The 144,179-nt window shown below is 37.7% G+C and overlaps 3 protein-coding genes across 5 annotated transcripts in view; all 3 read right to left on the minus strand.

Annotated features, from left to right (window-relative positions):
- Positions 1–9,374: 9,374 nt before the first annotated feature.
- ccser1 (coiled-coil serine-rich protein 1) lies at positions 9,375–120,867 on the minus strand. 2 transcript variants are annotated; one of them, XM_067413619.1, is made up of 11 exons: positions 120,649–120,867; positions 117,973–119,142; positions 114,918–115,102; positions 94,742–94,832; positions 93,877–93,991; positions 77,067–77,208; positions 68,562–68,639; positions 61,792–61,875; positions 57,964–58,041; positions 42,961–42,996; positions 10,765–10,901 (listed from the first exon to the last, which is right to left on the minus strand). In XM_067413619.1, exons 2-10 carry the CDS (start codon positions 119,114–119,116, stop codon positions 42,994–42,996), a joined length of 1,920 nt encoding a protein of 639 aa, XP_067269720.1. In that variant the 5' UTR covers positions 119,117–119,142; positions 120,649–120,867; the 3' UTR covers positions 10,765–10,901; positions 42,961–42,993. The 2 variants fall into 2 exon arrangements, with proteins under 2 accessions (XP_067269718.1, XP_067269720.1); XM_067413617.1 differs by lacking the exon at positions 42,961–42,996 and having other exon boundaries at positions 9,375–10,901; positions 120,649–120,863.
- A 12,693-nt stretch (positions 120,868–133,560) lies between these two features.
- ocstamp (osteoclast stimulatory transmembrane protein) lies at positions 133,561–137,217 on the minus strand. The gene is made up of 3 exons (XM_067413622.1): positions 137,177–137,217; positions 135,758–136,757; positions 133,561–133,944 (listed from the first exon to the last, which is right to left on the minus strand). Exons 1-3 carry the CDS (start codon positions 137,215–137,217, stop codon positions 133,561–133,563), a joined length of 1,425 nt encoding a protein of 474 aa, XP_067269723.1.
- A 550-nt stretch (positions 137,218–137,767) lies between these two features.
- The window catches only part of slc13a3 (solute carrier family 13 member 3), a 21,669-nt gene continuing 15,257 nt past the window's right edge, over positions 137,768–144,179 (minus strand). For both annotated transcript variants that reach the window (XM_067413621.1, XM_067413620.1), the window contains exons 9-13: positions 143,627–143,724; positions 140,936–141,048; positions 140,530–140,691; positions 139,782–139,919; positions 137,768–139,689 (exon numbers count right to left, since the gene is read on the minus strand). In XM_067413621.1, the coding sequence (XP_067269722.1) occupies positions 139,513–139,689; positions 139,782–139,919; positions 140,530–140,691; positions 140,936–141,048; positions 143,627–143,724 (688 nt within the window). In that variant the 3' untranslated portion in view covers positions 137,768–139,512. The remainder of the gene's footprint in view (positions 139,690–139,781; positions 139,920–140,529; positions 140,692–140,935; positions 141,049–143,626; positions 143,725–144,179) is intronic.

Consider the following 144,179-nt stretch of genomic DNA (forward strand, 5'->3'; position numbering starts at 1 on the left):
CTTCCAAGAATGGCTCAGCATGCCAGTGTGTCTGGAAAGGGTGAGAGTAGAGGGCATCGCTCCGGGCACCATAGGGAGATGGGCATGCCAGTGGGGTGCAATGGGCAGCAGTCACAGTTGTTGGCCCGCTACGACCTTCTGTGAGTTTGGGGGGCATCAACTCAGCATGGGTACTCTTATTGGCAGGCCACAGGCCCTGAGCGTTTTGGACATAGACGAGCACAATGATATCCGAAGTAGCATCTGGTCATTCCCAATCCAACGCACATGACGTCCTTTCTTCCGTGGAATACAAAAGGAGGAATTGTGAGGAATGTAGGTCACTTCCACACAATAAATGTGAAGAGAAACGTATATTTTAATGAATCCTCTGGAAAAACATGCTCATCAATCCTAAAATTATACAGTAAACAAAAAAGGGCATCTTATATGGTCTTGGGTATCAGGACAATTCAAATCATCTGGGCCCTCATTTATCAAGGGTGCGTACGCACAGTTCTGTGCGTAGTCAGTGCGTAAGAACAGTTTCACGCAAAGTGTGGGATTTACCAACTTGTACTTATATGTAGAAATGTGTGTAAATATAAGCACACCTCTGAGCATGCTTACGCAGAGAAACTAGTGGTAGAACAGCGATACTACACATTAAACAGGATGTAAAGGGTTACTTCAGCAATTAACGTATGGCTTTGTATCAGTTGAAACCTGGGAGTATATTCGAATGATCGTGCTAAATTTATTTGGAACTAAATTTATATATAAAATTATGCATTGTCTTTAAAATGACTATCTTTATCTATAGATGGATGGATGCATCCATGGATGGATGGATATATAGATATAGATATAAAGTCATTTTAAACACAATGCGTAATTGGTTTCTAACCCTAAAAAAGACAGTTGTGACAAATGTTGGATGCAATTATTTCCTTGGACCCAACCCACTGTTCCCTTACTGAAATCCTCAACAAGCCAAAATAAAATGGGGCTTGCATGCTATCGCCAGATTTCCAAACAGATTTGGAGCCACAGACTACATCATCACAGACCACATCACCATAAAAGCACCATCATAAACCAACAAATTGAATAATGTAAATAGAAAAGTGTTTCATTCTGTTCTCTGCTAGACAAATAATCATTTGTGTTGCAAATTTGTTGTTGTTGTTGTTGTTGTTGTTGTTAAACGTCATTGTCATCATTGTCATTGCCGTCAACGTCAAAATGATTGACTCATTTTGTGTTTGTGAAGTTCCTCTTTTTGCCATAATTGCGGTGACAGAAAAAAAAACAATCTCGTGATTTTTAAAGGGATGTGTTGTCACCATATATGGTTCATTGGAGGCGTTTCTGAATGCTAATGACTGTGAACGTGAACGAGCATGGCACTTACGCACATGTGGGATTTATCAACAACGATTGCTTACTCATGTGCGTAAGAACTGTGTACGCACGTTTGATAAATACGGATTTTCTTGTACTTAGACACATTCTAAATTTCAGTCGTACGACGAAATATAGAACCTTTTCTATGCACTGTAGATAAATGAGGGCCCAGGTCCTTGGCAGGTCTTAAAATGAGCTTAATACTACCTCAGACGAACGACAACACGACATTATGGTGTGTCAGCATTTATTTAGCAAAAACTAGGCCAAAATGGAGAAGCTATGGATGACAAGATGACAAACTTAGTACACCATAGGAAAGTAGCAGTTTAATGAAATACCTTTCATTATTACACGGCTCTGTGGAATACTTGATTCTTATTGGTCAATCACGCATTTCAGCAGTATATTATTTCCAGATAACAACTGCCAAAGTGAATAACACACCGCTCATCAGGGTACTACGAGTTATCTTGACTGGTACTGCTTGTATGCTTGTGTCACTCCGCTGTCGTTGTGTCACCTCGCCATGTTGTGACTGAAAAACACTTAACCACCACAGATTACAATGGAAGACGATCTGCAACTTTACTTTATAAAGTTTTAAAGGTCCCATGGCATTAATTGTTTTATTATTTTATGTTTCCTGAGGTGTACTTATATTGTAAGTATGGTTTTTACATCCCAAAAAATGTTCTATACTGATATTAGCCCTCTGGCTTGAATGCTCTGTTTCAAAGGGCGTGTCTGCTGTGAGACAGCAGTAAAAAACACCCACTGTCGTGATTGGCTGACATCTGCATTTGAAATGAGATTACCTGCGCAGGGGGCGTGGTTTAGTCAGGGAGAGCTGAGGAAAAATTGCTGAAGAAGTGTTATTGTACCGAGTTGTTGAGAGCGCTGTGCATGCGTGAATTTATTTTGCTTATATCTGAGAACTCTGTAAACACGAGTGAACTTTGCAACATTCTTTCTCTCACAAAATACTTTCACCGCAGCTAACAGCAAACAAACACGACATCGACATGAATACAGTAAGAGCTTCTGTTGAGCAGAATCACTGCAGATATACATGATTGACAGGTCTGAACATTATAAAGACTGTACTTTGATCGCTTTCTGTAGTTTAATCATTTAAATAACAGATTTGTTTCATGCTGCTAACAGAAACGACATGAAGTTGATTGTTTTAGTCACTGGCTTGATTCTCTTATGCATCAAGATGTCCAGACTGACAGTATTAAACGATTTAGAAAGAAAGTCTGTGTGAACTGGAATGATTATCTAGACATCACTGATCCTAGATCAGGCATTAATGAACACTTGCTCACTGTTTGTGGCGGTGCTGTTGAATCCACATAGTAAAGCCCGGTAAACTGAATCCATTCTCTACTAATTCTCTGGGCGGGCAAAGCAGAGGAAGGGGAGGAAACCTTTCCTGGTATGACGTCATAACAGGAGAATTTAAGGTCAGCTTGTCTGGGCTCTCATTTTCTCAAAGGCAGAGAAAGACAACCAGAACTCGGTTTACACCGATTAAAATGTATAGGCTATAGGGGAACTCATATTGATGTTAAAAAACCTCATAAAATGAAAATTTCATGCCATGCGACCTTTAAATATGGATATTTTTCCTACACAAATGGATCGCTTCACTTCAGAAGGCCTTTATTGACCACCCAAAGCCATTTGAAGTACATTATTTGATGGACAGCTGTATTTTTTATGGACTTCAAAAACAGAGCTACAACTATTTCTATTATAAGGGTCCTGATCACTTGTCGGTTTATTCTACGATAACAAACCGGCTGGACGTACACAATCCCTTACATAACTGATCAACAAAAAGTATGTGTGTGTGTGTGTGTGTGTGTTTGTGACATATCAGGAAGAAAAAAGTGTAATGACATGGGTATGACACAGGTATTACAGAAGAGGGTAATATATGAGGACAATACCCATGTCCCCACTTTTCAAAATGCTTATAAATCATACAGGATGAATTTTTATTTAAATGTAAAAATGCAGAATGTTTCCTGTGATGGGTAGGTTTAGGGGCAGGATCAATTTAGGGGGATAGAAAATACAGTTTGTACAGTATAAAAACCATTACACATATGGAACGTCCCCACAATTCACAAAAACAAACATGTGTTTGTGTGTACAGTACTGACAACCACATTTTTTTCTCTCAGAAGAGAAGACTCAATAACTGAGAAGGGCGAACTTGCTCCAAAGAAAATGATGCTCAATGTTTTCAACCTACAGCATCTAGGACTTGTTAACTCACCTTATCTAATAATTCTATAGCCAGATCTCCAGTTCATACTATCGTTCTGGTGCTGATCCAAGTGTGACTGCCATATTCATACTGTATATCATGAAAGAACACCAGGTTCCGAATCAACTGCTCCAAGGTTTGAAAACACTAAATATGTATTTTCAATTATTGGGTAAACAATCATTTTAAGTCACACCATATAAAAATGAAGATTGATTGACCTATATATATATATATATATGACAAAAGAGGAACATTTAAAAAGAAATTTAAAAAGACACCCTGGAAAATCAGCTCTGGCGACAGTGGAAACAAACAATCCTGGAGAATATTTTTGAGAATTTAACACACAGATGTCATACATAACTGTATCAAATTTATGAAGACAGAGATGAGCAGCGACAGAAAAAATACACCTCTGTGCATCAAAGTCAGCCCACTCCTACATCAAGACAACAAACACTTGTTATTCCCAGAGTTCCACGGTACGGGTTTTCCTCCCTGCGGAGTAGCGCAATTACTTTTGCCCAGAAGTTGACGGTCTCCCTCTGTCATCCTTTTAGCTGGAGAAAACTTGTTATGGATGACTAAGAGGAGCAACGATATATGCTGTGAAACCTGGACAGTTGAATTGGACTGTGAAGACTGAACAGAAATCAGACAAAGGGAGTGATTTAGACAGGGACCATGTGAAGTTCACACAGCCTTTTGAGCCATATAGTCTGATGCAATTCACTAAAGCAAACACAATAAGCAATTTCCAGAGGACGTTTTGAGAAGGATGACATCCATTTTACCTTTTCACCAAGAGGCTAGGACAGGCCAGAGAAAGTGCTCGCTTTAGACCGCTTCAGGCCATCAAGGCAATAGCATTTTCCTGCCTAGTTTCCAGAGATGATGATTGTAAACGATAATATTCCTTACAGTGTACTCTCCTCTTCCATTAAAAATGATGTCAAACATCAGGGAGCAGGTGTACTGATGCTGCAGTGCTGGGGAAAAATACAGCCTACTATAAAACAAAAACTAGGTCTTACATGTATGAAACCTTTTCTTTTTTAAATATCTGTCTTTAATGAATGAATATATTACATTCAGTGAAAATCAGAACTTTATAATGAAAACCACGAGCGAGAGAAAAGATACAGATAAAGGTCATTTCAAATGCTATTATCATTTAAATCTCTTAAAAGTGCCATTGTTATGCGAACCCTGTACATACTGAGAAAAACAAAATGATGTAAGAGACGATTTTGCATGTCATCAGACTCCGTAACAAATACCAGACAGACAAATAAAAGCCTAAGGTGATAGTCGTTTCACAATATCACATAATAAATAAGGCCAAATAAATATCTATTCAACGCTGAAGTGTTCAGTTCAGAAATGTGATGGCACATATAGTCAAGTTAATGATTGAGTCACTCGAGATCCGTGAGCTCCCGTTCTTGCACAGACTCTAACCATGATCTTGCATATTCAAGTCTGTTTAAACGTCCGTCCTTCAAGCATCATGGCTCAAACGTGTGGTTTAAAGTCATGTGTCAAAGACACAAGGGAGGCTCTGGAAGGAACAAGGACGATTCCTGCCTCTGGGAGCACGCATTTAACATTCACCAGTCACAAACCGGCACCCACACAGAATTTAAACAGTATTGCTGACCGCAGTTATCGAGAGCAGAATTGTCTCAAATTGGCTGTCTAACAGCAGTCTGCCCTCCTTAGGTCACTATGAAATACAGGGTCCAGAATTAACCCAAGGATCAATTAAAATGATTTACTGGCAATAATCATATCTTATGGACAAAATTGTTTTTGTCTTTTATAATAAATAAAGTAACAAATGTATAATAATTAATTATTAATAACTTAAAGGGTTAGTTCACCCCAAAATTAAATTGATGTCATTAATGACTCACCCTAATGTTGTTCCACACCCATAAGACCTTCCGTTCTTCGGAACACAATTTAAGATATTTTATATTTTAGTCCCAGAGCATATGCAGTCTATGCACACTTTACTGTCCATGTCCAGAAAGGGAATAAAAACATCATCAAAGTAGTCCATATGTGACATCAGTTGGTTGATTAGAATCTCTTGAAGCATCAAAAATACATTTTGGCCCCAAAATAACAAAAACTACAACTTTATTCAGCATTGTCTTCTCTTTCTTGTTTCTGTTCAATCCTCAAATAAAGATTCAAACGGTTGTGAATCAGTGAATCAATTAATGATTCGGATCGCATGCCAAACTGCTGAAATCACGTGACACTGGTGATTCGAATCATTGATCGAGTCACTGATTCATAACCGTTTGAATCTTTATTTGAGGATTGAACACAAACAAGGAAGAGAAGGCAATGCTGAATAAAGTTGTAGTTTTTTTTATTTTTGGGCCAAAATGTATTTTTGATGCTTCAAGAGATTCTAATCAACCAACTGATGTCACATATGGACTACTTTGATGATGTTTTTATTCCCTTTCTAGACATGGACAGTATAGTGTGCATACACTTGGATACGCTCTCGGACTAAATATAAAATATCTTAAACTGTGTTCTGAAGATGAACGGAGGTCTTACGGGTGTCATTAATGACAAATTTAATTTTTGGGTGAACTAACCCTTTAACTGATGTCTTTTTTTCATCAGTATTTTCATTTTGGATGCTCATCCCTAATAATTTTTTCCCAATAAAATTACCAGTCACCAACACCAACTTTAAACTTTTAACGAACATTTAACGAATATTAATTCTGGACTCTGAACACGAATGCATTTCAGTTTTTGGGGTGCATTTTCAGTATCGGAGCGTGTCGTGGCAAGACCTCACTAAAGCCTCTCTCTCTCCCTGAGCCTGATCACAGAAAGCTGGAAGTAGGTCTGGGAAGAAGGAGATAGAGAGAGAGACGAAGCGATGATGTTCCCAACAGATTGCTGAAATTGGAGCATTGGACCTCAGGGAGCAGACCTGCTGGATGGATGGGACTGTGTTTCTTCAGGGTTTCCTTCTCCTCCATGCGTCCTTGCTTGAGCTCCTGATCCGCAAAGCCGGGTCAACACTGTCCCGATGTTACCTCAACGTTGTCCCAACGCTGCTAAAATGAGGCCATTCCTCGTTTCAACCTCCTAAGACTGCTCTGTATGAGGACATCTATGGCAGTTTTAAATTCATTAATAAGTTATCGACGTTTAATTACATTTATCTGCCATCTTATTTATTTTTTTAAAGGAAATTCAAAGTCTCATGTAATAATGTAGTTGATTTCTCTAAAAGGAGATCTCTACTTCGTTTTGACAAATGAGAAGGGCATTTCTTTCTTGAAGTCCAGCTGCCTTTAGATCCGTCTGAGTGTTTACGACTCGAGGGCCTTGCTGAATCTTTCCACCAAGGCTGTCAAATCTATTTCATCTTAGATTCAGTGCAGAAAACATTTCTAGCTTTAATTTTTTTAGTTTGCAGCAAAATAGTATAAAAAAGGAGATTAGCTTGCAGTTAGAAGAGGCTAATGAGTGTTAAACTCCCTAAAAGGGTTTTTGACCACACATAGGTAATTCTCAACCGGCAGCAAGTGTTTTAAAGCCCTCTCTTCGACTGAGGATTGATTTGGCAATATACGCATGGGTCTTCAGTGTCATGTTTGCTGGTGCAAAACAACGTGCTGGGCTATTTGTGTGACCTACTATTATAAACATCACTACTAATTGGGTGTAATCTAACAAGTCAGTCTATAATTTTGATTCTGAGAACTGGAGTACAAATGGTTTTGTTTAAACTTAATATTTAATGAGGATTCTACAGGGTCCAAAATTAACTTTTTAGTGGGTGAACTGAGAAAACCTACTAGCCATAAATAATTTGTACTCTCATGAAGTTGTATTTCTTCCACACAAACATTATTTTTTTCATCATATTTTAAGTATGTTGACTTATGACTGGCTTAATATGGGTAGTATTGAGCGAAATAAACCACATATACCATTCAAAAGTTTGAAGTCAGTAAATTTATTTATTTATAAGTCTCTAATGCAAATCAAGACTGCATTTAGTTGGTAATATATATATATATATATATATAAATTTTTTTTTAAATAATTTTTATATATATATATATATATATATAAATTATTTAAAAAAAATTATATATATATATATATATATATATATATATATATATATATATATATATATATATATTTTTTTTTTTTTTTAAATAATTAATATATTATATCTATATATATAAATTAATAATTTATTTTACCAAATAAATGCAGTCTTGATGAGCCTTAGGGACTTCTTTCAATCCTCTTTTAAAAAAAATCTTTCCAGCCCCGAACTTTTGAAAGGTAGCGTGTGACCAAATGGAGTTCTCGCAATAAATGAGAAGAACTTTAGGTTTTAATAGACTGTTCGTATGTCTTTCACTTAAGGTGCTTTCACACCTGCCTCATTTAGTTCGGTTGAATCGTACTAGAGTTTGTTTCCCTCTTTGGTGCGGTTCGTTTGGTCAGGTCTGAAAGCAGCAATCGCACTCGGGTGCGCACCAAAAGCGGACCAAACAAGCGTACCGAGACCTCCTTGAAGAGGTGGTCTCGGTACGCTTTCAAACGAACTCTGGAGCGGTTTGTTTGTGGTGAGAACGTGATCCGACCTCGAACAGAACCAACTGCAAAAGTACTGATCATTTTGACTGAACCAGCTGCCGTAGTCGGCTGCGCTGACAGTGTGTGCATGATATTATTACCTGATAGATCGTTGGCAATATTTTCGGGAAGATGAGCATGTCAAGAGTTAATAATTAATGCATGGCTCCACTTGAAGTGATGAGTGATGCGCGGTCGCCGTCTGCAGTGCATTAGAACGTTGTTTTCTCGTCGCATTCGCGTGTCATTATAGAAATGTATTTGCATACTGTGGTAAATACACACAGTGTAGTAGATTATGGCCAGGGACAAAACTAGCCCGCGCAGTCGTCTCTCCATAGTGTTATTATAGTTTGCTGGCTTTGCCTCTTCTGCTGGAATTTTCCCACACGTAAATTCTGACCAATCGAAAAGCAGTTTAGGAAATAGGCTTGGGCGGTATCCAAATTTTGATACCGTCAAACCTCCTCCCTATTTTACCTCGGTATACGGTATTACCGTGAATAATTAAAACATTATGATGTAAGGCTCAGACAGCGTCAACAAACTGTTGGCTTGGCTTATATATATATATATATATATATATATATATATATATATATATATATATATATATATATATATATTTTTTTTTTTTTTTACATTTGAGCCCCTGAGAAACTCTCTGCACGTTTTATGCTTACCGTTATGAGACAATTGTCAGACAATTGACTTTTTTTTTTTTGTGAGTCCCATGTCCACTTGATTTTTGTGGAGTTCATGCTTATTGCTTACATTGCCAGCTGTGTGACAAAAGGCTTCGGCAATATTACAGCATAGTCCGAGGGTGCGCTCGGTTTTTCATCCACGCAGCAGTGAGGATGGTGGTTTCGGATATGCGCCCTTAGGTTCAAGGTATTTCCATCTCTCGCGGTCATCTTTTTGTTGCACAATTTGCAAATTGCCTCGTCTGTATTTACCGTCAAAACCCAAAATACTTCCAAACTGCAGAAGTTGTGTTCTTTTTCGATAATAACTCAGTGCCCGACTCGCCGTCTTTTCCCCTCTCTCTCTCTCTCTCTCTCTCTCTCTCTCTCTCTTTCTCATCCACGCTGTCACAACAACGCATACACATATTTAGGCATTTAATAAATAAATAGTATTTAATATGTAAATAGTTTAATTAGTTCAACTTATTAAATATTTAATAATTAATTGTTGATCAGCAATATGTAAGTTGATCTGTTTTTTGTTTTTTTTGACAGTTTGACGGTATTGAAACTGATACCGTTGCTATTTTTAGATCCCGCGGTATACCATTTTACCGTATTACCGCCCAAGCCTAACGCCATGGCCAATGAGTGATGTGGATGTTGTCATGTGCGTGCGTTTTGGTTCGTTTCAACTGGTTCAGACCAAAGCAATCAGTGTGGTGTGAAAAGGAACCAAAAAAGCTGAAAAATGCAACAATGTCTAATTGTTTGCCCTTGGTTCGGACCAAATGAACCGAACTAGAGATGTGAAAGCACCCTTAATCTGATCATATAAATCAGCAAAAGGTGATATTAGCATTATTAAAATTCAATTTAAACCATATAATGTTATAGTTCCCAATAGAATATCTGGCCAACTGGTTAAATTAACTTGCCAAAACCAAATTTTGAATTTAGGTCTTGGCCAGTGTTCATTTTGGACCCTGAATTTCTTTCAAAGAAATAATGTAAATGCAAAACCATTCACCTCCTCTCTAGCATATTAGCAGAACTGTACAATGTGATAGTGTTGCGAGTAAAATTCGCATTAGTGGACCGTCGATCTAAAGTACTTATCGGAGCAGCATATACTATTTCTTCAGAAGGTTTAAGTAGTGCAGACAACGGATTAGATTTGACACTTAATATAGATGATTAATTTACCCCACAAAGGATAATAAGATTCTCGGTGTGCGGTCCAAGTTCGTTTGAGGTTTTAGAGGAAAATTAGCCTTGAATGTAACTGAGTGCATGTGGGTCTGAAGGTACTCGCGGTCACTGAGGAACTGGACCAAGAGTTCATATCCATCTGAGGCATGTGTCACTGTGCGTGCGCTTGTGTGTGTGTGTGTGTTTCAACCGTCCTGCTGAGCAAGAGCCTGCAGTTCAGCTGTTTGGATCGAGTGCTGTAGGAAGACGTTCTTTCGGCTGTACATGTGTAAAGACAGAGGGCCACGGGGCGGCTGACCCAGACGGCCGGTAAAGGAGGACTGAAGCCTAGGAATAGGCCCTCGTTCACTTCGCGGCCCCCGCTCGCTGTCCGATGACAGGCTGCGTGAGGGACTGGCCTTGCTGGGGAGGCTCACGCTGCTGCCGGCCACCGCCCGAGGGATCTGAGACGCCCCCGGATGCTCGGTCTTCCGTGGCCCGGTTACCTCAGACATGGACTGCCCACCTTCAGCTCTTCGCACCAGCTCCCGCACTCCTCCTCCGCCATTGCTGCAAGGCCTCTCTTCACATGGTCGACTGTGCTGGTCTGCAGCGAGAGATCGCGCCGCCCTTCGCTCCCTTGTGAGGCTGCTGCTGCTGTTGCTGGGAATGTTGCTGTTTTGGCCTGTGGGTCGACTTGGAAGGGTTGCCTGTTGAAACAAAAGATGGGAAAGCGGAAAAAAATTAAGCCACTTAATTTGTTGACATTTTAACAAAGCTTCCTTGGCGGTCTAGAACCTTTTTAAATTGTTTCAAGACCAACTGGAACTTTGCCTTTTTTAGGAAGAGGAGGCCAAAAGGCACACATTGTGGGGAGGTGGCACGAGAAAAAGCCTGTGCTGAGGAGTTTGAGCCACCTGTTCATTTCGCACAACACTGCCTCTTCCTTACATAACTGGCCCTTCTATTACTCACAATGCAGAATGAGTACAGGGGAAATATCGCACATGAAAGAGAAATTAGCTGCAAACTCAAGAGCGATTGTTTGATTCATGCCGTTACTCAACTTGTAACTCAGACTGAGCTGGCAGCCAGAAAGTAATACTTGATGCTAATCGGCATTTCGGAAAGTGAGAAAACCTAATTAAGTGTGATGTGCCTAATGTGGGAACTTCAGCTGTGACGTGAAATTGAATTTAAAATAGAGTCTGTAATTGAATTTCTATATTATGGGGCAGAATCCATGCAAGGAGTCGAAAGACTCACATGCCAATGCAGGTGAAAAAGGGGACTTGCATCCCACATGTGCTAACCTTATTTTATCATTTACTCTGTGAAATGTCATCGTTTACCTTCATTTATACATTTACACTTACAAGCAATGCAACAATATTTGCTTAAGACAAGCTCACAAACAATCCATTCTCCAGTTTCAGTTCACAAGCAGCACAACCAAAGCCAACATCGGATTTGAAGAGGTTTTTAAAGCAACATGCTTGGCATTCTTCCATATGTAAGGTTAGTTGGTGGGGTTATAATAGACCGTTTTCCTTGATGTTAACTGGTAAGTATTCTTTCATTTATAATCTGAATTTTGAGTCTGAATATTTTTTGTCTTAAGCGGTTTATTCTATTTAATTATTTTATTTCACTTTTGAAATATTCTTTTCAAGTACTTTTCTTTGAATTATGAACTATTCTTTTCTTTTTAAATTTTGCCCTTTTAACATTTAGGCTGTAATGTTCACTATTATTATTACTTAAAGGTCCCATGGCATGGATTTATTTATTATTTTATAATGTTTCCTGAGGTGTACTTGTATTGTTAGTATGGTTTTTGCATCAATAATTGTCATAATTTCTAAATAAAAGGCATTTTTTTCCTATACTGATATTAGCCCTCTGGCTTGAATGCTCTGTTTCAAGGGGCGTGTCTGCTGTGAGACAGTGAAAACACCCATGGTTGTGATTGGCTGACATCTTTGCATTTGAAATGAGTGGTGGAGGGGGCGTGGTTTAGTGAGGTGAGCAGAACTGCCAGTCCAGACAGAGAGAGAGAGAGAGACTGGGAGCTGGTTATTGTACCGAGTTGTTGAGAGCGCAAGTTAATTTTGTTCGCATCTTAGAGTTATAAATCAACACAAGTGAACTTTGCAACGTTATTTCTCTCATAAAATGCTTTCACCACAACAAACAACAATCACGACATCGACATGAATAAGAGCTTCTGTTGAGCAGCTTAACAGCGTCATTCAAACGGCAGTTTGGACAAGTGTGCACTGCAGATATTCGTGTGATTTACTGATCTGAACATTATAAAGACTGTTCTTTGATTGCTCTCTGTAGTTTAATCAATTAAATAACAGATTTGTTTCATACTAACAGAAACGACGTGAAGTTGATCATTTTAGTCACTGGCTTGATTCACTGATGCATCAAGACGGCCAGTGGCGGGACTGACAGTATTAAATCATTTAAAAAGAAAGTCAGCTACATAGAAATCACTGATCTCAGATCAGGCATTAATGAATACTGTTACTCACTGTTTGTGGCGGTGCTGTTGAATCCATATAATAAAGCCTAAGCTGCTGGCATCGCGACTGATAAACTGAATCCATTCTCTACTAATTCTCTGGGCGGGCAAAGCAGAGGAAGGGGAGGAAACCTTTCCTGGTATGACATCATAACAGGAGAATTTAAGATCAGCTCGTCTGGGCTCTCATTTTCTCAAAGGCAGAGAAAGACAGCCAGAACTCGGTTTACACCGATCAAAATTTCTAGACTCTTAGGGAGAGTATTCAGGCTAGGGGAACTCATATTAATGTTGAAAAACCGTATTAAATAAAAATGTCATACCATGGTTCATGCCACTGGACCTTTAACATTTAAATACATTTTCTATTTTCCATTTTCTTAGCCTTGACCTTGTTATTGTAAAGTTTTTTGTTACTCTAATAAATACATAAATAAAATATTAGTTTATCTTTTCCAGTCTAGTTTCTTTCAATATTTATTTTATTTACTGTTCATTAGTCTGTACAAATAAGATTGAACAATTTTAGTTTATACTACCAGCCATTTTTACTTAAAATATTCGGAACCACTCATTTGTATCTACAAAATGAAAAAATAAAAACATTTAAATCCATTTTAAGCATCCATTCACTGGGCAAGTTTACAGACACCATGCTAAGCAGCGGGTGTTCGGGGACCTCAGCTTGGATTTACAATGTCTGTGTCCTCTCAAGTACGCGCTCTGCGGCATTCACAGCACAAATTCAGGCCTTAGCAGACATAAATGCATCAGATGGTGACAGAGAGAGGGAGAAGTTTGGTACCTGTGCTGGAAAAAGGCCAGAAATGCACACACACATAGACAACTACAGAGTCATCCGGTGGAAAAACAGCTACCAGAGTAAATCAGACTGATTTAACGGTCGTAATCCATTTGGGTCTTTATTAGCCTGTGAAGAAGCTGGTCCTGTGCTAATGGCACGCTTCTGTTAAAAGCCCTCCGGCTGATTATATGCAGTAGGCTGAAAGTAGCAGGATTCAGCCTACTCATTTTCCACACTTCAGCACACCTACAAACACACACATACGCGCTCACACACGCGTGCGCAACAAGCAACTGTTGCGGAGAGCCACGCTGTCTAAGCCGCAGGCAACGGACAGTAATCCTTGTGTATTATGTATAGTACTGGACTGATAACTGAGCGCAGAGTACAAATATCTAGTTATGTATTACATAAAAAAAAATCCACTCAAGCAAGCACCGCTCACTCTCATATTCTCAGCAAAAAAATATGTTTGGGGAGAGAAAACAATTTCACGGCACTTCTCGTCAGTCTCGACAGACAAGAATGTATTTCTTTGTTGTTATTGTTGTTTTTTCTTTTTCTTGGGATCATGTAAAATAAATAGACACTATGAATCTCAGAGGTTTTCTCAAATAAACATGATAAAAAAGGAACACTGCCGTTTCAACTCTGAAACTGTGTGGTGAGATTGTATTTAGAAGAGTAGGCTTGTCTTATTCATCTTTACGAAGAAAACCTGCATTAAACACACCGAAACGCACCTTTGTAATCACTCTCAATCAGACAACAGCAAAGCGATGGGAAACAATTAAGCGCATTTCGGAGCACAGCATGCTGCTATCTTTTGTCATTGTCTTCCAGGCTCTATATCCAGCCAATGAGGGGCAGAGGTGCGTGTTGTCTGCTCGCACTTCCTGAAACTCCATCCGTCTGAGCCTAAGTTAAGATGATGAAGAGTGGCTTTCAGAAAGAGAGAGAGAGAGAGAGGGGGAAAGAAAAAAAGCGAGAGAGGATGAAGTACCACAGTTGGAGGGTGCTTAAAGACAAATGGCTGTCCTCCTCGCCAGTGGCTGATTACGAGCCGCCCCTGAATGCATTTAATGAGCTCATGGGACACAACGACTGCCACTCTTCCTCAGCACCTTGCGCTATGCTTTGACACATGAGCTCTGTACGGAAATGCAAAAAATACAGATTTTCATTATTTAAAACAAATCAATTATTCAAGTCAATGGGGTTGTCTACATGATCTAGTTTGTTGTAAAGAGTATAAAAGTTAAAAAAAGTCAGTGTTACTATATTGGCTGCTAGTTACCAGGGTAAGGCTGTGTGTTTACCTAGCATATTTTCCCAATTGATTTCAATGGGAGAGCCGCGTTTTTAAAATGGCAGCAGCATGACAAGGCACTAAGAGCTAAACGCTCTGCATTTTTTATTGGCCGCCGAGGGTTGAAGAATGTTCAACTTTGGGTAAAATGCAGTGCTCATCACTCTCACTTTTTACCCAGCCATCCAAATCACAGTGGAGGAGGAGCGGGACAAATACAACAGCGACCAACCGCCACATTCTGCTTGTAATATGTCAACAGATGACAAGTTAACAGAACAAATTATTTAAAACAAGAGCCAGAACAAATACTTAACATTGTACCATCATTTTTGTACAGAAACAATTTGGAAACAAACTATCTGTAAAATGCTGTGAGATGCTAGTAACACTATCGTGGACATTCCGTATCATAGCAAGCAAAGCGTCTTTGCTGAAAACACCTAGCTGTGGACGTTTGAGAGCGATTCGATGGCGCAGCTTTTTTTCAGTAGAGCGCCTGGCGTTTTCAGATGGCTACAAAAGTAATGGCCACACGGCTTAAATACATTTGTAAATAAGATTGTCTGATATCAGAATCTTTCAAAAGAAGACTGCAACGTTTTACAGGACACGGCGTTCATAAAAATACATTCTGCATATGCATGCTGTTGCTGAAAAGTTTGGAGCCTGTAAGATTTTTTAAGTAAAAAAACAAAAACTCTTTTTTTTGTGCACTCACCAGGACTAAATTTCCTTAAAATCAAAAATACAGTACAAAAAACAATATTGTGAAAGTCCTTTCTTCCTTCCGTACTTCCTTACTGCCTTAAAAAAAAAAAAGCTTCAGATTCAAAATGCTTGAATGGTAACATATATGAACAACTAGTTAAATGTAAATTAACCTCTTAACCTGTGCCCCTATTTTGAGAATTTTCTGAAAACGACACACCCGAATAAAAATGTCTACAGCTTATATGGTCTATATTCATAAATTCGGTCTTATTTTACACTAGACATAAAATTGTGTTACCCAAGAATCATAATTACTCAAAGTAGTATAGGAACAGAGTAAACAAGGTTAAATATACATGTAAGTGACTCACTTAGGTAAAAATGGATTAGACTAATGTTAAAGGCCTCGAAATAACCAGTTTTGATTCAAATTTGAAGATACTCTCAAAAATGTAGCTTCTGTACACTTTTATGTCAATAAAAGTCTAGGCCTCCTTTCATTTATTTCAGAACATTTGTCATTGTAAAGAACAGTTTTTCCATTCAAATAAATCTGCAATAAACTGCTAATTATAATGGATATATAGTTACTGAAAAACTAAAGGAACTATTTACAGAATTTACAAAGTGGAAAAAGCTCATTTAGTTAAGAACTGTCTGTCATACAGTCTGCGAGCTGCGCAGGTTTTGTGTAAGCTGACCGACACGTGCCGGTGTGAATGGAAATGTCAGCATTAGTAGTATTCACCAATGCCGCTTACATGAAATGGCACAAGATGACATCTTTGATTGGTTACTACGTCCATCCATCAAAACTTTGCTGGCAAGGCATTGGCTAGGCATCGACTGGCTTTATCCAACAAAAACCATGGGTGCAATGATTGACACCTTGCCAAGCCTGTAATGCGCTTCTTGGATATATTGAGTCAGCAGAACGCCCGTGATTGAAGGATAGAGACAAGGGAGGGCTCACATTACGCGGAAGAGTCTAATCTGCAGGGGAGATCGTCAGAACGATTTTCCCTTCACTCTCAGAGTCACGGCGAGTGACAAATGGATTTTCATTGAAAATTGACATGATTGATTACTCTAAATCAAAACGCTCATGCAAACAAACAAGTTTTTTGTTTTTTCTTCTATTTTTTTATTGTTTTGGATAAAAAAAAGTTGGACGTATTTTGAAGAGCGGACCCTTAGATTGAAGCGCATACTGGCATTTCTTGGCTCTGTCCGATCTGATCTGCACGATAGGAGATGAAAGATGAGTACTGCGTTTATTTTGTTCGTGTTAACCTAGACGTTCCTTCAGCATTTCGTTTAAACCTTTCCTCTCTGATGTATTTATTGCAAAAACAAGTTCAGAACATGAATCTTGAGTGTTTTAGCTTTCAAATAATTAATCGTTTGTGATAATTGATTGAATATTTTTGTAAAAAAAAAAAGTACATAAAAGTACTACACTGAAAAAAAAGTGCGTTGGATTTACATTATTTAATTGTGTACATCGGTCCCACGTGAATTAATTGTTTTAAACAAATTTGTTCATGTAACTTCAACAACATTTTAATGATTCAATTAAGTAGTTTCAAAGTGAATTTTATACGACTTCCTGCCATAATTCAGACTTTCAATTTCATATATTCATTCATCCACTTTAATTTCATATACACTCTATACTGTGTTTGAAAAAATTCAAATTTTCGAATTTAGAACTGCCTTAATTCTACGTGGCATTGATTCAACAAGATGCTGAAAGCATTTTTTAGAAATGTTGGCCCATATTCATAGGAAAGCATCTTGCAGTTGATTGAGATTTGTGGGATGCAAATCCAGGGCACGAAGCTCCCATTCCATCACATCCCAAAGATGCTCTATTGGATCTGGTGACTGTGGGGGCCATTTTAGTACAGTGAACTCATCGTCATGTTCAATAAACCAATTTGAAATTATTTGAGATTTATGAGGTGCATTATCCTGCTGGAAGTAGCCATCAGAGGATGGGTACATGGTGGTCATAAAGGGATGGACATGGTGAGAAACAATGCTCAGGTCGTGGCATTTAAACAATGCCTAATTGGCACTAAGGGGCCTAAAGAGTGCCAAGAAAACATCCCCCACACCATTACACACCACCACAAGCCTGCACAGTGGTAAGGCATGGATGGATCCATGTTCTCATTCTGTTTAAGCCAAATTCTGACTCTACCATCTGAATGTCTCAACAGAAATCGAGACTCATCAGACCAGGCAAACATTTTCCAGTCTTCAGCTGTACAATTTTGGTGAGCTTGTGCAAATTGTAGCCTCTCTTTCCTATTTGTAGTGGAGATGAGTGGTACCCGGTGGGGTCTTCAGCTGTTGTAGCCCATCTACCTCAAGGTTGTGCGTGTTGTGTCTTCACAAACGCTTTGCTGCATACCTCGGTTGTAATGAATGGTTATTTTAGTCAAAGTTGCTCTTCTATCAGCTTGAATCATTCGGCCCATTCTCCTCTGACCTCTAGCATCAACAAGGCATTTTCGCCCACAGGACTGCCGCATACTGGATGTTTTTCCCTTTTCACAGCATTCTTTGTAAACCCTAGAAATGGTTGTGCGTGAAAATCACAACTTAACAGATTGTGAAATACTCAGACCAGCCCATCTGGCACCAACAACCATGCCACACTCAAAATTGCTTAAATCTCCTATCTTTCCCATTCTGACATTCAGTTTGGAGTTCAGGAGATTGTCTTGACCAGGACCACATCCCCAAAATGAATTGAAGCAACTGCCATGTGATTGGTCGATTAGATAATTGCATTAATAAGAAATTGAACAGGTTTTCCTAATAATACTTTAGGTGAGTGTACTTTAATGTTACACAACTGAATTATAATACTGCACGAGCTACCTGACAAACATTTAGCTAGCAAGAGCACAGATTAGCATCTTAAATGCTAAACATTAATAGCTCCCCCAGCAAAGCCATTATGACACCAGTTGTATTAGTCCACAGCCTAAGCAAATGCTCCTCTTCTCCACAATGGTAACCCACAATAATTAAAATTGTTCTAATAATTCCAACATAATTGAATATTAAATTCTATTAAACACAATCAAGTCTCTCCCGTTCTAATTTTGCTCAAAAATACATAAAAACACTTTACATATAAAATAACAACATTTACTTGCTCTTGATTTTGCCATATGCAAATCATACTGGGAACTAATAAGCCCTGCCCAGTATCAGTTAATGCAACACAAATCATTCATGTAACACAACACAAACGGATTAAGTTTGACTTCAATTTGACTTATATTTAAGTGGATTAAACACAATCAAATTAGGTTTTGACAAAATGTATAGCAACTGTGTTGCTTTTGAAAGAATCCAAAATAATCAAAGATATTTTGATATTTTTCTTTGAACAAAGACATTTGTTTTACTGTGTTTCACCCCCCTCTCTCTTATCAGTGGGGCTGTTTGGGATTCCTAAAGACAAAGAGATCTTGAGGGCCTGTAGGCCAAATGGTGCCACACCTGTAGTACAGTGGGGGAAGTCTGGTCTGACTGGTCAGTTTGAATGTCTCAGGGTTTCAGTCACATGGTCAAGGGATGTATAAAAGAAGATTGCAACTGTTGCTCGAGGTCTTTTCTTTTCTCTGGGTCTTCTTCCTCTGGAGGTCTTTTCTCTTTTTCTCTGGCTGTCTCTTCTAGGGCCTTCTTTGGCTCTTCTCTTTTTCTCTCTCTTTCTATCTTTCTATCTCTCTCTATCTCTCCCTATCTCTCAGGTAACATTCTACACATGCTGGGTACGATTAATGGTATAAGTTTTATCATCTCATTCATCTATTTTGTAACTATTTTAAGTGTAACCATAACCGGATTTTGTCATTAAATTCTTTCAATTATAAATGATTTTGCTAACTAGTTTTGGTTTGGTATTGACTTTGAAGTGCTCCCTATTGCAATACAATATAGTCACATTAAAGCAACGCTCTCCCACATATTTTGCTATTGTAACTGCGCTTATTTCCGTCGTTGGTATAAGTTGCAGTGGGTGGTTATAGACAAGAAATGTACAGTTTTCTACCATCACGCTGATAACGTTTCTTTAGTCGTTCGGCAACCCTGCAGTCAGAACCACCGTAGGCGATCCACCCTTACACTTTAGCTAATTTTAATTAAGCAATTTGAACAAGCAGTATAAATATTTTTTTCAGTGTAACATGCCCGTCCCCATCACCCCACACACCAGTATGGCCTAACAAGTTTAAAATTAAATACAAATTTCAGCCATTAATTAATATGGTCACTCACAATATACAGTGTATCGCCATTTTGAATCTAAAAATTGCAAGAAATGACAGATATTCAACAAACTCAGGCTAAACACAACCTTGTATTGTACAAAACTATCAAAGTTCATAAAAAAAATATTACCTATGACTTATGCATACTAGCACAAATATTGCAAACAGCTAATGATCTGAATTCTGACAGTAGCTGCCCTTAAAATTCTTGTTCAAGTTGATAGATTTGTTACATAAGCATTTTTGACAGGCCTTTTGACAGCACATTAAAGCATAAGGGGCTCTCAGCATGCTAAAAATCCCTTCTGAGAAGTTGCAGCTCCTTTCTTATCCCCTTGCCAAAAACAAACAGACCAAAAAAATCTAGGTAACCTAGTTGAACTCACAAACCGACTAAACGTTTAGCACTAGCAGGCGATTAGCAGAGCATCCCGACCCAAGCACAAATCACCGCTTCTCTGCAATGGAATTAAGAGAAAGAAATGTCAGCTACAAAAAGAGACCACTGATTTATGCGTGCTGAAACTGTGATCGTTTGAGAAAGACTGATCGATATTTGACGGCTGAAAAAGAGGCTCCCAAAAATATAAAAACAAAATGGATGGTGGCACAGAGAGAGAGAGAGAGAGAGAGAGAGAGAGAGAGAGAGAGAGAGAGAGAGAGAGAGAGAGAGAGAGAGAGAGAGAGAGAGAGAGAGAGAGAGAGAGAGAGAGAGAGAGAGAGAGAGAGAGAAAAAGCTGAGACAGTGAAGATGTGAAAGAGAAACAAAAGGAGTTGAAAGAATGTAAGAGCGGGCGTATGGGGTGGGGTGGGGTGCTCCGTTCAGCGAGTTTCGTGTGAGCCTTGTTCCTAGATGATGAGGCATGATGGAGGCTGGATTTGATGTGTGGAGTTACTGAGCACACTTCAAAGACTTTCCCCCCTATTGAGCCCCTCCAACAGCTGTCAGCTTTAGGGAAGATAAGATTCTTTACAGTCCTTGTCTTGTTCTCTCTGACAGCTCAGGACCCGGATAAACAATAACGGGAAATATATATCAAGATGCGGATGGAAAAAAAATCCAAGTGAGAGTGAAAGAGATGAAGGGAGGAAAGAGACAAAAAAACATAAATTGAGTTTCTATCAGATAAGGTGGCAGATGTCTTCAAAAGCTGATGAGATTGTTGCAACTGCCTGGGTGTCATCATAAAGCCGCAGCTGCCTGTTTAAGGACCGTCAGCTCCATGAAGTAAGTTTATGTGTGGCTTCCCACAACAACATATGTCACATAAGTGTCATGAGCTGACTTTGAATCAACATGACGAAATGCACAAAGCAATTGAGGAAACCTACCAGCTCCTTACGTTCCAGCTGGTTCCATTCAACCAGCCTCTGTAGACCAAACCTTTCACAGAGATTTGCTGTCCCACAGTGCAACGGACAAAAATGGTAAAGGCTTTCTGAGGCGAGCAGCCCATAAGCAACCCGGCATGATGCATAATTTCACTCCATCTGGGGCGATGGTGGTGTGGAGTCTGAACATGATTCATGGTGCCAAAGGTCTGAGAGAGCCCTCGGGCTGTATTGCTTTCTGTATCTTGTCCGCTGGCATCCATTTGGTCCGGTGTCTCTCTGTGGAGAGGTAAAGTGTCATCCTCTCATGGCTGCTAATGTCGAGCCGGGCTGAGGACTCGAGCTGAAATCGATATGATGACCTGTTCTGCGTGGCCCTGTCCCAGACTTTTATGTCAGGTGTGAAAGTATATGAGGACACACATCCTTGAGCCAAATAAGTCACCTGTGATGACACCGCAGAGGAAGTCCTATCACACTAACAGGAGTTAATATGCGTAGGTCCTAGGTGAGGAGAGTCCACACAGAAAATTGAAATTTTCAATAAATAGATGCAGAAACAACATTTACATGGTTAAACTGCAAATTACCGAATGTTTACAGTTCCTCTAACCAGGCTAAACAGCATTCCGAGTTTTGATGTTTAACCCTCTGGGGTCTGAGGTGTTTTCTGGGCCATGAAGGCGTTTTGACGTGTCCTGACATGTGCGCCACAATTGTGACGATCACTCCATTCCTAATCACAGCATTTCGGACCAGAATATGTGAGTGGTACTGTATGGAAGCAGATAGGAGTACATCAGCTGATTGGCCAGTTATTGTTTTTTGCCAGTTCCATATGAACTGCATAAAAGTATCACTTTTGCACAAACACCAAATGCAGCATTCAGAAACGAGAATGCCTTAAAGGGCCCGTTCACCTAAAAATGAAAATTCGGTCATTAATTGCTAACCCTAATGCCGTTCGATACCCATAAGACCTCTGATCATCGTTGGAACACAAATGAAGATATTTGTGTTGAAATCCGATGGCTCAGATAGGCTTTCATTGACACCAATGTCATTTCATCTCTCAAGACCCATAAAAGGCACTAAAGACGTCGTTACAAAGCCCCTCTCAGTACAGTGGTTCTACAATCATGTTATAAAGCGACGAGGATAGTTTTTGTGCGCAAAAAAACTAATTAACTTCTATAGTGATGAGCAGATTTCAAAACAAAGTTTTGAACCGTTATGAATCAGTGTATTGATTCATGATTCGGATCGTGTGTCAAACCCATAGACTGTAAAAAAAAAAAAATATGGACGTAGTGTCCGTGACATAGCTTAAAGTAGGGGCGATCTGGGCGTTGCCATCTTGGAGCGAGTCATCGCGTGTCACTCCCGGATAACATAAAAAATGCCTAAAAGGCGGGATCATAGGGCAGAGCTTAGGTGACGCAAAAATTAGCCTTATAGGCCAAAACCACATTTTGTACCAGGCTGTAAACATGTTTTTTTTCCTGCTGTAAAGTTGAGAATTTTAACAATGAGATTCTGCTCCCTTCTGGAGTCTGTTGAGTCTGTCTGAGTGGCCAGTTGAGGAATTGCAGTTTACATTACTTCCGTATTGGCTTCAAGAGAGATCGCGGGAGTTTGCCGCTTGGTCAAACATCCAAACTGCTGAAATCACGTGACATTGGTGATTCGAATCATGAATCTATACGCTGATTCATAACAGTTCAAAACTTTGTTTTGAAATCGGCCATCACTATATAAGTCGTTATTTAGTTTTTTTGCGCACAAAAACTTCTCGTCGCTTCATAAAATGATTGTAGAATAACTGTAGTTAGATGGGCTTTGTAACGACGTCTTTAGTGCCTTTTATGGGTCTTGAGAGAGGAAATGACAGTTTCAATGAAAGCCTGTCTGAGCCATCGGATTTCAACAAAATATCTTCATTAGGGTAAGTAATTAATGAGAGAATTTTCATTTTTGGCTGAACTAACCCTTTAAATAAAGTCTTGATAAAGCATTTTTTTAAAGTTTAGAAAAAAAAAAGTTTCAAATGCCACTTACAGAAACTTGTATTTAATTTATATATTTCATCAAATTTAATTAAAAATCTTTTGTGGTTTTGAATAACATTTTTTTGAATAAAATACCTATGATTAAGAGTTCCAGAAGCAAAACTATTCATTCTCTTCATAAGGGATTATTGCCTTTTTTTTTTTTTTTTTATTATTATAACTTTTAGAATCAGATTTAAAGAACAGATGCAGAACAGATAAAGAACATTTCTCCATTTATGTAATTTGTTCATAGGATTGTTGTTCTTTCCATCATTAAAAGAAGTATACAGCAGTCTTGCACTTTTGTGCTTTTGTCAGATTTGTTTAGCCTTTGTTGCATCAAATGAAAGTTTGTAATGCAGTGGTTGGTTTGGTTCATGGATTACAACTATTTCAAAATCACTTTTTATCCGTGGGATAAATCAATGGAAAACATTATTCTGGAACCAAGATTTTTGGTTTGTGTAGAACAAAACATTCTAAACCAAACGTTCTTGGAACAAAAACGTTCACACACACACACACACACACACACACACACACACACACACACACACACACACACACACACACACACACACACACACACACACACACACACACACACACACACACACACACACACACACACACACACACACACACAACGTTCTTGGAACAAAACATTCTTCTGGAACCAAGGCGACAGAAAAAGTAGATGGGAACTCCCTCTTATTACTCAGTCAATTCCTTTTCCTGTTATTTAAACTTGAACTGTAGGCCAATTCAAATTCCAAGCCAATTATTAGATTCCAAATTTTGCCCAAACCTGACCAGATTACATCTAGATTTAGTATTGGATATCAAAGTATATTGAGGTACTGAATGCAACAGCTTCCTGGTGTGTTACTGCTTAATCAAATGTTTCACATCATCATCATCAGCCTTTACTCTTTAAATCGTCTTTCTCAAAGTGGAAGTTTTTCAAGATTGCCAAAGCAGACAACTGTAATTATTTTTGAATGAGGCAATTGAAGTTTGAATATTTCATGAAGAAAGATAAATGTTCTCAGTACCATCTGTATTTACCTATGTTTTTTGAATGAGTGCAGTGTTTGAATATAGGATTGAATAAAAGCCATTTCATGGGAAGCATTATTGGAGTGTGGGCTTGTGCTTTCCTCTCTAACACACCTGTGAAAACTGTTGTCTGACCCACTACATTTCCCCGAGGCCCTCATCTCTTATCAGTAGTACACGGACTGCTGGAGGGCTTGCCTACTTCACAGCACCTCATTTCTCACACCAGTACATCCTACATCCGCGTCAGACATACACACACTCATTCGTTCTTTCTCTCTTTAAGGGCCTTAGGGCCATCACAAAGCCTACACTGACTGGACGAAAATGCATCTTTAAAATCCACCCTAAATTCAGGCTGTCTTGTATTGTTTACTCTTCCTGTGGCAATTCTGAAGAAAGCTCTCCTTCCTGTTCAGCTGCAATGGTTTGGGTTGGGGGCATGCTACAAGAAACGGTTTCAAAAAGTTTCCAGATATCATTGCGCAATCATCATCATAGTACTCTGTGAGCTTGAACAACTTTAGCCAAATTTGTTTTTGTTTGAAATTTTTACTAAAAATGACAAAATACTAAAAACTGCTATGAAGATTAAATCATTTCAGAAAAAGAATATGAAGAGTCAATAATGACTCGCAAATTTAGACCAAATCTGACCCTTTTTTTTCCTCTCTGCCAATAAAACCGTTCCAAAATAAGCCAAGCATCAAGCTTCTGCATTGTGCCAAGCACTCTATATAGAACAGCATAGAACATTCTGTCCTTCGTGGCTCTCCTGAGCAATGCTGTCAAATGTCACTCGCCGTGACTCTGTGAGTGAAGGGAAGGATGGCCCTGTGGACACCCGTCTCATATCTAACTCACCTTGAGGGCTCTACAGTCAGGGCCCCTGCCGCCGTCTACTCACAAACACGTCAGTCCGGTTTAACAAACGGCCCTTATTAATTACCACAAGTGTGCCTACTGACAGACAATTGAGAGGTGCAGGAGAGAGAAAAAAAAGACATGAGGACAGGTGTTCCTCATGCATGCACATCGCATGTCTTTTCAGTTTATACTGCATTTAAGGATTAGTTCATTTTAAAATAAAACTATGAAAATTACCTCATGATTTACTTACCCTTAAAGCTACACTGTGTGATATTTCCCCCCATCTAGCGGTGAAAAGGTTTATGACTATCCAGTGAATATTAGTTTCTGTTCCTCTCAATTCTGATTTCGTTTTAACTCCTACAGTGGCCGATTTAGTCCAAGATTAACATGGCTTCCCGTTTGACCTCGTCCATGACTGCCATCGAGTGTTAAAACGCGAAAGGCGAAGCTTGAATTTACGCATATGTCCCTCTTTGGCTAATGTACTTTCAAGATGGAGGGGCAACATGGCGACCATTTTTTTTTTGGGGGGGGGGGGGGGGGTTCGCAAGATGAATACAGAAGGTGGTCTGCCAAAAGCTAGATATTTTATTTTATAAAGTTTTAAATATGGATATTTTTCTTACAAAACCCCATTGATTCGCTTCATAAGGCCTTTATTAAACCCCCCAGAACCATGTGGAGTTCGTTCATGATTAAGATGCACTTTTTTGAGCTTCAAACTCAGCCCCCGTCAATGCCATTATAAAGCTTGGAAGCATCAGGGTATCTATTAACATAACTCTGTGTTCATCAAAAAGACAGACAGGCATATACACATAGGATGGCTTAAAGGTGAGTAAATCATGGGGTCCTTTTCATTTTAAAAAGTGATCTAATCCTTTAAATTAACAACAATTTGGTGGAAAGTTGCTTATTAATTTATTCTTACATCATATCATAAGCAAAGCTAACATATTACTTACTGTTCAATGGTCTGGGGTTAGCAAAATTAGTTTAATACTTTAACAGAGAAAGGACATATTAGCCAATAGGTTACATTTTAAAATAGTTTTAAAAAAGCTACTTTAAAGGGATAGTTCACCCAAAAATTTAAACGCCATGATTTACTCACCCTCAAGCCTTCCTAGGTGTATGCGACTTTCTTATTTCAGACCAGTAGAATCAGAGTTATTTATATATATATATATATATATATATATATATATATATATATATATATATATATATATATATATATATATATATATATATATATATATATATATATATAGCTTTATTTTTAAGGTCTTTATACACCATATTCATGGTTCATATTCACAACATATTCATGTATATTATATTGCAATTCTGTCAATAGATCCTCATAAATACTACACACACTGCAATTTTACATTGAAACAGTATTTCACAACCTTAATGTTTTTACTTTACTTCTGATTAAAAAGACTTATTAAAAAAGAAAAAAAAGAAAAAAAGAAGAAAAAAAACTTACTGACCACAAACTTTTACAAAGTTGTGAATAGGAAGAGGAAAATGCCAACATGAAAGTAATCATTCTATAAAATCAATGAAAGCTTATAAATGGATTTAAAAAGGTGACTGAATCAAATTGCTGTTAACATTTAGAATCAATTTGAATCTAATAGAAAACATGAAACTAATAGAAAAATGTGTATCATTCTATAAAATCCATTTAAGCTTTTAAATGTATTTTAAAACGTGACAATCAAATTGCTGTTAGCATTTATCAATTCGAATCATTCTGAATTCACAAAAGAATGCTGTTGAAGACCAAAGAATCAAAATCTTTGTCAAACCAAAGACTCACAACAACAGATTACTCAGTGTATAGTACGAGTGTATTTTAATGTGAAAGTGTGTGGGTGACTTGTCTCAGTGAAGATGCTCCACATTAAAACCAAAGACAATTTATTCTTATCAGATTTTCCTGTTCTGCATATTAATGATCTGTATTTGTCTGCAAACTATGCACCTCGAGGCATTTGTGAATGTGCAGATTTCGAAGGACTTGTTCTTAATATTAATGCAGTAGCTTTTTTCATTAACGTAACAGTAAATTGTTATATCAGATTCATAGGGCTATGGCCCTTAGTATTCAAGAGCTGATATATTCACAGAACACCGCAGAAGAACCCAAACGCTTATCTGCCGGGGTCCCATCGCGTTAAGCTAGAGAGCAGGAAAGACCCTGGCCTATACAGAAGTGGTGCTTGTGGTGTTTGAGTGCGTCACGCCTCACCCCGAGCCTCTGATAGATCTAGGAGAGGCAACTCGCACTGCACCTGCCCTACTTTGGTGTGACTAATGAACCTGAGGTGTCCTGAATCTGTCCACTGACAGGGGGAAGGGAGGAGAGGTGCAGATCTGGTCTCTCAGCTGGCCACTGCTGCTCACTATAGAGTGGTGATGGATATGCAGTCTCATCTCTGGGCACAGAGCCAGGCCGAGCATGGACACATGAGAGTGCACACACACACAGGTAACAGTCAGCAAGATGCTGCATCAATTAGCAATGCTGAGTGGGGAATGACCACGGATCGGGTGCCACATCTAACTATAGGTAGGGGGGCACAGAAAGTGGTGTTCCTGGAAGCATGCCGGCAGCTTTATTTCCCGTGACGGGAATATGCAAAGTTGATCAAATGGTGTATCAAAGGAGGACGTTCTTTTCAAATTTCTAATGATTGCCTTCATTTCCCTCGGTCCCTCAGAGACCCTCGACTGGTTCTCAAGGACAGATTATGGACTGGGCCGATGGGACCTCTAGCTGCCAGTGGGCTTCGAGCAGAGATAAATGCTGAAACAAGCCACTACAGATGTAAAATTGAGACTGATAGATGAATGGTGTTCGAACATTTGCCAGTGAAGGTTAGCAGAATGTGAAATAAATGAAGAAATGAAAAATTGTCCTCACTCCACCACCAGCATTAACACCTTTCTAACAATGATACTGATTGTGATACACTAAGTAATTTCAACTTTATATCTTGTATTGTGATAGTGAGCAACTGTCCTTACAGAGAGCAAATTAGGCTTAAATTAAGGCAAATGTGATTAAAAAGCCAAATAAAATAATTTTAACAAATTAACATCGTATTGTGAACAAAATGGGGGTTAGGGGTGAGAGGGGGGATGACAGAGTTTTCATTTTTTCAACTTTCCTGTAGCTCAACCAGTAGAGTGTGGCGCTAGCGACGCCAAGGTCATGGGTTCGATTCCCAGGGAAAGCAAGAACTGACAATAATGTAAAAAATGCAATGCAATGTAAGTCGCTTTGGATAAAAGCGTCTGCCAAATGCATAAATGTAAATGTAAATGTAAATTTTGAAGTGAACTATCCCTTTAATCACTCGGTCTCCTCTCCACCAATCAGCTGGTGTGTGGTAAGCGTCCTGTCGCAATATGGTTACCGTCACATCATCCAGGTGGATGCTGCACATTGGTGGTGGTTGAGGAGATTCCCCCTTCTATGTAAAAGCTCTTTAAATGCCTAGAAAAGCGCTATATAAATGAAATGAATTATTATTATTATTATAAAATAAAATAAATTGTATTGCTCATTGTATAGCATAGTGAAATCCAAATGTAACGTTGGCTGTAAGGGAAACATTCGGCCTCTTTTCCCATTTTCTGTTATCCCGAAGTGACACGTGATGACTCGCTCGCAAGATGGCAATGCCCAGCTCGCCCCTACTTTAAGCTTCAGAACGGCTTATCGGAATCCAACGAATGACGTCACGGACACTACGTCCATATTTTTTTACAGTCTATGATATACACACACACACACACACACACACACACACACATCAAAGTGACCATGTATTTGCAAGTAAACAGTCATTTATGTCTTAAGTTAACATAAACAGTTGGATCAGTGTAATCTTAAAATTACATCACCCAAATTGACCTGCTGCTGTCATTAATGTTAATCAAACAACAAAAAGAGAAAATATTTTACTGCTCTTGACAATCACTTTTGTACCTTTAATAAGAATAAACGTATACTTAATTTACAGTAAAGACTATGTGTTTATGTATTTGATTACTTCATACATGTTTTGTAGTACTTCTATTGCTCTATTGCTTACATTTTTCATGTAGGTCTATTTCATTTGCGTCTTTGTTCTATTGTAGTTTGTCTTCTTTACTCTTTTGTTATCACCATTCACCATTTTATCACCTTGATTTTTAGGCTATACAGTATGTTTTTTTAATGATACTGAAAATTGTGATTTTCAAAAAGTTTGATATCACAAAAACCTTATTTAAAAGCAAAACATAACTATATGATATATATTGTTATCTTGAAATAGAATTCTCATTACCGTGATATAAGATTTTGGTCATATCACCCACCCTTAAACCAGGGTCACAAAAACAAGAAATCAATAAAGACAACAACAACATTAATTAAATAGGAACTAAACCGCTTGAAAAATTACGATTTCTTAATACAGTTTTTTCGGAACAAAAAAGCTGTAGTGACGATATCTTGCAATTGCAAAAATGGGGCCTCCAGTGAGGCATGTTCTCCAGACCCTCACAAGACCTTAAATAATCTGGCCTTGCTTGTTCAAAACAGTAAATGTTCTGTCATTTCCTACTGTAAGAGGCAGAGGCATCCCGGGGTAAATAACTTCCTCAGCAGCTCTGCCCACTTCGACAAACAGTGTTCTGCAGTGATATATTGGGCTAATGATGTGCTTGAGGACAATGAATAAAATACTGACGCAATAAAACCTCACACATTCATTTACCTTCTTAGTGCGTCTATAATGTGAACTTAATAAGCATCTCTCCGTGAAGAAATAAATCTAAATCTCTGTAATTTTTTTTATTTTTTATACAAGAAACATAATTAGAGGGAGAGTGCATCTAATATAGTCCAGATGAAAATTGGCCCTGAGCAGTTGGAGAACGATTCTGAGAGGAAATGCACAAACATTTTCTGTTTCAATGAGCATTGAGATCTTCTACTTGTGTGCGGTGATTAAGCATGGTGTAGGATTGTGCAGATATAAAGCATTTATCATTCTGTATCCCCTGACATACTCTCCCATAAACATACCCACCATTAAATGACGATCAAGAATCTGATTTTCCATATTTCGTACTGCTTATGCATATACTGTGATACCCCTGTGATACTCTACAAACTGATGCATTCTACACAAATCCACTAATTACATCGACACCTAAATTGAAATAAAGCAGCTAACATTTTCTCTTGGAGACATCCTCGTAGTTATGTTAGATGTGTGATAAGAACAGATTAAAGGAACAACGACTTTTTGGGACTTTAGCTTATTCACTGCCGTATCCCCCAGAGTTAGATAAGTCCAAATATTCCATTGCCATCTCAGTGCGTGCCGTAACTCGGTTTTAACGCACCCACCACTAGCCTAGCTTAGCACATAGACTGGAGGTAAACGGCTCCAGCTAGCCTACTTCTCAATAAATGACAAAATAATGGCAACATTTTCGGCGCAATGATATCACTTAACACCTGAATTAGGCAAACATCCGTCAACATAACCAACGTGACAACCTGCTACACCTTCTAGATTCTAGATTATCATGCAGGAATGAGAGAATAGTTCCTAGACATATCCAGGGATACAAACACATGTATGGTCAAAAAAGACAGAGGTAATCGAAGCCCTCGCCCCGCGGCAAATATCCAGATACTTACATTGCCACCAACCCCTGCCATCCCTGGCCCATTCCTATAGGCACATAGAGTAAAATGAAATTCTGGAAATGTGTTACAGTGGCTGATACCATAGACCAGTGGTCTTCGCTATTTTTTTCAGGAGAGCCACACTGATAGGACAAAATCGATAGGAGAGCTACTTTTAGCAAAGTGTAAAAAGTTACATCCAATACCATATCTGCTTATCAATCGGTCATCCCTGAACATGCAATATTTTTAATGTAAACTTTTTTTAGTGCTGTCAATCGCAAAAAAAAAAAAGATTAAATCACATTTTCTGTGATTAATTGGATTAATCACAATTAAAAACAAGTGTTTATATGTTTTTAAAATATTTTATGATTCAATCATTTTACAGTAAATAACCAAATTAATGTAAAAAAAAACAAAGACAGTATATTTGAAATATCCATATGAAATATCTGTATGAATATGAATGAAGGCCAATATTAATGAAACTGATACGTCTCCATTAAATATTTTCCCACCAATTTTAAACATTGATTATAGCCGTTCAACATTACAGTGTAACTGAAAGCTTTTTTAACATTTATTAGGCTTTAAATTTCAACTTAAAAGAATCCTCTCATATGCCTAGGTCATATTTACCCGTGTCCTTCCTGTCTCACAGGTAGAAAATAGGCTACAGAAATGTAACAAAGTTATCAAATAGTCTGCACTGCATAAATTATGAATTAAAGATAGATTAATCCATATTAAAGCAACACAAGTTCTTTAGTCAAGAGCAGTGAGTGATTAAAATTGATGACAGACAGCATGGCTGCTGTCGCTTTAAGATCTGCCGCTGCAGAACTAATGCGCTGTCTCTCGCCATTTTTTCCTCATTTTACTCCCATTTTTCACTTTACTCTCGAACTCTTTAAGTTCGTTTAAGATGTTATCTGCTATGTGAATACTCAACAAAACAAACATTTTGGTATAATTCTTTCTGTGTATGATAGTTTTAAGCGAAAGAGAACTGGATTCTGGCACGCTGTCTGCTCGTGATGTTGGCGCGTAACCCACAAATCCTAGTTACTAATGCGTATCATATGTATGTGAAAAGTCATTTTGGCATATAAATTGCACAATAAATACAATTCATGGTATAGATACGGATTTCATGAGAACGTGTTTAGAGGTAGGAATAGGAAAGACAGCTGGCAGCTCCACAGTGAGTCATTAAACAGGGCGAATTAAGCTGGGCGAGCCGCGCAATGACACTGCCGTAAAAGAAGAAACACCAGCAGTATGCGCGCATACTTCTGTTTTGGTGCGCAGTGTTCTGATTTACTTAGCTCCTATTTACTGTGTGGTGGAGGCAATCCAGAATTACTGTTGGTGAAATTAGAATCAGACTCGATTCGTCGCCCTTATATTCCCCAATGACGGCAGCTCGCAGGCATGCTGAAAACAGCCGTTATTACCAAAAATATAGAGCCCGATCTGAAATGGGAAAATTTCTTAGAGACTGAATAAAACGGTGCTCTGTCGCTCTGTAAAACCAAAATAAACCACAGCAGCACACCTTCTATGGAGGAACATCTGAAAATAAAAATAAAAAATCCCGGGGCTCTCTTACCTCTAAAACGACGAGACGACAAGTATTTAGACCATTAGAGTGAAATTTTACACAGCACTAGAATAAGGTTGTCAGTCTCTTATTTTTCAAACATTACTTCTGCAACCGGTTAGAAAGCATTTACCGTTGTTATTGGTTATTTAAAATATTCCTAAATGGATTAACTTGGATGGCACGACTGGACTCGATTTGATTATCCACTGTCGATCGTGGTAAAACTTCACGGTTTTCTGAACACCGCTATGTTTGACACTTTTGCTATGGTTAGAACATATTCAAGCAGCTACTTTGATCTCCTAACTGAACAAAACATTTCACGGTTCACACTGGATTCAAGTTTCTTCTGTAAATCCACAAAAGTAACAGTGAACGCAGTTCATAGTAAACACCTAGATTTATTACAGACCTGAAAACTCTTTTTGGGGGATTTTAACATTTTAAGCAAAGCATTTTGGTGCACTCTGACAAGAAAATAAAGGGAAAGACAATATTTGCTTCAAGTAAATAAAAAATAAAAAAACAATGTGATGATAGCATTTCTGTAGTACAGAGTATATGAAGTATATTCAGTACTCACTAATAGCCAGCTGCTTTCAGTTGCTTCCGTGTTCATCTAAATGCAGGGGTCCAGACTAACTAACTGCAAAAAAAGACTATTTTACTACACCTGGATGTTCTTTGTGTGACTGTATGATGCAGACATGTGGTTTCATTTAATCACGCACACGACACTAAACGCACCACTTTTGTTTTTGCCCCCATTTTTCATTAGATGAATGTACACAAAAGGACTATTTCTCTCAAATATTGTTCACAAATCTGTTTTAGTGAGCACTTCTTTGCAGAGTTAAACCATCCACCTCACAGCTATAACATTTCAAGATGCTGTTTAGACAGTATGATTGTTGCACAAGTGTGCTTTAGCCTGGTCACAATAAAAGGCCACTCCAACTCTAAAATGTAGTTTTACTGTATGGGGGTCCGAAAACCAGACATTATCTGTTGTGACCACCATTTGCTTAACGTTGATCAGGTTTTTGATTGTAGACTGTGTAATGTTGGTCTACTCCTCTTTAACGGCTGTGCAAAGTTGCTGGATATTGGCAAAAACTAGAAGATGCTGTCATATACACTGACCGAAAGCACCCTAAACATGCTCAATGGGTGATATGTCCGCTGAGTATATGCAAGAACTGAGATGTTTAAGCTTCCAAGAATTGTGTACAGATCCTTGCAACATGGGGCCGCAAATTATCATGGTGCAACATGAGGAGGTGATCGTGGATGAATGACGCAACAATGGGCCTTAGGATCTTGTCATTCAAAATATTAAAAAATACTATCTATGTGCATTCAAAATGCCATCAATGAAAAGCACTAGTGTTCGTTGTCCATAACATACGCCTGCCCATACCATAACCCCACCACCACAGGCCAATCAGTCCAGAACGTTGACATCAGCAAACCACTGTCTGTCATCTGCCCTGTACGGTGAAAACTGGGATTCATCCGTGAAGAGAACACCTCTCCAAAGTGCCAAAGCCATCGAATGTGAGCATTTGCCTATTCAAGTCGAAAACAACAACAAACTGCAGTCAGGTTGAGACTCAGATGAGGACGACGGCCATGCAGATGAGCTTCCCTGAGATCGTTTCTGACAGTTTGTGCAATTATTTTGTTATGTAAACCCGTTGTTACAGTAACTGTCTGGGTGGCAGGTCTCAGACGATCTTGGAAGTGAAGATCTTGGGTGTGGTTACACGTGGTTTGCGGTAGTGAGGCCGGTTGAATGTCAAATTACATCTGAACTGCCAAATTCTCTGAAATGCCTTTGGAGGCTGCTTATAGTAGAGTAATGAATGTTCAATTCACCGGCAATAGCTTTGATGGACATTCCTGCCAATTGCATGCTCCCTCAAAACATCTGTGGCATTGTGCTGTGAGATAAAATTGCACATTTTAGAGTTGGAGTGGCCTTTTATTGTGGCCAGCCTAAGGCACACCTGTGCTATAATCATGCTGTCTAATCAGCATCTTGATATGCCACACCTGTGAGGTGGATGGATTATCTCGGCAAAGGAGAAGTGCTCACTAACACAGATTTAGACAGATTTTTGAACAATATTTTTGAGAAACACGCCTTGTGTATACATAGAGAAAGACTTGGAGCTCATGGAAAATGGCTTGCAAAAAACTTCTGTGATAAATAATATCATTAGGTAAAAATTCATACACAGATTAGTTAGGGTTAATTATTTATTGGTAAATTACTGGTTATTATCTATCGGTAAATTAACCAAAATATTAATAAACTATTCGATAACAATTGAAAAATAAACTATTGAAAAATAACCGTTGTTCCAGCCCTAGATACTGTAAATCAATGGCTCCGTTTCAGAACCTAGTGAACTATCTTGCTGACTACATAGGGAGCAGCCTTTTAAGTTACTTATATAATAATAATAATAATAATAAATTTTATTTATAATGCACTTTATATTAAACAAAATCTCAAAGTGCTACAGAATTTAAAAACAAAAACAAAACAATCAACAACAATAAATAAATAAAACCGAAAAATATGAAGTGTCTATATCTAAATAGGGTGTAACACTGACTCACTATAGATTTAAATGCACTCAATGCAATATTAACATTGTGATACTGTAAGAAACATTCAGCTTTGCCATCGCAGAATATTTTTTAAACATTCTAAATATTTTGAAAACATATTTTACAGTATTACCTTTTTTATATTTTAAATAGTCAAATAGTTAATATTTCATTTATACCCACTTCTAATTGCATTATGGGGTTGTTTTTTCCACAAAGGATACATGTGATGCTGCCTTAAAATTTGACCAAAATAAGGTATCTTAGTGGGAAGCATAATTAAATTGTATGCCTGGAACTGCCTTTGATGCCTATGGAGAAAAATCACTAGGATTTGAAACAGAAGCTATAATGTACTGTATATTGCCAGTAAATGTCTATTTTCAGCTACAAACAAATTTAGACAGGATTGCTCCCAAAGTAAATTTAAGGAAACAACTCTTACCTAATTTAATTTCCAACTAAAGTATAACTTTTGGCAAAATTGCTTTTTAATTCAATAGTCATGTTTACCGTAAAGAAAAATGAGGTCATTTCAAACTATATTAAATGACTAAGAAAATTAAGTTACTAACATTGATTATTCTGAACAGCTGCTTTTAATAAAAAAAACAACAATTAATTAACTAAGACACATTTTGTCCAGAACAACAATCTGAATGGATTTAAAAGTTAAATAAATGTATAGTTTAGTTCTTTGCACAGTTTTTACAATATAATCTAGCCAACTCAAAAGTAACTAGGCCAAGCACAAAGCCAAAACAGAAAATGCTCCAGGTGTTATCCACAGCTGCAAATCTTTGTCTCCAGCCCAAAGTGTTCAGAGCTTCTTCAGATAAAGCATACTGCAATGCCCCGGACAGGTCAGTAAAAGCAGAGTTCTCACAGAGACACACAATTCGGCCACAATTATAGTCCACTTCAAGCATTTGACTGCTCCAGTCTCTTTTTCTATCTCTATCTCTCTCTCATTTCACCACAGATCCTTTCTTTGCTCTAGTCTCACTGCAGTCTGCAGTCCAGAAAATAATAGAGTGCTAATTAATTTCTAAATCCAGCCTATTCTCAGAGATGAACAAACCTGAAATCTTGCTTTTGATGAATGTGCCGATTGCAGTGATTTTCAATTACGATCCTCAAAAAACAAACAAAAAAAACACATTATCGGCAGTTTATCGGCACGCAAATACTGTACGGCAACTTTGTTCCACATTTGAGATTTAAACTAATGAGTTCTTGATTTTCTGAGTTATAAATAACGATTAACTGAATATTTCATAGAAGGAAAAGAAGTGTTTTCATATTTCATCCCAACATTTAAAAATGGTGCAAATGAGCAGAAAATAATCTGACAAACAAACTGGCTTTTGAGAACATCAAGCAAAATAATAACTAACAGAGATTTGTATAAAAGGCTTTGCAAATCTGCAGTATTATAACAGGAGGATGGCAGTGTAAGTTTAACCATTATAAATGCCAAATTATACATAATGGATACATTTAAAAATGTATGTTAATAAATAAATGTTATATAAAACAAATAATTGACAAACAAAAGTTCCAAGTAAATTGCAAAGTAAATTTACTCCTGGTAAATTGTTTCTAAAAAAAAAAAATTCTGGAACTTTCTATTCAAAGAATCCTTAAAAAATGTTTCTTGGTTTCCACAAGAATATTAAGCAGCATGACTGTTTTCAATAATAAGAAGAAATGTTTCTGAGACCGATATATTACAACGATATATTAGAACATATAAGAACTATTTCTGAAGGATGTGACAGTGAAGACCAATGGCTGACTAGAAATAAAGACTACTGAAGACTAGTAATGGCTGCTGAAAATGTTACTTTGCCATAGATTATTTTTGAAAAAGCCTTAAAATATTCATACTATGTAATAATACTTCACAATAGTACTGTATTTTGATCAAATAAATAAGTTCAGCATTGGCGAACATTAGAGACCATGGACAAGATTTACTAAACAGGGGAAGTTAGCACAATCCCATAGAAAAAACAATAAGAGAGGAAAGTTCTGCACATGATCTACAGATGCAGCCGGAACATTTTCATAATGACCGATGCAATCTACCAGTTAGCATCTGGTTTAAGATATGCTTTTTAGGGGCGGTAAATAATGATGCAAATGCCAGTAAATTGACGAGTGCAAACCTTAGTAAATAATCTTGCATGATTCATTTAAAGGCCCACCGAAGTGCTTTGGAACACGCCGAATTATTCAATGTGTTGACGTAATTTCCCCTGAAATGGCTTCAGCTGTTAGCAGCTCCTCCCCTTTTTTGAAACAGCCAAAAGCTTTTCGTTAATATACAGTTTGACTAGAGCGCAAGAGCTGACCTTTTTCTGTTTGGTAAAGCCAGTTTCCTCTAATTGTTTACCATCATAATCTCCTCCATATCACTTTTGAAATGAAGCATTCTGTCTAGAATTCAAATGGGTCGATATGTTCGTTGTCAGCGCAGACTCGCACATATGATCAGCGTTGCGCTCTCGTGTCTGTAGTCTAAATTTAGACCAGAGTCGTTGGGGTGTGTGCGCTGCTGTGGTGTGTGAAACTAACGTGAAAACAGACTTTATTCGCCTCAAATGAAAGCATATTTTCACTGAATCGTTTCTTATCACATATATAGTGTGCTATATGCCTTTCACCATGTAGAAATTAGTAAATGTGTGTTAACAACGGACCGATTTCAGCAGCAGCTTCAGCAGTGTAGGGGGCGGGCTTTAGATTCTAGAGAGCATTTTGATTGGACAGAAGATTTGACGAGAACGTGAAGTCTGCGATGATGTCACCAAAATCTGAGATTTGTTTTTAAGGAAGTGGGAATTTTGAATGCTTATATCTCCTAAATGCACGTTTTGTCATAGTTTTGGAACATACCAGCTTATTCAATTTTGATTTCAGTGGACCTTTAAGTACTCTCCTCCCAAAAATTATGCATCTGTAACGGAAACTAGTACAAATACATTTGCAATAAGGTCAGCCACAAAAATAATCCTGTCCATGGCTTTTCAGCACCCAACCCTCTACAATGCGAGTAAATTTTTACTCTGGGCGACTAAGTAATAGTAAGTATTATATATCAGTGGCCTAAGCAAAAAAATGCTTAGATTTTACTCGCCTGTGTGTGTTAGAGGTTAAGAATAAGTTTTGAATAGATATATTTTCAATCGCTGAACACTCAGAAACTCTTTCGCTCTCCCTTAAGCGATCTGTCTATTTCAGTCCAGCTCAACGGATGTGCAGAGTTGCTGTATGTAACATACCGTAAACTCTAGCGCGAAGCCTTCACTCTAGAGTTTACGGTACACTGTAAAAAATTATATGTTCAATAAGTTATGACAACATTTGTTTTTACATTGTTTTAACTCATTTAAATAAGTTGAAGGTTCCATTTTTGTGTGTTTTTGAAGCCTTGATTGTGTTTACAGTGTGCAATATAACATGAGTTCATGTTTCGCGTGTAAAAAAAAACAACAGTATTTTTCACACAATTTACTTATCTGTACACCGCTGATTCCTCTGTCCTAAAAATGGCCTGATGATTTCCTTGTTCTATGAAGTCCCTCCTTCAGAAATACGTACCGAGTTCTGATTGGGCCAGCCCTTCTCGTGTTGTGATTGGACAGCAGCTTAGCGCACTTTGCCCAGAAAGGTCCCGCCTCTTACCATAACGGGGAGATTCAAGCGCTGAATGCACGCTCTTCTCCACGTGGGAGAGCAACAAGACCACGCCCCCTATTTTGCGTGTTCTTGTGGGCGGAGGGTTAGTCAACAAACGGTTCTAGTGACGTCATTACATCCCTGCACTTCCTGCTGTAGTCCAAACCGGCCGTTCGCTGTAGGCTTTGAAAGGGAACTTCTGTTAAATAAAATATCTCGCTTGGCATTGAACATAGAATGAATAATTTTACAGGTGTCATTTATGCTCTAACAGCAACTTTACACACTAACTAAAGTTTGAAAGATTGGATCGCAAAGAACAGGACCTTTAAAGAAATGTTTAACATAATTTAAGTTGAAATAACTTAAACATCCAAGCCGTTTGTACTGCAAAAGTTCAAAATTTCCCTTTTTTTTTTTTTTTATAGTGTATGCAAAAGAGTCTTAAATACCACACAGAACCGTAAACCATATTCTTTGTTGCATTTTCCAGTCAAAACAACGGAGTTCATTTGGAATTATACATCTTTTAAGAACAAGCAGAAGATTTCTCCGCTAGTGGCCGGGGCTAATGCGCAAATCTCATTGGCTGGTGCTCATCTATTACCTTCATCATTTTGATTTCAGCAAATCAGTTCGAATTAATACAGACAACACGATTCTATTGCCAAGGTGCGTGCAGAGGGTTAAACGCTAATTTTTCACTGCGTGTCTTTAGCAAATCCTGATAGTAGTTTAACGCCAAAAGAGGGTTTGCACTGGTACAAGCTGTTAGTAAATCTGTCTCTATGAGGTACACAAATGTTGAAACTAAATGTGTTACAACCCCAGCCTTTACATTTTTTAAAAGCACATCTGTGCGCATGAGTTCAGACTACGCAAATACTCCACCATCAGGGGGCACTATCTTGTACCGCAATCAAATCGAGCTTCAATACACATTAACGTATGGGACGGTAGGCTTGAAAAGAAACTAAAAACCTGCAGATGCACAGAGCGAAAAAGGCGTTTCCGTATCAGCAGTGCTTCATACATGACTGCTCTCGGAAGATACTGGCAAGCATTAAGAGCAGTATGGAGTGAGCAGCAGGTCGTGTTCTATAAATGGCAAGACTAGATTATGGTTGAAGGCAGGAACCAAGCCATAATCCTTTAAACCTGACATGTAAATATACAGTTCCTTCACAAGCTAATCAAAATTCATACAGGACACAGAAGTGTTGCGATAGTAACAAGCGGCACCTCTCTGCATACAATCTAAGCAGCAAAAGCATCACGGCTGAGCACGGCTGCCAAACTAGAGCAGAGCTGAGGGAAGCGGTTTGGAGATATCACAGCATGGTTAGGCTACAGATGGCTGCGTGAGGTTTTAATAGGATCCATATGGAGACAGGTATCCAGCACAGCCGTTTGTTTAAAACTCGGAGATGCACACTACAACTCTGGGCGAGAATGCACTTGGGTTTTTTGATGGACTAGCGAGGGAAAGAGAGAGATGGCGCTGGTGGAAAGGCTCATTGTTTTCTTGAGGCAGTGTTAATATGCTCCAGAAAGTTAGAAAGATGCAAGGGGATTTAAAAAAAAAAAAGCATGGCTGCATGGTTTTGAGCGTAACCTTCACTGATAAATAAATGAGCTACACGAGGGATATACAAAGCGGTCTTGGCAATTTAGAAATAATGATAAAAAAAGTGCACAAAATGCTGAAGTCATAAATAAGAAGCATTAAAAAGTTTTGCGCAAGGATTGCACAAAGGCTAATAGCTCAGTGTTCCCGATTCGTTCCACATGCATGTGATCGCACAAGCAATTCCAGGGATCATCAGTGAGGAATTATTCCACTTCAAACGTCTTGTGAAGATAAAGAGATAGTTTAGCCAAATATTAAACTTCTGTCAGTATTAACTCACCTCATGTTGCACAAAGCTTTTATTTTTCTAGGAAAAACAATGGTGTCATTTTCCTTTTGGGGTCGAATTTTCCTAATGCTCACCTTTCAGTCAAAGGCTAATCTACAATAAGATCTATGTATGGCAAATTTCCAGGGCAAAATGGCCCATTTCACATTGCCCATCTCATGAGACTGTTATGGACTTCATTTAAAACAACCAATATGAAATCAATTACATATATGGCCATCCTTTGAATGATTTATTAAGGGCATTTAATTTCCTTCCCTTGTAAAAGAAACTACTGAGAACCACTTTGTATTAAAAAAAAAAATCCAGTTTTACTAACGCAATACAGGCCCTTGATGCTTCAATTGAGTGACATTAAAAGTAATATCCCTGGTAATACACAATATGTACAATGTCGGTACGGAGAGTATAGAAACCCATCTGTCACAAGCTTACTTCAAATTTTATGATAATTTTCACTTTAATTCCTCCAACAGCAGCTGCCCAATAAACAGAGGTGCTGGTGGGAACGATAAATTATTATGATCATTATAACGGCTTTTTTATAAACTACTACAATCTGTTTGGTGTCACCTGTTTATTCTTTGTTATTACTCTTTTCACTGATTTTAAAACATAAATTAAAACTGCAATAAAACATGCATGGAGATTATACTTAATGTCCAAAAAAATGTATGAGCCAAAAAAGAGAAACAAATTCAATCAAGTTTGCCAAATGTCCAAACATGTTTACAATCTACATCATTACTGAAAACCTATTTCTATTCAGTGTGTATCGGACACTAATATTTCATTATGCACACACACACACACACACACACACACAAGCAGCTATTATCAAAGATGACTGACATGTTATTTGATATAATATATATATATGAAACCATTAGACTCAACAAACAGGCCTTCATACTTCACTTCTGTCCAAACTCTTTTAAATATTCATTATGAAAGACTGCAAGTCACTTTTCTCCCTTTAAGTCAGCTATTACATCAATGCCACAACCATATTTGTCATGCTTTCACTTGGGTTGACAAAATCTGTCAGTCATCTCCACCGGGGCAACCCTCTGAAACATGGCACAGCATAACTGCAAGATCACAGCTCATCTTTTGGCTTCTCTTAGTACAGTACAAAAGCCATTCTACCCGATATGTAATGCCAAACGCCAAGTTTCTGAAATCAAAAACGTAATTCTATTACATGTGCCCTTGAGCTTTGACAGCGGAAGTATCGTAAAAGTCTAAAGATCGTAAAGTATTTTAAGCAGCATTAATTCCACCAGTTTGGTATTTTACCTGTGGGGAAGGGGACAAGCAGTGGATCAATACAGGAAAAATCTTGGCATCTCTCCTTAAAACACTTCCTGAATTTATGGAACAGTCCCCACATACCTTCAAGCTAACTTTACAATACATCTTTCCATCCAGTGACACTTCATACCTTACCAAAAACAACACTGGCAGCAGATTTATGCACTTTACTGGTACCACAGAGCACATTACGCCATTAGCTCGATTGTATTATGGGTACAAAATGTTACAATTTTCCATGACTACCATTAACAGCTAAAACCACACATAAGAGAATATGCAAAAGCAAAGCTGACAGGTCTGACTTTTCCCTGCACCTGCTGTGCACCCACCACATGATGCAAATATAGCAGACAGAAATAAATATAGGTGTGATTTGCAGCTTATTGACATTTTTCCTGTAACCGCGTCGGAGGTCTGCACTACAAATATGTATATGCAAGTCTTCCTCCATTTCACCCATATCGCGCACAAATCTGGGGTTTAAATGACTGACCGACGTCTCCTTAGGCGGATATTCGCATCCGCCGTTTTTCTATCCGTCATGTTTTACTGCAATGCTCAATGTCAAGCTTACGCTGCAGGTTTGTGATTTGCATTTTTTTTTTTGTGACAATCTTTACAAAAGCGAAAGCAGTTCCCACAAAAACGCCACCTGATTTGGAGGGGAAAGACTGCAGAATATCCCAGCGTGGATTAAAATAAAGCAAGCAATCAACGTGTCCCCAACAGAGACGATTAGGACAGAGCTGATAAGATTAGCACGCAACAATCACAGTAATTTCATATACAGCTCCACGGCAATTAAGACATTTGCGTGTGATTATTTGTTGATGCAATTTAAAAGCTCTGTGGTTTCCCTCAATTAGCCAAGGTGAGGATTGGTGGATAAAGCTCCCTGCCTTTGATTAGAGACAGAGCAGCTCTACACAGAAATACACCCTACCTGCATTGTGCTGCTGGCGCGGGCTGCTTCTGTTTACTGCACCCATGGGAAGAGAAAGGGGAGAGGGGAGAACAAAACAACATGGAGACAGATGAACATGATGTGTACAAATGACAGAAAGGAAATTCAGTGAAGTGGAGAGAAAAATCAAAAGCTTTACATGCTAACAAAAAACAATGGCTTGTGGCGGTTTGCAGATACGATGCATTAGCGCTTATGTGGGTTTAAACAGAGGATGAAAACATTATTTGGATAAAAATTAGACCATGATGGTGGGCGAAGGCGGGATGGGGGAGGTGGGGAGGAATGAGAGCAAAAGGGCTGGAATGGATATAATTTGGTCGCGCTGTTTCTCAGTGCTTTTAATTTAAACACTGAACAAAATGTCAGGTCCGAGGGGTCAAGAAAAACAGGCTTGAGCAATTTTCAACAACCATGCAGTAATTCACGATAAGATATCTGCAACACTAAAAGGTATTGAGTTTTGGAATTGAATTATGATAATTTGAAATGGCAAATATTTTAAAAGGGGACTCCAACAGCACTAATCTGCACTGAACAAAGGCAAATGCAATTTACCAATTTTCATAAACCTAATTACGTGCTACAGGGAGAAATATATATATATATATATATATATATATATATATATATATATATATATATATATATATATATATATATAAATATTATATATATATATATATATATATATATATATATATATATATATATATATATATATATATATATATATATGAGAGCGCGAAGAGAGGGAGAAATACAACTGATAATTCCTACTTTCATTCATTCGTTCATCTCGTTATCTAAATTGATTTACAGGTTAATAAAATAGTAATGAGCAAAGCAGGAGTTTGGGAACGTGTTTGAAAACGTGTTACAGGAGTACAGGAGTCTGACAGCGAGATGGAGAGGCTGGGAAGTGAGGCAGGAGATGCAAGAGGAGGCCGTGGGTGGGTGACTGTCACATTGTGGCATGGATGGAGAGAGAGAAACTTGAGAGAAAATATCACTGCCAAGAATAACAAGGGAACTTGAAACAACTGCAAAAATGGTAATCTGGTCTGGGCCTTAATAAAAGAACGCAGAGGTGAGGCGGGCCCATAAATTATTTCCTGTACGATCGCATGAAATCCAGATGAAGACGGTGTGAACCTTGCTACTCCAGTAAATTAATATATTCATTGATTTCTGGAGTCTGTTGGCAATGGTAAGGCCTGTATTGCAGCATTACATTCCAGGACTGAGTGTCCTTCAACCAATGACATATGCTGAACTCAACATACGTGCAGAAGAATTAATTGAGGGTGTAACTGGATCAGTCGATCTAGTCTGAAACTATTCAATTGGTAATAATAAACAATATGAATAACTACCAGTCTAGTCAACCTTTGATTATTCAAGTATTTGCGCTGGGCACAAAGAACCTCCATCAGTGACAACACTTTAAACTAGCAATTCCATTAGACATACCCATTTAGATTTGATCATTATATTCTTACAATACCATAGAAAGTGAGTAATCAAGAAACCCAAAAATGAACATTCTGTCATCATTTACTTACCCTCATGTCGCTCCAAACCTGTATGACTTCTTTGTTCTTTGGAACACAAAAGCAAATTAATTAATGAATATCCTATTTGTTGAATTCACTGGCAGTACATTGTGACTCGCTTTAATGTTTAAAAGACTCGAGTGTGCCAGCAAACAAAGTACATGCGGTTTACTGAAAATTTTCCAAGTGCTCCAGTTGGTTTTAATTCTATACAACTCACAATAATAATCCTCAAAGAGCAATTTTAGTGAGAAACAACCTGATATTGAAGCCCTTTTATAGTGTGTTCCAAGGTTATCCTATGCAGAGTCCAGCACATCAGACTACAGGCCAATAGGTGGCAGAAATAAGTCTTCTACATTGGTTTGCCATCTACCATTAAAACAACAGAATATACAAATCAAATGTTAATTGCATTAGTACTCTGTTCCCCAGAACGTAAGTAAGTTTGGAACAACATGAGAGAAAATAAATTGTTTTCATTCTAGGGTGAATTACCTATAATAGAAAGAAAGAAAGAAAATAATTAAATATTAAAATCAAATTAAGTCATACAATTGGTTGAGTTGAGGGTTGGTGACTTCTGCTTTATAAAGGTTCTGCTGCATTCAAACTGTAATTTTTAATTTTAAATTGATCAAAATAGTTGTTACCTGCAACCCAAACTATGCCGTGTCATATTCATATTGCAAAGAGTTGGACATATAACCAGAGACTCATAAATATTCTGAAGGGGATTCGTGCAAAATCAAATCTGTTTCCAGGGCAGCCAGAGCTGAGGAATGTGACTTTACTTCCTCTGACAGACGAAACAACGGCCTGGTTGGAAAGCAACTTCAATAAAGGTGCATGCGTGTTTCTAATCTCTATTATCGCTGAATGTCACCGTTTCTATAATTATTTATTAACTTCTTTATTGTGGCGCAACGCTCCTGCCTCTCATGGCCATCTGTCCATAGTGAGGTGTTGCATGTGCGTTCTATTATAGCAGCCCTGAAGGGGGCCGGATAGGCTGAGCCTGCGCTCACCTTCTGCTAATGGCGGAGCACCCTGCGGGCAGTCTCCAGTCAGCTCTGTCCACAGGGACTCAGACCTTCTGTCAGGACTTAGGATCACAGTTTTTACCTTGACAAAGTTATCATGGACATGTTTTTACAGGCCAGCGGAGCAAAAAACAACAAACTAAGAGGTCTGTGCTTTAAAAAAAAAAAAAAAAAGGAGAAAGGACGGGAAAGGTGGCCTCCTTTCCACAGAAAGCGAATGAGGACATATTTGAACATAAGAGTGATGCATGGTTGATGAAAGGTTGTTGGTTGTTTTTTGTTTTTTTTAAATAACATGTAATTTACTTGAGGTTCTGACTAAAGTTTTTTTTGCTGCTGTCAATTTAAAAATGTTAAATTAATTTAACAGAATAATCTTTTACAAATCGGTATAAATAAATGATTCAATGACTCACTCATAGAGCCCTATCAAAAATCTGGCGCAATGTGACACTAGGCAAGTGTTTTTTGCTAGTTTCAGCCCAACGCAGTTATTTTCAATTCCAACGCCACATTTTTAAAAAAGCAAATGCACTTGCGCCCATAAATTCACCCATGGGCTGGTCTGAAAATGCGTTCAGACACATTGTTGGCATTGTGAGGCAACTGAAACTGACTGACTCTAAAGTCAATAGCACAATATTTTTTGTTATTTAAAGAGCACATTAGTAATATCCGCATATCGCGGGTGCACAACGGGCCTACACTCCGCGTTTTACACACACAGGGATGCACAGCAACACACACAAAAATTTAAACATGAAAAAAAAGGATTCCTCTTTGGAGAAGCGTTCAGTCTTTCCGCTTGCAAATTCTGTCATGTAAACAGCGAATCCGCCATGGTCCGAGCTCAACTGGCTTTTAAAGGGAATGGGAGATTAGACTATGATCGGTTTGTTGCACGTTATGCCCAAAACACACCCATGAATCATTAAGAGACTACATACAACCCTTTTAGACCATGCGCCTGGTATACTGACCAATTTTATTTTCAGAAAAAGTGGACGTGTCCTAAGTGCACCTGCACCATGCGCTCAGAATGTTAAAATAGGGCCTATAAAGACTTCACTTGTTTCATGACTGGATGAATCAACATATTGGAAGAATCTCTTGAATGATTCCATGACAAATACATTTTTAACAGTCATTTGTAGCCACCTACTGGTGATGCAACCGATACAATTGTTATTTGAAATACCAAGTTACCTTCAAAAGGTTAGAGCGCTATTGTAGACATAAGTGTTTATATACAAACTATAAACTTGTATCTTGTATACTTCTGAGATGATTTGAATATTTATAACAGAAATAATTATACTGCGTTGTTGAAATGTGGTTGTTTAATATTTATACATGACAAATGCTCTCTCCGGCTCAGTGGCAGCGCCAACGCAGATCTGAATGTTCCGGTGGGATACTGTCATAGGTTTAATAGACAGGACAATTGTTGTCAATTAGGAATATATAGCGCAAGTGTTTGGAATAAGATCGCAATCTTTTAATGATTAATCGTGTAGATCTTACATTACGCAATTCAGACTTGCCTTGATGCCCTTTTACAAATTTTACAAAACTTTTCGGACACATCCACAGCATTCGTGAGTTTTAACTACTTCCCCCTGATGAATGTTCTCACGCCACAGCAGCACCCACACACTCTCACTCCACCTGATGCTTCTTCAACAGAAAGCCCAGATGGAGTCATTCTAATGACTGGCATGTGTTGCTATCTCTCTATTAACCTCAGAAGAACTCTAGATCTATATATCCCTTTTGTGTTACACCTAATCTATTCTCTTTTTGGCTGACTTTCAAGCGCACGTCTCTTGCTCTCCCACCATCCCTTCCCCCATCTCTTTCTTTTTCACACGATCCCTCTGTGACTATGGGTTCTCTAGAGTTGAGACACAAGAAGTTTTTATTCAGTGCAACTTTATAAAAAAAAAAATTCCAGAAGTAACATATTTTTTACGTTAAACGAATGACTCGAATATATTTTTTAAAGGATTTTTTGCAGTCGGTGCAGTTATTGAATTAACATTTGACTCAACCACTGAACCGCCAATGATTACTATTTTTGTAATTATGTTTTTTTATTTTCAACCCTAAATAAACCGTGAAAATGTAACTGCCTTATGTTGTACTTGCGTTTATGAGATGCAATTTGGTCATCATTTACTAACCTTCATGATATTTTAAGGATGTATGAACTTTTTTTGTCGAAAGCAAAATGAGATGTTAGGCAGAATAACGGTCTCAGTCACCATTCACTGCATCTTTTTCCTATAAAATTAAAGTAAAAAGGTATCAAATCATCCTTCCTAACATCTCATTTTAACCTCCACTGAGGAAATAAACTCATGCAGTTTTAAAATATCATGAGGGTGAAAAACAATAACGGCAGATATAATTTTAGGGGGATAAACTCGCTCTCTAAATAATTACAGACTGGTTGTTTATATGGCACTGTATGTATGTATGTATGTATGTATGTATGTATGTATGTATGTATGTATGTATGTGTGTACGCACTTAAATTTAACTTTTAACTGATGAGTGAAAGCCATAATATAATAAATGAAAAATTTACCAAGATATATTATTCAAAAATTAATAATACAGAAAATCAATACCGGTAGAAAAATAACTACACCCCTACATTATTTATGTAGTGTTTAGTGATAAACTTAGTGATTTTTTTTCTTCCCTCAAACGATACATGGTCATTTTAGTATAAGCTACAAATTATTGTAAGATTGTGACCCTGGGCCACAAATCCAGTCATTAGGATATTATGTAAAAATCATGCTCCATGAAGATATTTTGTAAATTTCCAACTGTGAATATATCAAAAATGTATTATTAGTAGTAATGTGTTGCTCTTATTTGGACAACTTTAAAGGCAATTTTCTCAATATTTAGATACCTCAGATTCCAGATTATCAAATAGCTTCATCTCAGCCAAATATTGTCTTATCATCCTAACAACATCTTATTTATTCAGCTTTCATGTGATGTATAAATCTACCCTTATGAATGGTTTTGTGGTCCAGGGTCACAATTATTGTTAAATTATTTTACCTTAAATGAAATGACCTTTTATCCATCAAACTATATGTTCATCATTATTTATAAAGTATATTGTAAATGTAATGTATAATATATAGTATTAAAAAAAAAGGAATCGGAATCTGAAACAAAACAATTAAATCCCTTACAATTCCCATCCCTAGTCTTCTCTTCCTTGCTGAATTCACATCTTTCCCCCGCAGGTGAGTTCAGTCTGGATACAGGATGTGACTAGCAACAAAGCTTTTCTGAGACTGTGCACCCTTCTGAAGGATGAGATCTCATTAGTCTGCACGAGAACCAGCAGAGAACGAGATACGGGACGTCGGCCCACCTGACTACATCCTGGCCTCTGTCCAGCTCACTTATCCCAATCTCATCCTGCGTGTAACGCCACAGAGCGGCACTTAATTACGAGTCGAATCGCGCTTCAGATGCTCGCCCGCCGTCGCATGCACGCAAACTCCCAGGGGTGTTTTTCACTGAAAGGAAACTGCAGCGCATCAGTCTAGACGCCACACTTCAGATGATGATCGGGGTAATGGCTAGCACAAACCAAAGCGTGCTGAACTCGTAAATAAAAGAAACGAACAAACAAGGGAGGGGTTCTGGCAAAAACATAAAAAGACCAAACTGGTAAGGGACAGTGTTCTGCTAATTAAACACTAACGCCAGAAACAAAGCATGAAACAACTCGTTCCATGGCCTGCGGATCTCGCACAAGCCCGCGTTCGCTGGAACAACGTCAGTCGTATCCCAGGAGTTTCTATTCCTGTTAACAAATAGGTCAATATTGCCTGGTAATTCAGAACAGATACTCTTTTCGTGCCATTTTTTTCCCCGCGCTGTACGACTGACACAATTGTACACATCCATATAAACAGACAAAAAGGATCAAAGCATCAGAGGCACGTTGCTTCTCTGCAGAAAGCTTCTCCACCTGAGTAAACACAGAGCTTTCATCTTCCCATTCCGGTCGCCCTGGGCACACGGAGTGCCGGGTACCGTTCTTTCGACCGTCTAGGTGGATTACAATGCTGCACACACAGTCCACGTACGCTCTCTGTGTGTTTCCTCAACTGTTACTTTAAAGCCTTGCGATTTAATAAGTTATGGATATCGAACAGGCAGACACGATAGGTTGAACTTGAAGTGCTGGCACTGGCTGAGAACGGAGATGAGTAACGCGTGATGGACATTTAGAGAACTCCGGCTAAAAAACACAAAGAGATAATATGCAAAACAAGTGTCAGTCGTACAGATGGTGTTTCAAAGCAATCTTCAAGTGGCATTTGTGAGCGTGGCCATCCAAAAGGGATGGTTGGTGCACTTCCAAGAGAAGAGAATCCAGTCGTGCACAGTGATAACCTGTGTTGATTTTTTTCGTTGGAAGCAAAGGAAATCGGATAAAACAGACAATAAAGGGATAAAACAAAGGGGGAGTGTGGCTGGTTGCAGAATTACAGAGAGAAGGACCAGTTGCCTAAACCCCGGGTGGCAGAACAGCATGCCATGCTTCGGTGGAAACACCACGAAACAACCACAACACAAAGTGAGAAAACTCACATGGTCTCCTGCAAGAGGAAACGGCGGAGGCGCGGACTCGAGCACGGCCCTGAAAGCAAAGCATATATCTTTGAAATCATGCACAGGGACAACAGGCAACTTCTATCTGGGATCATTAATTCAGCGCACCTACTTACCCTGTCTCATTAATGCACTGGCACGGAGTTTATCTGTTTATCTAACTCCTCACCAGGTCACTAAATACACTGAAGATGCTTTACACCGCTGACAAAATCACAGATAGATAAGCAGTAAAAGTTGACGGGTCAAGGTAAAACCATGATGAGGGATGACTTCCCCTTTTCGGAAGTCTAATCACCCCTGACCGTTTCTGCTCAGAGAGATGAGGGGAGGCTCAGACTGCAGGGTTCCCACAGTTCACGTTGGCCTCAGCCATCACTGTAACGTTCCCGTCCGGTGGCGCTACTTTGGACAGAGTTATGAGAGCTGCAGACTGGAAGTGGGAGATATTTCATGCAACCAAGCATGGATTCAAATGTCCTTCACAAAAACGGACAGAGAGAGGGAAAAACACCCAAAAATGACCATGAGAACTGAGGTGTGCACTGCATCAAAAGATGAAATGAAGCCAGAATGGTTTACTGCATTACAGGGACACACAAAGGGTTGACATTCATGGTCTATAAGAAGGATGTAGATTATGGCTGACAATAAAATATTTCATTAAATCAAGTGATATAGTCAGTAGGTCTGGATATCCATAAATATTCAAATTTGATTTCAAATTCACATTTCATTTTTTTGTATTATTAATTATGGTTTCAGCTAATGTCCATTTTGCTTATATTATATCTCAGCTATTGCTATAAAATATAAATACAAATATTAATAAGATTAATGTTACTAATAATAATACTAGACCAATTATAATATTAATTATTATAATTATTATTATTATTATTAAACAATATTATTATTGTTAACATTACTGTGTATAATTAATATTAATATTGCAAGTACGGTGTATAATTATGTATATATAGATACACACACATGCATGAATACATTTAAGTATTGTATACATGCATGTGTGTGCGTGTGTGTGTGTGTGTGTGTGTGTGTGTGTGTGTGTGTGTGTGTGTGTGTGTGTGTGTGTGTGTGTATATATATTTTTTTTTCAGCTATTGCTATTAAATATATCAATATTAATAATATCAATGTTTCTAATAATGATAATACTAGATAAATAATAACATCAATTAATAATAATATAATAATTAATAATAATAATAATAATAATAATAATAATAAATATTATTATTATTATTATAATTATTATCACTAATTATTACTCTGTAATATTAACATAGCAGGTACTGTGTATAATTATGTATACATAAATACACACATGCATGTATACATAATATTTGCATGCATATATACACATTACAATTATACACAGTACACATATATTATGTAAACAAAAACTTTTATTATGGATGTGACTATCACAATTCATTTTTCCCCAGCCTATTATTATTATTACTATTATTATTGGAATGTTAATAATATTTGGAATTCCTAAAGACAAAGCGATTCTGAAGGCTTGCAGGTCAAATGTGCATCACAACTTTAGTACAATTGAGGACGTTTGGTCTGATTGGTCAATTTGATTTACTCACATGGTCAAGCAAGAAATAAAAATAAGTGTCTCTCTCTCTCTCTCTCTCTCTCTCTCTCTCTCTCTCTCTCTCTCTCTCTCTCTCTCTCTCTCTCTCTCTCTCTCTCTCTCTCTCTCTCTCTCTCTCTCTCTCTCTCTCTCTCTCTCTCTCTCTCTCTCTCTCTCTCTCTCTCTCTCTCTCTCTCTCTCTCTCTCTCTATATATATATATATATATATATATATATTAGGGCCGGGACTCGATTAAAAAAATTAATCTAATTAATTAGAGGCTTTGTAATTAATTAATCGAAATTAATCGCATTTTAATTGCATATACATTTTTGACCTGAGAACAATGAGAAGTAATTTTTCACATGTATTTTTAGTATACCATTGAATAATGACTGAATACATAAGCTTAATCAACAAAATATTGTTTATTTATTTCAGTCCAGCAGACCAGCGCAATGTTTGCCATTAAGTGTAGCAAAAGCATATTTGTGATATCTGAGGCTCGATGTGCTGCGGTGATACCCAAATTCCTTGTTGTATAGCTTGCACACAACCATGCTCTTGACGACGCTTCCATTCTTTCGTTTTTTAAAACAAAATTTCCCATCCACGGGGCCAAGCAAAGCGGTCTCATCAGCTTCTTCGCTCATGTTCACTCATGCCCTGCGCCTCAATCAGCTCCCTAGTTCACTAGTCAGGGCACTGATCAGGACATAAGTCAATGGGCTGACTCCCTGATCAGTGCCCTGACTACTGAACTAGGGAGCTGATTGAGACGCACCCATGGTTTGTTGTTGTCGTGACTCCGGAGCGAGCGCTAGTTGGTGTTCCAGTATAATCGGTCCGTCGAAACTCATTCATTGAAAAACTTTCCGCGGTGCAAAAATAAGTGTGGTTAATTTTATTTTATTTTTTTTGCGTAATTAATTAACGCGTTAAAGTCACGTAATTAATTAATCTTAATTAACGCGTTAAAGTCCCGGCCCTAATATATATATATATATATATATATATACACACACACACACGCAGCGTACAATTAATGTTATAAGTTATCGTCATCTCATCTTGTAACTATTGTAAGTGTAACCGTAACCAGATTGTGTCAATGAATAATTTGCTAACAAGTTTTGATTCGGTATTGACTTTGAAGTGCAATTGCAATACAATATAGTCACATTACAGAAACGCTCTCCTCTCCCACATATTTTGCTATGTAACTGCGCTTATTTCCGTCATTGGTATAAGCAGCAGTGGGTGGTTATAGACAAGAAACGTACAGTTTTCTATAATCTTGCTGATTAGGTTTCTTTAGTCATTCGGCAACCCTGCAGCCTGAACCGCTGTAGGCGAACCACCCTTATACAGCAGTTTGGCGATATGATTAACTGTTAATTGTTTTATTGCAAAAAATAAAAATAATTCCAGCAACAAATGGCCAGCAAAATCTCTTCAAACTTCTTTGTTCACGTACAAAAGAAAGGGAACGATTAGCGCTCAGCAGGCGTGTCATTCTGTGTGGCTCAGTGCTCACACTCTGACCCATGCAGAGAGAAAAGCAAGCAGGCTTGAGCAATGAAGTTGGGAGTTTAGCATAACAGGTCCCCCACACGGAGTGATCAGATGGGCCGCAGCATGACAGGGCGACCCCCTCGTGCGCAAATTAATCTAAATAAATAAATAAATAAACATACCTAAATGAACTGGAAAAATAAAAAGAGATGGCTGTAACATTTTGGGGGCTCATGAAATGGGCTTGAAATGCAAAAAGCCTCTCAGCAGGGTTGGCTGGAGAGCTGAATAACAGAGCAGTGGGAGATGTCCGGTATGTTCCATTAACAGGTGTCCTCCAGCTATACGGAGCTGACCACTGATCAATCTCCCTCGCTGTTATAGATCCAACTGTTTGGGCAAGCATCAAAAACGACTTATTCTGGCTGCAAGGGGTTTCCATTTGGCTAAATATTCAAGCATTTTAATAAGAACTGTCACATCTATAAAAAAGATTAATGACTGGAAGGGAAATAACACAAAACAGAAGCTAATCCATAAAACTTCATATCTCGGCTACGGAAGGGAGGAATGCCAGAGTAAATGAGCTCTTAAGTGCTTTTTCATTTAAATGGCTGAACGGCAGTGTGGAGGGCAGAGCTTAATATTAACAGGCTTAGACTGGCATAATAAAGCAAAGTAAACAGACATAACGGCGCAGTCAGGCTTTGTACAGACTGGAAAAGAAGGGGCCTTTCATCAGGTTTCAATGTGACAATGACACAGGCTTATGAACGACACAAAAACATTCTGAAGTGTTGCATTCAAACCTGCGCTGAAAAATGTTTGAAATCATAATTGGAAAAAACTAAACAAAATTAAAAATACTGTTACCATCATCATAAGAACTTTTAAAGGGGTCATGATCTGAATTTTTACAATCATTTTATTTTGTTTCCTGAGGTGCATTTACAAATTGATTTTTGAACGCTCTGTTGGAAAGGGCTGCTGTTAGGTTTCAATGTAAATGCCCACTGTTGTGATTGGCTAATATCTTGCATATAAAATAAGTATTACATGTATAACGCTCAACAAATGTTTTACTACATTTTTATAAGTTTAACCAACCGTGAAAAGTGTTGATTATAATAATGCCTAGCCTGTGTTGTTAATCCAACAATGTTAAAGGGCTTATTCACCCAAAAATGAAAATTCTGGCATTATTTACTCACCCTCATGCCGTTCCTGACCCGTAAGATCTCCATTCATCTTCGGAAAACAATTGAAGATATTTTTGTTAAATTCTGGTGGCTCAGAAAGGCCTCCATTGGCAACAATGTCATTTCCTCTCTCCCCATAAAAGGCACTAAAGACGTCGTTACAAAGCCCATCTCACTACAGCGGCTCTACAATCATTTTACAAAGCTACGAGAATAGTTTTGTTTGCAAAAAAAACTAAATAAGGACTTATATAGTGATGGGCCAATTTCAAAACAATTCTTCCTGAAGCCTCTGAGCTTATTATTCAGCATATTGATTCATGATTCGGATTGCGTGTCAAACCGCCAAACTGCTGAAATCACGTGATTTTGGCAATCTGAATCATTAATCAATACACTGATTCATAACGATTCAAAGCTTTACGAAGCAGTGTTTTGAAATCGGCCATCACTATACAAGGCGTTATTTAGGGGTTTTTTTGCTCACAAAAAATATTCTCGTCAATTCATGAAATGACTGTAGAATCACTGCAGTGAGATGGACTTTGTAACGACATCTTTAGTGACTTTTATGGGTCTTGAGAGAGGAAATGACACTGCTGCCAATGGAGGCCTTTCTGAGCCATTGGATTTTAACAAAAATATATTTTTTGAACGGAGGTCTTACGGGTGTCGAATGACATAAGGGTAAGTAATTAATGACAGAATTTAAATTTTTGGGTGAACTAACCCTTTAAGTTAAAAAACGTTTGGACACTGGCTTGATTTACTAATGCATTAACAGCAAAACATGATTTTGAGACGAATAACATCTGACTGTGCATGAATATTAGAAAATAACTGATCACAGAATTACTGTAGGGTCCATATCTTACAGTAAAAGACTGATTACCGTAATGCGAATCCACAGCTAAATGTACTGAACAAACAAATAATGCTCCACTTAGACATTCAGTCAATCAATAAATAATAAAGAACCACTTTCCTAGCATTAGTTCCATTGGAAAGTAATGTTATTTTTAGTCCAGTGATCCTGTATCTCTCTTCTTTTTTCATTAAACTTATATGCCAGTAGGCAGGGCCAAAGACACGATGATGAAGAAGTAGGTGTTGATTTGATTCTTCAGGAGGCGGTCTTTCGTAGTACTATTACAGTGTAATGCGAGTTGTCTCTAACCTTGGATTCAATAAAAGCTATATTCAGACCATCAAGGACATTTTGAGTTCTGTAACTTACAGGATGTTTTTTACAGTACAATGACAGTCAAAAGATCAGAGAAATGTTAAATATGGAGTAGCTAAGAGCGACAGAGTAGCTGTCAAACCTCACAAAAGACAAAAAAAGCTGTCTGTACAACTTTCATGACTGTAAAGGTTGTATGGACTACAATAATTGGCAATTTGAAATCAATGGTGTTTTATTTTAACAATCTAATTTTAACAATCAGTAAAAGTGTTTATTTTAAGTACTTTCTAATTTTATCAGCCGTATACTGCATTTTATGTAACATTTTATTTTGTTTAGTTAATATTTATGCCATTAAATTAGTGTCATGTAGGCAACAGTGCTCAGTCTCTACATGACTAATAGAAAAAGGATCATGGAATATGTGCTTCACATGAGCATTATACATCACCCTGCCGTTCTGCACATCATTTCTCATGCTCTTTGGACAGATGAGCAAGCTGGCCCCTGTCCATCTACCCGTGACTCTTTGTCCAGATAGAAGTCACTCCACAAGAGCCTGCCCCTTCCTATTGCGCATCAGGCCGACAGAGGAGGAGAGGACTTTGAGAAGTTGGTGAACGCAAGAACCATGTATGGATGTGTCCGGCGCTTCCAAAAGAGGCCAGTCTGGCCCCCTTGGTGCACTGTGACTCAACAGAGGGCACCAAAGCCTCTCTTCCTCTCACTTTCAGCTAATTAGCTCAGCTGGAGAGAGAAGCAGGGTGCTCCAGAAAAAAAAAGAGAGAGAGAAAGAACGAGGGTAAAAAAAGGAAACAGATGACCTCCTCCAGTTGAAGCAGCCTTCAAAATAGCTGACCCACTTGTAGACACACTTTCGGATATTTGCGTGTCCTCAATGCAGTAACCCATATAGCGGTGTAGTCTACATAGGGCAGGGTGGAAATGCAGAACTCATCTCTTGCTGAGCGGGAGGAAAGAATGATGGCGCACGTTGCGTTCAGAAAGCCTGAGGGTCTCGTGCTCGTGCATGTGCAGTTCCTCTCTGTGCTCATTCATTGCCGGCACATCTGAGGTAGACAGGAAGAAGATTCTCCCACATCCTCCCACGCGACCATTTCCACGCTGGGTGTTTTTGGCACGGCAGCAAAAAGACGCAGGCTTACCGTGAAAATGCCGCTTATCTAATGCAACAGCTCCATAATGAGCACTCTTTCTAATATTTCATCTTTTTTTACTGCACTTTTCATCAACGCCAAGGTCTGATGGAGCTGTGACGCATTAGCGCAGCGATAGCCGTGGAATGGATTGTCAAGCAATTTGAAAAAGCCATCTGAATTCACATCACATATACATATTAACGGTAATACAAAGCACAAAGTCTGGAGAGATGTTAAATGCCAGGGGGAAAATGGACCATGTCTCCACAGGAGACCAACTGAAAGCTATTTCAGTGTAAAGGGACTGAAGGAATACTGATGCGGGCACTGCGAGGGCACAGACTATATGACAGAAATCTGTAAAGAAAATCTGTCATGCTTCTTAACCATCATTTAGCGATAACACGCTCATCACAAATGCTGAACAAAACATAAACAGATTTGTAACTATAAGGGCACATCTTAAGAATGTGCCAAAAGCTTTTAATCAAACGGCATTTGCTCTTCATTTGATTAAGTGTTGCAACCGAAAGGGAGAAGATGGTTTAAAGGCTGGGTTTTGTCTCCAATGCTTTATTATCTCTGGTGCATTAATCTCTGTTAATGAGTCATTTAAAGTTTGCAGCACTTGAACACAGTTTGCTGACTCACTGCAATATAGCATCATCATTTGTTGTGTGTGAGCCATTTAAAGGTGCCTGTGGGAACAAGAAAACACCTAGATTTCATCTAAAATTAATAACAAAAACAAATAAAAAGTAGGACGGCAATTTTTGGTTGGGTGGGGGAGAGGAGGGCAGTCAAACTATTGAAAGGGCAGGGGACAACTTGATTAAGCAAAAGTGGTTGAAATACAAAAACCACGATCTCACTATAAGGGTTCCACCTCAAATTGAAAATCAACTTTCAGTGCCCTTTACCATTAAAAGTCAGTGATATAAAAAAGACAGATGTGGGGACCTGTATTCAATTAGAAAAACCAGACACAGCTCAATGACCTCAGAACATTAGCAGTGTCGCCAGGAGCTTTCATACGGTGCTTTAATGGGTACTCACCTCTGAGAGTAAGAAATCTGTCTGAGTGCTTTTGTCAGCTTTTTGGCAAAGAGATTTCTGAGCAGCACGGGTGGATTCCTGTTAAAAAGATGTATATATCAGAAAAGTGTGTCAGAGCATTAAAGTTATGACATAAAACAGTTATCTGGAATAATTGATCGTGATTGGTCAATCTCAGTATTCTAAACAGTGCATCCACGTATTCACCGCATGTCACTTTTTCCACATTTCGTTATGTTACAGCCTTATTCCAAAATGGATTCAGTTCATAATTTTCCTCAAAATACCACACAAAATACCCAATAATGACAATTTGAAAGTAGTCTGTTTGAAGCACCTTTGGCACCAATTACAGCCTCAAGTCTTTTTGAGTATGATACTACAAGCTTGGCACGCTTATATCTTTGCAGGACCTCTCAAGCTCCATCCGGTTGGATAAGGAGCGTCGGTGCACGGCCATTTTCAGATCTCGCCAGAGATGTTCAGTCTGGGTTTAAGTCTGGGCCAGTCAAGGCCAATCAAGTTGTCCCATGGCCACTCCTGTTATCTTGGCTGTGTGCTTAGGGTTGTTGTCCTTTTGGAAGATTAACCTTCACCCCGGTTTGAGGTCTAGAGTGCTCTGGAGCAGGTTTTCATCTTTCCCTCAATTCTGACTAGTCCAGTTCTAGTTCTAGTCCAGTCCAGTTCTGCTGCTGAAAAACATCTCCACAGCATGATGCTGCCACCACCATGCTTCACTGTAGGGATGGTATTGGCCAGGAGATGAGCAGTGGTAACCTGGTTACCTCCAGATATGATGCAATTCAGGCCAAAGAGTACAATCTTTGTTTCATCAGACCAGATCATTTTGTTTCTTATGGTCTGAGAGTCCTTCAGGTGCCTTTCGACAAACTCTAGGTGGGCTATCATGTGCCTTTTACTGAGGAGTGGCTTCCGTCTGGCCACTCTACCATACAGGCCTGATTGGTGGAGTGCTGCAGAGATAGTTGCCTATCTGGAAGTTTCTCATCTCTCCAGAGAGAAACACTGGAGCTCTGTCAGAGCGACAATCGGGTTCTTGGTCACCTCCCAGACTAAGGCCCTTCTCCCCCTATCGCTCAGTTTGGCTGCAAGAGTCAAGGAAGGGTCAAACTTCTTCCATTTACAGATGATGGAGACCACTGTGCTCATTAGGACCTTCAATGCTGTAGAAAGCTTTCTGTATGCTTCTCCAGATCTGTGCCTCGATATAATCCTGCTTGGACATCTACAGAAAACTCCTTGGACTTCATGGCTTGATTTGTGCTCTGGCATGCACTGGTAACTGTGGGACCTTATATACACAGATGTGTGCCTTTCCAAATCATGTCCAATCAACTGAATTTACCACAGGTGGACTCCAAACAAGTTGTAGAAACATCTCGATGATGATCAGCGGAAACAGGATGCACCTGAGCTCAATTTTGAGTGTCATGGCAAAGGCTGTGAATACTTAAGTTCATGTGATTTTTTTTATTTTTATTTGTTTATAAATTTGCAAAGATTTCAAACAAACTTTTAACTTTTTTATTATGGGGTATTATTTGTAGAATTTTGAGGAAAATAATTAATTTAATACATTTTTTAATAAGGCTGTAAGAACAAAATGGGGAAAAAGTAAAGTGTTGTGAATACTTTCCAGATGCACTGTATATTGACCACTGTATGGAGGACCACTTAAAGAAAAAAGTAAAAAAAAAAAAGTAAAGTAATAAAATAAATAAATAAATAAATAAATAATAGATAAATAAAAAATTAAATAAATAAATAAATATTACAAATGTCATTTATATTTCACATTTTTTGTTTAATACTATACACTGATCATTTATTAACATGAATTAATAAAAGGTCTACTTGAAACAAAAAGTATTATAGAATATTTTATATTATATAATATACAGTGCATATATATATATATATATATATATATATATATATATATATATATATATATATATATATATATATATATATATATATATATATATATATATATATATATATATATATATATATATATATATACACTGTATATTATATATTGCAAATACATACAATCAATAATTGAGTAATTCAAAAAAGTTGTTTTAGTTTTTGTTTTATGAATATACTGATAACTTTGGATTTAAAAAAACACATAATAAAAAGTTATTTTATGCCCTTTACACTTTTCTTCAGCAGCCATCTAAAATGTGGAATATTGTACAGTCAGGCAGTCATTACTACACAATATTATTAATAAACCCTGGTTTAATGCATGATAATGAACCTCTGATTGTGCATTCATATCGGCTATACCATCCAGTCTTGACGGGGAATATCAAACAGCCTTAATCCCCCTCCTGAACGTGGCAGAATGGCAGACTAATAAAATAAGAAATATGGTGCAGCAAAATTTAGGGCAGCCATACTTCATTAATGACATTCAATAAAGACAGTAAAAATTGACAAAGACAAGCCTAGCCAGCAGGCTGCCAGTTTCACCAGTGAGTATTATTTTACGAGCTTTTGCCTTGATTTATTAAGCCATTGTGGCCGCAGGTTCTTTCCCACTAAAAATAGAGCGGAGGTCTCTGGGAGGCAGAATCTGTAAAGTGATGATGTCAATGGCTAAGTTGACTTAGTTTATTCGGATTTCTGGATGTCATCTGGATGATACATTATACACACATTTACATATGTTCAGTAAACATGCTTTACAGGATATAAAAACCACTGCAGTTCTCAAGTTGAAACTCACAATAAAGAGTTTGAGTCATTGGGCTCTTATGGAGCAGAAATAAACTGCAGTGAGCACTGTGGTATTTACCAACAGACTGTTTTCTCAGAGAAAAAGACTGTGACCTTCAGAGACGTGCTTAACACTACTGGGAGCACACTTTCTGAATTCAGTTCTCGAAGAAAAGACAGATAAGGACAACATCAATTCAAACCTCACAGACTGAGCGAAAGTCAAACTTGCAATCTTTTCATTGAACACCTACCTAGACAGCGATCAGCAAGTATGGAGAACGTTTAAACTAGTAATGCAGTGCTGCAGCTGAAAGAATAAAGGTGCATTCACTTCACACAATCTCACACTGAGATTAGCAGCACCAAAGCGTCCTGAAGTCATTAGTTTTCAATGAGAGCTGGCGATTTCCTGAGCTTGACTTATTGCGATGCGGTGACTACAAATGGTAGTGCGGAGAGGTTTTAGGGAGGCCTTTGAGATCAGTGTTATTTTACAATCGCTTTGTTGCAGTAATAATTTGAATTAGAGAAGCCTAGAAAAGACTTTCTTTCTTTTTTTTAAATCAGTCATGATTTGTTTGAAACATCATGTGCTTTGTTTGTCCTTTTGCTTTTACAGCATCTTTACTGCCCTCTATTGTTTTTATTTGTCCTACCCCCTCCTCCGTGCCCATCACGCCATCCCATCCCTCTTTTCAGGACCACTAGTCTATAAATCTGAGATGGACCTGTCATATTTCTCCTTCACTCGTCTCTGCTCTAGCTGCTGGGACAGGGAACGTTATGCGTCTCACAGTGCATGTAAAGCAAGCGACGAGCTGTTTACTGCACGTTAAGTGAGTCTATCAAATATCGCCCCAGTTCAAAGGAAACTGCCGAGCGGCATCTCCATAACTTCTTAACGTGAGCCTTGGGAGAGGGAAAGGACATGAAACCAACAGGATGTTAACGCAAACTGTCAAATAGACGTGCAAAATTAGGGTGTTCTAAAGACAATGGAACCTGTTTTTGCAATCGTGACACTTCTTGAAGGTGGTTATGAAACGTTACATTGAACTCGTCGAGTTCTCTCACCAATTCAGCCTGGAGTCGTACAATGAGCTCATCTTTCTCCTTCAGCTGCTGTAGCAAGAACTGGTTCTCTTCTCTCCCAGGATCCTGCACACAAAGCATACGCAAACACGGTAAAAAAAAAAAAAAAGATTTAAAAAAATAAAAGTCAGTCTGTGTTATTCAAGCCGTCGCCCCCAGTTTGAATCTGCAGCCTCGTGTGTGGGCGTGAAACTGCTGCGGTTGAGAGGTGGAGGTGTGTTTTCTATGCCGTGGTTTCACTCTCCTCCATAAACTTCACCTGAACTAGCAGGCACTTTCCCACGACCTTGTGCTGTCAGCATCCATTATGTGAGGCTGGGGGAGGGGGAGGGACTGAAGCTTCAAGGGCAGCAGAGGAGGACCGAAAGGCCCAGGAGCTGAGTATGGCCTCCACGAGTGACCGAAAAGAACCGCCGCCTCCAAAAAAAAAAACGACAGCTCTACTCTAAAAGAAGCATTCGGTGGAGATTAGACGGCGCTGGCATGAGGAAGCCGGAAACAATATGCACGAGTCAGAGCCCCTCGTGAAAGATCAGGGAAGGGGATTATGAGCTTCAATGTCACGTACTTGGAGACATCGTTGTTCAAAGCTCTTTGGGTTTAGCTTGAATGCACTCCTTTTGTTGACATTACATAAACATCTCAAGAGAGCTGTTGTCAATCTTTGATGCTCCTCTGTAAAGGAAGCTAATTTCTGCCTGGAGATGATGATGATGACATACACAGTGACTAACTAGAATTGCTCTCTTTGTACCTACAATACTTTTTTTTGTCTTGTGAACCGTTATGACCCCATCAGTACAGCTCAAGTATCTCTTCATAGCAATCAAATCAGAATGCGTTCCTTTGAACTCAGATTATTTCATTTAGCTTTGTAGTAATGGCTATTAAATATCATTATTATGATTGCAACATAATTAAAATGGCCATTACAACAACGAGTCACTTTTGAAAGAAAAACATAACTGTGACTCGCCAGCTAAGCTACCATTCAAAGGTTTGGAATCAATATTAACTTTTTCTTAATTTGAATTTTATGCTTTTACACCTTAAGGATGCATTAAATAGATAAAGACTTTCTAAATGCCTATAATTTTTTGAAGAAATAAGTTAGAACATTTCTTAAGTTTGTAGCAATGTTCATTTCTTGAAAAACTGTCAAGTTCACAAATATTTGAGTCTTTTGACTGTTCTTGCCAAAGACTCTGAAAAACACATCAAAGCCAATCTTCTTCTGTTGTCTGCAGATTATCATGATAACCATAATAAAGTTCACACATTATTTATTTTCATCACGACTGACAGCACTCAGAGTCATTTTTTTATGTGCTGCTTATGTCTATTTCTTCAAACAAAGTTTTGTATTTAAAACAATTTTAAAGCATCCCTATTATGCTATTTTAAAGTTTCCTAAATTAAATTAATTTTAATTTTCTCATAATATACAATACATTGCACTTCACCACAATGTTCAATAATTCTCAAACGACTCTATGGTTGAAACAGTCTCTAAATCACTCCTTTCCGTGAGCCTACTCTGCTCTGATTGGTCAGATGGCCCAGTCTGTTGTGTTTGGTCTACTGAGTATAGTGCGTATTTCGGAAACAAACACCCATTACCATAGCTTAAGCTCCGTCCGAAGGCTTCCTAATGCTTAGCGATAGTACACACTGTAAGGAAGACGCAGATGTGCAGGTCCGAATCGATTAAACATTGGAAGAAAGACACAGTTTTAGGTAATACTGCAGCCCACAGCTGATTTACAATAGTATTTCAGTAAGACAGTAATAACATGAGTTAGCCAGATATAAAACACAAACACACTGTAGAGCACAGCGTCTTTCTTGACATGATGCCATTCCAGTATCCGCTGCATGTTTCGTCTTGACGTTACAACAAAACAGCTTTGCGATTTGTTTGAAAAACGTTGAATCGTTTAATTAACTTTTGAGAGACAATTTTTTTTCTTTCAGATTCCCTTAGAACTATGTTACATACTAAATGAAAGGTAATTTTTAAGAAAAAGACAAGAATATTCTTAAGAATAAAGTTACATATATTTTGGTCTCCAAAAACATTTAAGACAAAAAAAAAAATATTGCAGTTAAGGCCAATTTTATTCTTGAGAACGTTTCCCGAATCAAAGAATCTTCCATTTGCTGCAATGTCAGACCTTCTGCTTTCTAACAGTCATTTTGATAAGACTTTGAGTTTCATACTCTTCTTTCATCCCTCAGAACTTAACATTCATTTCTAATTGTTTACCATTGAATCTTTATGTTCTTTTGCCCGTTCTACTTTTTCACCAGTTTTAGATGCATCTTTTTCTTTGAAACTCTGCCTAAAGGCCAGCAGCATCTAAGAGACTTGCCTTTACTGTTACAATTGAAGCTGGTGTTTAGTGAGCACTGTTCAATGAAGCATCCAGCTGAGCACCAGTGAGGGGTTTGTTTCCCAAACTAGATGCTCTGATGTACTTGTCCTTTTGTTGTTGTGGAGCAGGGATATTCACTTCTATCTCTGTCCTGGTTAGATACTGTCTGCTTTCTTCCGTCTAGACTGTTGTGCATGAAACAGTCGCCTTCCCTCAAATTAAGGATAAATTCTTGGTTTTGTTTAGAAATTTATAAACCAACATCTGACAGTTTTGAGATGGTGTACACTTGCAAAAAAAAGAGAAAAGAGTTAGACTACTAAAGTCACTGCATTGAAACTTCTCCACTTCATTAAATAGTGTATTAAATACCAAATTTTGACTGTATTTTTGATCAATTGAATGCTAAACTGGCTAACCAAAAACATCAGTTTCTTTCAATAACAAAAATATCTATATGATTCCAAACTTCTGAAAGGCAGTCTGCAAATATACACTTCCATTCAAGCCCATTCAAAAAAATGTGAGTCTCATCTTCATCAAGAATGTATTTATTTCATCAAACATTTTGTAAAACCTAGCCTGACGTGGTCATACTCAATTCTAGTCAGAATGTGAGTCTGATACTGCTTCATTAGGCTGTGATTATGGGGCACGTTTCAACCGAACCAGGAAAGACATCAATTGGACAGACCTACAGCCAATCAGAGCAACGAAGCGACACCTTACATTAGTTGTCAAATGTCAACCAAGCTCAACTGCACTGTGTTGCCATGTCCGCGTTTTTTTTCCATGTCTGCGGGTTGAAGCGACTATAATGTGATATATAGATGCATGAATGCGAATTTTAGCAGGCAACCTTGCCAAAAGAACACATTTTACCCCCCAAACTGCATTTTTTCCCCGGAGAACCCCGAGAAGCTATTGTTTAGGGCTAGTGGTTGGCTTTTTTTTTTTTTACTTAGGAAACCCTGTCTGCACGCATGCAGGGATTAAGGATCTTTGCCGGTGTTGTAAAAAAAAAAAAAGAAAAGAACTTAAGGATACACAGTTATACTTATACTTTGGATTTGAACAAATATAATCCAAGCCCTTTTGATGACATGCATGGTTACGTTACTGTTTACCATCTGTCCGTCATCGTCTAAAGCCCGCCCTGGTGATTTCATTGGTCCGAACAATTTCGGTTCGGGCATAATCACTCCTCTGTGGATCGAGTCCAGACCGAACTGCCCGTCCTCAAATGTTCAAATGTTAAAGGGCTGAGTTCGGCTGGCATCCAGGCTATGTAAAACCAGTAATATTGAGAATTATCCCAATTTAAAACAACTGTTTAATTATTTTAAAATGGAATGAATTCATGTGATGGAAAAGCTGAATTTCCAGCATAATTCCGGCAGTCTTCAGGGTCACATGATCCTCATGAAATCGTTCTAATATGCTGATTTGATGCTTAAGAAACATTTCTTATTATTACCAATGCTAAAAATAGCTGTGCTGCTTAATATTTTTGAGGGAACCATGAACACATTTTTCAGGAATCTTTTATGAATAGAAAGTTTAAAAATAGAACATCATTTATTTAATTTTGATCAATTTAATGAATCTTTGCTGGATAACATTTCTTATTGACCCCAAACTTTTGAATTGCACATAAAATACTTAAGTATTTAAAAATAAATAAAAAAGGTCATGTACTCAGCAAAGTATGCAGCAAACAGGCAGAATGTAACATCCTCTAAATCCCTGTCTGTGGGGAATATTTAATTATATCTTAATTATAGAGGTTTAACAAGAGGCACTTTATCTGTGCAGTGCCATGGAGGACCTCTAGAGAGGCGTTTGGTCACAGTTGCGCACACACACAAACAGACGACAGAGAGCTGGGTCTCTACCCCGTTCTGTAAAGCTGCATTTGAGTGGCTCCTCCATCTGTCTGTCCTAGATTAAATACTTGAGGCAAGAAGGACCTAACAAATGAGAACGTCCTTCTATCACAGAGCCCTGATCAATAAAGGTAACCCTTAACATTGCTGCAAACGATACAGTCAAAAGTATCCTGGTAGGTCTGGGGCAAAAACAAAAAAAACTAAATAATTGAATACTTGCCCTCGTAAAAAAAAGATAATGTTATGAGATTAGTTTTTCTATCCTTCCAGACAGAGATGTTTTTAAAAGTGTCTAATTCAATTCTTTAGTTAAAGGGTTACTTCATTGATTTAGCAGTAAGCTTTGAATTTAAACTGGGTCATTAATGTAGTAGAAATGTGAAATTATTTTTGAATTTGGTTTTTTAGACTGAGAAAAGACAAATGTATTTTTGTCTCATGGGGATAAAAGAACACAACTCCCAGAATGCACTTGCTTCGCTGCCCTACGAGGCCACTCCCAAAGCCACTGCTACTGGATTACTGGATCAATATCCCACCGCGTTCATTTTCATAAAATCAGTTCAGTTAGAGAACAGACACTGCAATTAAAATCTCAAAGTGTGTGTTCAATATAATGTGAGTGAGCCGTCAAGCGAGTGTCACGGCACAAACGCTGCAGGAATCGGATTACATTCATCGTAATGAATGAGCTGAATGAGCTCTCGTGATGAAAGCTGAGTAAATCAAGTCTGCAGCATACATTCACAGCGCGTGTTCATTGTGACGCGTTTTCAGTTCATGCCTTTGGAAGCTTAACTTTCATAAGAATTAATTTGAGAAGTTGAAACACTCTTTGCTCCGTACAGCTCTGGTTACATGAATGCCTGCAGCAGCCCTAGTGCTGTGATTGCGATCCCACCCCCCATGCAGGGATTAAAAACATGCGGAAATAGCTCCCTCTACTGGCTGTAGATTTTAGCCTCTGGCCAAAACACTCCTCAGATGACGCAAAATGACGAAATTGACTGATGAAAATACAATTTCGCCATCACAGAAAACGGTAATATTACGGTTTGTATTGTATTTCTGATCAAATAAAAATAACCTTGGTGAGCATGCGAGACTTCTTTAAAAATATTTTTTTAAAGCATATATATATATATATATATATATTATGTCTGAGATATATATATATCTCAAACATTTGAATGGTAGTGTATTGCATGTTATGTTATTAAAACGCTGAAGAGAAAGAGAAAGGTAAATATTTTTTTGCTATATTGCCCACCCCTTCACCGGCAGTTTCATTACCAAGAATGGTATGATATTAGAGAAGCACAGAGCATTTCACTCATGTACTTTGAAGGGAGGCATAAAAAGGAGTAAATGTGATAGATGTCCTCAATTATTTCTGTCTAAGGAGGTTTGTGATGTTATAAACTTCAAACAGGACACCCTCAGAGTGGTGGGCACACCTAGACTCACTTAACAAGGAGTTATTAATGCGCAGCTGACAGGGACACCAGGACAGATGAGTTCGGTACCCCAGTCTGAGCTAATTTTACCAAGATGCAGAGCAAGAGGCTCCATTATTCCCTTAACCGACGCCATGCTCTCGCCGCAGGAGAACACGTTCCGCAGGCTCTAATTATTAAGAAGGTGGGGATAACAAATGTTTGGTGAGAGAAGTTTTCTGATAAAAGTAGGACGAAAAGTGACACGGTTCCGTCTCAGGTGTGTTCTAGGGCTTTATTTTTAAAATCGGGAATTTTTTCCTTTTTTTAAGGGAATGAATCAGGACAAGTCCCACCCCACTCCTGTCAGTTGAACACAATGTCAGAATGCATGGCGTCCTATTCTAAGCATCTCCCTCTCCCGCTGTGTGGCGCTAGGCTACGGATGAGCCGGAATGTCACGTGATTCGCAACCGTCGCTTCTGTTAGCACTCCATGTAGGTCAGTAAGGAGGACAGAGAAAGACGCAGACCTCATTTCCACGTCGCAGTATTTTGAGCCGTTTGGAAAGACTGAAAAAAAGTCCTGATGAAAAACAAAATCCTCTTCTACCAAGCAAAATCTCCTCATACAACATCATAAACCTCTCCCAATGACAGTCCTAGCCCATCTCCACAAGATCAGGACACGTAATCAAATAATCTCATCAAGATAGTGGGGAAATTTTATTGATGGTGGAGAAAAATGTAACTCAAATTGTATCAAAGAGAGAGGCCAGAATGAAAAGAGTAGAGTGTGTTTAGGAGAAGCTCAATGGAGTAGGAAAATTAACTACATAAAACAGAGAGACCTCGGTCTCAATACAATCATTTAGCACCGTCATTATGTTTTATCTATGGGCTTTGAAATCTTCAGGGAAGAAAAAAATTGAAAGTGAGCCTTTTAAATCAAAGTAGTGTGATCCACCAGTGACACCTCAGCAGCGAAGAATGCATTCATCCACATTATTAATAGAAAAGAAACAAGGTGCAACACTAAATGTAGACAATTACCTTAAAGAGGAGGGATTTCTCACTGCAAGGGCTTATGGGTAGAGAGTGAAGGCTGCTGGCAGGGCTGATCTCAGTGCTCTGAAAGGCAAACGATAATACATCTAATGAGACATGAAAAGAAAAAAATAACTATTAAAAACAAACTGTAAACTATATTCATCTCATCTCATCTCATCTCACCAAATCAGGTAACTACACTTGTAGTATTAAGTTTGTTTTTAAATTTCTGACCAAAAGCAGCCAAAGAATACAAGTGTATGCCTTCAAAATATCATTTGCGCTCATTAAATATTGCTTTACTAATTGCATGTACTCCCATAAACCCATTCATTAGCTTTTTTTAATATATTACTGTCAATTTTTAATTCATGTTTGTTCATGCTCATTCATAATATATCAAATAATGTTAATCTATACAACTTTAAATATTTGAATGTATATGTAGTCAAGATCATTAAATGACGAAAAGTGTTTTTTATTGTTAGGTCTTGATACCCAATACACACCACCTCACCCTCATATTAATATGTGAGAAAGAGAGCTGTCACTGTCAGAGACATGGAACACTTTAGTCTGAGTAAAGCCGCCAGCAGACAATATATTGAGCCAAAATAAGGATATCGGGTTAGAAGTGATGCACCTAAATTACAATTCTGGACTGAAACCAAAAATTCTGGATGCACACAGCCAAAAATCGACAACAGAAATTGTTATTTAATAATTACTGAAAAAAAACACTAATTAGACCGAAAAATTTAAATAATGTGCAAATTAATATTAAATATCAATACATTCTTTTTTTATTCAGTTACACGCAACAGAACCAGATTTAAAAGATTAATTTTTCGACCAATTACCCAAATAATGTATAGTACAACAAAGCTGTTATTATCAGAGCATGAGTAGAGCGTGGCGGGGAGTGGATCAGTGAATTAAAGAGTAGCGGAGTTTTACCAGTGTTGCTCAGCATGGCTATACTACACCATGTTACAGCACAGTAGGAGTGTAAACAGAAACAACTATACTTTTGCTTAAATTTAAGTGCATACCTACTGGTTAGATTAGAAAAAATAAAAAATAAAACGCGCACGCACAATAGAGTGGTGCAGGTATGAAATTACTTAAAACGCAGAAGCAAGTGAGCATTTTAGCACTTCCTAAAATGAAGTGCTAAAATGCTAACTTGCTTCCGCGTTTAAAATAAAATATTTTATTTTTAATTCAGTATCACTAAAATTACTGAATTTAATTCAATACAAAAAAGCTTATATTAAATAATTATTAAAACTATTACCTCGTCCCGAAGTCGATGTGTTTTTTTTTGGGCTGGGATTTTTATTAAATGGCTGAAATAAAATATGACAAAATACATCCGTATTACCCCACTTGTGATTTTCTAAAGCTGTTACATGACTTGAAAAAGGTGGCTATATGGGACTACAGAGGCTGCCGAGGAGATTAAGGTAACCTTAGTTCCCTTTTACAGCCTCATTAAGCTCATAATTGTGCTCTTTAAAACTCTAACTCAAACTTCTGGGAAAATGTTTTGAGAGAAAAGCTGAAAAAGTAGTCAATAGCTTAGTGATGGTGACGTTGAAATTGCGTGATCGCGGTTTAGTTCGTTTAAGGCCTACCTTTAGCTTTTTACTTGCGATTGCATTTGGGCTTCAAATTTAATAAAAGTTGCGTTTATCTGTGACAATTATCTTGATTGACAAAACGTGCAAGTGTCATAAACTGTTGTTGATCACAATGCTTGTTTTTTTTTTATTGATGCTTTTATAAAGGAAGCACTGATATGGAGATGCACATCACAGTCAACTGCTTATCCTTATATATATATATATATATATATATATATATATATATATATATATATATATATATATATATATATATATATATATATATATATATATATATATATGTATATATATATATATATATATATATATATATATATATATATATATATATATATATATAATAAATATACATATAAGCATAAGCAGTTGACTGTGATGTGCATCTCCATATCAGTGCTTCCTTTATAAAAGCATCAATAAAAAAAAAAGAAAAAAAAAAAGAACACCACACACCTACAACAACACCAACAAGTAACAGGCCGTAGCAATGCTTTTTTGACATGTAGCTAACTCCACTTGTAGTGTACAATGTCACAACCATTACAATGTCATTTTGGTGAATGTTTCACAGCAAACGTGAATGAATTTTAAGCAGCATTTTAGACCCCATAATTACTAAGGATTCAAGACCGATCCTGCATGTGCTGCTTTTGATTAATGTGTTTTCTATGCCTGCATTTTGAGTGCAAGGAGAGGACAAGAAAACTGTAATGAAAAGTGCAAACATATTGAGGTAATCAGGAAGGTATAAAAGCAAAAGCAAGACAAATGTTTCACTATCCCAGTGAATTCGAACAAAAACAGCTAAACGACAAAACAAGTAGAGCCAAAATGATTTTCTGAAAAATACAAAACTGTAATTTGAGAATTGAACCTGTTCAATATAAAAATCACTGCTCTGAATATGAAGTAATTATCAAAGTAGTTATATATGCACATGGCCTGAACTGTTTTTGCTGGTGGGAAATCCAATAGTTATGTAAATGAACCAGGCAGGGCGCAAAAAAAAAAAAAAACACAACACAACACAACCACAAAGAGCCAGCTTCATCCACAGAGGATGTATTGCCAGGTTCTGAATGCCAATAGGCAATACAGTACGTAATGTTCAAAGGTATAAGAGCTATTTGATTCAAGCCTTGGTAACATTAAAAGAAATGACTAAGAGGTTAGATTGTCTCGACTCAAGAGCTTTTCTGTATAGAGCAGACAATCTATGGTAATTTCACATTTACTATTTTACATTTGAGTGAAGCAAAACCTCTGAACGCTTTGAACTCACTCCTCTGTATTAGTCAGAAACAAGGGATCATCAAATGACCAAAAAACAGAAAGAACAGGCTACTTAAAATCTGTGACCAAGCAAATAAAAACCACATGCAAAAATGCATAAGTCGTTGTGATTCTTATTACACTGTAGTTTACAAAAGCTGAAGGAAGATGGGTAATTTACATGTTAATGAGAAGAGTCAGTAAAGAGGCCAAAGAACTTCCTCTTCAATATTCATGTTTCTCTGTTGTGCACGGTTCTCTGGACCTTCACTGAGGAAAGTGACGGTTATTGTGAGGGAATATAAAACAGAGTTCACGCAGCTACGAGTTGGATGAATGTGGAATGGAAATGCAGGTGTTTGGGTCAATAAATTAAGTTGGGTGAGCATTAATATTATTAACAGTAAGGATGACACCAACAGCTTTTTTCTTATAATTGTTACTCAAAGAACATTCAGTAAATTTGGTATATTAATACCACAACAGAACAAAAACACTTTATCCCTGTTCTAAAAGAGTTTTAAAGTTCTATACTATTTTGTCTAAATAAATGATAAATTAAAGGTACACTATATTTTTTTTTTCTAAAATGCATAAAGAACATTGTTTTGGTTGTGCTTTGTCTCTGTGTGATCTGTTCATAATAGATCAATGGTTCTCAATACTTTTATTTTCTTTCTTTCTTCTTTCTTTCTTTCTTTCTTTCTTTCTGTCTTTCTTTCTTATAAAGGCTACACATGCATACTGAACGAAAGAATGGTAATGTTCATTGTATTTATTTACAGAAGTATTCTTCTGTACTCTAACTTTGCTAATAATTGCTAAAAGAGTCTAAGTATGATGACGTTGCGCAAATCTGCAAATTAATGCTCTGAAGTGAAGTAAACAAGTGGTATAGAGTAGTGAACACTGCTAGGGACCCTAGCAGCACCTGAAAATTAAAAAATGTTACCTTCGGAGGATGTATTTCAAGGCAGGAAGGAATCAAGCCACATACAGATCCAATGTTAGCTTCAATTCCTGTCTCTTGAGATACCTTCATCTGATTGATTTTAAGGCAGATGTATCCTTTGCTGCCTTTGATATCCCTCAAGCCAGTGCATTCCATGACAGTTAAAAAAAAAAAATGAAAAGTCCGCAAATGCTACCTGCTAAGTCATTGCCTCATAAGGCAGCGAGGCAACAAGTCAGCTGCCTAAGCTTTCAGACACAGCCAATAGTAATGCAGTTCATGGTGCTCTCTCCAAACAAGCTGATGATCTAAAATTAAATTTACCCCAGGTGAATGGGGTTAAAAAATAAAATAAAATAAAAATTGATATTACCATACTTCCAGAGTTGATTGATTACATTAAGAATCAACTAATTAAATATGCCCTAATTTGCATACATTTCTAGAGCAAAAATCTGACCATTGGATAAAGTAAATTGGATATATATTTATATGGAAACTGTGGAAACTTTACACTGGCTCTCAAGCAACGTGGATTGTGTGCCTCTCCTCTCTTCCTCCAGACTCTGGGATCCTGATTCTGATTCCAAAGGAAATGCAAAAGTTACTTTCATCAGAGAACATAACTTTGGACCACTCAACAGCAGTCCAGTCCTTTTTGTCTTTAGCCCAGGCAAGGAGCTTCTGATGCTGTCTGTTGTTCAAAAGTGGCTTGACTCAAGGAATGCGGCAGCTGAAACCCATCTTGCATGTGTCTGTGTGTAGTGGTTCTTGTAGCACTGACTCTAGCTGCAGCCCACTTTTTGTGAATCCCCCCCACATTCTTATGCATCAATGGCCGTCTTTTGGACAAAAGTCAGCAGTCTTCCCCATGATTGTGTAGCCTACAGAACTAGACTGAGAGACCATTTAAAGGCCTTTGCATGTGTTTTGAGTTAATTAGTTGATTAGAGTGTGGCAACAGGTGTCTTCAATGTTGAACCTTTTCACAATATTCAAATTTTCTGAGATACTGAGTTTAGGATTTTCCTTAAGCCTAGTTCAGACTGCACGATTTTCAAACTCGTCACTGCTCTTTTCACACTGCATGACTATCTGGGGTATCATTCAGTCACTGCTGTGTTCACACTGCACGATGGTTTGACGACAAAGGCGTTCACACTGCATGACTGAACAAGAGGAAGAATCGCAGACAACACTCTCTCTCTCCGGTGCTTAAACTACGTTTCCCAAACACACGTGCGATGTGACAAGTAAGCAACGCGAGATCACATGTGCGTCAGACTGGAGTTCTCGCGCGCGACTTGGAATTGTTATTAAAAATAATAAACTGCACAAAGTTTGCTTCAAATTGTATGTACGCTGATTTGTGGAGAAAAAGAAAAAAGATTATGGCGGAAGAAATTGTTGGAGAGACAGAGGTAGCCAGGATTGTGTTCTGCAAAGACAGTTTGAGGTAAATAAACAATTTTGTAATGTGCTGCTGCTGCGGCTGGATGTGCAAATGTTTGGGCTTTGTTTTTGTTTGATAGAATTGTAAATATATCTATTAAAATACTGAAATTCTGCTCTATAACTCCTCCCTGAACCTCCTGTTGCCCTGTATCTCACTCTCTCATTGGCTGTCGGTGTTTTTTTCAGTCAGAACGCAGTTAACACAGCAGGAGTTTCAATCACCGACAGGTCCAGATATTTAGCATGCCAAATATCTCACCGGCATCTGCGACTCGTCGGCGATTCTCTCTGATCGCGTCTTTGATTATTCACACTGCGTGATTGTCACTCGCGTGCACGAGCACCGATTTGCCTGTGATCTCGGGCATTTGTCGGCGATTTCACAAAACCTGTCGGCGACTCCAAATCGGGCCAAAAATCGGGAAGTGTGAACTAGGTTTTAGCTGTCAGTTATAATCATCAAAATAAAAGAAATAAACATTTGAAATATATATGTCTGTGTGTAAGGAATTAATATAATATTAAAGTTTCACTTTTTGAATGGAATTACTCAAATAAATCAACTTTTTGATATTCTAATTATATGACCAGCACCTGTATTGGATGTTTTCTTTCTACTAGTCTAAACTACCAAAAAAGCCAAAAAGCCCAAAATCTCAAAATTGACAGATGCATCAAAAAAGTGTTTTGCCTGTTGTGTCTCATCATCTTAAATAAGAGAGACATACAAAATATACAGGGTGAGAACCACTGCAAAAGATAATGTTTTAATCTTCAATTAACTATATCAGAGAGCTAGATTTGGCAATGCATTTGTTCAATAAAACACCTCACCGAGTGTAACGACACAATTATTTATTCATTAAATTTAATGAATAATACAGCAAACTCACTCTCCTAACAAAGCTTTGTGAACCACCCCAAAACTGCATCTAACATCCCTAGTGCCGCTAACACTGTGCCTCTGGTTACAGGACACAGGGAGACTGATAAGGCTTATGACCATAGGGAATTTGCAGAGAGCTGTGACTCCCACTCAATTCTCTTTGAGAATTACAAAAAAAAATCATCTTAAACCAATATAGCCTATATATAACCACTTGAGAAATATATAAACATACATCCATCTCATGATTTGTCTTCGGTCTATGTATTAATTCAATCTCTGTTGGATTTATGTTTCAGAATTGCATACTATGGTTAGCTAAAATCATGCGTATGGCATCTTTGGTATGAACTCAAAATGCCATTCGCCATTTACTGATTTACATTACATTTTTTCTAACTCTGTGCCACATTATAATTATATGAATCTTGAAGGTTCTTATTTTAGCATCCAATCAAATTATATATATTTAAATACCCTTCTAGAAGACAAAGGATTGCAAAACGTTCCTTCCAAAAGCCAAGGTACGATTGGCTCACTGGTCCTTTGGAGGTAAGGCTCTCCTCAGTAGTTAAAAAGGCCCCCTCACAGATCTAGTTTTTCTTTCTTGCACCAACAACTGACACGCAGCATCTGCTGGCTCCTGGCAGGCCTACAAACGCATCATGCCATGTTCAGCATCCTAGACCATAACGAAGTCGAACTAACCATGCAAATTCATCATATCTTTTTTCTCTCAACATGGAAGGAATCGATTGCAACTACAACACCACTGGACCAAACTATCAAGACTCTCTCTTCGACAGAAAGTCCAGACGTTCTTTAACCACTCAAATGCTTAAAGGGTTAGTTCACCCAAAAATTATTTCATTAATTACTCACCCTCATGTCGTTGGACACCCGTAACACCTTTGTTCATCTTCGGAACACAAATTAAGATATTTTTGTTGAAAGCTGATGGCTGAGAAAGGCCTCCATTGGCATTCAGTACATTCCCACTGACAAGACCCATAAAGGCACTAAACACATCGATACAAAGTCGATCTCACTACAGTGGCTGTACAATAATTTTATGAAGCGATGAGAATAGTTTTTGTGCGCAAAAAATCTAAATAATGACTTTATCCGCCAAGTTATTGTCTTCTGTGTAGGTCTCGGACGTAAACTCATGCGATAGCAGCGCTCCTCTTCTCTTCTGGGTCATGTATTCAAACGGTGGAGCTGCATCATATTCTCACGCATACGTTGAGTTCACGTCAATAACTTGGTGGATAAAGTCATTATTTTTATTTTTGTGCACACAATAACTATTTTAGTCGCATTGTAAAACTATTGTACAGCCACTGTAGTGAGATGGACTTTGTAACAAAGTCTTAAGTGTCTTTTATGGGTGAGTGGGTCAGTGGAAATGTACTGAATGCCAATGGAGGCCTTTCTGAAGCCTTTCTCAGCCATCAGCTTTCAACAAAAATATCTTCATTTGTGTTCCAAAGATGAACGAAGTTGTTACGGGTGTCCAACGACATGAGGGTGAGTAATTAATGAAATAATTTTCATTTTGGGGTAAACTAACCCTTTTAAAAAAAACATTGGTTGATTGACTGATGTAGCTACATCAATTTAATCCCATTAACTGATTACAATATTCATAATTAATAATAATTATTAATAATAATAATAATAATAATAATAATAATAATAATAATAATAATAATAATAATAATAATAATAATAATAATGAGTTATGAATTATTATTAATATTTCCCCTTTGAGCCAACTCACTACATGAGCAATAAAAAAGCCATCTCCGTGTCACATTTACAAAATTGTACAATACATGTAGTTCCTGTGAAAACCATCCAGTCATCACCAGTACATTTCTATGAAAAACATATTAAATGTATAAAACTATAAAAAGTGCATTTAAGCATATTTGGATGGTTTAGTCACACACATACAAAAAATCCTATATATAAATATTATACTAGGCCTGTGCAGTGTAATGTACAGTACTTACTGTAATGTTTCACTGGCTGAACAAATCAACACTCTGGCATGCTTTCTACCTCTCGCAGCCTTGTTTTCATTGGTGTCAAATCAAATATGGTGTTAACTCTACTATAAGGTCTACTTACTTACTGAATGTGGCCCTTTGAGTGTGATATCCTGGTGTTAGCCCTGAACGATGAGGCATGAAACTGGCAGGGCACAGAGAGCTCTTCTACCTGTTCTAATGTACCCATGATGAAGGCCATAGCAGCTTCATATATCAACTGTCAGTGTGGAACATTACCTCCTGCAGGGTCCTGCGTAACCGCAGCAGAAGAGTCTTTACCGCTGTGCAGTCCTGCTGCATCAGCCTGAACGGCAACGCTTCCAGCCCAGCCAAAGGTTCGTCATCACGAGACAGACAGAGAGACATCGGCCGCTGCTCCCTGGAAGGGTCATAAGAAAACAATTTCTGTGAGCAAGAATCAATCTAAGTTTTAGGGGAAATTATACAAGAAAACTAGGGATGTGAGGGTGAGGAAATTTTCCCACCGGTTAATCGACGTGTGACAACACCGGTAATACCGGTATCACCAACAGGGCTTTTAAATCACTAATTCTATCTAACCGAAAGTAACATGCACACGGTCACTCGGGCATTAATAACGGAGCAAAGTGAATGGTTTCAATGAATTCCTATTAAAGTTAAGCTTCCATATGCATGAACTGAAATTGCTCCAGTGCGCACACACCGTGAATGACAGTTTGTCCATAAATGCTCCAAATGCTCTGTGTGGCCGTGCACATTTTAGTTTTGGTTTTGAATTAGTGCCAATTTGGGCGTGGGTTGCTTGAATTGTGGGTTCATTAGCCTATTATTCTTAATGAAAAACATAACAACAACACAGTACAATGACAAACTCACATAAATAGGCACTTTTACATTTCTTTTTGAAACCAAATCTTCCACGATTATCTCAGTCAGCTCTTCGCTCTCGTGATAAATGAAATCTGACTCCTGCTGCGGTTGCGCTGCGACACTCGTTCGGATCATGTTTTACCAAGCAGACACGTTCAGTTTTTATTTTAAGTACTGCCTGTTCTCTAAATTAACTAAATTATTTTATTACAATTTAAAAAAAAATATATATATTCAAGTGTGGAGTCTGAACACCGGTAACACCACCTATCCTAGCAAGCCTAAAGAAAACCCACAGAAAAATGGATTTCCAACATATATAGCAACAGAATGTGCATACAAATTAGCATTTAACACAATAATATCAATTTCAAACGTGATTTAAACTATAATCTAAATAACTTAATTTTTAGTCTATTGATTGCATCCAGATTTTGGGGGAAATTAACAGATCAATCATTTATGTAGAGAACAGGGTCAACAAACTTGACTAGAAGTGCTTTTTGAAAAAAGAAAAAAGAAAAAAAGGCAAAGGTTCAAATTGAAGAAAATTCCCCTTAAGGAATAATGGAGAAGATAGTCATACCCTCTTCATCAGGCTTTTTACTCAGTCCAAGTGGATACTAATCTATACATAAACTCAGACAATTAGACTGTTAAGAGGTTTAAAAACATTTTTCATCTTACTAAGACCTTGAATGAACAACATAAAATTCATATATGGGATCAATAAAAGTTGAATTGAATGAGGAATCATCCGAAAGATGGCATACACAATATCAAAGACTTGTCATCCAAGGGTAATGCAATATCTTTTTCGAGATGAAATCTTTTTGGCTCTTCATTTTTGAAAGAATAAAAGCCCACTGTTCATCAATACCGTATATCAAAGATATCATCAAAGGAAGCGCAGGGTATTAGGGCCGATAGAAATCTCTTATTGAGAGTTCTACACAAAACACACAGACCTCTTGTTAATTACGATACTTTGATTTTGCTCAACAAAATCGCACCCTGCAGCTCCTGTCTTTATACATTTCTGGGCTTAGGATTGAACTTCAGTCAAGTGCATCAGAAATAATGAAGTATTTATGCTTTTTTTTAAAGTACAGTGATAACAGAAGATCAAAAAGAACCACAGAATGTGCGATAGAATTAAGCATTGATTCCCTGAAACCTCTCCAACGGGAGAGTCGCAGAGTCCGTAAACACAGCGAGCCTTCCAAACAAACAACTGACACTTTTGCTGTCGTTTTTCCATTACCACTGTTTATTTCAGAGCCTTTGTGGTTAGTGTCCTTAGAGTAATAAATTGAAATTTCACTTTCTTCTTGCAGCTTCATGGCAGGTTACAAGCTTTCCATCTCACACTTGTCAATTAACACCATTGTCTGAAAAATGGAAATATGCTTTTGCCACAATTCATAGCATTGACTGGTAAAAACCTATCCTTGCTGAAGTACATATTCAATTGTTTCTGCTTGGTGAATTTACGAAATATTTCATAAATGGCTTGTGTTGCTAAACGCCTCAGAAAGCATAGTGTGAGGATCATGAATAAGTCAGGATCCCATCTGAGACATGGCATAGGAGAGGACGTGCTCATTCAACATACTCATTAAAATATTAGAGCCTGTATAACTCAGTGTCTGCACAGAAAGCCAGCAGCAAAAGCACACTTCATTCTTTGTATTTGCCTGTGAGAACTGACTATGCCACCTAACAGATTCCTCTAATATTGTCTTTTACTGTGACACGAGTCAATGGATGGATGTCAAAACACGGTCTGGTAAATCGATCACTGCAGAGCGCACATGAATTATAAAAGCACAAGTACGGAAACACTATGTTTATTACTTTAAAAAAAGGAAATAAGAGTGAGCGCTGCAGGAGTGATTGTATATTGTGCCTTAACAACTCTAGAATTCCTTTTGCTTGGACGCCTGAGGCATTCAACACCATTTTGAAATGTTTTCCAGAAAAAAGGACTGAATTTCACCACTTTCAAGCAATTTTCAGAGACATAAACAGAGAGACCTGGTGTTAAATGCTGCCTCTTATAAGCGGAACTGTCGGTGTTATTGTTCCATATGAAAGGGGATGTTATTTACTTGACAGAAGCTCTATGTATAAAATAATTATCTAGATTTAATCAATCATAATTTTAGATGTCAAGGCCTCTATCATTCAGTTTAACAGGCATTGTGTTTGGCATTTTGGCAAAATTACGAGTAATTTAACACCTTATGCCTGGCTCACACTACAAGAGTTTTAAAATCCTATCCGATTGTAAAATCTGGTTGCAGCACACACTTCAGGAAAATCTTTGCAGATTTTCTTCCCTCCAATTTTAAACATGCTAACAGTACACAATTTGAAAATCGAGGAGCATCACACACTACAAAATATTATTAAGATTATCGTGCCAGAGGAAGTGCGTCACGTGATCTACGCAGCAGATCGTAAACAGGAAAACAAAATGGATAGGCCTACTGTAGCATGAAAACTTAATGCATCAATAATGATCATTGTTGTGAGAAAAACCAAAAGCGTAAGAATAAACCAGTGTGGATTAGACAATAGTCTGGGAGACGGGCTTAACATGGATTGTCAGTTCTTCAGCGAGAAATGGAGGTCATTTTAATGACCTTATTTGATCCTGTCGCTCTGGCGCTCGTTGTGTATAGCTGTGTGTGTGTGTGCAACATATATTTCCCCTAGGGAAATTTCTGCTGTCAAATGAAAAGCAAGAAATGCTGAAATCTCTCTGAGAGCTACAGTAAACTATGGCAACTCAACTTGCGGTCGCCATTTTGAAATGTCCGTCTCGTCGTAGACTTGTTTCCTATTGGCTATTGTGACAGTAATGACGTTATTACAATCTTACATGTTTGATATGATCAGGGCGAGCCCGATTTGCGAGAGCGCAGATGGGGAGGTGCAAGATTTGATCTGTGAACGCCTCACATTACCAGATAATCTGCGCCGAACATCGGAACCGATCGAGTCCTGGAAAATATTTTTTCTCTGAGTCTCGGGAGGGGAAAATCGGGCATAAATCGGCCTAAAACTCCAGTAGTGTGAGCCAGGCATTACCTGTCACCCCCTAGCCTGACGTGGTCATACTCAATTCTAGTCAGAATATGAGTCTGATACTGCTCCATTAGGCTGTGATTATGGGGTGTTTCAACCAAACCAGGAAAGACCTCAATTGGATAGACCTAACCAATCAGAGCAACGAAGCAACGCCTTATGTTAGTTGTCAAATGTCAACAGATGCGACTTTTAGCAGGCAACCTTCCCAAAATAACACAGTTTACCCCCTCATTTTTTTCATTTTATATAAAGATATATTTTACAAAATATGTTTTACTATAAAATTGCTATAATAAAAGCCATATGTCTAACCAAGTTGTGTTCCAAATTTGAAGTTGATATCACAACAATAGGCAATAGCACATTCCATTAATTTGTTTATGCGTTATCCTGAAACAAATGAATACATTTCTGTCCAAATATCACTTCTATCACAAAACAGTCACCAAATATGATATGAAACACTGAGACTCTGACCTTTCCGATGATATGAATTGTCATTTTTTGATTATAAAGTAGTTAAAATAAATTTTGAAAAATACAAAATCTCTACTAGGGGAGGAGCCCACAAAAGGAATTTAGAGCACCGTTTTCATAGTAATGCAACATCCAATTTCAACACGGTTTTCACAGGATTCATTTTGAGTTTGTAAGCTTTTGAATGAAATTTAATGTGATATGAAAAAGCAGATAAAAACGGAAAGTCTTGTGACTGATTTGAAGCAGTTACAAATATGCTCAGACTCGACTCGACTGGTGTTAGCATTATGCTCAGGTAAAATTGCGATAGTCAAGTAAACAAAATTACATGGCACACACAAATGTAAATTAAAACAGTCCAATTGTAACCACATTGAACTGTTTGTTACATCTGTGTAGAACTGATTACAAGTGCAATATTGGTCAACTTTGGAGTTGGATTAAATTAATAATATATGTCACCATACTGCTGCTTTTACAGTATTTTTATTCTAAAAAAATGCAGACTTGATTATCATAAGACTACTTTTAAAAAATGTGACCAACCCCAAACTTTTAAAACCATAATGCAAATTAATAATCAACATTTCTCCAAATTCCCTTGGAGAGGTCAGTCCTCTCTGGCCTCGGCAACATAATTCATAACACTTCCAGGTGTGCTATTTTTATACATGCTTGTATGTTAATGTTAGTTCAAATTATGTTACAATAAAAATCTGACAACAGTGATATCATAAACATTGCTTCTTTTGACTTTTAGTCTGTAATTCCAATCCTACAGCCCTCCTATTGAGTGTCGCCACATATGTGAAAATATAATGCCAATTTGATCATACATTCATCGATTTACAAGCTATTTAAAAGGGCTAGTTCACCCAAAAATGAAATTTGTCATTAATTACTTACCCTCATGTCCTCATTCGACACCTGTAAGACCTTTGATCATCTTCGGAACACAAATGCAGATTTATTTGTTGAAATCCGGTGGCTCAGAAAGGCCTCCATTGACACCAATGTCATTTCCTCTCTCAAGACGCATAAAAGGCACTAAAGATACGAACGACTTATATAGTGATGGCCGATTTCAAAACACAGCTTTGTTAAGCTTCAGAGTGTTATTATCAGTGTATCGATTCAGGATTCGGAACACCAAAGTCACGTGATTTCAGCAGTTTGACACGATCAGAATCATGAATCCATACATGCTGATTAATAAAGCTCAGAGGCCTCAGGAAGCAGTGTTTTGAAATCGGCCATCAGTATATAAGTTGTTATTTAGGGGGTTTTTTTGTGCAAAAAAACAAACACTCGTCGCTTCATAAAATGATTGTAGAATCACTGTAGTGAGATGGGCTTTGTAACGGCGTCTTTAGTGCCTTTTATGGGTCTTAAGAGAGGAAATGACATTGTGTCCAATGGAGGCCTTTCTGAGCCATCGGATTTCAACAAAAATATCTTAATTTGTGTTCCGAAGATGAACGGAGGCCTTACGGATCAGGAACGGCATGAGGGTGAGTAATTAATGACAATTTTCATTTTTGGGTGAACTAACCCTTTAAGGCATGAAAACCTTTTTTTTCCACAGGAAAAAAAAAAGGGGGTGGTGGGTTAAATGTGTCGTTTTGGGGATCAAAGATGAGTTTTTAGGGATACAATTATTGACTTCAGGGAGATTTTAAAATTGCTGCTTGCATAGGTATAGCTCTCTGAGTTTTGGAATAAAGCCTAAAGATAATTTATAAAATCACACAGTCCATTTACATTTAGTAGAGGCAGTACTGTTATTAATCAAGTCTTGAGAAACACTTTGCCTGAGATATACCTTAAAGCTGCTGACCTCAGGGTGTTTTCATTATGCTCAACATTTACACTAAGAGTAACACCAACATATTACACTTTAGTCACCTACATCGTCCCACTACATAATATCCATTATCACCTAATTTCTGGCCATGATCCGATTATGACGCTAAAACACTGTCACCTAGTTTGTTCTTTTATGCATATGACCTCTGCTTAGCAGGTTGACATCCCCCCTGCGTGAGCTCTCATTTAGAAGCTGTATGTTATTTAAAGCTGTTGAGAGGCAGAGCACTAGAGTTCGGTACTGGCATCTGTCAGATGTAAAAGACTCCCTCAGGTGAGTCGATGTTCTGTATTAGACCTATTAGCACCGTTTTCTCATAGGCCATTAGCATCCTCATTAGCATTAGGCAAGACTGGCCCTTTGTTCTTTTAATCACATATTAACTTTGCACTAGAGGAGCAGAATCCCGCCCATGTTCACGATTGCTTACAAGTGTAGTAAATTTGATCTGTGCCTGGCTTTAGGAGCAGTGTTCAGATCAGAGAAATGCTCACTGTCCTTGCTAAACAGTTATAGTAATGAGATAGATTCAAAAACGGTTGCCTTTTTCTGCTGTGGAAACAAGGAAGATACAGAGAGGGATTACTGTAAAAATTTAGTCTACGAGACGTATTCATCTTTGATTGAAAGCATGAATGAGAGAAAAACAGAGTGAAAAGTGGTATTAAAGGAATTTGCATGATCTTCCCTGCCAGCCGAAGACAAATGTTCACACTAGTGGTGGGCGGTATGACCAAAATCTTATATCACGGTATGAGTAATTTTATATAATGGCAACAGTATCATTCACAATATAGTTATTTTTACTGGAATTTCAATTAGAGAGCTGCACGGGACGAATTTGTCCCACTCCCGCAAATATTACTGATACTTTCTCCCACCCTCAACATTCATGTTCTGTCCCGCTCCCGCCAGCAAAAGCCTGCATGAATAGATTTGTTCTGTAGGTTCATGAAATAGTTACAAGTAGCTTAACATAAAAGTACTCACATTTCATGGTTTGGCATGGCAGAATGCTCACAAGGTGCGCTCCCTTAATAATTCCTAAAAATCTGACATCTCAGTTCTCAATCTCATAAAATGATCCCATCACCGAAGTTGACAGCACAATGAATCTTTTCATAATGTCTACACTTTCGGTTATAGTCAGATGATTTGCCAAAAAGCAGAATTCAGCACTGAACAAAAACGCAGATGTTTTGAGTGGATTCTATCTTAAATGCATCTGATTGGCCATTGCGCTCAAGAAAATCAACACATATCTGTGATTGGCTACATTGTACAATGCAGCAAAAACAATGCAGCAAAAACATTTATTAGAGGTTTTAAATGTTTATATATTTTGTATTTTATTGTCCCGCAACCCACACACACACACACACACACACACACACACACACACACACACACACACACACACACACACACACGTACGTCTGGTTCGCTATCTTTGTGGGGACTTTCTATAGACGTAATGGTTTTTATAATGTACAAACTGTATATTCCATCCCCCTACACTGATCCTACCCCTAAACCTACCCATCACAGAAAACATATTGCATTTTTACTTTCTCAAAACAAAAATTTATCCTGTATGATTTATAAGCCTTTTGAAAATTGGGGACCGCTGGCTGGTTCCCACAATGTAGGTTATCTCAGGTTTTATTATCCTTATGGGGACATTTGGTCCCCACAATGTAATCTAAACAAGGACACACACACACACACACACACACACACACACACACACACACACACACGAGTACATTACAATCAGTTCCGTGGGAAAGCATGTCTCCAGTTTCAACCTTAAATTGCTTATAAGCTATCATTTAAAAGTTTGGGGTTGTAAATACAGTAAATACAATTTTGTGAAATAATACATGTTGTGAAAACCATGCTCTCAAAGGATTCTTTGATGAATAGAAAGTTCAAAAGAACAGCATTTATTTTAAATATTTATTTTGTACTGTCAATTTTTATCATCTGAAAGCATCCTTATAACGCGGAGTAAAACTATTAATTTCTTGAAGTACTCACTCACTGACCACAATATGGAAACAACTTTTTAATGATTCTTCTTAAACAAACAAAGCAAACAAGCAAGACATTTCGTTATTACAAGCAAGGCGATTTGACGAACACAACAGACTGCAACAAATTGCTCAAGTCCTATGAATGCAAGGATTTCTGGCAGCAGTGGTAAAAGTCAACAGTTTTCACACTGCCATCAACCATCTCCCTCAAATGCATTTTTGCCCTTTGACTCATTTTTATTGCAACGACTAGCTTCAGGACAGGATCAGCAACCTCAGCGATGACATCATCTCGGTTTGTTTGTTTGTTAGTTTGTTCATACTGAACTTTTCAACCCCAAACATCTGAAAAGCTTAAACGTGTTGATTCTGCTCATTACGTGACGTCCCTTGTGGCTTAATTGTGGTTTATTTATTTCTAGCAGGGAATTAAGCGATGATGTCAGATAGGATGCGGTTGCAGGCGGTTTGCTGACATTAAAGCAATGTTTCTGGTTGATCAAATATGTATGTGTTTGGAGGGGTCATTAGTCACAAGTCTTACACATACGGGGTTCATTTAAAATTGACAAATTCCACAGACATTTAAATGTTAAATCTTTGTTTCTCTTCTGAAAAATTTGAATAGCTTCAAGGGTTAAAGTTAAAGGGTTAGATCACCCAAAAATGAAAATTAGCCCATGATTCATTCACCTTCAAGCCATCCTAGGTATATATGAAAATCTTCTTTCAGACTAATAAAATTATAGAGTTATATTAAAAAAGTCCTGGCTAACCCAAGCTTTGTAATGGCAGTGAATTGTAGTCTTGTTTATGAAGACCATGAAAGTGCATCTTTCCATCAATATGGGGGAGTAGGGGGGAGTATGAGAAAAATATAGTTTGAGAAAAAAATACATTTTTAAGATTTTACAAACTGTAATATCTAACTCCCGCTAACTGTGGTCCGCGCGTTAATGAGAGACTGATGTTCCAGCGTATGATGTGGGACGCACATAGCATAAGTTCCGGTGACGAAAGCAGAGGTGGAGAGCATCGAGCAAAACAAAACACCGGTCATGAATTAGAAGTCTAAAACAAGGGCTTTTTTTTTTTAAATTTCGGAGGATTCCAAAATAATCCATGAGGAGAATTATTGCATGGCTTGTGGATGCACATCATTCGAGGAGGTGGTCGGCCTCACAAAGACAGGCTTCCTTGCTACGTGTGACAACAATGGATTCTGCCGCTGTGACTCAGCCAGATCCCCAGGAGACCTTCCCCAAGCTAGATCTCACACACACGCTGACTGCGGAGAAATCGACATGACGCCACAAACGAGAGTGAGATCAAAGGTTAGGAATAATCACACCCCCAACTTCACGCTTCAGAAAAAAAATTCCCACATCTGACTGGATTGCGGTAATTAGCTATGCTCGAAATCACAGTCTATCGCACCTTTTGTCGCACCTGAGTTTTCTTGAACGTCCCCCTCGCTCTTTCTTTGAATCACCTTGACAGACTTGGGTAAGGAGACAGGGGAAAGTAGCACAAGGCCAGACACTCTGCCTTCTGTTGTGGAGGACCACAGCTTGCGGAGAGCTGAGGATTCTGCCCCCTGCTGAAGCAAACCTGCTCCTGAAGGACAGAAGGAAGAGAGAGGGAGCGAGAGCCCAGCTGGACGCGATTTTTGAGTCTCAGTGTTTGTACGTTATCTCTCTGGGCTAAAGGTGCACTCAGTAGTTGTTTTTGTTGGAGGGTTTTTACATTTTGCAGGCTCTTCATCTCTGTGCTCTTTTATATTCATGCTTTTAACTATTGAATCACTCTATAAAATGTTAACACCATTGTTACCATTTATATTAATATATTAATATGTACAAATATGCACCTATATTAACCCTTGCTCGTCAATTTAAATTGTCCATTGCGTGTTTTTTAAATATTATATTTAATGCAGTGTGTAATATAGCTGTTTGTGAATGTAATCATTCTGCAAAATTGTACAATAAATAAAGTTGTCTCCAAAATAAAAGAATCGACTCTGAACCACCTATACGAGTCATTTGTATTTCGAATCCTTCTCAAATCTCTGTGTTCAACTCGGGATTTGCAAAACACCTGCTCTTGAAAGATGGGTCAGAACCCAGTTTATTTGGACCAGCCTCAGAATCACAACCAGTAACAATGAATAATTATTGATGTATATATTTTTACTGGGTCCTCAAAAAAACACACTTTTGTGTTTTATATTGTGTAAGTATCTGACTAACTGGCGTTATTACTGTCTTACTGATATACTTGTTCAAATCATCTGTCGGACACTATTACCTAAAGAGATTGTCTGTTGTTCTCACTACTTTAAGATTTGCTTTACAAAGGTTTATGTTCCATTAATAATCAGCTAACGTAACACGTATTGTTTTACACAAACTATTTTTATTAGTAAAGTAAACATTTTGAAGCCTTGCCAACAGAATGAAAGATTCTGTTAACGAAGACTGTATTATTTTATAGTTTAATGGCCCTGGGATTAAAAATTGCCATTTAATTGTGTCCTAAAAGTTGCTGAGTGTAGCTATTTTGTGTACCTACTGTAAAATGAAAGAAGTTAAAGAAAATGGGGGTGAAAAAGTAAAATTCTAATAAAACTACACACTTGTGCCAAAATGTATGCAGGTGGCATGAACACAGGCAGTATGATCAACAAAAACTCTGTTAGCAACGAATTAGATTTCTGTTTGACATACAAATAGAAATGAAGGCAGTACAGCTCTATAGCAAACATGATTGTTCAAGAGCGGCCACTAAGGGTCACCTTGTAGGTTAGACAAGACTTTCTAGGTCTTCCACGTATGAAACCTTTTTACGTATATGATACTTTAAATGTGCATCTCTAAAGAAAAGACAACCAAAATATGATTTAGAATTTTAGAGAAAGCATACAATAAAACTGAATAGGTCTTATGAACAATTAGATCTCCTTTTTTGTCAGACAACCTTGCTGATATTTAACTAAATCAGATTAAACTGCAATAAAGACTAGGTCATTTTGTTCCTTACAAAATGGAGGGGGAAAAATTGAGTATGATTTGGGTTTTCTTTAATTTAAACTGTGACACTGTGTAAAAGCTATATAAGAGAAAACTAATCATAAACCTCTACGGTCTTTGGCAGCACTGTTAAGATGAACTGAGCTCTTTCTTCAGCTCTTCCTATAGCTTCATTTTTCTGCCTCTCTTCACAGAGCAAAACACTTCCTTCTGCCTCTCTTCAGAGCTGTAAAATGGGCTAGTGCTGCGTCGCTGAGCGAGAAAAACATAACACGAGCTGCCGTGCATCAGTCTAGCTGACGGTTGATGCGTTTTCCACACCAACAGCCCAGATTTCGCCTTGGGATAATATATCTTGTCACTTAGTCAGGGTGTAGGATTATAGCCCATCAAACAGTGCATCCTCGACTCTAGCTGAGCTGACTCACAGCAGAAAACAGGCCTCCCAGCCACTGTCCATTAAAGACATCTATACTAGCTGACACCTCGCCACCATAATGACACTATACCGCAATCCAATGCATCTTTCAAGCCCTCTGAATGATAAATATATGACAAAAATCCAACTACTTTACTTCTGTTGAGTTTCATTATTTTCAACATTGGGTGAATTATTAGATGCTAAGAGCAAGAAGGGGGAAAAGAGGGATTTTTCACCCAAAAATATAAGTTATTTTACTCACCCTCGTGTTGTTCCAAAGCAGTATGCTGCCTTTTTATAGAATGCGTTATTTTTTTCCATACAACAAGAGTTCATGGTGATTATGGCTGGCAGAGCACTAAATAAAAGAAAAATCCATGACTGATGCACTATATTCTTCAAAAGCCATATCATAGCTTTGTGCAAGGAACAGATTGAAATTTAAGTCATTATTCACACGTCATGCATGTCATGCCCTAATATGAAATCCAAATGTACTAACGTTTCAAGTTTGGGATTTTTTCAAAATGTTTTTCAAAGAAGTCTCTGAATTTATCTGATCAAACATTCAGTTAAAAAAAAGTAATTTTGTGAAATATTACTACAACTTTAAATCGTTTTTTTAATGCCTTTTTTTTTATTTACGGTGATGGCAAAGTTGATTTTGTCACTGTGTTAATTCACAGTGGGTTTTTTTCAGGATTATTTGATGATACATTTAGAGAGAATTGTCTTTTGATCAATAAAATGCACCCTTGCTTAATAAAATATTAATTTCTTTCAAAAAAGTCTCACTTTTAAACTGTACTGTGTGTGAAATGTGAAATGAAAGGGTTGAGGGGAAGTTTTCCAATAAATACCCAACATTTGAGTCCATTTCTCTTACAAAAATAATAATACAGCTTCAGAACCCTGTCATAAAGTAATACAGACTACTTTTATCATTGTTTTGTGGGGGTTTGGTACTTTCTTTGAACACATTGAACTGTTTTTATGGGGGGGGGGGGGGGGTGTTCAAAAAGAGTTTCTATGAAATAGTCCTTTGGTTTCGACACAAAAGTAACAACATATGGGTTAAACATTTAAAGCGGCATGAGGGTAAGTTAATATACACTGAATATCATTTTTAGTATAATTTTAAATGTTAATACACTAGGTCAAGTCACAAATAATTACTACTGTAATTAGTTAGCACAGCATAAATAGCATTAGCCTGGCTGACGATGAAAAAGCATAAATCCGAGGTTGGACAATTATAGCACAAATTGTGAGATCTTTAACATGTGGACAGAACAGTCGTAGGGTGTCATAAATTCAGAAAATAAATACAGAACTTCCTCAGATGCAACATAAACCAAAATAAAACTGGCTTGCAGGGCTACTCAGTAAGAAATCTCATTCAAAACTGTGTCAAAGATATCAAGACAAGGTCATTCAATCACCACCTGCTGACAAGGCGAAAATACATTTTCTAGAAGCAGCATGCCTTTTATGAGGCATACAGTAGCTCAAACACACTATAAAATGTCATATAATAGTGTAGCTTTGGAAAAGTACTTCTCATAACATTTCAGCAATATAAGGTCATATTTGGCACTGCGGTGTTGCATTTCAAAATTAAATCTACTTATTTAGAATACAAATACAGCACTTATTACAAGTAGTTGGCATGTAGTGGTTTGGGTACATTCTGTAATAATTTCAAAATGAACCCCACTCTATTTTGGAGCATGCTCTAAAAACTGTACAAATAATTATAAGGTCAGGAAATGTATTCAATTTTCTAGGCTAATTTCCATGCTAATATAATTTGCTCTGTGTCCACATGGGATTCATCCAGTTTTGAAATGACTCTGCTGTCATTACGCACAAGGATGAAACTGCCAGTCAGAGTAGAATGAGAGTTTGAGAGAACGTTATCAAATCAAACAAACTGTCGGTGCAGTCAATGCCCTTGTCAATGGATCAGAGAAAGTTTGATAGTTTGGGGAACAAGATGCAGAGGAGGAAGTAGGACTCACATCCTCTGAGAACATAACTGTATAAATTAGTTTAATCTCACGTCAACATGATGATGATTTTATTTCTTGGCATGCTAGATAGCGATCTGTGTATTTTACTTGGTACACTGTGAATTCATTTAATCAAAATGCATCAAATCTGACTAAAGCTACGCTTCGGTTTAACATAGTAGAACAATTCCTCAAAACAGTAGTGAAGCTCTATAAAATAAGAATACTAGGAGTTGTGCAACAGACTTTCCATCACTATATCGCCCCTTACTACATTACGGTTATATAGATTCTGTTATTAAATGTTCACGCTTTCAGGCAAGATCTCAGGCTCTCTCTTCGTTGGATGAAATATCGGTTATTTAGAAACGTTTAACTGCATCTCCTTGCATATATCTGTAACATATCTCATAAATAGAAACACGATGACTGACTTTCTTGTCAAACATCATTTGTGTTCCACAGAGCAGGCAAGACATGAGAAGTTGGAGCGACACGAGGGTGAGAAAAGAATGGCAAAGCTCATATTTGGTTGAACTGGACTAAACATTTAAAGTACTAAATGTTTTCTATAAAAGAACTGACTTAGAAAATAGGATTTTAATAATGTCTCTCTTGACACTGCAGAGCTGACTAATTGTTTTCTGTAATTTTATGACCACATCAAGGCTTGTATTAATTTGAGGGATTAACAATAAGAACAACCCGACAGTTCAGGCCAAAGCTGAGAGATATTTGGATTTGTCACTCGCCCTTTTGTGCCAGTGCATATCTTTTTCAGCATTCTGCAAAAGAAAAAATAGCAATGTAATTAAATTGTTAAACACTAAATATTTGTTAAATATTAAAATGTAAAATAAAACACTAAATAAGGGGGTGGGGTACATTTGTTTGTTTACAGACATATACATAATATATTAAACATGAAAGTTTGTCTGATTGTTAATCAGGTTAGGGTTGTACTGGCTCTTTAATTTGGTGAACTTCTCTTTGTGCTTTGTTTTTGATGTTTTAGTTTTTTTGAGTGATTTGTTTTTGCCATTGCTATTTGTTTTTGTTATTTTTTTTGTTATTGTTATGTTTTTGCTATTTTTTTGTGCTCTTTGGTATATATTTGTTTTGTTTGTTATTTCGGCTTTTGGTCACCCTGAAGACATGCTCCTTATTCCATTGCTTAATTTATTTATATATATATATATATATATATATATATATATATATATATATATATATATATATATATATATATATATATATATATATATATATATATATATATATATATATATCGTTTTTTTTCTCTGCTACGCTCCTGTGTATCGACCAGAGTGAATCTTTTTTGGGATTTCACAACCACAACCCAGTTTTTTATTATGCCCTTTAGAGCCTTTTCTCTATAGTTTTACACCCAGTGTGTAATAACCAAGGCTCTTCAAATTCAGTTCGGGATTAACCCTAAATCAACCTAACCCTAATCAAAGACACCTGAACAAGCTACTATATAGTAGGGGGAAAAAACAGTATGTGACCAACAAAAAAGCAAGTATGTCCAAATTCAAAGTACTTATAAAAGAACAGGCAACAAGTAATTTTTCCTCATTTCTCTTACTGTATTACTTCATGGTCCCAAGCAGGGAAATCTACTCTTAGACCTTTACGGGCTATAAAAGTGTTTGATAAGAAACCTGACAGATATCATCGTCTTATCATTCAAAAACATAATCTTTTTAGCTTTAATAACTTTGTAACATTCCACAATTGTAGTTTAATGTATAAAATTGTGAATAACAATGCACCTCCACCTCTAAAGATGTTTGTTACATTGGGCAATGCCAGTATAAGACAGACAAGAGCCTCGTTAAGAGGTGATTGTGATGTGCCTTTTAGGAAGACAGATTTTGGTCGATCAGCCTTTTCTGTAAAGGCTGTAAGTGATTGGAATAGTTTACCAACTAATATTAGACAATGTACTACCTGTGTCCTGTTTAAATTGCATTTGAAAAGATTTTTAAAGGCAACTCAGGGTTGTGATCTTTAAATATACAAGTTAAACGATTTTTAACATGTTCTTTTATTTCATGTATACTATTGCATTTAATCTGTATGGTATGTTTTTGATGATTTGGTGTACTCCTTCCCAGGGACAACAGATGAAATTTAGCTGTGTAGCTAATTCTGGGCTAATATTTTATTGTCCACTGTCCCTGTCAAATAAAGAATAAATTTAAAAAAGTACCCAGATGACCTACACTCAGTCACTTGGGCTCAAATGCTCAAATGATTTTATTTTCCTCTAAACCACTAGATGGCACAAAAACTTGCCTCAGAGCTTTCCAAAGCATCTGCTTTTCAAGATGCACATGGAAATTTGTCTAATCTTTGATGCGATCATGAGCAGCAGCGTGAAGTTTCTGCACTCATTTAATATAATATTTGATGTTTTTTTTGTAGATTTATGTAGCAAATGAAAGTTGCTAAAACTACTGAACATATTTTGAGACAAACATGTTATTTTAGCTAAAGTATTTGCATCAATACTGTGCCCCTTTAGTCCCATGCTGGAGAGCCTGTGTGTGGCACCACCCCATTAACTTTTTTAATGAATTTTTCTGAATTATTTTCACATAAAATCTGTTGCTCCATAAAGGTTCAATTCAAACATATTTTTTCTGCAATCATACACTATGGGATTAATTAAGCTTTTTAAAGGGTACCGTCCCAGTGACAGCATTTGTACCATTTTTCTCTGAGAGTGTACTGCTTCCTGTGAGATGCATACGATGGTTTGATGATTTGATAATGTCAACGTGACGAATGTAGAACTTCCGGATTACCATCTAATACACACATTCATACAATATACAACATACTAATAAGAAATGTTACTTGAGCTGCAAATCATCATATTAAAATATGATCATGCAAATCAGTATATTATATGATCGATCTTACAGTCAGTTCGACAGACAGTCATCCAGTCAGTTAGTTGATCGATTAAATAAATGCAGCCTTGGAGAAATTAGGAGACTGACAGATAAGTAACTGGGCCAGTAAAAAAATTCTTATTGTTACAGTTCTATTCAGTTCATGGAGCAGTTGGATGATCATTGTGTGGTTTGCAACAAGGAAACACCATTACTGAGTCATTAAAGCGGGTATGTAACATTATCCCCCCTGTCGAGGCATTCATGATCACAGTGTGTCAGTGAAATTGAAAGGTTCACAGAAAAGCTCCAGTGAGGAAAAAATACCTGAGGGGGGGCTCCCTGGGCTCTCGTCCAGGGGTCCGGTCAGTGGAGGCCTCCAGGGGTGAGGGCAGCAGGTTGAGGCATGATGCAAGGGATTGACTGGAATCTTCCCGTGAGGCTGTAATAGCAAACCAAGAGGAAAAAAGCTTCTGAATAAAAACAACCTTCAACATTTTTTTTATTTCCTTAAAATTAAGGATTTAATTTGATTTGATTTAAGCCATTTTTGTACAACAAACAAAATTTAGTACTTTGTCGGGTCACCACATTGGCCGTCCAATGTGTAATCTGGCTCCCGAAGCAAAACCAGCTGAGAACCACTGATCTAGGGGAAGTTTGTGTCAGAATGACTTCATGTGCAGACGCTGCGATATTTACTTCTCTTCCAAAAAAAAAAAAACCCACTTTAGCAAATATCAGCAACGACATCCGCAGTGTTTATCAGTCTAGAGGCTTTGCCTGTGGTGCATGTTAACGTGCAGCGTCGCATGTGCTGATGTAACTTCTCCCGAATAATGTCAGAACATTTGCAAAATTAAGATGATTACATGACTAATCCACAATTGCATGCAAGCACAACTTTATGGTGTAATATTTTACAAGGTATTAAAATCTGACGACTTGCCTGAGTCTTTTTCAGCTAAAAATGGGGGCGTGGGGAGGGGTTGGGGAATAAGTTCTTGTCTTTTTTTTATCTACGGCAAAAATGATTTCTTCAACTGATGCAGCTATTATAAGAATGTGTAATTACTATAACAAGATATTCAGAGATTTAAAACATGAATATGGATGAGAAATAAATGCCATAATACATGTTGCAGAGTCTGAAGTAAAAGGAGAAAGCAACTGGAGTCAGATAAAAACATACCATGGTGAAGTCGCTGGTCATCAGAGAGGTCGAGATCCAGCATCAGGTCATCCTCGTCCAACTCAGATGAGCCAAGGTTATTCAAAACATCCTGGATAAGGAGAAAGAGAAGAAAAAAACTATGATCCAAGGGTCAAAACAAAACATGTTGCTTAAGAGAGCTCAATGAGAGTGCATTTTACATTGTAAACAATCATTTTACAACAACTTGTGTCGTGTAGTTACAAAAATATATGTAATTAATTATACTGAATATAGTACATGTACATTTAGAATGCATTATTTCCAGCTCTTATTGCAAATGAAAAACATTTCTATAAAAGTATACACATATACATTCTATATATACATTGTCAAAGGTTTTTATATTATATATATATATATAAAATGTGTATACACACATTTTCATGGTATATATATGGTACATGGTATATATACACATACATACATATATATATATACACATATATATACACATATATATATATATATATATATATATATATATATATATATACACATATATATATATATATATATATATATATATATATATATATATATATACACATATATATATATACACATATACATATATACACACACACACACATATATATATATATATATATATATATATATATATATATATATATATATATATATATATATATATATATATATATATATATATATATATATATATATATATATATATATATATATATATGTATGTATGAATATATATCATGTACCATATATATACCATGAAAATGTGTGTGTGTGTGTGTGTGTGTGTGTGTGTGTGTGTGTGTGTGTGTGTGTGTGTGTGTGTGTGTGTGTGTGTGTGTGTGTGTGTGTGTGTATGTGTGTGTGTGTGTGTGTGTGTGTGTGTGTGTGTGTGTGTGTGTGTGTGTGTCTACACACATTTTTCATGGTGAGGCCAGTGGAAATGTTGATATAAGGACACGTAAAAATCTAATGACCAGGGAAATAGAAAAAAAACCTTAATGTTGACACCTAGTGCACATACAAGATTGTTTTTGTTTAGTTTTTTTTTACTGGTTATGACATATTTAATCTAGTTTGCTGTAAGTAGTGACTAATGACTTTCTTAAATTCAGACCAAACCTCCAGCTGCGTGTCACAGTCTGTTTGTTAAAGCATGATGACAAAAGAGAATTTAATCTGATTCAAAGACGCCTCCACAGAAACCCTTCCTCACACCTGACTAAACGGCACAGCAATCTCCCATGCACTCAAGAAGCAGAAAACCTGGATATCACTCAATCTAAAGTAGGACTTGGAATGCTGCTTTTCAAAGTGTTACACTGCCATCTTGTGTCCAAGATGGAAAAAAAACTATCTTTTTTCAAATGAAAGCTAAAGGTAAAATTAAAACAAAACAAAATTTTAAAAGGCTGTTTTTTCAAACAAACAAGCAGGACTCAGCAAAGATCTAATATGGAGTATTTGAGGCTAACCTTATTTAAAACTGCATGTAAAGACAAAAAAGCACACAAAAACAGCCATTATGTCCTATTAAAGTGGAGAAGCGCAGCTCTTTGGTTAATTAAGCAGGACAGAGCAAAGGACTGGATAGTGCATCAGAACAGAAAAGTGCCTTAACTTTGACTTTGCTAGAAATTAAAGGGTCGCTGGGCACCTAATTAAAACTCTCAGGATTTGAAATGGCATGGCCTTTACCTCTGTGAAATATTACAATGCCAAATGACAAAATGAACATAATACATCACTACTGTAACAATCTCAGTAAGATTGTAATACTGATGAAGTGGACGACTTTAATCGGCGACCTGTTCAGACACCTTATTTAGATTAAAGAAGAACAGTATCATGGTTAATAAATGTCCTTGTGAACATAAATGGCCATTGTGCATAATCATGTAGTCTCTATCAATGAGAGCACGACCTATAAACACAGATATAGACTATAGGAGCACAAAGGACAAAAACTGACAGTGCTTGATATAAATGTCTGTGTAAAGAAAAAGAAAAAAATGATGAGATTGCTTTTTTCTTCAAGCGTTTATTTCTGAGGGATTGAGTAGGTGACAGAGAGCTGGCCTTTGGTGTGACTCATTCTCCATTTCCCAAAAGTTCAGATAGATTTTTTTGATCTTTTCATGTCAGTGTCAGGAGAAAACATGCTCTACTCATTAATGAAATATCCTGCAGCCCTTGACAAAAAGGTCAAAACAGTTCAATGCCAATGTAAACAACTTTTCCCTCCCTTGGTATTTCAGTAATCGCCAAAAACAAAAGAAAGAAAAACACATCTAAGAAAATGCATAGAAACACTATTTCAGGAGAAAAACTCAGGTTATTAAATTAGCACATTATGCAAGGATACTCCCTCTCAGACACATTTATAATCAATCTGTGCTGCTACTAAAAATTGTAATATCAAATATATTAAAATATATCAAATATAACCAATGCATTAGAAAATGACCTGAGCAGCCCTCAGGTCGCTCGCAGATTTTTATATGGTGATAAGATAGGGAGAAATCATTAGAATGATACTGAGTCAACATGAGATCGGTTCAAACCCCATTCTTCAGTATGAGCAGCACCAAGGCTCAATGTGCTGGGTCGCGACTCCCAACGAGAGTTACAATGCCCTCCACAATTATTGGCACCCATGTTTAAGATGTGGTCATAGACTTCCCAAAAAAAAATTTAATTGATAGTTCACTTTAAAATGAAAATTCTGTCATCCTTTACTCACCCTCAAGTTGTTTCAAACCAGTATGAGTTTCTTTCTTCAGCTGAACACAAGGGAAGATATTTTAAAGAATGTCAGTAACCAAACAGTTAACTGGAGCCATTGACTTCCATAGTATTTTTTTTCCTACTATGGAAGTCAATGGCTCCAGTTAACTGTTTTCCAAACTTTTAAACCTACCTGAAAGCACGCAAGGTTACATGGGTCAAAACAATGAAAATAATTCTGGCCTGGAAAATAAAAATCTAAACTGGTCTGACTGGGCCAATAGAAAAATTCCTTAGGGTTGAGCCCTGATATCTTAAAGTCACAGCTAATGTGGCATTTATTATAATGGATTTATGTGAAGATTGTTTTTAAGTTCATTCCATTGTTTTAAAAGACCAATAACATGTTTAAATTGCTAGCTTTCAATTATATATAATCAATGGCTTTTTCGATCCTCTGTATATTTTTTGTGTGGGTTGTTCTTCCTTTATTTGTGTAGGGATTGGCTGTTTTTGGAGGAGTCTGATTGGTGGGTCTACTAAGGTGTCGCTTTAAAAGGGCGAAGCTTATCGAAGATGGAAAGCTCATTCTGCTCATTTGACTTTGTTTGCAATTTGTTTATTATTAGGGAGTTAGGGAAGTTTCTGTGTATTTTTTATTCTTCTTTTTTTTGTCTATAAGGTCATTTATAGATGCTTTATTTTTAAGTATCTTTTGTTTGTTGTGTTGGTTTTGGGGCACCCTGAAGCAATTGCTCCTTTAATTACTTTTTCCACCTTAAACAAATGTATACTTTTTGTGGAATATAGAATTGTCTTTGGTGATCTGTCGGCTGGGGCGGGTGTTCTTTTAACAACTAATTTCACATCAACCCCGTTTTCTAATAACGGGTCGTAACAATGGCTAAAATAGATTTTTAGATCAGTAGCAGTATTGGTATCAGTTATAGTTAGTTATAGCTGCCTTCATTCATAAAAAGATGCCATTAAGCAAATATTTAAAGGAACTGTATGTAAGAAATACATTTCAATTAATCATAATATGGCCCCAATATGTCGCTAGACATTAAGAAATCATGTTCATTTCAAATATTAATATCACTGACAACAGTAGTCCGGCCAGGATATTGTCTTTTAAAAGTTGTTATTGCAGCCCTCAACTGATGTTGACATGTGTATTGGCCTGAACCTCCACCCTCCACCTATCTACCAATCACAAAGTCAGTAGTGTTTGGGCATCCGGGTTGCCAGATCTGCTCAAATTACCACAGCTGCAGCTACAAATGTTCCTCCTGATCCTGCAGCCAATCTGATTACCTCGAGTCTGGAGGAGGAGGAGAGGTATGAGGCGCCACGTAGGATTTAAATCAAACTTTGCTTATCAATATATACATAACACACGTGCATATACACCTATACATTACTCGCATATACATGTATACTATTGGATGTTCAAAATACATATATGAAATACACGTGCACACTAATATGAAATCCATACCAATACATATAATGTTAGTAATGAATGCATACACACTTGTGAATAACTTGCATATTCATATAAACTTGACGCACGCATAGACCTATAAATACTCGCATATACATATAAACTTCCATGCATATACACCTATAAATACTCGCATATACATATAAACTTCCATGCATATACACCTATAAATACTCGCATATACATATAAACTTCCATGCATATACACCTATAAACACTCGCATATACATATAAACTTCCATGCAAATACACCTATAAATACTCGCATATACATATAAACTTCCATGCATATACACCTATAAACACTCGCATATACATATAAACTCGATGCGCGCATGTACCTATACTCACTCGCATATACATATAAACTTCCATGCATATACACCTATAAATACTTGCATATACATATAAACTTCCATGCAAATACACCTATAAATACTCGCACATACATATAAACTTCCATGCATATACACCTATAAACACTCGCACATACATATAAACTCGATGTGCGCATACACATCCATAAAACGCGCATGCATGCTTTAGTTGTGTATATATGTAAATGCGAGGGATTTCATGTGGATGTGCGAGTGATTTAATATGTGGATGTGCGAGTGATTTCATATGTGGTTGTGCGTGAACTTTTCAGTGCAAACGGAAGGCATTTCAGTGTAAAAGGAAGTCATTTGTGTGTACACGGAAGTAACCTGCCTTTATTTACTGCATTTACAACTTTGCAATCATGGAGAGGGATCGTGGTCCGTGTACCTTCGGACAATTAGTTTTTTCCTTTTTGTCTTCTAAACACAAAAACTAAGAAAGCATTCATTTATCATATATTCGACCCTCCCTATGAGAATAAATAAACAAACCTTGAGTCATTTTTTCCCCTCATATTTTTATTTTTGTTTTAATCACACTGTTCTAATCGTGCAACTACATTTAATCTTGTTCTCATCAAACAGCCAGATTAATAAAAGAGAGAATGTTGTAGTGAAGTGATCAGCAGTCCAATAAAAACAATGCTTTATTTTTTCTGCCAGCTAAATTTCTAAAGCAAACCAGATCATTGTGTGACTCGCAACATAAGGCGCACAGAGTAACCTAGTTAATTCGTGAATGAATCCGAGTCTTTGAACAAATCGGTTGAGTGACTCACCAGCCATACAGCCTTTGTATTATTGAATGAATCAGCGGTTCGAGCGAATCAACTGAACAAAATGACTCATTCATTAATACAGTGACTTGCTGCCACCTACTGGCAATATTTAATATTCGTTTCATCTTGTAATTCTATTTCATATTTCTGTATTCAAAGCATTTTGTATAAAACATAAAACTAATGTCATTGCATTAGGTTATATATTTGCTCTGCTGTGTGAATGTACAGAACTCTCTCAGCATTAATCTGTGTAAATATATCTATAAGCAACTTCAGATGCTACATTGCCACCTCTGCAGCACAGGATATTGGGCTGAAACAATATAGTTTCAAACTCTAATTGTATTGAATAAATTTAAGATTTTAAATTAAAAGATGGCATGCCTATATTTAATAAGATATAGCTATTTTAAAAAGGTAGCCTTGTTTGACTAATTAATATATGACGCTAATTGGTGGCAATAAATATAGAAATATATATTCATCTCTGGCTTTATTTTTCAATGTGTTAATTCATAGTTTCTAAAACGTGTAAATGAACGGCAAGAGCGGATTAAACATTTCTGTTTCTGTTCTGTTTTCAGTTAAAAAGATGTCATTTAAGCGTCTTGAGTTAAGGGTTTTTACAACAAAAGTGATTCAATCAAGAACTTTAATAGCTCGATAAACTTTATCTTAGAGCTGTTGGTAAAGCCAAAAAAACTATGTCTATTAATTTTTATATTATCTGTAAAGCTGCTTTGAAATAATCTGTATTGTAAGAAGCGCTTGGCCTATAAATGAAGATTGCGCGGAGCGGAGTTCTGGAGATAAGAATGGCGCGGCTTGATCTTTGGTTGACCAATCAGAGGAAAGGGGCGTTTTGTGCCCGCCCATTTTGAGATCGAACTAAAGCATGCATCCACATTTTATTTTATATGTATGCACGAGTGTTTTATGGATGTGTACACGCGCATCGAGTTTATATGTATGTGCGAGTGTGTATAGGTGTGTCTGCGTGCAGTGAGTGTATATGTATGTGCGAGTGTTTATAGGTGTATATGCATGGAAGTTTATATGTATATGCGAGTATTTATAGGTGTATATGCATGGAAGTTTATATGTATATGCGAGTATTTATAGGTGTATATGCATGGAAGTTTATATGTATATGCGAGTATTTATAGGTCTATGCGTGCGTCAAGTTTATATGTATATGCAAGTTATTCACAAGTGTGTATGCATTCATTACTAACATTATATGTATTGGTATGGATTTCATATTAGTGTGCACGTGTATTTCATATATGTATTTTGAACATCCAATAGTATACATGCATATGCGAGTAATGTATAGGTGTATATGCACGTGTATTATGTATGTATTGATAAGCGAAGTTTGATTTAAATCCTACGTGGCGCCTCATAGAGAGGGGATTCACCTGCAGTACCAGTTTTGGCCACAATCTTACATACACTTCCTTTAAAACATGCTGTCTTTATGTTGTTTTTACATTAAAGGAAAACACCCCCATTTTTTGAAATAGGGCTTATTCAACTTTAGACAACATTTCGAAATGTAGGAAATCATTTGAATAAGCCCTATTTCTAAAACAGTGGAGTGTTCATTTAATTTAAACGTGAAATTATATTTTAAAAATATTATTAAAAACTTGAACGTAGGTGCATTAATTACAGAAAGTTATTAGCAATTTTCTTTTTTCCGAAATGAGACAACTAAACAATGAAACGAATAATGTCGTATTGTAAATCTAGGGCTCAACATATTGAGCAAAATAATGCCTGATTCAACAAGGCAGCTGTCTCATAAGTGAAACCCATACAATGACATAACTTGCTGCTTAATCACCATAGTACGATGCATCATTGGAGAAACTAAATACTTAGTCACGGATGTTTCCTAAAAGCATAGTAATTTTGTCACACACTTTTTCCAGTCACACAACTTTGCGATGCTTATTTGCCAATGTTCGTTTGAACTATGGTCCAGTAAACACCAAATCTTTGAACTATACTGGTAAAGATGGAACTTGTGACCATAGTAGGCTAACGATGCTTTTGGGAATCACATTCATCAGACAGACCAAATTCTCCTGCTATACTATCAAGGTTGACTGCGAGCTAAATCAATAAGACTGTATCAAACAAGCACCACCATCTTTATGCAAATGAAGCTGTAGAAGAAAGTGCAAATTTACTGAACAAAGCTTATGTGATTTACAAGCATGCTGGCCAAAGATTACAGAAATTGAAACCTGCTGTAGTTCCTCAAATGTTAATGTTTGAAGAAGAGAAGTAAAATGCCATGCTTCCCTTGATAGCAGTGAGCATGGCCACAAATTCTCAGTGTGACAATGGACTTCCCCAAAAACTTCCCTTTTCCTGCATGTCTTTGTGTTTACACAAAAATAGTGATGCGTGTCTGCCTCCTAAAAAGTATGTTAATGAGCATTTACATTATTTGCAGATAACAGTTAGCTTAGAATATCTAAAAACAGGGGGGGGTTTTCTAATGTGATTTCAAGTTGTGGCAAGCAGCGAGGCGAGGGACCCTGAGAGTGGGCCAGTGGCGAGTTTTTTCTTTGTATTTGATTAAAAGTCTTTAAATGTTCGCAGTATCCCGCTTCCTACCTTCCCTTCAACGAACCCTGTTACATTAATGCCGAAACCCGGAAGGAAGGAGGCGGGAACCGGCGAAAGTTTAACAACTTTAATTCTGTAAAAAGACAAAACTAAAGTAAATCGCTGGCAGCCCCTCACGGACAACTGCCTGCACACGCATAACAAAACATAAACAAAACCATAACATAAAGTCCAGGCCTGGTCCTCTCTTGCTTCCATTGTCTTCACTCCTTCTTTTATACTCCCGTCATGCTGCCATGAGACGAGACCAGTGTGGCATGCAGCTGGCGCTCGTTATCACTCGCTCCCGACCCGCTCTCACCGTCCCTCGCCTCGCTGCTTGCCACATAAGTATTTTGCCTTATTTACACTGTTAAAAGAGTTGGATTCTCATGTTAAACATGGCCAAAATTTCTGAAAATGAGTTGGATGTATGACAGCATTTCTGTAGCAAATAAATTCCTTCAGGATTCAGTTATGTTTCTGTATGCTTTTTTTTCTTCCCAAGAATGGCCCTGTATTATGTCATAAAAAGCCAGAATTCCTTGTATGGGCACTTTTCCTGGAAGAGCACGGGCGCACATCGTGAGCAAGAGCGTGCCCGTCAAGAAGTAACTTAGTTCAGTTACGGGAGCTGTCTGCGCTGTCATTTTGTTTCTAGATCACGAAATCGAACAATGTCGCTAAAGAGTTAGTTTTTTTGTGAGGAAGGGGAATTGTGAGGGAAAGATTCCCAAAAAAACCCAGCGTTAAATGAATTATTCAAGTGTGTTTGTTTGTTCTCGGTCACGAGTCAAAACCGCAAGTCGATGAGTGAAACTGCATCAAATGTCTGTTTATAATGTACATAATGTACTCAACATGAGATTGGCGGAAACTGTGTGTTATGCACCCTTTAATTCTTTAAAAAATAAATACAATAAATACAAATAGAAATGACTGTTATTCATGCTCAAGTTAATTTTTAAAATGACTCACGGGTCAGCGAGAGTGTCAAGTTATTAGGCCAATTCATACAAATAACTTGTGAGTTTAGGACATGATTCGAGACTGATTCATTAAAAAGGACCAACTCATTCAATCGCAAATCGGACATCACGGCTTACAATGTTCATTCTTCCATGCAGCAAGCACAATGCAAAATGCTGCCCTTTCTCTGAACTTTGACTGGAGCCGTCGATTGCAGAACGATTGCATCGTAGGAGGGGATTTTCCTTCAACAAATCCGTTTCATCCTGCAATTAAAATGTGGGCTTAAATATCTCTTTATCTTTATCTGGCACAGTATCAAAAATAGAAGAAACAGGATCCTCAAAGTCAACCAAAAGACGCAGCATGTTCCCTAAGATTTCCTATGTCTGTTGGCAAACCATTGATCAGACAGGCTGCCCTCAGGATGTATCTTCGTCAGAGAACAACTGGAAAACAGGATAATGTAAATGAAAAGGTCAGGTCGGCCCACAGCCACAGTGACGGTAAATTTCACTCACAAATTTAGCACAGCACATGATTTGATGACAAATTAGCAGTGGCACCTTAGCAAGCATTAAAGAACAATAACACAGGATGTGGCGTTTTCCTCCACTACGCTGGAAAACAAGAGCAATTAGTTTGGCCTCAAGCTGTGCAGGTGCAGACTACATTATTCAGAGACAAAACAAAGGCTTTATGACTTTATAGGAACTAACTAAAAGTATGAGCAATTGTTTTATGTGACTGACTCAAACTATATTTTCCTGTAAGGGTTTTGTTCATACAACATAAAAACTCTCTGAAGCTTAACTGTTTTGATTTATCTGCTTAACGCTAATGACCGGCACCAACTAAAAATAGTCACTAAATTAACTAAACTACCATTCAAAGTATGGGGTCAGCAAGTTCTTTGTTTGATTGGGTTTTTGTTTTTTTAAGAAATTAACACTTGTATTAAGCAAGGACACAACTATCAAAAGCGGCAGCAAAGACATTTATAATGTTACAAAAGATTTCCATTTCAAATCAGTGCTGTTCTTTTGAACTTTCTATTCACCAAATAATCCTTAAAACAACATTTACATAATTTTTTAGCAGCACAACTGTTTTCAACAAAATCAGTATATGATTTATGAAGTATAATGTAATACTGAAGACTGGAGTAATGTTGCTGAAAATACAGCTTTGCCATCACAAGAATGAATTGCATTATATATATCTCAAAACTGTTCCATTGCATTTAAATAAATGTAAAATAACATAATATAATATTAGTTTATATACACATATACACTCACCTAAAGGATTATTAGGAACACCTGTTCAATTTCTCATTAATGCAATTATCTAATCGACCAATCACATGGCAGTTGCTTCAATGCATATAGGGGTGTGGTCCTGGTCAAGACAATCTCCTGAACTCCAAACTGAATGTCAGAATGGGAAAGAAATGTGATTTAAGCAATTGTGAGCGTGGCATGGTTGTTGGTGCCAGACGGGCAGGTCTGAGTATTTCACAATCTGCTCAGTTACTGGCATTTTTTGCACAACCATTTCTAGGGTTTATAAAGAATGGTGTGAAAAGGGAAAAACATCCAGTATGCGGCAGTCCTGTGGGCGAAAATGTCTTGTTGATGCTAGAGGTCAGAGGAGAATGGGCCGACTGATTCAAGCTGATAGAAGAGCAACTTTGACTGAAATAACCACTCGTTATAACTGAGGTATGCAGCAAAGCATTTGTGAAGCCACAACACAGTAACTTTGAGGCGGATGGGCTACAACTGCAGAAGACCCCACCGGGTACCACTCATCTCCACTACAAATAGAAAAAAGAGAATACAAGTTGCACAAGCTCACTCGTTTAAATGCCACGACCTACCTGAGCACTGTTTCTGACCATGTCCATCCCTTTATGACCACCATGTACCCATCCTCTGATGGCTACTTCCAGCAGGATAATGAACCATGTCACAAAGCTTGAATCATTTAAAATTGGTTTCTTGAACATGACAATGAGTACTAAACTGTACTAAAACGGCGCCCACAGTCACCAGATCTCAACCCAATAGAGCATTTTTGGGATGTGGTGGAATGGGAGCTTTGTGGCCTGGATGTGCATCCCACAAATCTCCATCAACTGCAAGATGCTCTCCTATCAATATGGGCCAACATTTCCAAAGAATTCGTTCAGCACCTTGTTAAATCAATGCCACGTAGAATTAAGGCAGTTCTGAAGGCGAAAGGGGGTCAAACACAGTATTAGTATGGTGTTCCTAATAATCCTTTAGGTGTATGTGTGTATGTGTGTATGTGTGTATGTGTGTATGTATGTATGTATGTATGTATGTATGTATGTATGTATGTATGTATGTATGTATGTATGTATGTATGTATATATATATATATATATATATATATATAAAAATCACCGCAGGCACGTTCAACAGCAGGCTCTAAGACTTGCCAAGCTGTACTTATGCGACGCCGATGATGTAATCTAAACATGACACTGGCAACAGACACTAAAATGACGGATGAAATTGTGGTCAATTTTGACTAGTTGTACAATTTGTAATAGAAAACTATTTATATTACAACTGTGGCATGTTGTAGCTATAGTATCTAACTGTGTTGGTATTTTTCATAACAAATGCTATAGATTAAAAAAAAAAAAAAAAAGTTAACAGACCAAAAATAAATAAAAAAGAGTGAACATTGACCTATGCATGGTAATGAGCCATCATCAATGGTCTCCCATATAATCAAATTCTTATTGTAACATAAGGATTTATGTTCAAACCAAAACTGCGCCATTGCAACTGAGGGAGAAAACCAATCCCCCCGTTACCCCGCCCCACAAACAATCCTGCCCCCTTTTTGGTTAGTACTGGTACTAGATTTTTTTCCATTTTAAGCACTGTCCAAACCTGTATTCATTTCTTTGTTCTGTTGAGCAAAAAGGAATAAATTTTGAAAAATTGTAAGAAACTGAACAGTTCTGGTAGCCTAGAAATCTAGACGCACCCTAGCGGCAGCAAATTTAATTTGCCCGCAAGTGTGGTCTAGCAACTCTCAATTCCTATCTGAGCTGTATTCCTCAGAATCTGGACGGCCCAATCACATCATGTAGGCTATAGAGTTGGTGGGCGGGGCCATAATGACGACGGCCGAGTTGCGTTTGCGTGCTTCTAGTAACACAGTCTTCTAGTCAACACAGAAACTGGCGAACGGCGGCGGTCTTTCGAATCAGCTCTGCCCGCGCCTCCGGAAGACTTGGAGTTAAGCTTTCCTCTGAGAAGAGAACAAAGAGCGGCACTGAAGTCATTCTTAAAAAGGGAAGATGTGTTCGGAGTTTAGCCGACCGGATACGGCGAATGTTTAAAGGGGGGGTGAAATGCTGTTTCATGCATACGGAGCTTTTTACACCTTTAAAGACTTGGATTCCCATCCTAAACATAGACAAAGTTTCAAAAACTAATGTTGGACGTTTGATGGAGTATTTCTGTGTTAAAAATACTCCTTCCGGTTTCTCACAAGTTTCGGCGAGTTTTTTTCGAGTATGGGTCTACTTGACGTTAAATAGAGCGGAAGGTCCTTGTAAGGGCCGTATGGGCTCTTCTCCCGGTAGGGTGCGCGCGCGCGTGACTAGAGGGAGAGAGAGGAAATGCACGCTGTAAACAGTCTCTCAGGTGCAGATCCAGTCGTCCGTGAACACTTATGACGCGCCGCGCTCCACTTTATTCCTATGGGTGACGTCGAGCGACTTCCAACGCTTCAGCACAGCATTCCGGGAAGGCAGCGCTGCATTTGAACCGATTTTAACGCAGAAATGACGAGAAGCTTCAAGGCATCGCTTCAGTCGCGTCGCAAAGTGGATTTCCACGGTCACTGCTGTCACAGGACTTCACCAAATCATACCAAAGAAGTGTGTTTTTGACAGAGGGGTCCTGCTTTGGAAGATGCCGGTGAGTAAATCAACTTCAAATGTCTCTGCTATTGGCTACCGTCGCATGAGTAAACATCAGTAAACGATACGATCGCGTGCTTCGTCATTCAAATGCGCTAACGGTTACTCCATTGTTGTTCTGTATAACGTTACACTATTCTGACTCTGACGTGCAAAACCGTTTTGCTTGCTACCTCTAAGGTCTAGTCACATACAATAGTCCATAAACCGAATCATGTCCTCATAAACTGCACACAAAGGCCCCTAAATACAGTACATACCACAGAGACGGACATCCTGATGTTGCCGTTTCTCCTGTTCAATTTATTTCAGCCAAAGATTTGATTGTGGATCATTATCTGTATTAGCTGAGATAGATGGGTTTCTCCACGCTTGAGGACGTCACCGCTTTGCGCGCTTGTCATTCTTTAGCTCCGCCCACACGATACGCCTCCAGGCGCTCGGTTTTTTCCGGAAAGACTCGGTACAACCCATATTTCTTTTATAAATATGATAAAACTAAAGACTTTTCGGAGATATGAAGGATGCAATACTACTCTATAGGTACTCAAGTTTGACATGAGATTGACTGAAACTGAGTGTTTCACCCCCCCTTTAATCAGTCAGCGAGCTCCCCTTCACCGTCGTTGCTCCGGTTGGTGTAGCGCTATCCTATCGCGGGCAGAGGGAGTTTGAAAGACAACCGTTTATCCCGCCCCTCGGATTGAGCCCTGTCTATGGTGAGTTTCCAGACCAAACATCTTGATGTGGGTCTGGCTTGTCAGGCTACAGTTCTGGTACACCATTGACTTCCATATTATTTTTTTCCTACTTAGGAAGTCAATGGTGCCCCAAAGCAGTCATCTTACAAACAAAAATATCTTCTTTTTAGATTGGTTTGGAACAACTTGTGGGTAAGTAAATAATGAATTTTCATTTTTTGGGGTGAACTACCCCTTTAAGTGAACTAATTAATGTTTTTCAGAATTGATTTTTATATTATCTGAAAGACAAAAATGTATTGAAAAGTGGTTTAGCATGCTAAAGTGTGCTGTACTTCAGCATGCTAACAGTTAACAGAGTATTTGTTCTTAGTGAACCCCACCACTACAGGCTTATGCTCAACCACATTCAACAAACTTCAACACAATCTCTGTTGGATTGCAAATGGCCTGCTGTGAGTAATGCCCATGTTATTAGGCATAATCCACAGGACAGGTTTATTGTGAGGTCTTGTGGAGAGATTAAAAGATAGGATTTTTCTGGAGTCTGTTTTTAATAAACGGAGATGGTGGCTTTAATAAACTTGCAGTGGAAAAAAAAAAGGTTCAAACCATTGAACACTGTGAATGACATGTTTTACAGCCACAACATAACTACTCAAACCGTTTCAACTTTGGAATGAGGAATGAGAATCCATGAGACCAAGTGATTAGGTTACAGTGAAGGATCACACAAGAATTTTCGCATCAGCGCTCAGTTTTTTGAGGACAGTCTGTTCTAGGTAGATTCACTGCAGTGCCATACTTTTTCCATTTTGTAATTATTGATTTAACTGTACTTCACAGCATATTCAGTGATTTGGAAAGTTCTTATTTCCATCTCCTGCTTTGGGCTTTTTAATTACTTCTCAGAGTTGATTCAACTGTTCTTTGGATCCAAGTTCTGCCATTAACTCACTCACTCACTCACTCACTCACTCACTCACTCACTCACTCACTCACTCACTCACTCACTCACTCACTCACTCACTCACTCACTCACTCACTCACTCACTCACTCACTCACTCACTCACTCACTCACTCACTCACTCACTCACTCACTCACTCACTCACTCACTCACTCACTCACTCACTCACTCACTCACTCACTCACTCACTCACTCACTCACTCACTCACTCACTCACTCACTCAATTCAATTGTGCTTTATTGGCATGACATACATGGGTACATATTGCCAAAGCATTTCACAAAGCAAAACAGAAACATACATCAAACATATTCACATTTATATTTATATATACAGATAATAAGCAATACATATATTATTAATCAGGATGTGTTCACTCAGTACATCTCAATTTGTGGCATTTATAGATATGCTGTGCTATATAAGTGGAAGCAGGTCCTTCACCGAGTAAGACCTTCAGTTTTTCGTGATGGTGTAGTGACTGGAAGTCAGGGATAATGTGTTGTATTTGCCCATCCAGTGAGTCTCTTAGGGCGGTGTATTTATCACAGTGGAGGAGGAAGTGTGCCTCTGTCTCCACTGCTCCTGATCTACACTCTCTACAGATACGCTCTTCTGTGGGCAGCCATGTCTTCTTATGCCGCCCTCTTTCTATGGCCAGCGTGTGGTCACTCAGCCTGTACTTGGTTAATAACGCTCTGTGTGTTGTGTTTCTGACTGAGATGAGATAGTTAGCCAGACTGTACTCTCTGTTTAGTCCCAGATAACATTGGAGACGGCTTTGCTCTTTGGTTTGATGTTTCCAATGCTGCATATACGCCTCTCTCTCGTTTTTCATGATTTCTTTGATTTCTGCAGATTTTACAGGAGCAGTGGTGTACGCTTTGTTCATCAGTTCTGACACCATTACACAGAGATTACTTTTCTGGGTTTGTAGGGCTTTAAACTGAAGATCATCTTTAGAGCTTGAGTGTAGGTGGATCCAGAACTTCAAGGCTCTTTTTTTAATGGCTAGATTAAGGGGCAGTCGGCCCAGCTCCGCCCTGCATGCGTTGTTCGGTGTGTTTCTGTGGACGTGGAGGATGTTTCGACAGAACTCTACATGTAGGCCTTCTACAGGGTGTTTGTCCCAGACCTTATGGCTGAAGTTACTCGCTGGGCCCCAGACCTCACTTCCGTACAGTGCAATGGGCAGGATGACGCTATCGAATATCTTTGTCCAGATTCTAATGGGGATGTCTATTTTAAATAATTTCATTCGTATAGCGTGCAGGGCTCTGCGGGCTTTTGCAATTAATGTTTTAATTGCTAATTTAAAGTTTCCAGTGGGTGTTAGAACCAGACCAAGATAATTATAATGTAAAGTGTGTTGAATTGTGCTGTTGTTTACAGTAAATATATGTTTATGTTCCAGATTTCTGGGTTTCTTCTGAAAAATCATGATCTTAGTTTTATGGGAGTTGACTTCTAAGGACCAGTCCTGGCAGTATTTAGTTAAGATGTCGAGGTTTTTCTGGAGGCCTTCTGGTGTTTTAGACAGAATTAGTAAGTCGTCTGCATACAGTAAATATTTGACTTCTGTGTCAAACAGTTGAAGTCCTGTACTCTCTGATTGGTCCAATAGATCTGCCAATTCATTAATATAAATGTTAAATAGAGTTGGGCTGAGGCAGCAGCCCTGTCTGACCCCTCGCTGTTGGGAAAAATATTCTGTTCTTTGATGACCAATTTTTACTGCACATTTATTTTTGTTATACATGTTTTTTATCAAGTCATATGTTTTTCCCCCAATACCACTTTGAATGATTTTATAAAACAATCCTTTATGCCAAATGGAATCAAAAGCCTTCCTGAAATCGACGAAGCAAGCAAATATTTTTCCTTCCTTCTTTTGGTGTACATGTTGGTTTAGTAATGTGTGTAGTGTGTGAATATGATCAGTGGTTCGATGTTTGGGGAGAAAGCCAATTTGAGATTTGCTGATGACATTGTGCTGATTTAAGAAGGCTGAAATCCGGGAGTTGATTATAGAACAGAATACTTTTCCCAAATTGCTGGTCACACAGATTCCTCTGTAGTTATTAGGATCAGTTTTGTCTCCACTTTTAAAGATGGGAGAGATGAGCCCTGTATTCCAGACCTCTGGAAAAACCCCTGAACTCAGAATCAGGTTGAAAACTTTAAGCAGAGCGTTCTGAAGTTCAGGAGAGCTGTGTTTAAGCATCTCATTTTTTATGTTGTCGGGGCCACAGGATTTATTCAATTTGAGGGATTTCAGTTTTCCACTAAGTTCCTCTTGGGTTATTGGATAATCTAGGGGATTTTGGTTGTTTTTGATGCATGACTCAAGAGCGTTTAATTTTTCAAGGATTTTTAATTGGTTGGGATTATTTAAAGGGTCAGTTTGATGGGTATAGATGTTCTCAAAATAATCTTTCCAAATCTGACCATCTTGTATGGCTGGTTCTTGTGGCTTTGTAGAGTTTAACCTGTTCCACATGCTCCAGAACTGGCCCTGATCAACGGTGTGTTCAATCTTTTGAAGCGTGTTGTTATAATGATCCAGCTTCTTCTGTCTCAGTGTGTTTTTGTACTGTTTCAGAAGCTCTGAGTGTTTGAAGCGTAACTCAGGGTTGACTGGATCTTTGTGTTTTTGATTTGAAATGAGTCGTAGCTCTCGTCGAATTCTTTTACAGTCGTGATCAAACCATTTTTCAGAAGGTTTATGTTTAGTGTGTTTTTTGTGCGTGTGTGGTGTCAATTTATCTAAATGAGCTTTTTTTGCTATATTTTCAAAAATGCCATTAATATGTTTAATTGCTAAATTAATTCCCAGCCGGTTAATATCATATATTGAATTACTAAACGTTGTTAAGGAATTGACTATTTCGTTTGACTTTAATGCATTAATATATGATTCAGCAGTGCTATGAGTCCATCTATAGGATGTGTTGAGTTTGTATAGGGGGATTGGCTTATGTATTTCTCTTGGTCTGATGTTTTCACCTTTAATGGAAACATTGATCTGGCTGTGATCAGACAGGGGAGACTGAGTTTTGACGGTAAATGCACTGAAATTGGAGGGGCTTAGATTGGATAAGGCATAATCTACAACACTGTTCCCGAGATTTGTGCTACAGGTAAAGTGACCACAGGAATCTTCTTTGATTCTACCGTTCAGGATATAAAGACCTAACGTTTGACACAGATGGGCTACCTCCTTCCCATGTCTATTGACTCCAGCATCCTGGTTATTTCTTCTGGGTAGGGTATTGAAGAGGTCTCGGGGCATTTGTGTGAACAGATGTTTATCTCCTGAATTATCAGTGTAGTCTGGTTCTAAACCAGTTCGGGCATTTAAATCTCCACATAAGAGAATTTTCCCTTGGGTTTGATATTGATGAATTTCTCCCTGTAAAGTGTGAAATATCTCTTCATTGTAATATGGAGAATCTGATGGAGGGATATAAATTCCACAGATAAAGAGGTCTTTATCCAAAATTCCAAGGTTTTTATCCAATTTTAACCAAATGTGATTTTTGCCTTGCTGTACTGGAGATGTGAAAGGGGCAAGATCATTCTTTATCCATATGACTAATCCTCCAGAGTCTCTGCCACGATGGACTGAGTTAATTTTCCAGGAGGGCAGAATGATCTCAGAGTAACCTGCAGGACACTGAGTGGACACATCGGATCTACACCAGGTTTCTATTAGGATTAATATATCAACATTTGTGATGCTATTTAAGAATTCTGAGTTTGTGCTTTTCAAACCAAATGTTTTAGAGCATAGACCCTGAATATTCCAAAAACTAATATTTAACATATTTTGATCAGAGATTAAAGTACTGCTGTTTAACTGAAGGCAAAACCAAAAACCTTTTACAAAATAAAAATAAAAATAAAAGTAATAAAATAAAATAAAATAAAAAATAAGAAAAATAAGTAATACTAACAGTAGGGCAAGTATAACAATAGAAAACCCATAAAGTTAGAAATGAATCTTAAATATGAGTAAGGATACAAAAATTAATAAATAAATAAATGAATTAATCACAATTATAATAATCGTGTTGTAAATATTAATTAACCAATTATAAATATAGTCATCAGCTGCGGTATAAATAGGTTTTTGTGCATGTTAGTTGAACATTTTGTTGCACAGGAGATGTTGCACACTCACTCACTCACTCACTCACTCACTCACTCACTCACTCACTCACTCACTCACTCACTCACTCACTCACTCACTCACTCACTCACTCACTCACTCACTCACTCACTCACTCACTCACTCACTCACTCACTCACTCACTCACTCACTCACTCACTCACTCACTCACTCACTCACTCACTCACTCACTCACTCACTCACTCACTCACTCACTCACTCACTCACTCACTCACTCACTCACTCACTCACTCACTCACTCACTCACTCACTCACTCACTCACTCACTCACTCACTCACTCACTCACTCACTCACTCACTCACTCACTCACTCACTCACTCACTCACTCACTCACTCACTCACTCACTCACTCACTCACTCACTCACTCACTCACTCACTCACTCACTCACTCACTCACTCACTCACTCACTCACTCACTCACTCACTCACTCACTCACTCACTCACTCACTCACTCACTCACTCACTCACTCACTCACTCACTCACTCACTCACTCACTCACTCACTCACTCACTCACTCACTCACTCACTCACTCACTCACTCAACGACTGATTTTGTGGTCCAGGGTCACAAATAGCACTGGACAGGTATGCCAATAGTTAGATGACTGGCTGTCAGTGAAGCTTACTAATGAACAATAATTATGTGTCATCATAAAAACATAATTACAATGCGTAGTAATGTGTTTAGTCACAGAATGCAGTCTATAAGGCAATGGCAATGTTATCTAATTGTTTTCGTGTCAAGACAGGATAACTTAGCAGAGCTTTAGACACAGACAATAAAGTCCAGCCCTCTGCTGTGCAGCGCGTCTTTATTGGCTGAGGGAGACACACTCACTGGCCAAAGGCTGCAGTCCAGAAATGTCCTAAGTAGAGCAACTTAAGAAAATAAGAAAACACAGACACAGGGCATTGTCACTGTAGACAGAAACAACACCACACACCATACCAGTGGATCATAAGTAATAACTGAGAGGGTTTATTTTTCCTTAAAAATTCTGCATAGTACACCTTTAAAGATTAAGTTTGGCAAAACGACATACCACGAACACCCTGATGGTTGAATACATATTAGAGGCACTCTACATGGTCAGATGAAAGTTCAGGGAAAGTAGCCAATGGATGCTGGCCCTGCTGACCTGCTGGCTAAAATGGTGTGAGAGGATTTGTTTAATTAAGCACTGCGATTACAATCGCGCTGGGTGGGAATTTAATCCCTTGGAAGATGCAGTGAGAGTCTACATCATTGGTTTTCAGAGACACACATTTAGATCATATAGACCAATTCAACTACTAATTTCTGAAAATGTGGGTTTGAGCAGTGGAACCACATTCATACATACCAGGCTGCCCAGTTTAGAAGATGAGGAACTGGTTCTCTGCTTGGATAAAGTGTTGCCCTCCATGCAGTGAGGATCCCTGAGGCTGAGGTGAAGTCTGGGTCCTCCTGCGCCCTCAGAGGCCGACCGTAGACGTCTCTCCATGCGCATCACCTCATGGTATGGGCTGACGCTGCTGCACATGGACACTTTGAAGGACAAAACAGAACAGTTCTGAGTTATTTAGCAGTTCTGGGAAGTGTACAATACAATGACAATACATAATTTACTATAACTCTCATTAGGAAGCATTAGGGGTGTTACAATTTACTTACTTTCTCGATGCACCAAGCATGTATTTTTGAATCGCCAATCGTTTATTTCAGTCAATATGAATCAAATGAATTGTGATAGTGATTCAAAAATATATCAATTAATTAAATATATCAATTAAATTACTACATTGCGTGAATAAAGGGAGATACTGTGCAATGAAAAAAAAACATTAACCACAATAAAACTGAAAAATAAGCACTTCAATAATCCTTGATCAAATCACATCGAATTGAATTATGAATCATCTTGAATTAAAGTTCATTGAAGAATAAAATTAATTGAATAGAATAGAATTGAAGACCTATGAATTGTGAATTATTTCACTATTTACCCAAAGATTCACAGCCCTTCTAGGCACATAACCAACATTATATCATGTTTGTTTAATAAATGAGTAGTTAATATAGCTTTAAATTGAGCTGGCATATTTGATATAAAAGTGAATATTATATATATATATATATATATATATATATATATATATATATATATATATATATATATATATATATATATATATATATATATATATATATATATATATATATATATATATATAAAAAAATTAAATTAAATTAAATATACCATAATAAACAAATAATTAACATTAGTATCTATTATAAGCAAATATCAGTAAAACATTTAATAAATATTTGTTATTTATATTTAATAAATCCTACTATACAAACGTTTGTTTTTAATACTTTTACTGAGCTTTTATTCAGCAAGAATACATTAAATTAATCAAAACGTGACAATAAAGGCATTAATAATGTTACAAATTTTTCTTGAGCACCAAATCAGCATATTACTGGTAGAAAGATTTCTGAAGGATCATGTAATGAATATTTTAAATTGTAATAATATTATTATTATTATTATGTCACAATTTTTAATCAAATAAATGCAGCTTTGGCCAGCATTAGAAACTTATTTCATAAAGAAAGACAATTCTTACCAATACTTAAGATACACATGATGCACAATTGCAGATGAAGTGCACTTCTATTCAAATCCAGTTGGAGAAGAAAAAAATATATGAAAACCACCTTCATACCAAGCTTCCTCCAAGTGGCACCCAAATGATTAAAATGTCTATAGAATCTTGTTGTATGTACAGAGACAGACCTCAATTAGGCTGTAGGTCATAATCTGAAGAATGTGCAATGCATCTACCAAAAATATTTAATATATACACAAAATAAATGAAGCGTTAAGCCTGAGGCACAAACTACAACTCACCCACTGCAATAGATTAGCATAAAATGATTTTAGTTCATCTCTTAAACAAGGTATTGAAAGCTACACAAAACGGATAGATGAAAGAGCCCAGCAAAGCATCAATAGTAGAAGTCCATATGACACAAATAAACACTAATACACTGATATTCAGTGAAAGCCTAAAACCTACACAGTCACAAGAAAAACTGCAGAAAAGAAGAAACAATAATACGGATAATGTATTCACAAGGAAACAAGCAACACATGAAAATTTCTAGCAAATCTAAATAAAAATAAATAAAAATCTGCTATGAACACGGTATACAACAGACTTGGCTGTAATCAGACATCTTTCCTCTTATATAAAGATAAGAATGTACGACTAAATAATCTTAACCTTAAAAATAACTTGCATATCTTAACATATCATTGACATGAATATTAATGAATCACCCTAAGCCTTTAATTGTAAATGAACCCACTGAGTGTAAAGTTCACTCTCTCCTGCTGCAAGAGGATCTGTAGTAAAGCCAATATCAAGTCACCACTAAAGGAAATTCAATACAGTGGAGCTGGTTAGTTTCCCATAAACCTTCTTAGCCACAGGCACTCTGGAGTGAAAGCAGTCACAACTTAAAAGTATAATTTACTTAAAGAAAAAGCATGGGTCATAAGAAAAATGCATCCCAAAAGAAGCACAATATATTGTTACTATGGGTGGGGTGTCTCCAAGTTGTGTGTACGTGTATAAAAATAATAGTTAGCTGCCAGAACTATAAAGATCAGTTACACATTCAGTGTAAGGCTACATGTTATGCAGCACCTTTATAGCTCAATCCATAAGGGATTAAATTTATATATGATAATTGTATATGATGTTTAATATGAGCTGACTTCTCAATTAGCATATTACACATTTCTCTGGAATACTTCATGCTTAATGGCCAAGCGTTAAACATTTTGTGTTTACATCTTTTACACTGAAACAATGTATATTTGACAACAACTGAATTTCTACAAACAGCTCTGCTAGATTCATGGATCTCACACCTCTCTGCGATCCCTTCTCTTATAATAAATACATTCCAAGTCATAAACATTTTTCAGGCCCTTTTTTTGGAAAGTAGCCATGTGTAAGCAGGAAAATGTGCAGACAGCTGATCACGTCTCTTTGCCCTACGATGCACTAGCAACAATCATGAAGACAATTTATTTGTTGGTTGTTTTTAAGGCTGACAGCTCTTCAACACCCATGACCTCATGAGATATTAAAGTGTCCATCAGATGAGCACTTTATAATCTTTGTAGAAGCAGCAAATCATTGAAGTAGCTCCAAGTCATAATAGCTAGATATGAAGTCTTCTAGATTAGTGGAACCGGTTTTAAGATCAAAGATTAACTTGTTCTTGTCATGTAATAAGCAAGGGAATCATTTCCATCAGAACTTCTTTCTTAAAAACACTTTCTTTACTGAAACTAGTCTCTGTAAAACACACAAAACAACTGAGTTCGCTGACATTACCTGTGTGTGGCTTTCTCAGGTGACTTGGCCTGGTCTCCAGTTTGCTCAGGCCTGATGACCTTCCTGCCTGGTGGATGAGAAGAGCGTTCCTGGACCTCCTCTCACGGGTGTCTGGATTGGAGCTGCTGTCCTCACTTATTTCTGGAGCTTGTTCAATCTCGCTGGCCTCTGACTGGTCAGGGTTAGCGTTTGCATTAGGATTAGTGTCAAGGTTCAGCTCTTTCACTGTCTGCAGCGTTACTGGTTCCGTATGGGCAGTTGTGCTCTCGCACTGTGTGTTGGCTGTGTGGCTGGTATCTGGCAGTAAGGGCTTTTCCGTGACAGCCTGGGCTGGGGTGATGGACACCTGTGAGGTAGAAACTGCTTCGCTAAGGGTTTCGGGTGGTGCAGCTGGACTGGGGGCAGGCAAAGCGTCCACTTCAGAGACAGAGTCTTCGGTGACGTGAACAAAATCGGATGGTGTGATTGCTGTGGTGCGGTCTTCTGAGATCATGGGTGACTGTAGAGAACTCTCAGCCAATTCTCCAGGCCAGGAACCTGGGGTACCAATTTTAGGAGGCTCTTCTGCACTATCCTGACCATTACCTTGGTCCAGGACATTGGACGAGTTTTTGGAAACCCGCTGGTGAGCTGAGAAGGACTTGGGCAACATCTTCTTGTGCTTAGAAGACCTCTTGCTGCTAACGTCGTCAAGGAACCCTGAATCATCTCCCTCATTCGTCCGTGAACTGATGCAGTTAATGAACACATTGCGGTTGGCCGAGGCTTTCTCAAGGTTTTCTGTCTGAGATCGTGGGATCTTCTTCTTGTGTCCGCCGAACCCGAACGAATGCCGCGTCTTTGAAATGCAACTGTCTCGAAAAACGTCTTCAGAATCCTGGCTGTGATTGTCCAGGCTGAACTGTGTCGGGTCGCTGTTCCTCTTGCTGTGGAAGCTGAGTGACGGAGTGCGGAACAGGCTGCGGCGTTTGCTCGTGCTGCTGGAGCTGGAGTTTGTGCTGGACGGAGAGGAAGTGTGGACGCCATTGCCGATACCACCGGAGGAGGGTGAGGATGGGAGCGAGTCCTGTCTCTTTCGTACACTACGTCTGAAGATGGGAAGCCTGGAGACCAGGGTGGAGCGCCGTGTCCCTGATTCGCCCATGAAGATCGAGCACCAGATCAGACACTCTGCAGACAAGGGGGAAAAAAAAACATGAGCATGATGGTCTGAATAAACGGACACCATCAGGATTGGAAGTTACCTCCAGCCAAATGATTTAAGTCAGTTTGGATTATTTACCAGGCAGCCACTACAGCAAGCAACATGTATTATTTGACAAGAAACAAAAACTAGTTATTGATGAACAAAAAAATGTTTATAGAATGGTGACCAGGTGCAGGCAAAGTGGGCGAGGCACATGATCTTTAGTGATGCTGGTTTCTCAGACCAGAATTGTCTTAAACATTAAATAGTGTGTTATATCAGCCATCCCGCACTTTTAATATATTAGCTTAGCCATAAAAAAATATATATTATCGAATACATGTCTAAAACAAGATAAAGTCCCAAAAAAGGTATATTTATTGAGAAAAAATGTGCTTTTTTTTAATAATTGTTTTGTATTAAGGAGAGAAACGTAAGATAAAAACAGCTTAAAATTGGATCCACGTAAATAAATCTGAATTAAAACACTGTATTAGGTCATTAATTAGTTTAAACCAAATGCCTGGTAAAAACTTGAGTTGCTGGTAAAGCTCTGCATTCACTGTATCTGCTAGGCACACAAAAAATTCCCACCCTAGACAAAAAGATTTAGATTCACAGGGGAAGAATCCAGGAGGGCAGCATTAATGTTTGCTGAGCACATTTACAGCACACCAAGCAGATTGTGCTGACCTACTGCCAATATTGTCCTGAAAATCACAGTGAATCAGGTAATGTGAAGGTGTTCCCTCTGACACATTTACAAAACATGTAACTTACACACCCCATAACACAGTAGTGACAGTTGAATACACCCTTGACAGCATTACTTAGCTTGATTGACATGATGTGTTTTAATGGGTAATGATAAATACTAGAGAACACTTTCATTTTTAGATAACAATGATCATGGCAATGCCAATGCAATAAACAACGGATCGATTTAGTGAACTTAATGTAATTAAATAATGTAATTGTGTGGAGACAGGTGCATCTCATTTGACATAACGTTATGGGACATTTAGAGGCGTTATAGGCTAGCAAAAAAATTAAATATAGTTTATCTAGGCTATAATAAAATCTGAGAAACGATGTCAAGAAAGCAATAATAACAAAGAATAATAAGAAAGCATAGTGCCATGATCAGTGAATCAAAGTAAAAAGGGCCCATAATAACCTACAACAACAAGCTGATGTGAGCTGCCTCTCTAAACAGCATTTTTTTGGACATCATACGGGCGTTCATCATATTTGGGATCTTAGCACTTCTATGGAGCACAAAAATGCGTCCCGTTTAGGTAAATCGCTGCTGTTTTAGACTCAGCAATAGCGAAATACAGACCTATTATTAATATATCTAGCCATCATATTATCTGCCCTGATGGACATACGGCGTCAGGAAACACTGACTAACCAATAAAACAGCGACATTCAGCAGCCGCCTGCTGCAAGCGCTCTGACCGCAGTACAGCACCGCACACAAACATTACCTCAAGACGAATCCTCCGTTTACAACCCGCGGATATTCCTTTCGCTGTCCGTTTGAGCGTAAAGCCGAAATGTTCGTGGCATCACATCCGGCGAGTTTCACGTCAAGGAAGCGCTAAATTCTCCTGTCGGAATCCAGGCTCGCGCTAAATCCACCTCAAGTGACGTGGAATGTTGCTTCCGCGTTTCAGCCTCTGCGCATGACGCAAGGTACCTGCGTGAGCGTCAGTTAAAGACGGCACAGGTGCAGTAGCCCAGGGATAGTAAAAGAGCGCAAACGTAAAGTATAAAAACGTAAAGAATATTTTCATGTATATATATAAATTTATATAACTTTAAAATATTGTTACACTTTGTGAAGGCTAGGCTAAAGGATATCGAAGTGTGGCATCCTTTCCTCTTTATTTCTTTTTCTTTTATTTCTTTTTATTGCACCTTGTTATTGTATGCTATAGCCTACTGTTTGCATACATTAAGTAGCCTAAGCATTTTAAATCTGTAACATATTCGTCCTTTTATATTATAAATTACATTTTGTGTTGTTTGTGTTAAAAATGCATTTATAACGTGATTCTTTTTAAAGGAAACCACAGAATGATTATTTATGTTGGCTATTTATTTATTTATTTATTTTACTGATGCGTTTATACTGTTGTGCACATGCTACAGGATATATTATGTCGATTAGTTTTTAATTGTTTGAGAAGAGGAAAGGAACATCTTGAATCTAAATTGATGAAGCATATTTAATCATATCACGTTTTCCCTTTCACGTGAATTTGATAGGCTATAAGGGAATCAGTAAAACTGTATGCCTATTACCCTAATCATAGCTATCTATTTGAAAAATAGGCTAGTCCGCTCAATATAAAGGCAAAATATCTTATTTATAAGTCCAGAAAAACAAAAGCATGTTACAACGTGCCCTACAACAACTCTTTGTTTCTCCTCTCAAGTCCAAAACATCACTGAGCTTAATTCCCTCAGACGTAGTTCTTCCGAATTCCACGCGGTGTCCCTGTTGCCTCAACATTGAGTTTCTTAGAGGAAAGTTATATTTTAAGAAGCAGCTAATGTTTATCATTGAAGACTTCACCGGTTATTCGTTTATCATAACATTGAGTCTTAAAAGAATACTTGTCAATTGAAAGTTCAAAATGAAGCCAAAAATGAAGTTCACTCATAATTTGTTAGGCAAAATGACGGGCTTAGTCACTATAGACTGTTATTCTAGGGAGAGAAAAAACAATGTGAATGAGAAACGAATCATTGTTTGTACAGTATAATAAGCTGCTTAATCCTATGCACCATGTGAAGCTTGGGGGGGGGGGGGGATTTCAAAGTGATCTGAATGGAGTCTCTATATAATTAATATATTTTCTGAACGCAATCTATGATGGTGTCATCATCAGTCTGCGTCACTGTCTGTGTCACTCACTAGCACTAACAAACCCCTTCTGAATCAAGACAACTTATGTGTGTCTGAGGGCTGATTCATTAAATTACACACTGGTGCATTATAACAAGGTCTCATTACATAAAATAAATCCAATAATGTTCTTGATTAGTGCCTTTCTGGTGATGTGTATGATTCAAATGTACCCAGAAAATGAGGCTGACAGGCAGGCATTGGGGTGTTGTTTGAGGACACATGAAGTGGGTGATCATCACTTTATTTTCTCTATAGAACATAACATTAAAAATGTATTAGAACATAGTAGTTCTTTTTTCTATATAAAAAAAAAAATAAGGGAAAAGAAGAAAAAGAATTCACATGATGAATCAAAGCTCATTACAATAGCTTTTCCAAGTCAATATAAAAACTAGTTACCAAACTGAACATCATCATTCTAACACACATGGCAGTGAAATAATGCAATGAACATGCAATTAACAGCATAAGATGTAAACCCCTAATCACGTATTGGTAATAATATTATTAAAATGGGAAAACAAATCAAATGTGGTGTAAGTATATGGGAACACATTTTTAACCGACTAACAGTTTTTATTGTAATTTTTTAATACTTTTTTTTACTGTGAATCTTCAGAAGCAATACAGCAGGAACAGAATGCAACTTACGATCTCCTTGAAACTTAAATCTTCTTGAATACTACAATACATACCTGGCATGTGTCAAGGCAATGTCAGACATATTCATAAATTCAATTACAAAAATATATCTAAAACCTGAAATATATAGCACACGTGTTGTATGGATGACTTTTATCACAATATGGTAGTTTTGCTTAAAAGCTTCAGTCCCTATTCACTGCAATTGCATATAAAATTGCACAGATGAATGAAAATATGGATTTGGAGTGAAAAGGGTGAGCAAATAATGACAAAATGTTCATTATTTAGTGAACTATCCCTTCAGGGTATTTTGTTTATTACATGTCCAAAATGTAGAAATTTCAGAATCAGCTTCATTCATCTGTTCCTAACTGACCTCATCCTTATTATTATCATCTTCTGTGGAAGACCTTTTTCCTGCCTTTCATTTTCTTGTTTTTGGTCTTGTCTGTGACTCTACATATTTCCTTTATCATTTGTTATGCTTCTGATGCCTGACCTCATTAAATGGCTCTCACTTGCTTTTCTCCTAAACATTTTAATGCTATACCTTCTTTAGATCTGCCTTTGAATTTATTGATGATTAATGTTTGCACTTTCCTTTCCTGAAAATGGATGTATTATCTTAAAAATGTCATGGTGATGTGGCCAGCATAAAGAGGCAGTTGCTATGAGACAGGTGATAATGCTGCAGCAGAGCTTTATAAGTGTGCTGTGATAGAGGCATGAATAATGCTGGATTGAAAGTGACCCCCCCTCCCCATGAAGTTGGACAACGGTACAAAGTAAGGGGTTGTATTCATCTCCCAAATGCACTCTTTGATGGACTTGGATAAACTGGTCATAAAAGTTCAGTTAAAGTGGCAGCCAGTATAATAAACCTTTATGGAAACCTTCTCAGATGCGCAGGGGCAAGAAAATCTCCATTTTACACAAAATGTCACTGATGCCCCTGTGGTTCATCCCTCGATGTGAAAACCTTTCGAGGCTCCATCAGTGATATTGAGTGTGCCATTTTATCATACTCCAGAAATAATGAATGAGAAAATCAATAGATTTGTGATGTTGAGTGAATAATTGTGACCACCAAATACAGAATTGCGCTCACAACGCAACTAAATGCAGAAATGAGCTGCAAATAGCACAAACCACAATGGAAATGCTTCCAATGTGGTCGATTAACTGAAAGGTGAGGTTTTTTTTGTTTTTTTATTTGAACATCCTGATCGTATGTGTGTTGTGAGTATTTACATCCTTTTTTGTATTTGGTTGCATTGTGAGTATATGCAGACGTTTCTGTATTTGCTTGTGTTGTGAGTATTAGCAGTGTGTTTCTTCTGTATTTGGTAGTGTTATTATTTGCGGTGTGTTTCTGTATTGGGTTGTTAGTATTTGCATGGTGTTTATGTATTTGGTTGTGTTGTCAGTATTTTCAGACGTTTCTGTATTTGGTTGTGTTGTCAGTATTTTCAGACATTTGTGTATTTGGTTGTGTTGTAAGTATTTTCAGACGTTTCTGTATTTGGTTGTGTTGTCAGTATTTTCAGATGTTTCTGTATTTGGTTGTGTTGTCAGTATTTTCAGATGTTTCTGTATTTGGTTTGTTGTCAGTATTTTCAGACGTTTCTGTATTTGGTTGTGTTGTCAGTATTTTCAGACGTTTCTGTATTTGGTTGCGTTGTCAGTATTTTCAGACATTTCTGTATTTGGTTGCGTTGTAAGTATTTTCAGACGTTTCTGTATTTGGTTGTGTTGTCAGTATTTTCAGACGTTTCTGTATTTGGTTGCGTTGTCAGTATTTTCAGACATTTCTGTATTTGGTTGCGTTGTAAGTATTTTCAGACGTTTCTGTATTTGGTTGTGTTGTCAGTATTTTCAGACGTTTTTGTATTTGGTTGCGTTGTCAGTATTTTCAGACGTTTTTGTATTTGGTTGCGTTGTCAGTATTTTCAGACGTTTCTGTATTTGGTTGTGTTGTCAGTATTTTCAAATGTTTCTGTATTTGGTTGCGTTGTAAGTATTTTCAGACGTTTCTGTATTTGGTTGTGTTGTAAGTATTTTCAGACGTTTCTGTATTTGGTTGTGTTGTCAGTATTTTCAGACGTTTCTGTATTTGGTTGCGTTGTCAGTATTTTCAGATGTTTCTGTATTTGGTTGTGTTGTCAGTATTTTCAGACGTTTCTGTATTTGGTTGTGTTGTCAGTATTTTCAGACGCTTCTGTATTTGGTTTGTTGTCAGTATTTTCAGATGGATGTGTTGTCAGTATTGTCAGACGTTTCTGTATTTGGTTGTGTTGTCAGTATTTTCAGATGTTTCTGTATTTGGTTGTGTTGTAAGTATTTTCAGACATTTCTGTATTTGGTTGTGTTGTCAGTATTTTCAGACGTTTCTGTATTTGGTTGCGTTGTCAGTATTTTCAGAAATTTCTGTATTTGGTTGTGTTGTCAGTATTTTCAGATGTTTCTGTATTTGGTTGTGTTGTCAGTATTTTCAGACGTTTGTGTATTTGGTTGTGTTGTCAGTATTTTCAGATGTTTCTGTATTTGGATGTGTTGTCAGTATTTTCAGACGTTTCTGTATTTGGTTGTGTTGTCAGTATTTTCAGATGTTTCTGTATTTGGTTGTGTTGTAAGTATTTTCAGACGTTTCTGTATTTGGTTGTGTTGTAAGTATTTTCAGACGTTTCTGTATTTGGTTGTGTTGTCAGTATTTTCAGACGTTTGTGTATTTGGTTGTGTTGTCAGTATTTTCAGATGTTTCTGTATTTGGATGTGTTGTCAGTATTTTCAGACGTTTCTGTATTTGGTTGTGTTGTCAGTATTTTCAGACGTTTCTGTATTTGGTTGTGTTGTAAGTATTTTCAGACGTTTCTGTATTTGGTTGTGTTGTCAGTATTTTCAGACATTTCTGTATTTGGTTTTGTTGTCAGTATTTTCAGACGTTTCTGTATTTGGTTGTGTTGTCAGTATTTTCAGACGTTTGTGTATTTGGTTGTGTTGTCAGTATTTTCAGATGTTTCTGTATTTGGATGTGTTGTCAGTATTTTCAGACGTTTCTGTATTTGGTTGTGTTGTCAGTATTTTCAGATGTTTCTGTATTTGGTTGTGTTGTAAGTATTTTCAGACGTTTCTGTATTTGGTTGTGTTGTAAGTATTTTCAGACGTTTCTGTATTTGGTTGTGTTGTCAGTATTTTCAGATGTTTCTGTATTTGGTTGTGTTGTCAGTATTTTCAGATGTTTCTGTATTTGGTTTGTTGTCAGTATTTTCAGACGTTTCTGTATTTGGTTGTGTTGTCAGTATTTTCAGACGTTTCTGTATTTGGTTGCGTTGTCAGTATTTTCAGACATTTCTGTATTTGGTTGCGTTGTAAGTATTTTCAGACGTTTCTGTATTTGGTTGTGTTGTCAGTATTTTCAGACGTTTCTGTATTTGGTTGCGTTGTCAGTATTTTCAGACATTTCTGTATTTGGTTGCGTTGTAAGTATTTTCAGACGTTTCTGTATTTGGTTGTGTTGTCAGTATTTTCAGACGTTTTTGTATTTGGTTGCGTTGTCAGTATTTTCAGACGTTTTTGTATTTGGTTGCGTTGTCAGTATTTTCAGACGTTTCTGTATTTGGTTGTGTTGTCAGTATTTTCAAATGTTTCTGTATTTGGTTGCGTTGTAAGTATTTTCAGACGTTTCTGTATTTGGTTGTGTTGTAAGTATTTTCAGACGTTTCTGTATTTGGTTGTGTTGTCAGTATTTTCAGACGTTTCTGTATTTGGTTGCGTTGTCAGTATTTTCAGATGTTTCTGTATTTGGTTGTGTTGTCAGTATTTTCAGACGTTTCTGTATTTGGTTGTGTTGTCAGTATTTTCAGACGCTTCTGTATTTGGTTTGTTGTCAGTATTTTCAGATGGATGTGTTGTCAGTATTGTCAGACGTTTCTGTATTTGGTTGTGTTGTCAGTATTTTCAGATGTTTCTGTATTTGGTTGTGTTGTAAGTATTTTCAGACATTTCTGTATTTGGTTGTGTTGTCAGTATTTTCAGACGTTTCTGTATTTGGTTGCATTGTCAGTATTTTCAGAAATTTCTGTATTTGGTTGTGTTGTCAGTATTTTCAGATGTTTCTGTATTTGGTTGTGTTGTCAGTATTTTCAGACGTTTGTGTATTTGGTTGTGTTGTCAGTATTTTCAGATGTTTCTGTATTTGGATGTGTTGTCAGTATTTTCAGACGTTTCTGTATTTGGTTGTGTTGTCAGTATTTTCAGATGTTTCTGTATTTGGTTGTGTTGTAAGTATTTTCAGACGTTTCTGTATTTGGTTGTGTTGTAAGTATTTTCAGACGTTTCTGTATTTGGTTGTGTTGTCAGTATTTTCAGACGTTTGTGTATTTGGTTGTGTTGTCAGTATTTTCAGATGTTTCTGTATTTGGATGTGTTGTCAGTATTTTCAGACGTTTCTGTATTTGGTTGTGTTGTCAGTATTTTCAGACGTTTCTGTATTTGGTTGTGTTGTAAGTATTTTCAGACGTTTCTGTATTTGGTTGTGTTGTCAGTATTTTCAGACATTTCTGTATTTGGTTTTGTTGTCAGTATTTTCAGACGTTTCTGTATTTGGTTGTGTTGTCAGTATTTTCAGACGTTTGTGTATTTGGTTGTGTTGTCAGTATTTTCAGATGTTTCTGTATTTGGATGTGTTGTCAGTATTTTCAGACGTTTCTGTATTTGGTTGTGTTGTCAGTATTTTCAGATGTTTCTGTATTTGGTTGTGTTGTAAGTATTTTCAGACGTTTCTGTATTTGGTTGTGTTGTAAGTATTTTCAGACGTTTCTGTATTTGGTTGTGTTGTCAGTATTTTCAGACGTTTCTGTATTTGGTTTTGTTGTCAGTATTTTCAGACGTTTCTGTATTTGGTTGCGTTGTCAGTATTTTCAGACGTTTCTATATTTGGTTGTGTTGTCAGTATTTTCAGATGTTTCTGTATTTGGTTGCGTTGTCAGTATTTTCAGATGTTTCTGTATTTGGTTGCGTTGTCAGTATTTTCAGATGTTTCTGTATTTGGTTGCGTTGTCAGTATTTTCAGACGTTTCTGTATTTGGTTGTGTTGTCAGTATTTTCAGATGTTTCTGTATTTGGTTGCGTTGTCAGTATTTTCAGACGTTTCTGTATTTGGTTGTGTTGTCAGTATTTTCAGATGTTTCTGTATTTGGTTGTGTTGTCAGTATTTTCAGATGTTTCTGTATTTGGTTGCGTTGTAAGTATTTTCAGACGTTTCTGTATTTGGTTGCGTTGTATTTTCAGACGTTTCTGTAACTGGTTGTGTTGTCAGTTTTTTCAGACGTTTCTGTATTTGGTTTCGTTGTCAGTATTTTCAGATGTTTCTGTATTTGGTTGTGTTGTCAGTATTTTCAGATGTTTCTGTATTTGGTTGCATTGTCAGTATTTTCAGACGTTTCTGTATTTGGTTGTGTTGTCAGTATTTTCAGACGTTTCTGTAACTGGTTGTGTTGTCAGTTTTTTCAGACGTTTCTGTATTTGGTTGTGTTTTCAGTATTTGCAGACATTTCTTTCTTTGGTTGCTTTGTTATTATTTGCAGATGTTTCTGTGTTATTAGCAGATGTTTCTGTTATATGCAGATGTTTCTGTGCTTTGCTTGTGTTTTGAGTATTTGCAGGGTGTTTATGTATTTGGTTGTTGTGAGTATTACCAGTGCTTTTATTTATTTGGTTGCGTTGTCAGCATTTGCAGACGTTTCTGTATTTGTTTGTGTTGTGGGTATTTGCAGGGCATTTCTGTACACCAAGCTTCGCCCACTTGAAGAAGCAGTCACCCTGAATCTTTGCCTGCCCACGGCCCTCAACTTGGAGACTTAAGCTGCCTATCTCTCTAAGCCATACAGAACAACATCTGCCCTCACGTCCAGAGCGTATGCCACAAATGGTCAAGCTGAATCCCTTCATACAATGGTGCTCTTTCAAGTCTACTCTGGCACAGTGTTGTCACAGTTACTTTGAAAAAGTAATCTGATTACTGATTACTCCTTTAGAAAGTAATTTAGTTAATTTACAGATTACTTGATTTTAAAAGTAACTAAGTAAGATTGCAAGTTACTTTATTAGTTACATTCAGCATTTCCTGACAACACCCCTGCCGCCTCAACATGGAAATTACAACCGTTTTTGCCAAAACTCACTATATTGGCATTGCATTTTTAAAATTAACGTCAACAATGTTTCTCTTGACAATTTAAGTTAAAAAAAATATTTCCTGAAAAAAATACTCTCCTCAAAACGCAAGAAAAAAGCAAAAAAAAAAAAAAAAAAAAAAAATATATATATATATATATATATATATATATATATATATATATATATATATATATATATATATATATATTTCTTTTTTTCTTTTTCTTTTTTACTAAGGAAAATGACTAACATATTAACTCACAGTGACTTGGACAAGTTACTTTAATCTGATTACTTGTTTGAAAATAGTAACGTGTTAGATTACTCGTTACTGGAAAAAAGTCAGATTAGAGTAATGTGTTACTAAGTAACACGTTACTGGCATCACTGCTCTGGCAAACCAACCATGGTTCCTGGGGATGGTTAAACTGTTATCAGCAGCCCCATGGTTAATTCCATTGAGATGGGACCTCCTTTGTCAGACGGTGAGTACACAAGTACACATTTCTTGGTAAGTGTTGCTGTGGGTTTTGGTTCTTTTGCTGTTGTAGGCTGTGAGGACCTTTGAAATAACTGAAATTTGTTATTTGTTATTTGTTACTTGTTAAAGTGATATGGACATATGTTTAAGACCTTCCTGGAACTACTTTAGGCTGTAAATAATTGCACACCTTAAAACATGTTGTCAACCTGTCAACATTTGTCATATTCAAGCATTCAACAGCCCCATAATATAAAAGTAATTTCACAAGTTCACACTTACAAATAAGTCAGATTTCACCGTCTCTGTCTTATAATTTGTACCACACAAACGGGCAAAAATCAGACGGAAATCATCAGAGATCTTATTAAAAACAATAGGTTACTGTCGTAACCGCGGTTCTCTGAAACATCGAGTGGAGAGATCCACCTATGGGAAGGGCATCCGTACCTGATCTCTGCAGAAGTATCCAATTGCACCAAGTCTGACAAGACAGGCAGGAGCGCGCAACCAATGCCCAGTAAGGCCCCACCCCTTACCTGCGGGCATATATGGGCTGCATACGCTACTGTACTTGTGCGGTAAGCGGGGCAAAGCTGGTGGATCTCTCCACTCGATGTTTCAGAGAACCGGGGTTACGACAGTAACCTATTGTTCTCTTTCATTATCTCGTTTCGAGATCTTCTTGTCGTTGCATCGTTGTTGCATCATAGCAACTGCGGGGCCAAAAAGAGCCTGGCCAGGCTCTACCGGGGCGCCTGCGATACGTTTCTTTTCGCTATCCGGGAGACCAGACAGGTTGAGCCAGAGCACGCGCTCTCCTACCACGGAAAGAGCGCCCGCAGGTTTGGACGACCTGACGAGCATTACGGAGAACGAGGTCGTTGACCGTGATGATTTCCTTCCACAGTGCAGGAGAGGGTGAATATTCCTTATCTAGCTGCTGGCCCAGATCGTCCAGGATCTCCGCTTGGTAAGCGAAAAGGAGGGAGGAGACATTCAGAGTCCTAACAGCCAAGGCCGAGGATTTATAAACGGCCTGGTGCACCGAGGCAGAAAAACGGTCCATCCTGTTTGGAAGGGCCAGCTTTGGGGGGGCGGGCAGCCCTCCCTGGACTGGGTTGAGGTGTCTGGCGATGGAGGGCTCAATGGCAGGTGGTTCACCCATGCCGAGAGCCGCCATATCTTTACCCTCCAGCCCCGCGAGACCATGTTTAAGATCGAGCGGGTCGTTCCAGTAGTGCCTCATGTGCTTAGCGCACGCTGGAAGAATGGGAAAGAGATCTTTCCTCGGGCCGGGGGGGGGCTCCCAACACTTTACCGTCATAAATATCCCTCTCCCGGACCATGGCGCTCTGTGGAGCCAGCCATATAATGTTGAGACGAGCGGCCGCTTGCTCACACACGTCCAGGAGGATGGATTGAGGCAAGGCCGCGGGGACGCTAGCCTGGGGAATAACAGAGGGTGGGATGGCCTCCTCGTCCTCCGAAATTTCAAGAAGGCCCACGTCGTCGTAATCACCGGACCCGGCATGTTTGTCGGTGAGCGGGAGGTTACCCGTGAAGATTTCCTCTTCGGGGAACTCAAGATTGGGCTGGTCAGCCAAAACAAGAGCCATCACGCCCCAGGAGGTCCCCGGTAGCGCGCTGTCGTTACCGTGTTCCATATCTAAGTGCGACAAGTCGAGCTTGCCACACTGAGTAGTGGCAACTTTAAGGCGGTGTCGCAGGAGTTTCTTAGGCAGTACCAGGCAGTAACTGCAGTTCTTCGGGTTCTCTATTGCCTCTTCTGCGTGCTTGAGGACCAAGCAGACCACACAGAAAGGGTCCTTAGAGGCGATAAGAGACCCACACGCGGCCGGGCAGGCCCGTAATAGGCTAGAAACAGAAGAAGCAGACTGAGAGAGCGACATACCCGCGAAAAACTCAGAAAGGTCCGTGGCGGCAGCCGTGGAACAGGAAGACGGACGAGAGCGCGAGCGGCTACGAATGCAGACACAGAATGTGGCAGAATTGAACTGTCACGCCCGGTGGAGGCTGATCTGGCGATATTTCCTCCTGCAGACAATAAGTGAGCAGCGCAAATCTAACCGAACTGTGTCAGTGCAGAAATCGCGAGAAGCGAATGTCAACTGATGTACAGTAGCGTATGCAGTCTATATATGGCCGCAGGTAAGGGGTGGGGCCTTACTGGGCATTGGTTGAGCGCTCCTAACTGTCTTGTCAGACTTGGTGCAATTGGATGCTTCTGCAGAGGTCAGGTACGGATGCCCTTCCCGTAGGTGGATCTCGAAACGAGATGATGAAAGAGAACAAATTGCATATTCAGCTGTACCTGTTCACCTGTTTGATGTCAGTAAGATGTGAGATCTTTCTCACAAAAGAGAAGAAAAGTATATAACCCCTTATTATCTACAAGTTATTTAATACACGCTACCAAGCAGTCATATGATAAACCACTGATACTGATACATACACTTCAGGCACCTAAACATCTATAGTTTCTTTTTCTGTGCTGTAAGACTTTTTGGTTTCCTGTCCATTGTCATGTTTCCATCATCCAGTCCCTCCAGACCCGAGCACTGTGTTGCTATGGTGCCTTAATGGATTGTGAACAATAAGTTAAGAGCAGAAAGCTGTTTTCACTCTGTTAAACACTGAGGTATTTTTATAATTTTAAAGTGTCAGATGACATGCCACTTACAGTAGAGTACAAATAAATAAGAATTAACTATAAATTAAAACATTAAAAAAACTAAATAATTATAATCAAGTGGCCATAAAACGGAAGTTGCAGCGGTATATACAGTGAAACGGCTTATACAAAAAAAAATTTGGTGGGACTTGTTGGTTTTTCTCAATCAGCTCCCTGGTTCAGTAGTCAGGGCAGGGAGTCAGCCATTAAAGGGTTACTTTAGTGTTTAGCATATGGCTTTGCATCTGTAGAAACCCTGGAGTATAATCAAATGAACTGAAAACGTACCAGACTGAACACGCGTTGTGAATGTATGCTCTCATCACGAGAGCTCATTAGCTCATTTATGACATTAAATGTAATCTGACTCCTAATCTGAGTTAGTGCTGCGAGACTCACACGGCATGATTAGTATTTAATTGTAGTGTCCGTTCTCTAACTCAGTCACTGTAATCCAGTAGCGGTGGCTTTGGGAATGGCCTCACAGGGCAGCGAAGCATTCTGAGGATTGTAGTCTTTCATCCCCATGAGACAAAAATACATTTTCTGTCTTTTCTCGGTCTAGAGAAAATAATTTCACATTTCTACTACATTAATGACCAAGTTGAAATACAGATTCATCTTTCCGGCGCTGAAGCTCTTTAAAAGATCTCTCTCAATTGTGAAATCCTTCTACTGCACCGCACTTCGATCCCTAAAAAAATAATCAGTGTCTTAATGTGTACTGCAGGGTCCTTCATAGTACCTGGATTTGTGCAAACAATATACTGACTCGCAAGCCCCAGAGCTAGGAAGATAATTGAGACGAACCCTGTGTCTATCAGGAAGTAATAGACTTTATGCAAAATCGCTTGTGTGTTGTTTCTTAGCCAGCTCAGTTATATCCGGGATGGGCAATAGCCATGAGAGATACAAGATACGCAGGTGACGCTCATTTGCAATCATGCCACCGTCCTTGCGCCATTCTCTCATGGCAGACCCTTTTAGATGTGATGTTAAATCTCTCTTGTAGAATGGTGTTAGCCATTTATCATCTGAGAAGGAACGTCGTTTCCAGACCGGAAGTAATTTTTCAGATTTTTATTAAAGATTACCGCGACAAACTATTTTTTCATGTGTTTGAACTTGCACGGATTAATTGTTCACCCTTACCTGTAATGTGTGCTCGCAAAGTAAATAGGGTCAATTTTGATTTCATGAGGACTTTAATAATAATGTTGATGTGCATGGATGGATAGATAATTGGTCAACATTTTTTTTTTTTTTTATAAATAAAAACTTGTGGACCGGACTTTGGTCCAGTATAATTTGCTTTAATTACAAAACTTAATACTTTTGTCCATGAGAACTGAGAAGTCAGTTAATTAGGTAAAATGAATGTCGAATAAAATGTCAATGTCAATTTATTTTAATATATTTACAGTATGTACAGTAGCAGTAAGTAAAAATGTAGCCTACAAGATATAGCCTAAAGAGTAGATCTATTATTTATGTAACTGATCTGTAATCCCAAGTACATATTCATCTTGATGTTTGGTTTCTATAAAGAAAACCTTTTGTCTTCCTTTTTGTTTAGTTTGAATCTTCTTAATAAGGAATTCAACCCTTTTCTCCTCCTGCTGCTGGTAAAAAGAAGCTGCCACTTTCCTCCGAAGGCGCCGAGCGTAAACCTCCAGCGGCAGCAGGGTGTAGCTGAACACATAGAGGAACACCAGCGCCATCACTACACTAGGGTTCAGCTTACTGGATTGGGCCTCACACACGTTTGGATCAGATTGAATGAGGGCTGTGTAAGTTCTGTTGAAGTTTAACAATTCCAGCTGACAGTCTGATCTAAAGATCCTACAAAAGCTCACTTCTGATCCAACCTGAGATGAGTAAGATAAAGGGGAAGAGAAGAGGGAAGCATTATTCTTCACAATAGTGGAGAGTAAACAGCCTGTTTAGTTTCTTTATTGGAGTATTTTCATTTAGGGAAACTAGTAGGCCTACTTTCACAGAACCACCCCCCCCCCCCCCCCCCCAAAAAAAAAAAGCTGTTCTATGTCTTTTTGGAGTGGTAAAAATCTAGACTTGCTCCAAAATACATTATGTATACATGATAATACGATTCTCAGAGCTTGTAAGGAGAATTTGACTGATGAGGTAAAAAGTACGTTGAGGCCTATACAATTCTATCTCATTAGAAGACTTTTTTTAATGAAAAATAGAGAGCACCCCGAAATGAACCGTAGTTTAGTAGATAAGTATCATATATATCGCAGCCTAAGAATTATATTGTTTATAAGCCTCCAATTCTTTAAAATGTAACATAGTTAGGTTTATGTGGGGCATATTTTGAGATAGTTTATTGTAAATGTAACTTATATTTAGCTTATAAATGGCATGTCAGTAAGAGGTTTATGTGCTAAATCAGTTAACGTCTCATTGTATGTTTTAATAAACATAACAATGGCCCATTCACAGCACCATGAAAGGTAACTATATTAGCGTCCACATCAGCGGTCGATATTGATATTTTAAGCAAGTACGTACTTGTCTGTCACTTTAAATGCTCAAGTTCTTAAAGGGATAGTTCATCCAAAAATGAAAATGTGATGTTTATCTGCTTACCCCCAGTGCATCCAAAATGTAGGTGTCTTTGTTTCTTCGGTAGAACACAAATGAAGATTTTAACTTCAACCGTTGCAGTCTGCCAGTCATAATGCATGTGAATGGGCAACAATTCTATGATAGTAAAAAAAAACATGTTTAGACAACGCGCACAAAAACCCTGCTGCTCGGACGATCAAACTGGCACGATCATAGATATATTTATAGATTCCTCATTAGTGCCTGCGCGGATTGGCCGAATGAGGAATCTACATAATATATGTCTATGATCGCGCCAGTCTGCCCTTACCAGACGGAAATAATGAGGGATGGGAACACTAGATGAGAGTCGTCTAGATATGAGATACCGTTCGGTTCGTTTCTTAAGACATCAACGTGTCGTCAGGAGCAGCAGGGTTTTTGTGCGTGTTGTCTAAGCATGTTTTTTTTTTACTCTCATAGATCAACTGTTGAACAATTGTTACCTATTCACGTGCATTATGACTGGCAGATTGTAATGGTTGGAGAGTTAAAAATCTTTATTTGTGTTCTACTGAAGAAACAAAGACACCTACATCTTGGATGCACTGGGGTAAGCAGATAAACATCATATTTAAATTTTTGGGTGAACTATCCCTTTAAAGCAAGATGGATTCTGGCTGTCAATGTTTTTATTGTTCATCAGCTGGATAAAATTGTTCTGAAAGGGATTTCAACAATATAATTCATCTGTGCTGTTAATGTTATAGATTTGGTGTGAACTCTGCTATTCTTTAATATTAAAAACGATTTTTAGAACCATATTTTTATCATTATCTTTATAGTTATTGTCCTTAGTGTGAATGGGACTTTATCTCAAATCTTCAAAAGCTCCTATGAGAGATTCTACAATTTGTATTGTGAGCAGGACCCTGCACATCAAAATGCAATAAATAAATGAAGTAATGATATTGTCAATATTGAACAATGTTGTCGTTAGTAAGTACTTTTTGTACATTTACATTAGTAGAAATTTAAAAAGAACGCATATTGGAGTTATATTTCATCAAAATATCTGTATTTTAATCAGAAAGTGGTGTAATGGATTACCTTGAAGTTGACGTTGATGCTGATGTTGGTGGATGGTATGTTTGAAATCCAAGGACCACCTGATTTCACCAAGTAATACAAGAAATGGTCCAGCAATATCAAAAAGATTGTCATTAACAAATACAGAGTGATCACCAGAGCAGGAGACAGGCATTTGAAAAGTTCCCTTTTAGTTATTCTGAAACTGGTGGAGTTAACTCCATTTTTCACATCCTTTGCTTCAACAGCAATCCCTTTTTCGACTGCTTTCCTCCTGAGCCCTCCTGTGATATACGTGTTGTCAAATTTTACAGACGTCAAATAAGAGCGAAGGTACATGACAGACTCTGAAAACAAATACAGTACAAAAACCGCTGCGAAGATTCTGCTAAATAGCAGTTTCAGATCCTGCACTTGACTTTTAACTTCGAAGAAATCCTCCTGCACTCGCTGACTCAAGAAATGCAACCGTCCCTTCACTTCTGAGACGTTAATATTTGTGGTATGATCAAAATCCCGTAGGGTTTGCATTAAACTACTTCCCACATGATCCTCTGCGCTTCTGACTATATTGTCTTTGATGGTGTTGACGATCTCTGAGCTGCTTAAAAGACTTTGAGAGAGTTTTTCTGATGCGCATTTCACGACATGCGTTAGGTTTGCAATGTTGGCGGCCATGTTGGGTAGAACATAGAGCACTACAATCATCACAGATGTGGACAAGAGCAGTTTACGACCCTGTCGGGTAAATAGTGTCGGGAAGATTAGTGTGAAGGCACATCGGAACGGATGGATGAGAGAGGACAGGATAAACACAGCTACGGCGTAGATTACAACTGCAACCGATGCCGTCTGGATGTCATATTTCAGTAGGTCTGTGAGCCAGTGGAAAAGTAGTGAGGCTGTTACAGCAGCCATTAGGAGACAGAGAACAAGTAGCGCGAGCAGATGACCTGCACTCTGCGGAGTCGGAAAAGAGTAACACAACCAGAGCGTTTCCATAATGTTCCTCACCGAGGCTCTAACACACAAAAACATAAGAAAGAGATTTAAATTAGACAAAGGGAAAACATGTATCTCTATGAGAACCGAATAAGTTAGCATAATGTTGGCTATAATAATCTAGCCTGAAGGCGAAATATATGATTAAAGCTGTACATCTAAATAATTATTTAAAAAAATAAAGACAAACAAATAGCAAATTTCAATATGAAACATTTGATAACTAATTCATCAATGTGTTACATGGTTTGCTATATCAAAATCAACAACTACACACTTTATATAGTGAGATGATACTGTAATTAACTAATATAGGCCTAGTATACTTTCACATTGTCATTTTCACAATATGCTTCTTGCATATATTCTAATCATAATTCAAATCATTATAAATGTCTTTATCTAGAGCCATCTCTTTTATAGAAAATATTGACATACCTGAGGGAAAACAAAGAGATGCGGTAGTTTCTTAAGGGCATCATTACTGGTGGTTAAAGGGAGGCTAGAAGGAGATAATCATATAACCTTAAAGGTCGATAATCATCAAAGTAAAACCGGTCCTCTCAGATTGAGCTGGGCAGCAAAAACACCCATATTTATACATACAGTACACCCAATCCTATGACTCTGAGCTGAATGCTGAACTCACATGTACACTGACTCATTCAGTTGCTCAGATTCACATGAGACCCAAACACGGATCACACTGCACAGCCTCTAACATCACATGACATGCAGAAAAAGCAAAACTGCTCTTTATATGAACCTTAAAAGGAAGATATACAAAAACAACATTTTAAAAGGGAAGTCTGTCAGTGCTGTGCTTTGGTTTTAAATGGTGTTCATGTAACATGTAAACAGAATTCTAAAAACAGCCGTTTGGTTGGATTTGGTCCTCATTTACATTTTCCCACAATCCAACACTCTATTTTTTTATTTATTGGCAATTGTCATATTTTTTTTTTTATGGATTGGAGTGTTTGTCAATTTTTTGTGTTTGTGTAAACAACTTTACATAATTGTGTTGGATCCAAGCTTTAATTAGGATTTATGGATAAAGAACATACACAAATTTCATTTTACATAATTATTAATTACTGTATACATTTCATAAATACAATAAAAATTTACATTAATACAATTGGCAATAATATAACAAACTTACAATCTAAAAAAATATGCAGATGATTATTTATTAAAGTTTTTTTTTATAGAACATGTTGATTTTCAAACAAGTTTAGTTTAAAACTACATATAAATATGATATATTTTAAAACATTGTTTAATTTCCTGCCCCAAATTGGTGATATTGGTGGTATCAAGGCACAAAAGTGCAGTGCTGAACAGGAAGTGAGGTCATGATAGTGTTAATCCATCCACAGTGGGAATCCCTCAGTTAAGCAATTTTTCCATTCATTTTAGTCTTATTATATCTGTAGTATATACAGAATCTGGACTAAATGTGTATGCATGGATGCCCTTACAAAAAAAAAACTTATAACTTAAAACTTAAAATAAGAAAACATACTTTGAAGACATATTTATTTTGTCTTTTTATGTACTACTCAGAAATATTCTTACAATTACACTAAAAGGGATAGTTCACCCAAAACCAAAAATGACCCAATAATTTACTCACCCTCAAGTCATCCTAGGTGAATATGAAATTCTTCTTTCAGACCAATATTCACTGCCAAGCATTATAATGGCAGTGAATGGCAGCCCAAAAAAGACACCATGGCCGCACCAGTTACGCTTGTTTCATAAGTTAAATATAGAAGGTGATCCGCCGGAAGCTAGATATTTTACTTTATAACATGTTAAATATGGATATTTTTCTTACAAAAACCCATCGATTTGCTTCAAAAGGCCTTTGTTAACCCCCTCCATAGCAGTGTGGATTACTTTTATAAAGGATGAAAACACTTTTTTGGGCTTCAAATTTTTGGATGCCATTTACTGCCATTATAATGCTTGGAAGAGCCAGGACATATAACTCTGGCTGTGTTTGTCTAAAAGAAGAATGTCATATACACTTGTGTAAATGAGTAAATTATGGGGTAATTTTCATTTTTGGGTGAACCAACCCATTAAGTATACTTATACTGACAGAAAAGTCTTTGGCCTATACTCATATTCAGTCTTTTGCATTCTACTTGTAGTTGTTTACTCTTTTGATTGAGTAGTACTATAAAGAACTATATAAAAAACTTGCATTTGTTTCTTTATACATTTATAAGTGTGTCTGAGTTTGTGAATGTTTGTATAGTCCATAGGTATTGTACATAGGAATTTACTTAAAAACTACTTAAAGAACAGTCAAGTACAAAAAAAGTCATACCTAAGTACTGTAGTACACTTAAAGTGCAAAAATAATATATAAGTAAACTATAAGTGTGATGTTAAGTTCACTTAAAGCAAACTTACAAGTATACTTGCAGTATAAAAAACTTGTAGGCCTAGTTTACTGAGAATATACTTCAAAGTGTACTTTCATAAACTAAAATGTGCTACACATATTTAACTAGTAAACTATATAGTTCACTTGTTGTACAAACAAAAAACATAGTGAATTAGTTGTGTACTCTAGTTTACTACTGGGCCAATTTAGTCCCAAGTATTGAAATACTTCGATTGAAGTCACAGTATTGATGTGCACTTACATGTATACTATAGTACATTGCTATTAGTATACTTTCTACATAAAGTATACTTAAAATAAACTTTTTTTTTTTTTGTAAGGGTGTCCATATATTAATCTCTGTAGTTGTTCTCTAGCCTGTCATATTCATGGCTGATAAAGTATGTGTAGCCATAGTTGCTGAGGAAGCATTTAAAGGTCTTGCCCAATCAGGATACACATGTAGATTGAACATATGAAGACCCCATGTGTTCATGGCAAGAGAAACGCACAGAATTCCCAGGATGTTCATCACAAACCCTGTCTTCACCTGTAAACATCACACACACACACACATCTTATTTTGCAACCGTAAACGACATCTGCGTGCTCTGATTTCATGATTTGAATGTGTTTTCTTACCATATCCTTGACCATTAGGTGTCCGGAAGCAAATGCAATTGAGTTAGGAGGTGTGGACACCGGAAGCATGAAAGCGTAAGAGCAACCAGTTGTTGCTGGAATCATGAAGTACAGTGGGTTGACTTTCACACGGATGGCCTGTAAATAAAGTATTTGGTGGATGTAATCGCACAATGTAATACTATACAGTACAGTACCTAATGTAACACAATTTGGTAACATATATGTTTGGGTCAGTAAGAAAAAAATATTATTATTATTTTTTTTATGAATTCATACTATAAAGTACCAATACCCTTATGTCATGATTCGGCACATATATCATGGTAATTAACTCCCGATACAATATTATTGCGATACTCCAAGGCAAAAAAAAAATATCCTATTGGTTAAAATGCTAAATGTGGGATTACATTGGGGTGTAAATTAATAGCTTTGGACTTGGTGCTGGTCACCCAATGCACAGGACAATGCTGACACCAGAATAAAAATATTCATGATTCTGAAGCAAAAATATGAAACTGTTCTGAACGTTGATAATAATAATTTAAATATATATATTGAGCACCAAATCAGTACAAGAATGATTCCTAAAGATCACGTGACACTGAAGACTGGAGTAATGGCTGTTGACTTGAAAATGATGTGTTTTGCTATAACAGGAATAAATTACATTCTAAAGTATATTAATATAGAAAAAAACATTTCATATTTTATAATAATACATAAAAATATAGTTTGTCTGTACCAGTTCAGCAATGACAGGGAGAAAGATGATGATGGTGGCTGTATTACTGGCAAATTCAGTGAAGCAGGCGATGAAGGCTGTAATGAGCATGACTGCGACAGCTGGAGGGACCTGGGCGAGAGGCTGCAAGTGGTTTCCTATCCATACTGCTAACCCTGACTCCTATTGCCAAAAACAAGTTAAGGTTAGGGTTAACACTGACCTACCAGTGTACACTCATAGGACGCAATGTTTTGTTCAGATATTTCCACTTGTTCTAATTTCAAATATTGCCTTCCAGTGAATTATCAAAATATTGACTGCATTAGGACCTTTTATTAATTAATATTACACTTTGAACTTGTATCTTATGTCAGGTTCCAGTTTGTAATTCATTCCAAAGAGCAGAAAGCAGATAATGAGGTACCTCACAGCCTTTGGCCATTGCAAATCCACCACCCAGCAGCAAGATAATATTCCATGGCACACACTCTTGAGCTTTTCTCCATGACAACAGGGGCACATATGGAGTATTTGAAGCTGGAGACAGAGAAAGACATTAAAATGACCTGATGTCGACTGACCATCGCTGCCACTAAAGTGCAAATCATACATGAAAGAAAAAGATGATAGTATGATAATATACTGTAGTATGTCAAGGAGATTTGTTTATTGAAAGATCTATGTCAAGCGACTATTATTCTTAAATATATATGGCGTATTGAAACACATTGATTTTAAGACGGTTACATTCTACAACTTGCTTAACATTCAAAACCTCTACAGGAACTGCTGTGTGCATCCTTGATGTCTGAATTTGATTACATCTTTTGAACTGCAGAAGGAAAGCAAATTGAGAGAAGCATCTGACGGAAGATTTGATACTAAAAATGGTAATGTGGACTCCAGAATGTCTGATGCTGCCACATTTCACAGCCTTTAATGTAAAATACAGCCTATGAGTAACTGAGTGTTTTATACAAGTATTGGACAGCATATTTAGCCCTTATAGAATACCACTATCACAAAATGTCCATGAGGTGTGAAAAAAAGAAGAAAAAATGTGTTGACAATAAAATGCATTGGGAAAAAAAGAGTTTTATCTATCAATATTCACTTTATTATTAATAATAATAATAATTTGTTACATTTATATAGTGCTTTTCTAAGCTCTCAAAGCGCTTTACATGGAAGGGGGGAATCTCCTCATACACCACCAATGTACAGCATCCACCAGGAGGATGTGACGGCAGCCATATTGCGCCAGAACACTCACCACACACACCAGCTGATTGGTGGAGAGGAGACTAGGCAATCTATGTATATTGGGATGATTAGGAGGCTATGATGGACAGAGGCCAATAGGCAAATTTGGCCATGATGTCGGCTTTAGACCCCTACTCTTTTTCCGAAGGACGTCCTGGGATTTTTAGACCACATAAGCCCCTTTCACACTGCACGTTGGACCCGCAATATTCCCGGAACATTGCCGGGTCGCCTTCTGTGTGAAAGCAACCACGTCCCGGCATTGATTACCGAATTCGACCCGGGTCGGGGACCTAGTAATATTGTGGTATTCGACCCGGGACGAGCGCTGTGTGAACAAAAGCTGAAACTAATGCCGCAACGTGTACGTAGTATTTTCAATAATACAACCCTGCAGTGCCAGAAGAGCTAGTCGGTGTTTTAAACGCAGAGAGTGTTCGTATACAAAAGAAACTAAAATTAAACAAGGAGAAATGTGTGCAAACCGGACACAAGTTGAGACAATGGAGCTCCTTACTATCCGCGCTGAAGCTGAGATCGCTCGCCATTATACGTCACATCAGGATGTCACGTGTCAACTCAATCTGGGACCGTTAAGCGTTGTGTGTGAAAGCGCACATATTACGGTATTCCGCTGGCAGTGAGAATGGACCAAATCTAGCGGCCCGGGAACAAATGCCGGGTCGCATTATCTGTGTATTTGCCGGAATCGCAGTGTGAAAGGGGCTATAGTAAAGACCTCGGTTTAATGTCTCATCTGAAAAACAGTGCTTGTTACAGTATAGTGTCCCCATCACTATAATAATGGGGTGTTAGACCACAGGGTGAGCACATCCTACTGGCCTCACCAGCCCCGCTTAACTTCAGCGGGAAACCAGTCTTGGGCTACTACAGGGTGATATGGCTGCTATTATTACTATGCTGAGTCAACCTCGAAAGTTCAGCCAAAAAATCTTATTAGGCAAACAAAAGGGAACATGTTGAACGTACTGAGCTAAAAATATAGTTACAAAACCTTTCTCAGAATTCTCATCAAATTCACTTTTCAGCATCTCAGCAAAGCTTGTGACAATAATAGTGCTACAATAGGTGTTTTTTTTCTCTCTCTCTTTTTTTTCTGTTACTCAACTGGCCAAACAATGGTAAGGTCATGGGTTCAGTTCCACAATAATAATGTAACTTGCTCTGGATAACAGCCTCTGCCAAATCTATAATGAACACTTTACACTGCTGTTCCACCTCCAGAAATACAAAAATATATATTTATTTTAGCACACCATTTTTCACCGATACTCAAATGTATTGTTTTACAGATACAGTAGTATAATCCAACTAGAAATTTTAACCAGCCACTAAAAATATTTAACTAGAGATGGATTATCAAAAATGAGGAAACGATTTGATTTTCCAAATTTAGACTACTGTAAAAGAAACAGGTGATGAGTGGGGAGATTTGTTTGAGATTAATATAATCTCTCTGCACACAGTTCTCTGCTGAATCTCTCTAGACACACTAATCCGAATCATTAACATTCCTCGTCTTATTCGACATTAACCACATGTGGTCTAGAAACCTTTTTGACTGGCAGAATAAACTTTGCTAGGAAAGTTACTGAGGTGACTGAATGTAGCTGCAATGTTTGTGCACTGACAAAAATCCCCAACAGAAAATATTGTCCCAATTTACAAAATTCAAACCTATAAGCCTATTAACTCTTGGGGGCTTGTTTTATGATAAATATGAATAATATTGATTGATTGTTGAGTTTCTTCAGTTTCAAGTTTATACATTTACATACATAGTCCATTCTCTCAACTAAGAAAACACAAAATCAATAAACCACCCACTGACCTCTAGAATCGAACCACCAGCGGAGAGATGGACACTGGGATGGAAAGAAAAAGAGGATGGAGATGATGATGACTCCAGTAACAGCGTCAGATACATAGCTGAAGGGAAATAAACACACAGACATTCAGGGAGAAGCAGTTATATCATTCAGTCTTTCTTATTTCAAGCTCGATGTTAGGGAAAAGTTTAAATTATTCAGCGATTTTCAGATAAATGAGCTGTTCTGTTTTGAATTGTTCTACTGAGAATATATCGAGGCTAAATGGTGAATACTGAGTTCACCTTTAATACTTCTTGACATTGGCTGCATCCATAATGGGGATAATCATGGATTATTAAAAAGGCATTGCAGAAAACATGAAGTTTTCCTTTTACAAATGTATAAATCAACCTTCAAATGTCTTATAGTTGTAAGTACTTTAAATAGATTTAAATACTTTACAGGTGGAAATAAGTTGTTGTGTGAATGAAAATGTCAAAACAATTTTACAGACAAGAAAATAATGTCGGCAGCAATCTTGATTTCACATCTCAGCACATTAATGTAATTCAG

This window comes from Pseudorasbora parva, chromosome 13, assembly GCF_024679245.1.
Source record: "Pseudorasbora parva isolate DD20220531a chromosome 13, ASM2467924v1, whole genome shotgun sequence".
Classification (NCBI taxonomy): Eukaryota; Metazoa; Chordata; class Actinopteri; order Cypriniformes; family Gobionidae; genus Pseudorasbora; species Pseudorasbora parva.

Coding starts and splice junctions, on each gene's coding strand:
- ccser1 (XM_067413617.1), bottom strand. CDS start 119,116: ATGGGCGAATCAGGGACACGGCGCTCCACCCTGGTCTCCAGGCTTCCC. Junction 115,103..117,972: donor CCTGAGAAAGCCACACACAG/GTAATGTCAGCG, acceptor TGTCCTTCAAAG/TGTCCATGTGCAGCAGCGTC. Junction 94,833..114,917: donor CTTCTAAACTGGGCAGCCTG/GTATGTATGAAT, acceptor CTCCTTATCCAG/GATGTTTTGAATAACCTTGG.
- ocstamp (XM_067413622.1), bottom strand. CDS start 137,217: ATGCCCTTAAGAAACTACCGCATCTCTTTGTTTTCCCTCAG. Junction 136,758..137,176: donor ATCTCTTTGTTTTCCCTCAG/GTATGTCAATAT, acceptor TTTGTGTGTTAG/AGCCTCGGTGAGGAACATTA. Junction 133,945..135,757: donor GCATCAACGTCAACTTCAAG/GTAATCCATTAC, acceptor TACTCATCTCAG/GTTGGATCAGAAGTGAGCTT.